Source organism: Patella vulgata, chromosome 5 (assembly GCF_932274485.2).
Source record: "Patella vulgata chromosome 5, xgPatVulg1.2, whole genome shotgun sequence".
Classification (NCBI taxonomy): domain Eukaryota; kingdom Metazoa; phylum Mollusca; class Gastropoda; family Patellidae; genus Patella; species Patella vulgata.
The window spans coordinates 53,409,053-53,553,231 of record NC_065883.2 but is presented as its reverse complement, the minus strand read 5'-3'; the positions used below and the strand labels follow the sequence as shown (position 1 = coordinate 53,553,231).

The window sequence follows — 144,179 nt, the reverse complement described above, 5'->3', positions numbered from 1 at the left end:
CTGGAGGTCACCGTGACCTTCATATTGACCACGCCCATTGACTTTTTTTCGAACACGGACCTTCTAGGTTTGTTTCCTGACCAAGCAGTGTGTACAGGAACCAAGTAAAGGTCGTTTTTGTTCAATATCCTTTACCTATTATCTTAGTCCATTGTGGTGGTTTCACTATGAATTTCGTATACATTGACTTCAACTTTACTAAATGTCATCACGTTGTCTGCGATATCACCTCGATGGAAGCGGACGTTAACTACAACTAACTCACAGGCACACTAAATGTCATTGTGCTTGATAACGATAAGAGGATACTTGTCAAAACGTCGTGCTTTTAGAATAAAACTAGTGATTGTATCCCGTAAAAACTGTCTTCTGTTAATGTGTTTCCCGATCGCTAAATGCTACTCAAAGATCATGTCGTAAATCAAGGTCAAATATCCAAAACGGAATTCGAAATTTTTGAGTTTAGTTTTCTGTAGCGTGACATTGATTCACGACTTTGACCAAATTATCTTTCCTGAAGCGCATCGTCTCTGCTTTCACCTTGAACATTAACATCGATAATACAGCAAGAAATATGGCCATGGCATCCATATAAATGCAAAGGCCCCGAGCTCGATAGGAAATTTGACGTCAAAGTCAAGGTCACGGCGATGTTCACACGTAAAGGCCAATCCAACTGGTCAGCGCCAAATAGTCGTTTACAGAAATTGGTGGCTTAGCACAAAAATTGAAATATATAAAAATTATATTATCATGAACTGCAGCCTTAAGGCTTAGGCAGGAAGCGCAGTGTGTCGGAACCCGTCTTAGTGCCTTGTTATACGAGTCTAAATAGTCAGCAAGCAAAATGGCGTCAAAATCGGATAAACTTTTCTCTTAGTAGAAGCTAAACTACGGTAAAATAAAAAAATAAAAATTGGTGTCAGGTCAGGGCTAGTCCCCCTGAACATCCCCTGAAAATTTCAAGTCTCTACGATTATGGGAACTTTTCACTGTGATTATTCTTTGTTTGCCGAATTCTTGCTTCAATTAATTATGATGATGTATTAATCAATTTTATGTAAGTAATAGTTGTTTATGTATGGTAAATACAAATACTTTAGCGGTATCAATAGTGACAGTTTAGTGTGTTAATTGAAGTACTGTACTGCAAGAATTTTTGTTTACGATTAGGGCCTACATTCCATTCATAGATGTTGAATATTGACTGTATAACCATCGCCGTGCACCCATGACCCCCGCTTTGCGCAAATGCGTGTTTCATCACGGTAGTAGGCCTACAATTTCAAATGAATTTGTGTTTTTGAATCACAAATTTCTACTTGAAAATATATAGTGTTGAATTATCATAAATTTGGGTCAGATGTGTTGACAAATGATTCCTTTTGGCGAACAAAGAAGAATCACGGTGAAAAAATAGACGGTAAGGATTCCAAAATAGCCTTAGAACTGAAGTGGTGTAAAGCGTTAATTTCATATTAGGCCTTCCCGGTGTGGCAGTTTCAGATGGTTCCTGGTGTGTGATTACCGTTTGGCGCATGCGCAGTTGTAGGAGTCAACTCACACCGTTACAGTCGCGGTGTGCATTGACTCCTCGTGATAGGATTTCCCCGAAGATTTTCTTACGGTCAAATCAGACTATTATGTACCGATATTTACAGTATTACCACCACGAGAGGATGCAAATTGACAATCTTTATTATTATTATTTAGTATATATACCCGTCCACAATGCGAACATTCTCTCTTGTATTTGGGCTGTCTACATGCATGTTTGAATGTATGGGATGGTATAATAAATCTATATTTATGTTAAAGAAATCGGAATAAGAAATTCCATACTTTTATATATGTGATAAATGAAGCCACGAAATATCAAAGGCCTTAATCTTCCTTTGGAGGTGAATTAATTGATAATTTCAAGCCAATCATCAATTTGTATGGTTTCCACTGATCGTACGTGTGTAGAACGACTAATCACTAAAAAAAAAACAACGGCAACAAATCACGAACGATAGAAGTATCAATTTCAAGCCAATCAACTTAGATCCGTTGATCGTGTAACTACTCATCACTAAAACAACAGCTAATCACGATAACAAGTATGTTTATTAATGACAAAACTCTAATCAAGTACATGATATACTTTTTCCTGGACTGTCTGACCAGGAACCAACTCGCACTGCAGGAAGTAGATATAGTTTCGTTGTTAAGGCAAACATCAGTTTCGTACATGCGCAAGTGCCCAGGAGAAAACACACAACAGGAGTCAACTCAAACTATCACACCGGTACATGTGTATAGGGACAGACAGTAACGGGTAGAGGACAGAGTCCGATAAAAAGCCGTTACTAAAGTTACTATTTGAAATCTTGTTGAATCACCGCATTGAAATAAACCATAGTAATTGTTATTCAATAAAAAGTGTGTTATTTGATTATTTACTCAAAGCCATCATTGTTTTAACTCGTATCACAATAAATTGTACTGATTTTTGATAAGTTGCTGTTCTTTATAACAAAAATGCTACGATTTTAAATTAAAATTTGGCATAAAGAACAGTATTGTTTTGTTTTATCATCACGTTATCAAATATAAATATAAAATATTGTGATACGAGTTGAAATAATGGTGGGGTTTGGGTAGATTTGGGTAAATAGTGCTACCCTAATTTCTATTACAATTATCAGGAAATCGTAGCGTATTTTATTATTATAAATCATTGACCTTCATTTGCAAGAATTATTGTAAGACATCTGTATGTGCGCAAACTGTGATTTGATTATATATTTGAATAAAATATTGTTTAAATCATCTCTAAACATCTGAATTACAAATAAAACTACCCCATGGCATATCACAAGATTCCATTGTAGCTTGTATTTGTCACTGTCCATAATCTTCAAAATTCAAACAAGACGGACTCTAACTCGATTCCGAAATTTTCGTTTTGCTCATAAATTATTATAGGTACCCTAAAGTTGTATTCCTTTTTTAAAATTTTTATAATATTAATATCAAAATATAATATGCCATTATCGCAAATTCAGTCTCAAAATTGAAATTTTCCGTCATTTTCATAGTACCTCTCCTCAGGTGCAAACCCTATTTTCCAAATGTTCTGGGAGTGGGGGGGGGGAGCACCCTAGACCCTTCTCGGAAGGGAGGCGTGTCCACGGTACCGTTCGCCGTAAACCGTCAAGTGTAGGTCTATCAGCGCCCCCAGATGCCCCGCCGCCCCCCCCCCCCTCCCCAAAAACTATAGCGGTCACGTTCTCGGAAAAGGGATCATATAATGTGTTCACAAGCCAGGGTGACAACATAATGTCGAAAATATCCCAGGATTTCTTATGTAATTTTCCTCGTTCAGAATAATCAATAATTAAATATTTACCAAAATTATTGATTATATAGTGTCTACATGGAAGAAATTGCTTTGACGGTTTAGGCAGCAACGGAAAAGATCAAAACGTGAATAAACTAAATAAATAAACCCAATAGATATAGTAATTGAAGAGGAGCTTTATTAGTTTGTAAACAGTAAATTTTGCTATTTTTAGACTCGAGCTCTTTCCACGTATTTTTACATGGTGAATTAAATCCCATAACCGATTCATTTCTTGTTAATCTTTTAGTACAAGTGTCCCCTATCACGTTATAACGTAATCAAATGGATTTGACCTTGTGTGTGTATGATAGTCGGGCTAATAGGCGTGTTGGTGTCCGCTTTCACTTTAGAGTGATATCGCAGACAATGTCTTTGCTTACGCCATGGTTGCCTTCCCACCCCTCGGAAATCTGCTCAATCATCGCCGTGTTGCACCTACCGACTCCAGCGAGGTAAGCCGCAAGGTCTATTTTCTCACTAAAATGTTCCTTTTCATTGTTCAGGCGTTCACAGAAACTGACACACGACCGTTTAGCAGTAAAACGTTGTCCAGTAAAATTTACTGAGAACTGAAAACTTTTCGACAAGGACTTGAAGGAGTCAATTAGGCCGGTTTCTGAACGTACTTGGCGAGTGTAATGAGACCTACGTTCAGAGCTGAACTATTTTGGACGATGCTTGAACTCGCGTAGGATTATTTCCGTGATTGGCTCAAGTTGGGGCTTTTTTCGGATGACGTTGAGACTAGCCATCTTCTTTCTTTTTCTGGTCCACGTAGCGGGCACTTTACCCTGCTGATACTTCTCATACAGGTGATGCATAAAGACAGCTGGCCATATATAGGTCGTTATTCGTGTTTTTGGATCGCCGTAGTCTTCTTTTAGGATGACCAACTGTGGAACATGTATCTTGGAAAAATCATAATTCTATATTTGCTGAAACATGAACTGGTGTACACAGTTTTAGGGGACACGAACTGACGAAGTCCGGTGATTTGCTATCTCATCCCCCAAGGAGGCAAGTCCATAAATATCCAAAGGGGCCCCATTTGAATATTCCTGATGCACTTAGATAATTTGCCGCGCCCGGGGCAATAAACTGCGGTTGAAAGAAATTGATTTTGGTTTTAAAAAAAACACGTTTTATGACACTAAAAATGCGGTTTTTTTTAAAAAAAAAAAATCGTTCCTGCAACCGCAGTTTATGGCCTCTTCCAAACGTGCTAGATATTAGTATTCTACGCATCCTGGCACAACTTTTAATGTTTTGGATCACGGGAACAGTGCCCGCTAATCTATCTTAGTTGGGTGTCGTGGCATTTTGGGGCATGTCTGTTACGGGTAACCTACCGCACACACCGTCTGGCAGTTGTCATTCATGATTTCTGTGGTGGTATACTGAACAACTTCAACGCAGTTTTAGATGGTGTACAGATTTCAGCTAATCTAGCCTAGCTGTGGTCTGGAAATTGGATAACTCTTGCCAAGGATGCTCCACCATGCCTAGTTGTGGAGTATGGCATTTTGGGCATAGAATACCACACCCACCACCAGATACCTGGCAGACTTACATTCTGATGATACCAGATATGCATGCATTGATAGGCTACCATATATAGGAGACAATTCGTACACTTTCCAGCTAGGTTGCCCCCCCCCCACCGGGCTCCCGCTCTAGTATGGCACTACATTATTATTTGTTGAAATTATTATTTGGCTCTACCCCCCCCCCCCTCTCTCCGGTCTCCCGAAAACCAGACTTCAAAATGCTAGGTATGATTTGACAACTCTATGGTTAAAGCTGTTATACATTGTAACACGACCTTTGGACTTGGCCCACATAGTTAGGCAACCATCTTACCGACTGAAGTTGGTATAATGGCCACTCGCCGAAAATAAAAGTAGCCTGTTTTTGACAAATTGATCTTTTAATTTCAGATTTACAGTATAGTTTTAAAATAAGTGAAAGGAGGTGTCGGCTACCACATGTTTGCCTGCATAAATAGAACGAGTATCCAAATAGGTAAACAGAAGATATCGCCTGGTTATTATATAGACGAGTTACTTAATAATGTAAGTCGTACCTCTGTGCGATATTCTACCACACAAAATCAGAAAATGACTGATTTGGATGAAATGAAATCTGAACAATCGACTGGGACTGATGGAATAAGAAGGTAAAAGAATATATTATCTATACGAGTTAAGTGTTAAGTCAAGAAATTTGCTCTTTTACATTGCTATACAAACACTGTTATCGGAACTGTTCCTGATACACTAAATGTGGAACTCTTCCCAGAAAAGTTTTTTTCAACCTCCCATTAAAAACAAATATGGCGGTTGATCTGGTTACATTTTGTCACATTCATTTTTATCGTCGGTGAAGTGTCAAAAGGGCGTATCTCGGGAAATTAGTTAAATACACTTTTTTGCACTTTTTAAAATCTCCCAATTAACATGCACATTTCTGTCTAAGCTGTGTATCTCAAGGCCAATTAGAACTGTTCTGGATATCATGTATCCAAATGTGTATCTTGATTTGTGGAAATTTTGAAATGTAAAAGGTTCTATTTCTTTATCTAGAAATTCTTAGATACACCCATTTGACACTTCACTGACGTTATGTTCTTTTGTTAATGAGCAAACGACAGAAGTGTACAGTGGAATTCTTTACAGAAAAGGTAATTTCAGTCCACATGCATTCAATTCGAATGAAACCTAAACCGATCATGGCAGGCTATCTCGATCATGGCAGGCTATCTCGTTACATTTGGCCCACTCTTAATTATTTTCTATTGAAAATACAAACATAGAAACCAATGACTGTTTTTTCAGCAATCTGATGCTCTCTTTACTGAGTTAGCAGTCTCGTCAGGTTATGGAAGAAGTTAATCATGTTTATAAATAGCCTGTACTACTCCTTTTACCACAAGTGCCTGTAATATGGAAAGTGTTTCAAAAATAACATCAAACTATGACTATATAAGTACATGTCTAAAGTCTGTTATGTCCATGTTCATAAGCGAGATTATCAAGTAACTGGCCTGATTCCAATTTCTAACACTGGGACAAATAACTCCTCAGAAACCATTAGAATTAAATAACTGGGATCAAAGTTCACTACTCTAGATTCCGTCAACCAGTGGCAATACTCACTAATTTTAGCTAGGTAGACAATGAAGTCTACGATGATGTTTAAAAATTATCCACGTGACCCGTTTCTCACCTTGGTATTATTATATATACTGAAAGAGAATCGGTTTCTGACGAGTTATTTGCCCCCGAGTTAGAAATTGGATCAGACCAGTTATTTGATAATCTCTCTAATTATGAACATGGACGTAACAGACTTAGACATAGCTTAATGTTATTTTTGAAATATTTTATCCATGTTACAGGCGCCTGTGGTTTTACAAGGTGAAGACTGACACATGAGCAGAGGAGTGTTCTCAGCAGGCCCATAGCTCTAAAATACCTACTGTAGACTGTGCCGGGTGTGCCCCCCCCCCCTAAAAACTTCACTGCCCCTCCGAAGCTAGCAAGCTGGCTACGGGCCTGGTTCTCAGAATGATTACCATTCACACTACAAAAATTTAAGTGGGATTCTATGGTCCAGATTGGAACTGTTCTTGACTGAAAAGGAATTAAATATTTAAGTTTAAATATGCCCTTATAATAGTACTTTGCAAGAATTTAAAGGAGCTAAATCGCTAATATTTGGGACCTAGAAATTGACCCAAATAGGTCACAACCCATATAATAATGTAATCTAATTATATATACACTGATTTACGTTCAATTGTTTCCGTTTTGACTCTAATTTCAAATCAGTTATATCCAGCGAAATACGTCATGAGTCTCAACCGAAAATAACAATTTCTAGCGTCTGGTTATTCCAGTCTATTGCGCATGCTCTCTAGGCGTCACCGTTTGACATGAGGTGTGGAATATGTCTAACCTCGTTCTTTCTGGTCACTTGTTACAAGTGACGCTGAAACGCATTATGGTACACGATTCGTGTACTAATGGTAAAATGTTTATTTTGTCTTAAATATTGGATATCAGAAGCCTACCTTTTCCCGGTAAGATCACAACATCAATGTTGATTTGAATTGACAAATAATCTGTGTTTTCAACGTGTAAGACTTCGGATGATATTGAGTTAGAGACTTAGCTACTTTAAAATTAGATAACCTTTACACTTCTAGTTCTAACATGCAGTAATGAAATGTCTTATGCTCCTGATCAAGTGAGATTTCTATTGAAATGTGGTATATTGGCATACTCTCTGTTTTCTCTCGAAGCTAAAGTTCTCTGCTGGTTAGCTTTGAATTTATATACACAAGATGAAGAATCCGAATTGGTCTTCAACGATTTCTGATAATTACTCGCAAAGTAATGAACCTTCATCACTTTGAAAAATCCCATGTATACTGTAGTGGCTAAACATAAAATTCATTTACTTCAGACCCAAATGGCTTCCATTTTTGACAGCCATGAAGTTTACTCAAGATTTTAATGAAGATAAAACAGGTGTTGTAGTTCATCATCCAGGGTTATCATTCGAATCATACGACAGAGATGGTAAGTCACCTATCCATACAGATGTAAAGATGCACAAACTTCTTTCACCCAAGGTGATATCGCAGACAAGAAATACTTTAGTTAATGCAATTTGTTTAATATACTCTCGTACAATCTATTTCTGAGTTCGTCACAGTCAGCCAGAATAAGAAGAATTGAATTATTCTGTTTAACGATATGTAGGTAAATAAGTAAATCATTTTGATAATAGCAACTCAAGTGAGAAGAGTTATCAAATGGTACAAAAACCGATGTCCCACTTACAAACTGGCATAAAAGATCCCTTGGCAGTTGCTATAGTGCCGTCGTCTGCTCAAATTTTCCCTCATTGCACACTGGTGTATGTTTGTCTCCATTAGCCCAGTCGGTACAGAACAGTACATAGGATGTTAAACACCATTTCATTTCTATAGCCCAATGAATTAGAGGAGCCACAGTGGCCGAGTGCGGAAGACATTGGCTAGCTAACCTGGAGGTTCCATGTTCGATCTCTATGTTGATCAAGAAATTTCATCAGGATTTCCAACATGGTTCCCCCTTGCCGGTGGTGCAGTACGGAGGGTCTTGCAAGGGAGGGTTAGTCTTTGGGTTGGAGGAAAAAACAAGGCCCCGTGCACATATTGCCTTGCACGTAAAAGAACCCCTAACGGTTTTAATTCGAAATAAGAGTAGGCTATAATGCCGCGGTCCTGTAAAGCACACTTTAGAATTATTATATACATGTATTCCTAAAATGAAATGAAAAGTGGTTCAACATCCTACTTGTCTGTTCCATCAGGCTACTGAAGACAGGCATGCGCCATTCAGTGTGCAATGAGGAAAATTTTGCCTGGACATCAGTGCTATGGCCTACTCTTATATTTGAAATTTCAACGTCAAGGGTTCTTTTAAGGGGTACATATGATCTCAGCTTTTCACAGGATCCAAATGACTAGACACTGTTCCTTGTAAGGCACTCCATCCTGCACCCCTGAGAAGGAGAAACCACACCAGAAAATCCAGAGGAATTTTCTCAGCTAACACCGGGATCAAACCCCAGACCATCAGGTTAGTGAGCCAGTATCTTACTGGGCCACTGCGGCTCCCTATATTCCTAAAGCCTGTATTACAACAGAATTGTTCAATCTACTTTGAATACATTAATAATTATATGAAGTAATGAGTTGGGGAATGTTAAAATATTTATGTATGACATATGTATGTATCCACAGGTAATCCATCAATTACCAGTATCATGAAGTTACTGATGTCGGCCCGTGCTTATGCCTATCATAATCCTATCGACAATACAGGCGCAACCTTCCTCGATTATGCTAAAATGACAGACGACTGCTTCACATTTATGGCATCATCAGAGATCAAAGTCGAAAAAATGATGTATGACATTCAAATTGTGAAAACACCATTGGATATCAAGGTAAATCTCGGATATATAGGAAAATCATCCTTGAACTCTGTGGCAGAAGTGACTCTACCTTTCAATGGAATGACTCTGCTGAGGAATGTGAATCAGGTTGTCGTGATTGACAAGTTGACACGTAAACCTAAACCAGTTCCAGATTGGTGGAAGGAGAAATATTCAGGCTGTACTGTTAGAAATCAGCCTCTTATTATTCCTAAACTTGTTAGACCAGATAAGTATTATACTTACAAATTCTATGTGGCATGGAGTGACACAGATAACTATAATCATACCAACTCGGCATCATATTCCAGATTTGCAATCAACGCTATTCAGAATGCATCGTCTAACAAATATTTTAATTCCCTAACCCAAGACAAATTGAACTCCGGAATCAAGAAAATTCAAATGTCTTATATAGGTGAAAGTGCTGAGGGGGATCTAATAGAAATAAGTGTATGGGAAGCAAGTGATAAGCCAATTGCATATTGTCAATTCCTGAAAGAGGGCAAAGCTGTATTTCAATGTAGTGTTTTGTATAATATGCCTGTTGACTATCCTGATGTGGGTATTTAAAATACAATGTTATTACCTTACTAATTAAATGATATATAAAAACAGGAGTGGTTGATTCTTTATTTATTGACTTTGTTCAATTTAAGATACTAGTATATAAGAGATCCAAGATCTCAATTTTAGACTAAGATAGTCAGAAAAGAAGCTGCAGAAAAAAACAAGATGAAGGTATTAGAAGCTCTTGCAAAACCATTTGCTTTGGTCTCCTCCTTAGGATTTTCCAGACCCTTGTTGGTTACTGAATGATGGCTTGTCAGGCCCCTATATACACACACCAGAAGCAAAGTTCTATATGTTAAATATAAAATCATTGTCAGCATGTTTTTTGAAAATTCCATTAGAAGCCATTGTCTTGTGTCTGTTTAGTCCCAATATTATGGTGATAGTATATGTTCCAACCATTCCAGGAAAAGGGACATAAACTGTCTAAAGAAAAATGAGTACAGGTAGTTTAATGTTACATCCAGTCAGAAAGATAATCCTTGACAAATTCTAATTACTAGCCTTTATCACAGATCTCCTATACTGACAGGTACATGTATATCAGAATAGCAGTTTCAAATCTTAGATTATATTTACTTTAAAGAATGATACAGGTATTTTTACTTTTAAAGAATGACATTAAATTATATTTATTATAAAGAATGACTTTAAATTACATTTAGCATGGTTATGGTAACTGAACTTAACATTTTACTATTAATCTGGATGAAGCCTAACAAATATTTAGATATTTTAGAAATGTCATGGTTCAAATTTTAGAAATCATTGAAATTGTAGTTTCATAAAGATTTTATTTATCACAATTATATAAAAATAGGTGGCCAGGCAACAAAACATAGCTGACAGCAGCTAAGTCGTCCGGAAGTCGACAAGGATTGTCGCTAGTTCTGCCCTATTCTAACATTTACCATACAAAACATTTCATATCAATTTCCATAATCATTGGAAATCGTTAAAATTTGACAGGCTTCTTCATGTTGTGACCTTAAACACTGTGCATAAATTTAAAGTCAGTTGGGTAGTAACTTTAGCCTCTAGAGCACCCACATGCAATTGTTGACGCCGACTGGTGGGACGGACGGAGAGGGGTGACGACAATATACGACCACATTTCAATGTGGGTGTAAGTAGGCATTTTACCTCTATAGTATTGATTAACCCCATTCTGGTCCACAGTATTATAGTATATTGAACAAAGTTGTTTGAAGAGTTTTTAACCAAGACAGTCTAATCTCATGTCTTGAAATCTTCATCAGTTATTATCCTCGTATCATTTCAGATCACACCAAACATATTTATAAGACCAGCGGCTGCCAGGCAGGATACGCCCACATTTTCGAGAGATGGATAGAGAACAAGCTAACAAGAAAGTGATTTTTCCTACAATCAAGGGCCATAATTCAGGAAATTACAATTCGATATGCGTGAATATCGAAAGGAACCAAGATCTTTGGGTTATAAACTTACATTTCAAGTTTCAACAAAATCGGATAAAAATTGTGACCTCTATAGGGTCCACAACCTTGATATACCATATTTTTACGCTATTTGAGAAAGAACGGCAGTCATTTTGTCTGTCATTTTTGGGCCGATTTTCACGAAATTCGAACTCGTTCCTCCTTAGGGTGTAACGGTGATATAATAAAACGTTTTTTTAAATCTGATAAAAATTATAACCTCTATAGGGTCCACAAGCTAAAAACGCGATTTTTCGTACAATCAGGGGCCATAATTCAGGAAGTTACGGTCCGATATGCGCGAATATCGAAAAGAACCAAGATCTTTGGGTTATCAACTTAGATTTCAAGTTTCAACAAAATCGGATAAAAATTGTGACCTCTATAGTGTCCACAACCTTGATATACCATATTTTTTAGCTATTTGAGAACGAACGGCGGCCATTTTGTCTGTCAATTTTGGGTCGATTTTCACGAAATTCGAACTCAGACGTCCTTAGGGTGTAACGATGATATAATAATACGTTTTTTTTAAATCAGATAAAAATTATGACCTCTATAGGGTCCACAAGCTAAAAACGCGATTTTTCGTACAATCAGGGGCCATAATTCAGGAAGTTACGGTCGGATATGCGCGAATATCGAAAGGATCCAAGATCTTTGGGTTATAAACTTACATTTCAAGTTTCAACAAAATCTGATAAAAATTGTGACCTCTATAGTGTCCACAACCTTGATATACCATACTTTTACGCTATTTGAGAACGAACGGCAGCCATTTTGTCTGTCATTTTTGGGCCGATTTTCACGAAATTCGAACTCAGTCATCCTTAGGGTGTAACGGTGATATAATAATACGTTTTTTTAAATCTGATAAAAAATTATGACCTCTATAGGGTCCACAAGCTAAAAACACGATTTTTGGTACAATCAGGGGCCATAATTCAGGAAGTTATGGTCCGATATGCGCGAATATCGAAAGGAACCGAGATCTTAGGGTTATCAACTTAGATTTCAAGTTTCAACAAAATCTGATAAAAATTGTGACCTCTATAGTGTCCACAATATTGATATACCATATTTTTACGCTATTTAAGAACGAACGGCGGCCATTTTGTCTGTCAATTTCGGGCTGATTTTCACGAAATTCAAACTCAGCCAACCTTTGGGTGTAACGGTGATATAATTGAACGTTTTTTTAAATCGGATAAAAATTATGACCTCTATAGGGTCCACAAGCTAAAAACACAATTTTTGGTACAATCAAGGGCCATAATTCAGGAAGTTACGGTCCGATATGCGCGAATATCGAAAGGAACCAATTTCTTTGGATTATCAACTTAGATTTCAAGTTTCAACAAAATCGGATAAAAATTGTGACCTCTATAGTGTCCACAAGCTAAAAACGTGATTTTTCGTACAAACAGGGGCCATAATCCATGAAGTTTCGATCCGATACATGCCAATATCGAAAGGAACCGAGATCTTTTGGAGATAAACCTATATTTCAAGTTTCGTCAAAATCGGATAAGAATTGTGACCTGTAGAGTGTCCACAAACAAATTGTGGACGGACGGACAGGGGCGACGGCATAATACGTCCACATGAAAATGTGGGCGTATAAAAACCATGTAAATAAACCAACAATACTTACTTTTAATCCAAATCAGGTGGTATAATGAAACCGAATATTGACAATCGTGCGATTGATTTTGTAAGTAAAATAGCTTGAAAAATGTTCTTAAAATAATAATAAATACATTTTAGAGCAATATTATCTTTGTTCTAAAAAAAAATATAATAGAGCTGTGTTAAAAATTGTTTTTAAACCATTATTTCAAAACTTAAACAAAACAAATATCTTTCATCACATGGTATATATGACAACTAAAATCTGAATTTGGCATGAAATGTTATGAATACAAAATACATGACAATCTCAATTTAAATTCCATATGCATATGTACAATGCTACATTTATACTCCATGGATGCAAACCATTCATTCAATTAGACAAAAATTCATACACACATCAGTAGTTAGAGCATACCAATCCAGCTTGCCCTTTATTTAAGACGGGTAACACATTGTTTATTTTAAGAAAATGATGTATTCGGTGAGGAAAAAGTCTCAAATAGGTTTTTCCCTTGATTAATTTGGTCATTGCTTTTGTTCAATTGCTCTAAAGCTTTATCAATTGAGTCAAATACTTCAAAGTCAGTTCGCTCGGTTTCTTTTTGTGAATCATCAGTGGAGGATACACAGGAATCGAGCATTGCAGAATCACATGACATTCCATCAACTTCATCCATGGAATCCATTTCTGGTTTTGTCATACTGGTCTGAAATGAATCTTCAGTGCCCTCTATAGATGATGATTCAAGGTCTAAACCAGTTTGGCACAGGTCACTTGCATCACTGACACTACTGACCAGAGATGGATCATCAGATTTCCCAATACGGATAGTTGACAAAAGCCCTTCAGTTTGAAAGGATGGCCCCTCTAATTCCATCATATCAACAATTTTATTTTCACTAGGATTAGATGATGACACAGTATCCTGTTCATTTAAAGATTTTGTCTTAACAATACTGTTTGGAAATTCACTACAGTCAACTAGTGTCACCCGAGGATCTAGATTAGCTAGCATTGGTAAGCGACACTTTGATTCATCAATGTTGCAAAGTTTTGATGTGTCCTTAGCAGAAATAATGCAGTTGTTTTCATTTGATATATCTTCATCACTATGAAGATATCGTAAGTGAGATGCAACATCCTTTCTATTGTAAGCACTATAGTCACAGAAGGAGCACTTAAAGGAACGGTAATTAAGATGAATGTTAATATGAGCACTAAAATCTTTTTGGTCTGAAGCCACATAAGCACAGTATCCACATTTCAATGGAGAATCAGCAGCTATATCAGGCACAAGATGATCACATTGTCCATGAGAAGGTAGATGAAGCCTATAATGGTACAGGCTATCTGCTACAAAATCACACAAATGACAGCAGTAATTCAAATTGGAACTTACTCGCCTCTCTGAAATCAAGAACAAAATAATAACTCAAGTGGTTTAAAAAATGAAGATAATAACCTGAATACTGTATAAAGAATTAAGGAAAATGTTGGTGTCAACCGTTTCACTCACATGTGAATGTGATAGAACATTCACAATACATGTATATATTTAACATAGAGACCGTTTCTATAACAAAGATTTGAAGAATCGTGAAGTGATGCAAATAAAAGAAAGCAGTTATTGTTACCAACAAGCAGAGAGAGTGTGTAACAGCAACACAGATGATTTTCAGCCCAGTTATAATTCATGTAAAGACAGAGTTGTTATATGAGACTATAAGAGGACATTTGTTCAAAACATAAAAAGAATCGACTACCATGGGTTCAAAAGGAAAAAAAAAATTGAAAAAGTCTGTGCATGACTTAGTTTTGATTTATTTTCTACTCACTTTTTGAACCGAATGCTATAGTTTATTCCAGTAGACCTAGCCTATCAATAAAGTCAAACATTAACAATAACTGCTTTTTTTTATTTATGTCAATTCCCGATTCTTCAAGTCTTGTTATGGATGAACCGCAGCATTGATCACAATGTTAAAATCATATTTGGAATGTGTTTAACCAGTTCTATTATATCTGTAAAATGTCCTTTAAATCTGTCAATTCTGTTCACCTGGTGAAAAGCAAATTTAAAATAAACAAATTTCTGTTTTAGAGATTTCCTTAACCAGTCACGCTGACAACAATTTAGAATTTTTTAACTTACTGGTAAAACAAGTCTATTTACTACAAGTCTTCTGACAATTTTCTCATGGTCTCAACCAATGATAAGATTGTACAATATTCAACATCTTCGAGTACAAATGTGAAGAATCGTGTCAAAAGTTCTAATGTGACTTAAAAGGAGCATTCATAATCTGAAATTGGGTGCTACATGTATGGCAGTAAATGATAAACTGAACTTATAATGGTAAAATGTTATAGATTTCCCTCGAATTCCTAAACCACAAAGCCATATGCATGTCGATCCTAAATTGCATTTTTAGGACACCCCTAGCAAGTGTAATAAACAGTCCATCAACAATCTCTTTTTTGCTTAAAGGAGCTAAATCGCTAATATTTGGGACCTAGAAATTGACACTAATGGGTCGCAACACATATAATAATGTAATATGAATGTTTATAAACTAATTTATATTCAATCATTTCCGTTTTTACTCTAATTTCAAATCTGTTATGTTTGGAAAAATATGCCAGAAGTCTAAATTGAATGGTAATCTCTAGCATCTGGTTATTCCAGTTTACACCATTAGTATTTATTGCGCATGCTCTCCACATAAGAATATGGCATCACCGTTGACATGACTTGTGGAATATGTCTAGCCTTGTTCGAGTCCCTTGGTACAAATGGCGCCGAAAACTGGATACTGGATATCAGATCACAGCATCAATGTTGATTTAAAAAGACAAATAATTAGTGTTTTCAATGTCGAAGACTTGGGATGATATTGAGTTAGAGACTTAGATACTTTGAGATTGAAGAAGTACATAAAAAGGGTGTTGTCTCCACTATAGTTTGCACTGAACTTGTTTTGTACTCCTTGTATTTTATATTTAACTGAAGTGTTGAAAGTTATTTCTGATCTTAAGCAATAATTGCATATTTTCTAAGAATGTCAAAACATAATTATTTCTATATCTATTACTTCCAAGGTTGCCAAATCACTACTCTACAATCGTAGGATTAATTCTAGTACTTAAAAAACATTCACATAAAAATTTGAAATAATCTCTACTCGTCGCCGACAGTATTTGGAAATTGTATCATTTCTTTTTACTAGAAAACTTGTATCATTTCTTTTCTTGTATCATTTCTAGAAAACTAAGTTTACACAATGGAAGAGAGAGTTGTCTCGATTGTCAGGGTCTGTGGTTAAACAGATAAGGCTAATGATGCATAGTCGAGCAAGACTTTTCAAACCTGCACACATGATAATAACACCTTAAAAAGGATTGTTGGATTTTAAAAGAAAATATATTTGCCAATTTCTAAACTGACGCAAGTGAATTATATGATTTATGATTATTCTTTAACAAGGTAGAACTGTGTATAGATGCCATGTATTTTAAGACTTTATTTTAACATGTTTTAAACATATGACTTCAAAAAATGCAATTATCGCTGTAAAGGAGCTAAACCGCTAATATTTGGGACCTAAAAGTTGACACAAATTGGTCACAACACATATAATAATGTAATATGAATGTATATAAACTGATTTACATTCAATCATTTCCGTTTTTATATTCGGTGAAATACGGCAGAAGTCCCAATCGAATGGCAATCTCTAGCGTCTGGTTATTCCAGTCTACACCAAGAGTATTTATTGCGCATGCTCTCCAGATAAGAATATGTTGTCACCGCTTAAAATGACTTGTGGAATATGTCTAGCCAATGGTAAAATGTTTATTTTGTCTTAAATATTGGATATCAAAAGCCCAAATTGACAAATAATTTGTGTTTTCAATGTCGAAGACTTTGGTTGAGATTGAGTTAGAGACTTAACTACTTTAAGGGTATTGATAATCATTGGAAAAGGTATTGAAAAAAAAAATACATTTTTGAAACAGTATAAAATTCCATCTTAGTTTATCAATCTGTACATAAATCGTCCTTCTTCGACAAAATGTTAACTACTCATATAATGTTTCAAATATTTGCAACATTGAAACCACAATTAACTTGATAATTGATTTAATTTTTGAAATATCAAAATTCCTCCGATGACTTACAGTATGGGATAAACCCATGCATACTATTTACCCCAAAATTTGAGAAAAACCCATCTATTTTTTTTTTACATACCAGACAGTTGAAATTGAGACAGGTGCAAAAGCAACCATGTTTATTATTTTCGGCTATGTGCATACAGTTTATCATTCAAATTAAATAAATAGGTGTCAATATCTTACATACACATCTATTCATTTATGTAGTTCACTCTTTGTTAAAGATTTACATGTACTACTGTGAATAACTGAAATGATTGGACAAAAATCTAAATTTTCAAAAGCATTTGACAGTCATAAAAAAATAATACATTATCACTTTCTCGCAAGATATAGATAATAGTAATAGATAATGACTAACATACATCAATGTATTTGCAGCTCACCTGATAAAGGCATGGTGGGGTCTTTTATGGGATCTTCTTCCAGATTGTCTTCATCCAGGACCTCATGTATTAGCCACAATCTTTTACCTTTATGGACGTTTTTCTGGTGTCTTGCCAACATCATCCTATGAAACAATACAAAAGATAGGTTGCCAGGCAACAAAACATACGCCCACAGCAGCTAAATCGTCCGGGGAGTCAACATGAGTTGTCGCATATTTTTACTTTTTTCGGTAATTAAACATTTATAATACATTCAAATCTGATTAAGAGTAACAACTAATTAAGTAATTATCAGAAAACCATTAGAATTTGTTTGGTTTTTATAAAGTTCTGCCCCATGCTAATGTTTAGTATACGAAACTTTTAACATCATGGATTTAGTTGTTCAAGTCATAAAAGTTCGTCTCAAGACCTTAAACTCTGTGTATCAATCTGAAGTCAATTGGATGATAACTTTAGCCTCTAGAGCTTCAGAAGATTTTTCAAAGTGATCAAGGGCCATAACTTCGGCAGTAATTATCGGAAATCGTTGAAAATCAATATGATTCTTCGTCTCATGACCTCAAACACTGTGTATAAATTTAAAGTCAATCGGATATTAACTGTAGCCTCTAGAGCATTTACAAGATTTTTTGAAGTGATCAAGGGCCATAACTCTGGCAGTAATTTTCGAAAATCGTTGAAAATCAATGATTCTTCTTCTCATGACCTCAAACACTGTGTATAAATTTAAAGTCAATCGGATATTAACTAGCCTCTACAGCATTTACAAGATTTTTTGAAGTGATCAAGGGCCATAACACTGGCAGTACTTATCAGAAATCGCGGAAAATCAATAGGGTTCTTCGTCTCATGACCTTAAACACTGTGTATAAATTTAAAGTCAATCGGATATTAACTTTAGCCTCTAGAGCGTCCACGAGATTTTTCAAAGTGATCAAGGGCCATAACACTGGCAGTAATTATCGAAAATCGCTGAAAATCAATAGGCTTCTTCGTCTCATGACCTTAAACATTGTGTATAAATTTAAAGTCAATCGGATATTAACTTTAGCCTCTAGAGCGTCCACAAGATTTTTCAAAGTGATCAAGGGCCATAACACTGGCAGTAATTATCGAAAATCGCTGAAAATCAATAGGCTTCTTCGTCTCATGACCTTAAACATTGTGTATAAATTTAAAGTCAATCGGATATTAACTTTGGCTTCTAGAGCGTCCACAAGATTTTTGAAAGTGATCAAGGACCATAACTCTGGCAGTAATTATCTGAAATCGCTGAAAATCAATAGGCTTCTTTGTCTCATGACCTTAAACACTGTGTATAAATTTAAAGGAAATCGAATATTAACTTTAGCCTCTAGAGCGTCCACAAGATTTTTTTAAGTGATCAAGGGCCATAACTCTGGCAGTAATTGGTTTTTATAAAGTTCTGCCCCATGCTAATGTTTAGTATACGAAACTTTTAACATCATGGATTTAGTTGTTCAAGTCATAAAAGTTCGTCTCAAGACCTTAAACTCTGTGTATCAATCTGAAGTCAATCAGATGATAACTTTAGCCTCTAGAGCGTCGGAAGATTTTTCAAAGTGATCAAGGGCCATAACTCTGGCAGTAATTATCGGAAATCGCTGAAAATCAATAGGCTTCTTCGTCTCATGACCTTAAACACTGTGTATAAATTTAAAGTAAATCGGTTATTAACTTTAGCCTCTGGACGCCGGACGGACGGGGGTGACGACAATATACGACCACATTTCAATGTGGGCGTATAAAAACTATTACCGGTGTAGAATTTCCATGAAGAAAAACATTTTCTTCAAAATGCTAGTATTATAATGTTACTTGCAGAATTTATAAATTTTTACAGTTAGTACTTTTTTGTAATGTCAAGGTCACTTTCTTTGCAGAACATAATCAAAACAGCCCTTTTGTTGTTTTGTAATGGAAATTGACTTAACTCTACAACAGTTGATTAATGGATTCTTAAGTAGTTCTGAAAAAAAGCCGAAAATGTAAAGGACTCAAGATACAAGTCCTTTGTATTAATACCAGGTAAAATTGCAACATTTTAAATTTCATTAAAGAGAATTATTTAGAACTGTTTAATCTATAACAAACCTTTTAAAGTATCTGTTGGGACAGTAAGCACAGATATAATCCCTAGTTCCATGTGCTTTAACATGTCCAATTATACCCTGTAGACATCCAGTGTTAAAGCCACATTTATTACATGTATGCCATGGAGGTTTGTTATCAGCTGTTGTCTTAAACATTACTCCTTTTTTCTTGGGTAGTTTTTCAGAGGATTTCAATATATTGCCATTAACATCACAAGAATAACCCATTACCAAATCTTTCCAAATAAATGGCTGGTTTTTATGTGCTCTGACATGGTGAGTAGAAACATCATGTATATTCTGAGCAGTGTAAATACACATAGAGCAACCAAATCCACTTCTAGTCTCTTTAGAATTACATTTTCCTTCAGGAGTACCGTCTAATTTCAATTTCTTGGGGTTTCCAGGAGAACTTTCCTGATCACGTGCTTCCAAAATTCCCTTCTTTTTAATTATTCTTTGTCCAATTCGGTTTGGATTAACGTTTGGCACTTTTCCATCCAAAATATCAGTTGCGTACTGTTTAGATTTTGCCAGAAGATCTTCAAGAATACCTTCTTGTTCATCTTGTTTTACATAGTTAATCTTCTCTGAATGCAAGTATCTTCTTATGTGTTTGCGCATTTCATCAGGTGATGCAAAGTCTGCTGTACATGTTTCACAGACATATGGCTTATATCCAATGTGACGCCCCAGATGACATTTCATTTTTGTACCAACATCCATCTTTAAATGACACTCAACACACGCAAACCTCCATGATGGTTTGGGTACCAGGCTTTCTTCTGCTTTCGGTTGATCTTTATGTACTAAAGCTACATGGCTTTTCAACAGTCTATATATCCGACATTGGAAATCACAATATTCACATTTGAAGCTTCTCTTCTTAAAGCCATCTTGATTCTTGGCATAGAACGTTGGAACTTTCAGAAGTGGGGCTTTTAATTTTTTCTTTAATGCATTACCCTTGGAAACTGATTGTGAAGACTCTGTGGATGCTGGTTTTTCTAATGTTTTCTTTGAACCATCAGAATGACAAGCATCCATGTGTTTAACAATGTTTTCAGGAGTATTTGTCTCAAACTCACAGTATGCACAAGCATAGAATCCTTTAGGTCCATTATCTGGAGCTAATTTGTTAACTTCTTCATTGTTTAATTTATTCTGGCGTACTCGGTCTGATTGTAGTTCTTCATAATGAATATCATTTTCCGTTGCTCCTTTGTGTTTAGCATTTATATGTTTTCTCATCAAAATATTGCTCAATGTTTTGTAACCACAGATCTGACAGATCTTATATCTGTAATTCTCATGGACTCGAAATATGTGTCTCTGAATGTTAGCTCGGTGAACAGATGTAAAGGAACATTTTTCACAGCCAAAGCGCTTATTGTAACCATCAGATAAATTTATTATTTGAATTGTAGTTTCAACATCTATCATGGCTCGAGGTTTGAAAGTACTTCCATTCTCTGCTAGTTCCCAATGTGATTCAGGTTTTAATTCATCAGTGTTGGCTTCTGCCTCTTCATCCATTTCATCTTTAGGTTCATATGTATTATCTTCCATTTCTTGAGATTCTTCATCTTCAAGGAATTCTTGTTTAATTTTTTTCGTCTCTGGTACTTGATCTGTCTTTTCAGTAGCACCAATTTTTTTTTTATTAAACAATGCAACAACCATAGGTTTAGTAGTGGATGTTTCTGTGCCTTCTATATCACCTAGTTTTTCAATTTCTTTGGAACGTTTCCGACTTCTTATACGAGTCTTATTTGATCCACCAAGCTCTTGACTTAAAAAATTAGATATTTTTTCATCAATATCAACTTCACATGGAAAGGGAATTTGATCCTGTTCTACTTTATGGTGCTCTTTGAGATGGTTTATTACAATATATCGTTCTACACCAGAATAGGTACACAAGGGACACTGCATTAAACCAACTTTCAAATGACACATTAAAATATGTCTATGAATAGCATATTTGCGGGGGAAATCATTTTCACAAACGGTGCACTTAAATTTACCTTGATCTGTAGAGTATAATATTCTAAGCTTAGCATCTAACATCTCAGTTCCCATTACATACTTTTTACATTGATTAGTAGTTTCTTCTGAAAAATCATCCCTGGGTGGTGAAGCCAATTGAGGTTTGGCAGTTGGAAAACTTTTTCTTGCCTTCTGTTTAGCTCTCTTAGGCTCTTCAAACTGGACAGTTAAATCCATTTCAGGAGTCGGGGAAATGTCCTCATCTTTCAATCCTGAAGATGATAAGCATTCTGAGACAATTTTTTTCAAATCATTAGGTAACAGAATAACATTCAATGTTGATTGTGCATGCTGTTCATGAGAATGATCCACAATACTTTTTCTGTCAATTCCTCTAAATCCACAATATCCACATCCAACTAAGGCAATTGCAAGATGTGATGAGACAAGGTGTCTATGAATGGCAAATTTTCGTCGAACTGTAAAGCTACAGAGGATACAAGAATATATGTCACCATCCTCGCGGTATAATTCTTTAAAATGTTCATCTAAGTCATCATTTCCAAGGGGACTAAACGCTGCATCCATAGAATATTTAGCACTTGGAGGAACCTTTGGTAATGCATCAGAACCTTCAGCAGCTGCTAAAGATCGTTCATTTAGGTACTCCGTAATCTTATCTTCTATCTCTACCGGTAAATATTTAATAGCCATTTTCTTTTGGGGATGTTGATCTTTGATATGCTTGCACATTTTATATCTTTCTAATCCCTTATAATCACAATATTGACACTTCCATAATGAAACATTCAAATGTCGGAGAACATGAACATGCATATGATATCTTTTTGGCCTTTCAGTTCCACAGATTGCACATCTGCTCACAAAACCAAGATTCTCATAGAGTCCTTTAAGTTTGTCATCAAGAATACCACTGCCAACAATAATCGGATCTTGTTTGCGAAGCTGCTGAAGCTTTGCTAAAGTCGATTCAGCTTTAGAAACTGTAGATGGCTTTTTAACAGTCACAGGAGGTTTAAGATCATTTATCTGTGCTTCTAAAATCGTTAATTCTCTATGGTGATCTCGCAGATGTAGAGCTAAATTTTGTTTAAAATATGTTGAGAATGCACATTTTGGGCAATGGGCAGATACTGAGAACACATCTTTATAGGAAAGAACAACAGCTTCCTGTTTAAGCCCAACAGCTGCATGTAACATGTTGAGTAGACCAAATGGAACTTCAGATCCAAGTTTGTAATATTTCAGTGCTGGTTTTGATTGCTTTCCCACTACACACAGCTTAGGATGTTGCATTTTCAAATGCTGAATGAGAGCCGATGTTGCTTGACTGTCAAATTCACAACAAGGACATTTTACTGGACTAGCAAAATTTCCTTGTGAGTACTCAGGCACGATAAATACATGATAATAGGTTTCCTTATCTTCCTCCCCATTTGAAACTGTAGCAATTAAAGATGGGGTTGTCCGATTTTCTTCTTGAAGCAAAATTTGGGATACTTCGGTTTCTGGTATTGACATAGGAGTTTCAGATACTTGTGTCTCAGAAAAGGTATTATCCGAGTCCCTGGTGTCAACAGATATTATCTTCTTAACGAGAGCTACATCCCTACCAGAATGCTTGGCTTTGATGTGACTTGCTATAACATGTTTTGCAGTTGAAGCACAACTACAATACCGGCATCTAAATAGCACAAGAGATACTTTTCCAAGCTCAGGATGTTTACGAATATGCTTCTTTAGATCTGCACCTTTTGGAAGAAGATAAAAGCATACTGGACACATGAATTTCTTGGTTAGGTTTTCTCTGGATGAAGACAAAGGTGGACTCTTTATTGGCGGCAATTCATCTGGACTAAGATTAGTTACTTGATGTTGTACACCATGATCACCTTGGTCATTGAAGGCAGTTTTATGTTCAGATTCATAATGGAGTTTTAAATGGATTTTATGGCGTGTTTGAAAACTGCAGTTCTCGCATTCCAAAACCTTACTCTCTAGAAGTCTCTCTTCTACAGAATATAAATCTTCAATAAGTCCAGAATAATTACGTCCACACTTAACCTCAATGTGGTTAATTATAACATGTTTTTGATTTGTATTGTATTCACAGTGTTTACATGTAAACAAATTAAACTTAATAAGTCCCGGATGGCAGGATACATGAGAGACAAACTTAGTGAGGTTTTCAAAGCACTGTGGGCAGTAGGGACATTTAAAGCGCTGCTTTTTTGCATGCTGACGACCATCACCTCCTACAGAATGACAGGTTTTATGTCCAGTTAGTCTTGTTATATCTCTGGCAACAAATGTACAAAAGGTACAAGATGTGGGTTGATCTGGATGTTTAAGATTGCTCTCTGGGTTATCGGTTGAGCTTGCTGGACTAGGATGATCATCATAATTTTCTGTCTTCACAGCTGTAATGTCTTCTCTTGAATCATCGTCTTGATCATCTTGAGGTTCAGTAAATTCTGTATGTGTTTTATTTTCAGGTACTGGTGACTGGTCCAAACAAGATACTTGGTCAGTAGTAATAATATTTGGAGTATTAGCTTCTTTGGTTACATTTCTATTGTTGCTAAGAAATGAAGGTAGCTGCTTTTCTAGATTCAAGATATGTTCTAAATTTGTAGAATTACTGGTTCTTCTGATATTAGATATCAGCCCTTTCAGCTGATGAAAGCTGTTCATTTTTCTGTCTTTGCAAATGATTTGCTTCCCAACAGATACCATTTTAGCTTTACCTGGATGGGCAGAAGCAATATGTTTGAGGATTACTTGTCGATTTTGACCTTTAGCCGAGCAGTGAGGACAGTTAACAACATGCAGAAAATTATCTTCAAAATGTTGCAATAGCTTGATTATATCACTAAATTCCTGATTACATTCCTTACATCTATGGTCAGTAATACTTGAATGCAAAATATTCATGTGACTTATAAATTCTGGCAACATGTTCGTGGCAAATCGGCATTTGACTACACCACAGAAGTATAATGGAAGATTCTTGTTGTAGGAATGAGAGTGCGATGTCACATGTTTCACAAGTCCATCTTCACTTTGTGTGGTCCATCCACAATGAGAGCATGGATAAGTAGTTGAACCAACATGTTCTTTTAGAAGATGCTCCTTAAAATCAGTAGAAATTAAACAGCTGAAGTCACATAGAAAACCACAAGCGTAAAAGTTAGGAGACCTAGTTTTCTTTTTAATAGAAGATAAGATTTGCTGTACATTTAATAAAACAGGCAATTGAGGTTGCAAATTCATTTGTTCATTGTTGGTTGTATTTTCAATGTCGGCTGTAGTTTCCTTGGTGGTTGGATTTTCACTGGTCACACATGTATCAAGGTCTACTCCATCAGTTTCACTAGACTTATGAGCTTCAGCTATTGGACAAATATTCAGAGAAAAGGAAGCAACTATTTTTATAGCCATTGAATCACTGTTCGATTCCTCGTTTTCAGATTTTGGCAAAGAAACAGCACAGTTATCTATTGACTCCTCTCTATTTTGCAGTGCACCATTATCAAATTTTATACTGGTACTGTCACCTTGGTTTCCAGAAGGTGCGACACTGTCTCTGATGAATGCTTCATCAATTAGTGCTGCTTCGTCAATTATTGCTGCTTCATAAGTTGGTACTGCATCTTGAGTAGGTGCTGCATCATGAGTAGGTACAGCATCATGAGTAGGTACAGCATCATGAGTAGGTACAGCCTCAAGAGTAGGTGTAGCATCATTAGTAGGTACTTCTTTATTAGTAGGCACTGCTTCATTAGTAGGCACTGCTTCATTAGTAGGTACTGTTTCGTCATTTGTTACTTTAATGATTAGAATTTTGTCATCACTTTGTGATTCTTGCTTATTGCATTTAACACTTGTTGCATTATTTACCACAGAGTCTGTGATCTGAGTGTCTAGTAAGATAGATGATTTCTCATTATCTTTTTTCATGGAAGAATGTGCAGTGATCTCAGTGACTTTTGTCTTTTCATATTCACCAATGTCTATGTTTGGTTTAATGAAAAGAGTGTCAGAAGTCAATTTCACATCGCTGTCATCAGTAGAAATGGCCTTAACAGGGATATAGTCTAATGTTAAGTTTGAATTAATAGGAATAGAATTTCCAAATTTTCCTTGGGTTTCAGAATCACTAGTATTTTTGTCAGAATTACAATTGACATTGTTAGAAGATGATGAATTCAATAAATTGCTTCCTGGGATCGTCAGTTCTGGAATTACAGATGTGTGGGATTTTGAATCTGTAACTTTGTCTTGTGATTTTAACTCACACGGCTTTGTTGGTGTCCAAAGAGTTTTTGTAGCACCTATCCCAAGAGGTACTTGACCAGATACTCGAGCAAAAAATGTATAGCTTCCAGTCTTCTTGGTTTCGGCCATAAATGATTTTGCCTTTTTCATTGCCTTGAGGGCACAGTTCATTTTCTTTCCTGGATGAGCCAAACTTACATGTTTTCCTATTTCTTTCCGATTTATAAAGGATTCTTGACAATATATACACTGATATGGACGCAATAATAAATGACACATCAAATGTTCTTCAAAGCTATGTCCTTGCCCTGAAAAACCACATTCACCACAGAAAAACAGATCACCATTGCAAGTTATCTTGATTTCTTTCTGTTGTCCTTTCTCATGGGAAACTTTCCCTTTGCATACATGTAAATCAAACAATACCTTGTCGCTAGCTTTGTACATACATTTCTCACATTTATGTGAAACAATACTACTTTCATCCTGAGCTGACGGTACTGAATTTGTTGCTTTACTAAATAGATTATGATCTGAACTGCTTTCTTTTGATTCATTAACATTTGATGACTTGTTATTTTGGCTTTTAATTGAATTGTCTTTTTTTGTTTGTTCGGAAGTGTTACAAGTATTTTCTAAAATGTTCTTTTCATTTGTTTCTGAGATGATTTTGTCAATATTTGCCAATTTGTCACTTTCACACTTTTCTTTATCTTTCTCTGGATTTACATTTAGTTCCACACTTTCAGAACAGTCAAATTCCATCTGATTATCACTATAAGAAGTCTCTGCCATTTGACTAATACTGTCCTTTGCACTAATAGTGCCAGTTTTTATTTCGGCACAGTTATTTGATTCATTAGTTTCCGTAACATTATCACTGTTCAATGATGGTGTTATGGATATTTGGTCTTGACCATTGGCTAATTTTGTTGGTGCATGCACGGTATTCACACCTGTATCACTTTCAATCACCAACTTATTAGCAGTATTACTTTTATCAATTGCTGATACAATTTCATCACCCATGGCCAACTCGGAGGATTCCATTTTTGTTAAGATAAAATTCTGAAAAGAGAAAAGATATTGTATTAAATATTAGTCATAACATATAATAGTGCATGTATGGTATAAGTACATGTACCAAGTGTATCAAATTAGAAATACAATCAAACCAGTAGGTTAAAAGTAACATACATGTACACGAATGTGCTAAATATAGTCTTTAAAAAAACTGAAAGTTAAGATCTCTACAAAATTTATTTCCGGTCATCAGATGCCCAAATAATGTTAATGTTTTTGCAAGGCTTTGGTTTTTAGAAACAAAATGCTAATGGATTTAGACACTACTGTTCACAAGTTCAACAAAGTAAAACAGGGGCCATAAATTTAGAAGTAATCAACAGAAATTGCTGACATTCAATAGGAGTCTTGATTTCACCAATTAAATAATGCATATAAATTTCATACAGATCGGATGATAACTTTCATCATTTGAGCATACACAAGGTTCAACAAGGGCCATAACTTTACAAGTAATTATTTGAAAATGCTGAAATTCAATAGGATTCTTCATTTCACTAATTTAAATGTTCACAAGGTTCAGCAAAGTTAAACAAGGGCTATAACTCTAGTCGTTATTATTGGAAATTGCTGTGGAGTCTTTGTGACACTAATTCAAATGATCTGTGTAAATTTCATACAGATCGGATTGTAACTATTGTCGTTAGAGCATTTACAAGGTGCAACAAAGTGAAACAAGGACCATAACTTCAGAAGAAATTAAAAATGAAATTGCTGAAATTTAATGAGATTCTTTGTTTTACTAATCTTAATGATGCATATCAATTTCATACAGATCGGATAATAACTTTTGTTGTTGGAGCGTTCACAAGGTTTAATGAAGTGAAACAAGGGCCATAACTCTAGACTTAATTAACGGAAATTGCTGAAATTCAATAGGCTTCTTCGTTTCACTAATTTAAATGATGTATATAAATTCCATACAGATCAGATGATAACTTTTGTTGTTGGAGCATTCACCAGGTTCAACAAAGTGAAACAAGGGCCGTAACTGCCCATAACTCTAGACGTAATTAAAGGAAATTGCTGAAATTCAATAGACTTTTTCATTTCACTAATTTAAATGAAGCATATAAATTCCATACAGAGGGGATGATAACTTTTCTCGTTGGAGCGGTCACAAGGTTCAACAAAGTGAAACAAGGGCCATAACTCTAGGAGTAATTAACAGAAATTGCTGAAATTCAATAGGCTTCTTCGTGTCACTAATTTAAATGATGCCTATAAATCCCATACAGATTGAATGATAACTTTTGTCGTGAAACAAGGGCCATAACTCCAGAAGAAAGAAAGGAAAATTATTGAAATTAAACAGGATTCTTCATCTCACTAATAACATATATCAATTTCAAAACAATCAGATGATAAATGTAGTCTGTAGTGTGTTCACAAGAAATTGTGGATGATGGACGTATGGACAGGGGCGACAGCAATACATAAATTTCATACAGATAGGATGATAATTTTTGTCATTCAAGCCTTTACCATAACTCTAGAAGTGATCAATGGAAATTGCTGAAGTTCAATACGCTTCTTCGTTTAACTAATTTAAATAATCCATATAACTTTCATATAGCTTGGATGATAACTGTTGTTGTGTGAGCATTCACAAGGTTCAATTCTTGGAGCAGCGACAAGATCTAACAGATGATAATTTAATCCTCCACAGCTTCTTCAAAAATTTTCAAAGGGATTTTGGGCAATAACTTAATACTTTCATGATAATAATCATAAACTAGAACTCCTAAGGGGTACTGAAATGTTTCGGTATGACAGGACGCGTCACATCACACCTTGTCACGTCAACAATCAAGTTACACCATGAATTATTGAGTATAGTAACATTCAATACATATTAAAGTGGAAAAAACAGACATTTTGAACTCTAAATAAAACCGCAAGGTATATTTCATGATCGAACCTTTTTCTGTAGACATCAGGGTCATCATACACACAATCGTCAAGGATCTTGGAATGGTTAGGTCACCATCTAGAAGGTGAAAAGTCGAACACAATTCAAAGTGGAACCGGAAGTAAACAAATTGAAATTCAAAAATCGACTCCTTAAGAATTGTTGCCATTTGGAGTAGTAGGTTCAATACAAAAAAAAAGCTTTCGAAAATCAGAATTAAAATGGTGGCTGAATATCGATTTGAATGTTTTTTTTGTAAAATCCAATATGTTGGCCAAGTGGTTGAAAATGTTATTGAACAAAGTTTTTCAAAATGGAAGATAATATCTGGGGCTACCACCACCATATGTCATTTTTTGTCTATTTTTAAAATGGAGATAACTATATCCACGTTCAGGAAAAATAGGAAGGCCTTAGCCGTCACAAAATTTTTTAATATGCCATTTTGAAAGCATCAATGTGTTCCTTATTCCTACCAAGTTTCAACTTATACATCAAATAGTGACGGAGATACACCATCTTGAATGTCGAAAAAATGATGAAGAAAACTTTGACAAAGCTTTAATGCCAATATTAATCGAGCGAACTTCCGAATTTCAAAAAACCTTCAGTCAGAGCCCATATGGGATTCGTCCAAAGAATCCAAAAATGAAAACCCGAAGAAGATCCATTGAGAGAAATAACCGAGATAACATTTTATTGATTTAATTATCAATAGCTGTTAGCGGCATATAAGAATCTAATCCAGCAAACATCGAAGGCTAGCCTTGACATCGAGAGTTTATTATGGTCTGGATAAGTTAATTAATGTCTAATTGATAATTTAGATAACATTTCAGGCGTAAAGAAAGACTTGTAATAAGCAGATTTTGCTCTTGCATAATGCATGTTTAAGTAACAACCCATTGCGTAATTAAGATAAATCATTAAAATTTGATTGGCTTCTAGCTTTTGCCAAAAAATGTTATACAATGATAAATTTAGCTTCTTCATCTCATGACCTTAAACAATGTGTATAATTTTAAAGACAATCGGATATTAACTTTTAACCTCGATAGCATCCATAAACAATTGTGGACCACGGACAGTTGTGACAACAACGTATGACCTTACTTCAATGTGGTTGTTAAACAATGCAATGGCGAAAAATAACCAATGGCATTTTGGGTTTCTCTCATTTTACACAGTACACACTGCACAATAGAATTACCCATTTCATAAAATAGAGTTATATCCCTTGAATGTATTGTCTAACATAATTATTTGCTATATGAAGGTTGCAAAAGTTAGCAGCCAGGTAAAATGGGGCATATCTGGCATTCATTCTAAAAATAAACGTTAGCATATCTTGTTTCATGCACAACACATACTACTTATAAATAATTGGATTGATTTCAGAACCCATAACCATATCTGGTAGAAGGTAATATTGAAGCACTGGTCACCAAGCAAGTTCTTGAAATACAAATCTAAATTGTAAGCTATCAGTAGGCTACATGTACTTCCCAAATGAGAAGTGGTACATTTTCCATTATAAAGATTTCTAAAAATAAAGAGAGAGCAAAAGAGAGATGCAGTTGAACATCTACTTGACACAAACTAGGTCATTCAGGGATTAATATGGTGCAATTTTATTTTAATAATTCTCCTGCAATGGGAGGAACTCACAAGTTTAGACGATCGACCCTACTGCTTGTCACCTTCAAGCTGGGAACTGAACCATGTCAATTGACTCAATGACCGACCTTATGATCTAAAGTGAAGCCAAGATGGCTCTGTGAGTAAGACAGCTCACTAACTTGGACGTTCTGTGTTAGATTCCAGCATTGGGATGGAGGTCCTGGCAAGAGACTAGGACGAAAAAACGAGGTCCTGTGTATGTAAAAGATCCTTTGGAAGTTGTTATTCAATATAAGAGTAGTCCGGACAAAATATCCCTCATAGAAGACTTTATTAGCACTGTCGGAGCAGAACAATAGGCCATTAATACCCATTTCATTTCAATTATGATCTAAAGCCTCTAAAGCCAGTGTTTGACCATTTAGCCAGCCAAGATTAAGCTTACTCTTTTTGATGAACAACACAAGACACTTACTCAACAAGTTTTGCCCTTAGCAGACCAACCTTATAAATGTCACAAGATACCAATAAACACCCAAGTATGACAAAATAATCTTTTAAATTTGTCTGAAGGTTTCAAATTCAAATTAGATAGGCTTTTTAATTGAATTAATTTACACAATGCATATAAATTTCATACAATTCAAATGATAACTTTTGTTTATTGAGCTTTCTAAGGTTCTACAAACAAAGTAAAACAAGGGTCATAACTCGAGAAATAAGAACAGAAATTCAACATTTTATTCATTTAAATAATGCTAGAGTTTTCACAAGGATCTACAAGTGAAACAAGCGCCATTAACTTTAGAAGTAATTCATGGAAATTGTTGAAATTCTATAGCCCTCTCCATTTTACGAATTCTAATAATGCATATCAATTTTATACAGTTGAGTATCAATTTGCATTTGTCATTACGAGTTTTCAAAAGGATCCGCATATGTATATGTAGGATCTAGAGTTTTATTGAGAATCGATCGTTCCCAGAGTTTTACGTCCACATGATATCGTAGAGAAAGTTATTGTGAATGCTGTTTTTCTTAGTGTTTAACATCTGCGTCCTTCGAAGGTGATATTGCAGACAAGTTGTCTTATTTTCATTTTTATTATCTTAGCGCACGTGTAGGGGTAAACCCACGAGGTTGAGAAGGCGCCCTATCTCCAAGCCACATATGCTCACACCAGGAATTGAAACCACAACCGCAAGCCAGAGAGGTGACCGGCCATCTAGATGTCGAAGCTCAACACTCTAGACCACTAGGCCATCCTACCCCCCTCCCCCCTTGTGAATCAAATTGCCAAGTAAAAGTTCAATAATTATAAACATAACAGAATGAAACATTTCAGACAAAGAACGAATAGTAATAATAATAACAAAAGTCAAACTTATAGATGTTATACATATTTGAAATCAGCGAAACATACTACAGAGTTTGATAATACATAAATGAATTAGAAATATATTCATTATTTACATAAATCATTCAGTAAATGGACATGAATATGGTTATCTACCCTTATAAAAACGAAGGCGAAACGACAGGTTTCTAAACTGTTTTTTGATTGGTTTCGTTGACTTTAGTTACAATCGAGGCCAGGTAACCATTATTTGAAATCATGTAAACCCTATGGATAAACCCAGGGTATAGTGGAGTAGAACAGAATGAGTACACCGTGGATACCGAGGATGTTTGGGTTACAACTAGATGTATTTCAAGTTTATCAAAATTTTGACTTTTAGAGGGTCGACAACCTTATATACCATATATTTACACTATTTGTGTATGAGGGGTGGCCATTATGTCTGGCAGTTTTGGTCCCATTAACAAAATTCTAACTCAGCCATCATTAGTGTGTAAAGGTGATATATTCAAACAGTTTTATAAATCAGATAAAAATTGTTACATCTAGAGCGACCACAAACTGAAAATTTGATTTTTCATACAATCAAGGGCCATAATTCAGGAAGTTACAATCCGTTAATGCGCGAATATCGATAGGAACCAATATCTTTGGGTTATAAACATGTATTTCAAGTTTCACCAAAATCAGATCAAAATAGTTATATACCATATACCAACCTTGATATACCATATGTTTACACTATTTGTGTGCGAGGGGTGGCCATTTTGTCGGCAGTTTTGGTCCGATTTTCACAAAATTTGAACTCAACTGACATTAGGATGTAACAGTGATATATAAATACATTTCAAGTTTCATCAAAACCAGATCAAAATTGTGACCTCTAGAACGTCCATAAGATAAAAACGTGAATTTTTCGTACAATCAGGGGCCATAATCCATGAAGTTATGGTCCGATACATGTCTATATCAAAAGGAGATAGACCTATATTTTGAGTTTCGTCAAAATCGAATAAAAATTGTGACCTGTAGAGTGTCCACAAACAAATTGTGGACGGACGGACAGGGGCGACATCAAAATATAGGCGTATAAAATCCTCCCTCCAACATCAGAATTTTCGTGATAATTGTCTTAGAACCAGAATATACATGTATTTTTGTTTGTACGCACTCACTTTAAGCAGATTGGTCTGGATAGGTTGTCGACATTTGAGAATAACTAGGTCATTGGCGAGGTCGATTATCCAGTTTTTCATGTTATGTACAAAATCTACTTTTTTTCAGAGCGTAATAAGGGAGGTAAATAGCCTTAAAACAAGATGTCAATGCCCATGAAATTAATTAAGAATTATCATAATAATGCATGAATAATGTGATTATTTCGAGAAGGGGAGCAACTCTTTCTTGACTTTAGCTAAAAAGTTCCATTGCCCAAGTGTAACCGGAGGTTGTTTTTTTTATGTGGTTGATTATCCAGTCAATTTTCGGAAACTGGCCCAGACCTTCCATACATTTAAAAGGTTCTAGTTGTCCAAGACTATCAGTGTTTTAGAGCCGTAAGGTGTTTAATTCAAGTACTTGCCGTGACCAACAGGACACAGTAAAATACATTTATTGTGAACAGTTGCATCATAGCGAGAATTTCATATTTTCTAAGAAAGTCAAAACATAATTATTTCTATGTCTTTCAATGGGTTGTCAACTCACTATTATACGATCATAGGTATCATTATCACACTTATAAATTCATTCACACCGGAAATAATAACACAATTACCTCCCTTGTTTTTCTATTCGCCCCATGGAATAGCTATCTTCAAAGTTTAAATTTGATGTTGAAAATGATAATGACACTTATAAATTCATTCACACCGGAAATAACACAATTACCTCCCTTGTTTTTCTATTCCCCCCCATGGAAAAGCTTTCTTCAAAGTTTGAATTTGAAGTTGAAAATGATTTTTTGCCAATTTCTCAACTGGCAATAGTGAATTATAGGATTATTCTTTAACAAGGTAGGACTGTTTATAGATACCATCTAATTTAAGGCTTTATTTTAATACATTTTAAAAATATAACTTAAAATGTGAAATTCTCCCTTTAATGTCAAATTTGACAAGCCAACAGTGAGGCCGATGTCCCACGCCAAAATCCCCCCCAAAAACAGATGACACATATTAATTAATTGCACATTTATCATTTTCAAAAGTATCGAGTAATGAAACTGATTATCTATGCTTATTCTAAGCATAAAATGTTCACTATCAGGTTTTGAAGTACCTGGTAGTGAGTGAAATTATACACTGTTTCATCACTCTCCATCAGTTAGAATCAAAGTAATCTAAAAGCATTGACCAAAGAAATTGCTTATTTCTGCTTAGCTTTAATGGGAAATATTAATCATTGAACTCAGTCAAGACATTCGCCTAATGAACATCTATACCTCAATTAACAGAATTGTTATGTTCCATAGTCTTGACCAATCAAATTGCTTATCGCTACTTAGCCTAAGCAGAAAATTCTCATCATTGAAATTGGTCAATGTGTTAATATAATGAATCTATACCCAAGTGTCATCGCTCCCACCCAATTAGAATCAAAGCTATCATGTTCCAAAGTCTCAACCAATCAAATTGCTTATCTCTGCTTAGACTTAGTGGAAAATGTGCATGAACGAACTATTTCAAGGCATTCACGTAATAGACATCTACACCAATTTTCATTATTCTACCTAATTAGGAGAGTTATTGTGTTCCAAAGTCTCGACCAATCAGATTGAATTCTCTACTTTGCCTAAGCAGAAAATGCTCAGCATCCCACCTTGTGAAGGTATTGATGTAATAAAACTATACACAAAGTTTCACCATTATCAATCAATTACAATCAAAGTTGTTGAGCTCCAAAGTCTCGACCAATCAAATGGCTTATCACTCTGCTTACCCAAAGCTGAAAATGCATATTATCAAACTTAGTCAAGGTATTGATGTGATGAAACTACACATCAAGTTAATTAGAACAAAGTTATCATGTCCCAAAGCATCAACCAATCAAATTGCTTATCTCTGCTTACCTTAAGCAGAAAATGCTCATCTTTGAACTCCATCAAGGCATTCACTCAATCAATGCCTACACCAAGTTTGAACATAACTACCTCAATTCAAAGGAGAGTTATTGTATTCCCAAGTCTCGACCAATCAAATTGCTTATAGCTCTGCTTACCCTGAGCAGAAAATGCTCATAATCAAACTTAGTCAAGGCATTGATGTAATGAAACTATACACCAAATTTCATCGTGTATTCCCACGAAGGGGCAGTTACAGAGAGTGACCAAAATTAATCCTTCCCACGAAGGCGCAGATATCGATTTGTCGGCTTTCGTTTGAAGAGAGGCATGTTCTTATTAGGACCCAATTAACGGTGTTAAAGATTTGATGAATTTATGTTCAATCTGAATTTTATTCACCAATTGGCAACTAATGATGAATATCATCAATTCATCCAAGTAGTGTTCACTCTGGAAGGATGGCATTCAATGATCAAGAAGCTAGTTGTTAAAGCTCATCCGAATGTTTTTGAAATGATCGCATTTTTACAACAAGAGCAAAATATTTATGAAATTATTGCACAGTATGCCGTGGGACAGGAACCACCAAGGAAGGGACATAAATATGCCCAAAGCCAGCTCCAGGAATTAAAAAGAAGACACGAAGAAGAGGAATTAACTTTAGTTGAGTATTTAGACAGGGTTTCTTATTTGGCAAAATTAAATTAATTTGTTTTTATTTCCGAAAGTCCTATGCCAAACATGTTAGTTAATTAGTCATATTAGGGATTAGATAAGTGTATCTATAACTCCATTGTTACATTTTTAATCCATTTTAATCCTTAGGAGCTAGATTCCACGCAGGCGTCGAAAACGACCTCCTTTAATCCGTTACGGTCAATAACTGCGCCTTCTTGGGAATAAACCAATTTCACCACTCTCACTTAATTAGAATAAAAGTTATCGTGTCCCAAAGCATCAACCAATCAAATTAAATATCTTTGCTTAGCCTATTTAAAGCAGAAAATGTTCATCTGCGAACTCCATCAAAGGCATTGACCTAATAAACACCTACACCAAGTTTGAACATTCTAGCTCAATTTGAAGGAAAGTTATTGTGTGACGGACAGACAGACAGACGAACCCATTTTAATAGTCCCCTGCTTTCTTCGAAAAAGGCCTTAGGCCCACCTTAAAAGATAGGATGCGAGGCAACGCTCACACTGTCGATTGCCATTTCCTCCAATTGGAATCAAATATTCAATCTAACGAAAGTTTTGGCAATAACTTTTCCCTGTATGGCGATTCTTTTTTCTTGCCACAAAGCTTTGATTTCCACGCTGTGCATCTGTTACAGTCTATTGCCCTTAGGTATCAGTAATTGGGCTACCTTTTGTCTATCAATCAATCTTGGATTAGTGTTGATAAGTATTTACAGTATGAGTAGTAATAAACTAATTAAGAGACAAAACATTTAATTATTTGTCTTAAAATACGAATCAGTGGCTTGTTTTGATATTGATGATTTCTATAATACTCTTCAAAAAAAGTAGGGGATATTCAGAAACAATGTTAATAACAGGCCAATTGCCTACACATGAACATAAACAGTTCATATGGGCGGCTTATCTGACGGCCCCCATTTCACTCGCAAAGAGATACACTGTCAAAAGTGAAAATGAACGTTCTTGATTTTTATCTTAATATGAGTAATTGCTCCACCAATTGTCAGACATTCAACAATTCGTCGTGGCAAGCTCCTAATCAACTGTCCAATCACGATTTGGGGCAATCTGACCCAATCTGACAAAGACGTCAACGAACACGTCTTCCGCTCATGTCCTCGACATGCTCTATATGGGAAATGTCAGGACTCATGGCTGGCCAAGGCATATGGACAATATGGTGACGCTGGAGGTAGTCATTCACGACACGAGTGTGGTGGGCACGAGCATTATCATCTTGAAAGATGAAAAGTCGACCTGCATGTTAAGCAAAAGGCAGAACTATCGGTGCAAGGATGTGGTCAAGGTAGTACACACCAGTGACAATTCCTTGAACAATATGCAAGTCCGTTCTGCCAGTCATGCTGTCTGACGTTAACGTTAGCATGACGCTCATTTACACCCCTCCAAACGCAAGCACGCCTCGGTGAAATCCAGAGTAAATCTGGACTCATCTGGGAACATTACACGCGCCCATCAACGATTACCTCAATTTCTATGCTGCCTACACCATTGACGCCTGTTTGCCATGTACTGGCAAGTTAATGGAGAAACAACACACGATCGTCCCGCATTCAAATGGGCTGCATGTAGCGGATTTCTAATCGTTTGGGGTGTAACTCGAATTCCTGTACTTGGTATAACTTTACAGAAAGCTGATTGGCCACTAGTCCTCGATTTTGCAGGACCTGTGTACGAATGTATCGATCCTCGGCATGTGTAGTGGCTCTAGGACGACCTGAATGAGGTCTATCATCAGCATTGTGTGTTTGTTGGTAAAGGTTCCACAGTCTGCTGTTCACCCTGCTGTTCACAGACTGTGACACATTAAGCATGTTGGCTACTGCTTGCTGTGTAGAACCCATTTGAAGCATGCCAATAGCACGTAGACGTTCATCATGTTGAAGGCGTCTCATTGCAAATTAAACGTAACACACTAAAGCAAAGATACGCTAAACAGTAAATCTTATGCAAGAACCGATAGGAAAGCAAACATGGATAGGATAAGCCAGCACGCGGATGTTTTCATCAACCCTTCCTGGAAGTGTCAAATTTGACAATGAACCCCTCCCACGTGTATGGTGCTATTGCGTGTCGCACATGCAGCTCAGTGGTTCTGTTGGGGTGATAAGTTCTTCATCTGTGAACATACTCTTAAAGCGTGTCAAGTGTCCATGACTATTTATCATATCACAACCTGCATAGGTATTTGCATTTCAATATCCACCACTTTTTTTTAAGAATATATAATCAAATTGGCGGACTCTAAGAACAATACTTGTTCGATTTGTTTGAGATTATTGGATTATGCCTTCTGTTTGATCTTTTTCATACTGCAGTTGTCGGTACCGTTAATAAAATGCGCATATATTCTTAGGGTTGTCAAAAGTCAGTTTTGTCTGCAATATCACTTTGGTGGAAGCTGAGGTTAAACATAGCTATTTTACACACCAAATCAGTTATTATCAAATCATATCACTTTGAAGTTGCAGTATTCACAGATGGAATAAAAGGAAAACGCATCTGTGTTCGTCAAATTTTCTTGGAGGTGTTCCTCCACGGCAAGCTCATTATTGTTCATTATGAAACAGCCTTCTTCAATGTCCAATAATAATAGAAGAATGTCGGATTATTTTAGCATGCCACCATCAAAATGCTTCAAGACTACAGAGATGGTATTGACATAAGCTCTCATCTATCTGATGATATTACATCCTTGGATATTGAAGTGATTTGCACTTAAACAATTCATGTGACAACTGCTGACTGTGAAAGAACATTATCAACAACAAATACAGAAATTTTTTAAAAACAAATACACTTTGTAATTTGATCGTATTTTAAGTATAGGTAAAGTGGTTACCCCAGATTTTGAAAAAAGCTTTCAAAAAAATTAGCCTTTGCACATAGGCGTACCGGCTCGATCACTGTTGGGCGGGTAGAACTCGAAATGCCCGAAAAAATTCGGATTACAGGAGGGGGGCGCAGCGGAGCTTGCTGTGGAGGGATACCTCCAAGAAAATTTGACGGACAAAAATGCGTTTTCCTTTTATTCCATCTGTGAATACAGCAACTTCAAAGTGATCTAATATTTGCCTAATTCAAGTGGCTGACTGTAATTCCAATCTACTAAAGAATCATTTACAGACCACAGGAGAAAATATTGAAAATTTAACTGCTGCAAACATATTTTCCTGCTATTCCAGCCTGTGAATACAGCAACTCCAATGTGGTCCAATATAGCCTACCTTAGGTGGCTGACCTGAATCCCAAACAACCAACGGGGTATGGGGGCCTCGCCCTCCCGGATAAAATTTTGAAAATTTAACCCCCGCAAATGCGCTTTTCTGCTATTATAGCCCACAAGTTAGGCAACTCCAAAGTTTTCCAAATGTTTTTTAACCGAAATCCCACTCTATGATGACCTGAAATCCAACCATCCAAACAGGCTGTTGCAGCTGCATTTATAAATAATAATCAATACCCGAAAAATGTCACACAAAGTAGAGTGGCTCCAGACAAAATGTTTAAATCCATAGTCAATTCAGTACAAATTTGTGGTATTGTATTTAAGTAAAGGAAAAGTAAAGTTAGTGTTTTATTAGATTTCAGGCACTTTAATTTGCCAACTAGATGAAATAATAATTTTTGTTTTCACTTTTATCTGTCTGCCCGAAAATCAGATTGCCCGAAAGTTAGGCAGCTGCCCTCCTGGCTCGTTCCCCTATGGAAGTAATTTACAGAAATTGCTGAAATTTCAACAGGCTTAAAAAATTTCACACAGATCGGATGATAACTTTTGTTGTTAAAAGCACAAGGTGTAATGAAGTGAAACAAGGGCCATAACTCCAGAAGAAATTAGCGGAAATTAAATAAGTTTCTTCATTTCGCAAATGTAGGCCTATATCAATTTCAAAACAATCAGATGATAAATGTACAATGTAGCCTGTAGTGTACACAAGAAATTCTGGATGACAGACAGATGGACGGGGACGACGGCAATATATGACTACATTTCCACGTGGGCATATAAAAATTAAATGACTTTCTGGAGACTAAATAAAATCATTACTGGCATGGATAAAATCTATGTATGCCCTACCAATATAGATATGTACATAAAAGATAGAGATTTTGGAATTTGCTGTCCTGACAAATCTTAAAAGTTTCTGTAGTTACAAAATTGTCAACATTCAGCTTTCCTTGCAGATAAAATACCACAGAATATGATCAAAACAAGCCAGCATCACCTATTATTCTTTTGATGGCCTTTTTGTAATACAACTGAATCCAACCCGGGAGATTATCTTCCACTGATATTTTCAATAATCAATTGGAATATATTTTAGTGTGTATTAAGCCCTGAATAATTAGACATTTTAGTGGATTAAGCTCTGAAAAGGTTGATATAGTTCGAAAGATATAAACGACTATCAGTGACTTTAACCCTTCTCATAACAATGATAGCTGACTTCTTGTGTTACATACATGCATGTCAAAAAATGATGAAGAACACAACATACCTCTGTATAATCTAGATGAATGTAATTCTTTTTTTTTTCATTAACTCATGAATAATATGTCACTAATAATATGCCATACAAGTCAATGTCCTTTTTTCAGGCTTTAGGCCAAAATCCAGTAATGCCAGGCATTGATGTCAAAAATAAAATTTTAAAACAAAACTGTAAAACTTTGACCACTTTTTTATTTACTTCTCATCATCAGGTATTTTTGCCTTTGCTACTTCATCCTTTTCATTTGGTCAAGCGTCTGCTTTTCTTAAGATATTGGGACAATAACTAAGTACATTTACTGGTAGGATACCATTCCATTGAAAGAGTTATGATCATCAATAGCCATAAAACAATAACAACTGGGCCTTCATGACAGACAATATCCAAATCAAAATGACATATTATTATATTTGTGTTAGTAAAAGGATAATTTCGACTATAACTGTATGGACATATAATATATCCTCAAACGCGATACCGGGTACCGGTACAAACATGTACATGTCAATTCGAAATACGCTCTGGCAAATGATGAACAAAATAGGCGAGCGAGACACGAGCCGCCATTGCCAGTCGCTGTGGACTACACTGTTGATTCTTCCCATACCTTGTACAAAAGCTCCCACAATCAATGTGGAGATATAATCTCAGCCTAACTAACTATAACAAGGTGCTTTACAACATTTAGCAACAAACTATCTACTGTATTTATCTAAAATGTTTTAACGAACCTTAAATTGGTCAGCAGATAAACTTTTCTCTCGATCGCACGTTCTTCGTCCAGCTCAACACAATGGTCCGCTGTTTGTATGGATGAAGCGAGCCAGTTATCGTCTGCTGTCTACCATGCAATAGTCTCCCTATACACATTCGCGGGATAGGTCGGCCGAGATTCGCTCGATCTATTTTTGCTGCCTCAAGTTGATTCATGTCATGTGATCCTCGTAGCATTAAGCTCTCTCGCTCTAGCTAGCTCAATTTGCGTATGAGTGTAGTGGTTTCTCAGACTAAGAATAAACAGGGTAGCTTCGCATGGTGGTGACCTACTTGGGATTGGATTGATTTTCTTGTAGTACTAATAGGCCTACACAGGAGGAAAGGCGGACATTTAAAACTCCAGTGACAGAAGGCCATATGACAATAAACGCAGACTGGTGATCGAGATCGAGCTCCGGGGTTTGCCCAAGCTACAAGAAGAATAGGTCTGGAGATGGGTGGCGGTCTACACTACCTCGTCGAATAAATAGCCTACGATAAAGAAGGTGTCCTAGGTTCGATTCTTCTAAAAGCCATGATCTAGCTAACTTACTTACCACAGCCAGGGGGATTGGGTGGTTGGGTGATCTGACGCAGATAGCTGAACTTACTGAGTCAAGTGGTGTGGATCCGATCTCAAGCTTTTACGTGCAAAGAGTTAACCCAAAGCCGGGTTGTTTATGGATTCTCCGATTTCCGTCCCGTGCAAGACCCTTACGCGCAATGAATGAAATTGGGTTTAACGCCCTACTTCTCTACGCCAACCGGGTAATGGAGACGGGCATAGGCCATACACTGAGCAGGGGGAAATTTTGCTCGGACAATTGAAATCCAACAGACAAGCGTTATTTTACGTGCACACCAGCCCCCCCCCCCCGTCTTGTACCACTGACAAAGGGGGAGGGGCACACCGGAAAATCTCAGGGAACTTTCTTGGCGATCACTTGGATCTAACCCCGGACCTGATCTGCCGCGCAATTATAGAAATGAGTCCCGAAATTATGACCTAGTTTGTGACTAGTGGACATTAAACCCCATTAATCTCTCACCCTTTTAACCAGAACACCCGGTTTCCTTACACCAATTGTTAACTGAAATATTTAACGTCGAGGAAATGTTCCTAGTGGTGACTGTTTCAAATCCACATTGAGAGTTAAATTATATGCGAAGTAATAAATTATATTCTCAGGTGCGAGTGCAACAGCAGACATGTTTATTAGACTTCTACCTAAAAGCTCCTGTAGCGCCGACTTGTCAAATCTGCTGGAAAGTAGATGAATGCTCCTAGTCCAACTTTAGATTACAGGCTTCAAGACAAAATTAAATATACAATTTAAAGATCAAGTTATTTTTCAGAAGAAAATAACAGACACCATTATCATCGAATCGTAAACTCCCTTGAAATAATTTCAAGCCCGGTTCCCACTAGTCCGTTGTAATGTCTCTAGTGTGGGCAACCCGCGTGGATGTAAAAAAAACTCATATTTTGTAATTTAAAAAATGATAGATGGAAACTATGCTGTACATTCAAGATTCTTCTCGCACACATTGCACACGTTGACTAACTACATCATAATTTCAAGCCCAGTTCCCACTAGTCCGTTGTAATGTCTCTAGTGTGGGCAACCCGCGTGCATGTAAAATAACTCATATTATTTGTAATTTAAAAAATGATAGATGGAAACTATGCTGTACATTCAAGATTCTTCTCGCACGCATTGCACACGTTGACTAACTACATCATAGTAAAGTTAATGTTTACAAAAAATAATGTATGTTTATTTTATAATGAGCTAGACAACGTTTATGCGTCACTAAAGCCCATTCCATTCCTTGTATTTGCATTTCAGTGGAATCGTATCAGTGGATTTTTAGTCTGCAACCAAATTCTCTTTGTATAATAACAGAAATGCAATCAGAACCGCTCAATTTATTTAGTAAGACGTTTGACGGGGTTACGCAATATTCTTATAGATTGTCGTTATTATTATCCCATACTTAAGGTACCCGGTAGGTGTAAACATCCTGCTATGGAGAAAACAACCAATTTTGTATCTTAATTGATTAAATGCACAATATTCCAGACTAAAAGACAAATATTCAAATTATTTTGTATAGATTTCACGCCGCGATCTTCTTATCTCTTACGAGCACCAGCCAGCTTCTCAACAGCAACTTGCTAACACTAGTCCCTAGCTCATGGCGACATCTATGGCCTGGTTTACAATACAGAGAACGCATTTTAGACCTTATGTGAAATTTGAATAAGGGAAATATCAATTTGCCTCCTGGCGCCCTGAGAGAGAGAGAGAGAGAAATGGGGTTTAACGTCCACTCAACACGTAATTTGTTTAATTTCATTTCAATAATTCGCTTGCGCGTAGGGGTCTTTAGCAGTGGGAGGAAACCGGAGGACCCGGAGAAAACCCACGAGGTTGGACAGGCGACCCTACTCCTTGTCACGTACAGCCGGGGATTCGAAACCAGGCCAGTTGACTCAATGACAGGCTTTATGATACAGCGCGCACGTGCTAACCATTTCGCCTTGCAATTATGGTTCTGATTTTTAGCACTTCGTAAGATCTAATAAAAATGTTGATGAGTGGACTATATCTTGTTGTGACTGGAAAAGCTGCGTTTTTATTGGCTGTTTACAAACACAAATGGGAGCACAACACATTGGGTAAACTATGTTCTGGTATAATATGAAATACGAAATGCAAAATAGCAGATTTTATCATTTTGGTGTGGACAGAACTCATACGTGTGGACTATGTCTTGTTGTGACTGGAAAAGCTGCGTTTTCATTGGCTGTTTACAATACACAAATGGGAGCACAACACATTGGGTAAACTATGTTCTGGTATAATATGAAATACGAAATGCAAAATAGCAGATTTTATCATTTTGGTGTGGACAGAACTCATACGTTGCTTGTCAATGGCTAAACCACTGTCGTCATTAAGAAATTGTTGATAAGTATGTCTTTAGCATAGCAGATCGATTGAGCTAGAACTGTCGCTTCACGGTGAACCTAACCTGTATCTTATCAGAATCGTGGTACTGGTAGGCGTGGCGCGCCTGGCAGAGCCAAGTGTACGCTTACTCTTTCAAGAATGCCTAAAAATAATCCACATATTTGGAACGCAGAAGCTTATGTCGCTATCGACCATTTTGTCCGTTGATACGTTATATTTTTATTCGACTAACTTTTGTGATCTACACAGTGTACTCTGTTTTCATTCACACTTTAGCATAACGAACACATTGACAGGGGTTGGAGTTAACTGAACTGTGTGGAAGATAAACAAAGGTGGGACTCTTCTACCTTTTCCCAGATAAACCTAAAGACTGTAGATCTTGATTTCGCCCCAGTTTAAATTGTCTGTTCGTCTGCACACCAGAAAGACTTACTTTAAACAATATCTTTGTCTGCGATTGGTGAAATCTTACCTTCCCCAAGTATGTCAGCATTACTTTGATGAGAGGTCACCCTGGATCAATTCAATAAAGCGATGTGAAAGATAATATTAAACGGGAAGGAAACGAAAGTAAAAAACAATAGCAACTGGTGGCTGAATTCCTTTAAGAAATTTAAATTGTATGGACATATTGCAGGGCAAATATGGTAACTTAATCAGTTTTACATATTTGGTGTCAAGAATAGGTTTAACGGACCTTCTACTTTTAGTTAGACCTGGTTCTTTTCTATGTAATGCAATAGTCAATTTCTAATATATCGCTACCAGCATACAGACTAATTCTATTTTCAGTCTAAAATCCAATCGATATTTACAAGTACAGATAATGGACAACAATCATCAAACTGCTGTTGCTTTCTGGGCTCTGTCGGATTTAAGGTACAGTCATCGACCAAATAATGAGTCATAGAAAGAGGTAGCCATTAGAGACACCTGCGAGCACCATCCTTCAGTTAATACATATTGATATTGATTTTAAAAGTTTTAAAATTAAGAATCTTCTCTATTTCTTATTTTGTGGGAGGGACTTCTTGCCTTAAAAATGAATTGGCTAGCGCCCATAAAATTTAGGTACAGGATCAGTTACTTTAAAAGTTGTGCACTAAATGCGATACAAGTACTGTATGGGATAATATTATACACACAGACCACTAAAGGGTTGATTTTCAGGCAAACCAGCAAAGCTAGTATTGATATTGTAGTTAACCGAAAGGGTAGCTATCCGCGATATCGATTTTCTGTTCCACTGAAGGACATAAAAGGCCATTTTACCTTGGGCTATCTTGAATATCATCTGTATACGATACTAAGCTATTGAATGGTGATCTTTATACAAAGAGTTGGTTATGTCAATCTCGCGGCGGCACTGATCAAGTACTTCCTGTTTTTAACGGAAGTTATGAAAGATCATCTAAACAATGTCCAATTACATGATTGTTATATATGCTACATACTTTTTACTTGATTACAGTTCACCACTCTCCCTGTCTCTCCCTGTTTCTCTCTGTGGCCCTGCATCCACCACTCTCTCTCTCTCTCTCTCTCTCATTACTCTGGCATCGCGATGATGAACTGTATGATCAACTACGAATCAATTAAGGAATGACTTATAGGTGAATTACAGGGGCGTGGTGGCAGCTAAGGTATATGTTTGACACCGGTAGAGCAATATGCAATTATAAAGTGTTGGGGACGAGAATCTGCACGTGAACGTATTTTTCCATTTGAGAGGAAGGGCAAAAAACATGGACGCAAAGACTCTAAACCCATGACGTAAAATGCATCATTGCGTCCCTTTCACTTATTCCCTGACACATTACCGCTCGTAAGAACATTGTTTACCATGTCATTTTACAGTTTCGGGAACGAGCATTCCCAATTACTTGTCGAAGGTGTTTAAAAATTCAATAATACAAAGCAACAAACGTGTGTGAGCTAGATGTACTCGCAAGAAAAACGGGGAGTGGTATCGGGTGTGACAGCTCATAATATCACATTATTCTATGGTATATAAGCGCACCAAGAATATGACAGAAAACTCGTGGTTGTCGCTGGTATTCGGGATGTTTGTAGTAATAGATTTTACGATAACCACTACTATTATATATTATAGAACACCATTGTCGTACGTGAAACCGCCGTTGATGCAGCTATCATCTACTATATGGGGGATGTTAGTAGTAATATATAGATTTTACGATAACCATTACATAGAACACCATTGCCGAATGTGAAAACGTCGGTGCTGCATATATCTTTTGCTATATATTATTTTGTTGTACATAAATTCTTTGTCTATCACAAAGTCTAATCCCGACCTGTATTGACAAACGAACATATCAATAGCAGCTGGCCTTCACGTGATAGCCGTTGGAGTGCATCCAAACAAGATGGAAAGAAATCTAGATTCTTGACTATCCAGACACTCAAACAGACAGCAAATGAACTGTGTAACACGAGAGATTATTTGCAAAGCTGAAGAATAGATAGTGGGGTTGTTGGAGACTGTGTCAGACTGACTGGTAAAAATTCCAGCAAAGCTCTTCTATGTTAACTCTGTTGAATAGAGTTAACGTTATATTTAGATTAAACTCAGTAGCTTTCAAAATTAGATATGTATCTTCTGGTGGATTTCCGCTAGTTTAAATGTTTTTGGTCTAAAAAAAACAACAGGGGTGACATCTGCCTACTTCTATGCCACATCCGTCCTTCCTCCCAGTGGATGGATTATTAAGCGCATTATAATTATGATTTAATTACATGGGGATGTGGGGGGATGTGTGTGTGTGTGTGGGGGGGGGGGGGCTTTAATAAAGACGTATTTATCAGACCATGCATTAGTTGGCTTTATGAATATTAAACACCATCCAATTGTTTCAACTCATGGATAAAACTTCAAAAGAAAACACATATCATACAATTAAAGAACAGTACCAACATAAAATCTGTTTGTCAAGAGGTGTTGCGGTGGTCGAGAGGTTTAGTAGGACGTCGGTCTTTCGGGATTCTCAAGCTCGTTTCTCACTTGCCAGTTGGCACGAAAACCCCACCGTTCGGGCACATTCCCACCCACCCCCTCCTCGCTGAAATGAAAACTATCATGTTAGCCTTAGCATTGCCACAGTATTGTGTTAACCAGACGTTAAACCCCATTCCACCCAATTCCAGATAAATTCAAAGCTTTGCCCACATTTCAAACAATGGTTAAAGTTAAAAAAAACAACAACATTGGGTTTAAGATTGAACACTATAGATGTGATGTGAGACTAGGAAATAGATAGCATTATTAAGTGAAACCGGGTTGCATTAAAATAACTAAACTTTTTTCATTGGGAATAAAATTAATATTGTGTATTTCATTGGATTTTGTTTGTTGATTTCATTTTTGGAACGAAAATCTGTCTTCGATTCATTGAAAATTTTACGTCTATAGTTAAAGCAAGGGTTGAGATATAACAGATTGTTTTCTACAGAATACCAAATTGAAACGGAACGCCTTAAACAAACTGGCTTTTGCGTCATCTTTCGGAACAAAAATTTAATCGTATACAACTAATTGCCCCGCCACCAATCGAAATATACTTTATTTTGACCTAAATCAAAGTGGTTTAGCCGCTTTAAATTAGATGGTTTCAGGTCCTAATTTATAAACGACAATGCCCATGTTTTCGAGCGCAGTCCAAAAGAGAGACTACGTGAACAACAGTTTTCTTTCTATTACAGTCCCGTCCCTGACAACTGAGAACCGTCCCATTCTTGACGAGAACCCAGAGCCATACCTTTTAAATTGAAAAAATAAAAACAGTTTTGGTGTATAAACTATAAAGATTGTGGCCATGCAGAGATTTATTATATCTATATCGTACTGTATTGAAATATAAAACAGGACCTGATAAATTGCCCACTTAGAGAAAGTTCATTTCAATGGTGGCAAGCCAAACCTCTTGTTCTCTTGATAAGAAGGCCATTATTACTGACATTTGATGTATTTATGCATCCGCCAATATACCAATTACAACGGTTATAACACATAATGACAGAGAAAGAATTGGCCTGATAAACGCCAGCGAAAGCTGTAGTTTTCATCAGTAGTTGCTAACTGGTTGGTATAGAAGTATTCAATTTCGCACATTTACAAACCGCCTACCCGATAACTATATATTAGTCCATTTCATAATTTTTAATTCGTATTAAAGAGATCTAGGAATGAATAGTATTATTACCGTTATCTGCTTTTAAAAAATGGCAATTGTCCTGTTCATATATGGAGAAATATATGTCCTAATTTTAAGGGTCCAATAAATATATGTTGATATCTCCTATAATATTCAATATTAGCCTGGACAGATAGATACATTTACTCGCTATAGTATTTAGGTTAAAACAGGACAACTATATATGGTAGACTATATAACTTGTTAGTCTGCTGTTAGCTCTCAGTTGTTGTGGCTTAACAAGTTCACCGTGCTTCAACATTTTTACCAACAACAGGAAGGTCGTGTAAAAATAGACTGGAGTAGCTAAAGTATTTATTGTACTCGGTGAGTGTGTGTGAATGGTAAGAGGACGGTTGCCACATGACGGTCGATTTTCTAGTTCAGGCAGTCAACTATCGTGTTTAATCTAACGGACTCACTAAAGCTTCTGCTGACGTGCAGCCCCACAAGAATATCACTTGAAGCAAGCCAATATCACGCGGTAATTATTATCCTCGTTCAGCACGCTGTATTTGACAGCTTGTACGAGCTTGGTTTATCTGACCTAGAAAATGCAGGATCCCAAGCTGCCATTGTACAGATAGTGAAGCGATTTAGTCAGTGAATAAGGAGTATGGCAAAACTAGTATCTTGGCCGCCATATTGAATCAATTTTAACAAGGAAATTGACACATTTTTATTATCCGAATAGGCTAAAGCCCAACAGCAATATTGATTTCCTTAAACTGAATTTCGAATAACAGTAGATCTCCGAATGGTTGCTATGGATAAACGTGCTCTCTGACATGAAGTCATTTCAAACCGTTATAGCAATTCCGGGTCGCAATAGACAAGAGCTAAACTGAGCACTCTCCCTGAAATGGGGTTTAACGTCCTACTTTTCTGCACCGACTGGGCTAATGAAGGCGGCCTAGTAAAAAAATACGTATTATATTGGTTTCTCTATATACCACTAAGGTGCAAACTAGATAAAGTATTCGTGTTTTATTATGATCGGACATGAACACAATTAACGGAACCTTCCACGTCAACAACATGACATTGCTTCCAAATTGATATAGCTCGGGCTATCTCGATCACCTCAGATTTCCGAACTAAATCCGAGATCGAATTATGGAAGGATGTGTCGTATTATGTATATACAAAAAAATAGAAACGTTTGTACTGTGAAAGTTCTGTTAAGCTTGCAAATGGTTTACAAAATAGCCCAGCTGATATAAGCACATGCCTTTAAGCCTTTAGTTGATGATTACGGATTGTTCGGGTGAAAGAGCTGATATTTATTTGTTGTTTTTTTCTCAATTTAATATGGCATCCATTCTTGTGAACACTCTATGGTTGAATTTTCGAATGTGGTCACAGGGATGGACACACATAGTAAAACAATGGGAATGAGAAACGACTGATCGCTACGTTGCGGAAGTATCCTGTCGGAATTTTCGAACACTGTTGACTGAGTTATCCCCCCGTTTACATACGAACATTCGAGCGATACGGGAATGAATTATCGTGGGGGAAAGTACATTTGGGAACAAAGGACGAACCAGAAGGTATATTTTGATAAAATCTCGACTGTGATTACTTTAAAAAAAAAACCCAACGATATTGAGAATAAATGAAGTAATGATCGTTTGAGGCGGATCTCTACTATTGCCGTAGTATTTACAGGTGTTCAAACCATTAACAACATTGTCAACCGAGAGAGTGAGAGTCTGACATTTTTATTTCAATAAGTCACATGGTTTCAGGGAGAACACACATGGGACTACGTAAGCGGCCCTTCTTTCGGGCGGAACCAAAGTATTTCATAGATACCAGTCCGTATGATCTACAGCGCATGTGTGAAACTACCCGGCCGTCATATTGAGATTGTGCAAAACTTAGTGGTTGGTTGATGTTTACACCGGAAGTTTTAGGTTTGTCTCATGGAAATTGAAAGCCATGTACAGGATATTAACCTACCCGAGCTTGATATGATAGAGAACATGGTATGTTCAGAGAAGGATTTGACCGACTGTTTTAAGTGGACTGTACCCAAAAATACTTTACAAAGGAACTCTTGGGCGATAAATACTTTCAAGTCTTGGAGTGTGTCATGTGTAGAGTAATAATCGAAATGTGGACGGAAAGAAAACTCTGAAAGATATCTTAGGCATATGAGTATGGATAACCGATTTTAATATGCCGATAAGTATTTCGGTCCTGGATGCTACAAACTGTACCATAACAATTTTTATTGTCAAAAGAATAAAAATCTATTTCTGTGTTCTTTGTATTATTTCGATCACCTACGTCATCAGCGGTTGGTATGAGCCCAATATATCAACCTGTCATGACGTCATCAGCGGTTGATATGAACCGAATATATCAACCTATGATGACGTCATGACAGGTTGTTATGAGATATAACTGCTATGGAAATCGAAGAAAAAAAACCCTACCGCCAGTGTTGTATATTAATATATATCATAGGGAATTCAATTTATAATCCTGGTTATTCAGCTTATCATTCATTACTTATAACAGAATAGATGAAAATGATAAGTGATGAAACGAACTGCTACCAAAATTCGTTTAAATGCCTCGTAATTGATCAATCTGATTAAAAAGAAGATCCTATTTCGTTTCGTTTTTATAGTTCAAAACTTCGTTTTACTTGTCTTTACTACACTAGAATCTGTTAGAGTTGTTATCATTGACGTGTTCTGAATGATGTGAGCTATAAGCCAATGAAACGGTCTGTTACGGCGAGCTTTAGGCGTGTTTTGCACGGACCTGTGGGTAATCCACTAGTAACATCAATGCTGATTGGTTAATCAAATTTCTGACGTCATAGGGTCAAAAGCCGCTCGTATGACCTCTGACGCGACCTATCGCTATCATGTGAAAGAAAATTTCAATTTCACCACCGTCTCACCCAATCGCGGTTACACCTACAGACAAAACGATAAAAGTTGGGGATAGCTATTAAATCTCTATTGATACTCCGATCCGTGTAGTACAGTAGTCGACTTTTAGATTTTCAAGATGCTTTCCTGTTTCCATGTAGTGTGAAATTTCCACGTCCTTGCTACCACGCGGGTGGAGTAGGCCATTTTCTTTTTCAATCTTGAAAATGACCCTTCATACCTTTAGACGAGTGGTGCGAATAATCGTTAAACTGACGACGCTTGGCGTCGCATTATATCGATATGTATCGGTTTCATTTACATTGCCATACATATAGAATATTAACCTATCCAAGGTTGATGATAGAGAACACCGAACTTAATCACCTGAATGAACGTGCAGGTTTCTTTCAAATTGCCATCTTAGTTCTCACCATTTTGGGGTCTCTTTAGGTTCATTTGAATTGAAAGCAAAAATGAAATAGATAGTAATATACTATTCAAAAAAAGTAGTGGATATTTGATTTTGGGGGCATAATACTAAAATATGCAAATGACTACGAAAAAAGTCACTATAGAACCTAACAGAAGAAACATTTCCAGTTACATGTGACGCCCAAACGCACCAATAGCTACCGCATGGAATGCAGGTGATGCTTGGGATCATCATGGGGGTCCAACCCAAGATTTGCACGACTCTGACTTTGAATGTTACAGTCATTGTGGCATTGAATTCCAGGGTGGAAACATCAGTTTAATTGTTTTAGTGACCAGAAAACAAATTTTGATATGCGTCGGCTTACCCAAAATGAAAGGTTACGTGCCCTTGGCATGCTACAGATCGGCACAACACAGGCGGTTGTGGCGCGGACGATTAATGTTTCTCAGTCTGTCATAAGCAGGCTATGGTCCAGATACCGTGATACACAATCTGTACAGGACAGACCACACTCAGGTCGACCAAGGGCGACAACTCAAGCCCAGGATCGATTTATCCGTACCTTGGCCTTGAGAAATCGTGTCATCACAGCAAATCAGATCAGCGCTCGTTTTCAAACAGACACTGGTGTGAGAGTGAGTGGCCAGACGATTCGAAATCGACTGCATAGGGGTCACCTTCGCGCCCGACGTCCTCGCGTGATCCCTTGTTTGAGAGATCATCACATTCAGGCAAGACGTCGTTGGTGTAGGGATCGTCAACACTGGGATAATCGACGCTGGAGCAATGTGATGTTTTCAGATGAGTCAAGGTTCACTGTTGATTTTTTGGACAGACGTAGGAGGGTGTGGCGTCGTCGAAACGAGCGCTTCCAAGACGTTAACGTCATCAGACATGATCGATTTGGGGGTGGTTCTGTTATGGTGTGGGGAGGCATCACTGTTGCTGGAAGAACGGCTTTACATGTTGTTGCAGGGCGTGTTACAGGCCAGTACTACCGGGACAACATCTTGGCAGTCCATGTTGTGCCGTTCGCACGACGTCATGGCCGCCGTTTCATCTTCCAGGATGACAACGCAAGATGTCACAGGGCCAGGATCGTTACAGGTTACCTCCAACAACAGAACATCACCACATTACCTTGGCCAGCACTGAGTCCCGACCTCTCCCCCATCGAGCATGTCTGGGACATGCTTGGACAGAGGTTACGTCAACGTCAACAACGTCCTGCCAATGTCCAAGAACTTGCTGCTGCGTTGCAACAGGAATGGGACAATCCGGACCAAAATGACCTTAGACGTCTCATTAGGAGTATGCCACGTCGGATCAATGCTTGTTTGGCAAACAGAGGAGGATTTACCCGTTACTGACTTGGTTGTGATGCTGTGGTAACTTTGCTGTTTGACCCCGGGTATCATTTTACCCTTATAATGGTCAGTCTGTGCCTTACTTAGTCTAACGATCATTTGGAATAAATCGATGAATGTGAACTTCATTTCATTTTGTCATTTGTTTCTTCGTCAGTTTCATTAGGTGACTTTAATAACACTTAAAAATCAAATATCCCCTACTTTTTTTGAATAGTATATGTAGACGAAGAATTAATCCCTTTTAGCCAACAGATTTAAGGCGAAATAGATGTGAATGCAAATTCTGACGAGGATCTACTATATAGTTGCTGGTCAAAAAGCTGAAGAATATTCCGATTTTTCTGATTGTTAACCCGAAGGGTTTTCAGTATGTTCAGAGAAGGATTTAACGGATTAAGTTAAGGGAGCATTAATTGCTCCTTAATAAGACAGCTAAACTAGATTGGGGTGGAGGCAGAGTCGGGTTAACCTTGTGGGTGGTTGGGGGTCTCATTAAGAAAATAAAGCGAAGATTCCCGTACGGTCCCCTAGAAAGTTAAGGATTCCATTTGGTGCATTCCGAGGTATATTCTGGACGAGTAACAAAAGTTAAATAAATTAGAAATGTTGAACAATATTAGTGTATTAGAAAATAAGTTTCAAATTTCAATCATTTCCTTTAAAACCACAAAGAGTCACCAATCTATGAATGATCTCACATTGACTGGCGAATTGGCGGCACTATAAAGAAATAGATGCCCAATCTGTTTCATAGAGGTATTGCGAAAGCCTTTTAATAAGATGACTGACATCTATAAAGTTCACATGTATTCTACACGGGACGTCACATCACAATTCATCCGATCATTGGCTCGATGACGCGTGCATTGTTTACATAACTAAACTGGTCAAGGCAGAATGATGCCTTTTACTCATTTTATATACCCATTTACACTAAATAGGAAATATATTTTATCCAGATATACTTCAAATGCCTTTATTTATTTCTCTAATAGTTCAAAAAAACTATTCTGGAATTTAATTTGCAGAAGGAAAAACGCTATAATACTGCGAATTAATTAACCCGCACAGATGTCATCCCAATCTGTTTCACGAGGTATTGCGAAAATCCAGCGAATATTCATCCCTATCAGTGATATTAGCGGCCTAGCGAATATCCACTGCTGATCAATGTGATAGATGTCTACCTGCGAAGTTCAAGCCAAAGCCAAGTTGTCCACGCAGTCCGTTTTGGTGTAAAAGTCCATCGAATGAATCAGCCAGGAGTTAAAATGAGACCTTCGATTGTGGATTGAATGATGGTCCAGAGAATGACCTTCATATTTTCACATCTAAATAATCTCTCGGTCATCCAATTAACTTTTGATCTGGTACTCAACCCCAAATGGTGGAGCGGTGGGGGGGGGGGTAATTGTGAGGGGTAGGGGACATTTGCCCCACTTTGTCCCCCGTAAATCCAGTACTTGGTGGAGGCATCGATTTCTGAATGGGATATAGTTCGGACAGTGTCGGACTGGGCCTAAGCTCATTAAAAAGGGTGGGCCTTAGTTTATAAAGAAAAAAGAGAAAGAGAAAAGAAAAGAGAAAAAAAGGAGAGGATGAGGAAAGAAAAGAAAGGAGGAAGGAGAGGACAGGACACTGGACAGGAGAAAGAAAAGATAGGAAAAATATGACTGATAAACAACACAAAAAAAGAAGTGTGCTAGAATTCTCAAATTCACCTAATGATAGTGCTCTTAAGTCATTCTGTTATCTAATTGTATCAGGAAATCAAAAATTTGCCTTCTTCTGCTTTGGTCTGAAATGCTTGGAAAATGGGTTTGCGATTGTCAATTTTCAAAATTTTCCAGACCCCCCCCTCCTCGGACGCTCGTGCTCCTTTGCCGCGCTCGTGATGCGCCGTCGACGCGTACTTGTGTGGGCCTTGGTCAATAACCTGACAGGGTGGCCCTTGGGCCCACCAGTCCGGCACTGAGTTCGGGCTGTTGCACAACGCGTAGGTCATGAGAATAGCATTTGTTTTTATTTTAATGCAGTTTGATGTTGCCAGTGATCAGTGTGGGATTCCATTGGTGACTCCAGGGAAGCAAACAGGATTTGATTTGTATGTTTTATTTTAATGCAGTTCGATGTTACCAGTGTATAACGTCCAGTGCCAGATGTAGGGGTCACTTTACTGCCACAAACATACTCTTAATGTTATAGTATGTTACAGCCGAGCTGCTCTTGTAAATATTCTCTCCGCCGTCTTATCTATTCGTTCTGTAAAGCTGATGATGTACTACAATGCATTATCATCCTATGTAGTTCAGCTACATCCTATGAAGCTCACAGGCGGGTCATAATACTCAAAACCCAATAATGACGCCTATAGATTGACAACCCGGAAGTCGAACGAACAGAGATTTCCAGGTAAGATATTTACGTCGTCACCATATAGGATGTGGTCTGATTTTATTGTCAGTAAAATATACTTCTGTTTACTTAAATTTAACCTATCGTCTGATGAGACTGGGGCGTCTTGATAGCCTCAAATACACGGGTACAACAAGACAAGATTCGATAGATTTTTTTATTAGGAAAAACGCCCCCAAAATGCCAGAATTATAAAAATATAAAATATTGAGGCGTAAAGGGAGATAACTACATTAACGGTGTGCAGACCAATATTCTTCCATTGACTTTAATGTTAAACATACATTATGCAAGAGCTAAATCTGCCAATTGCACGTCTTTCTTTAGACCTGAAATGTTATCTAAGTTATTGATTAGACATTAATTAACTAATTCAGACCATAATCAACTCTCGATGTCATCGCTAGTCTGCGATATTTACTGGATTATAATCCTATATGCTGCACAACGCTCATTGAAAATTAAATTAAAGAAATGGATAATCAAGACCATGTTTGTTTTTTTTTATCATACCGACTTTAGTAATGTTGGGCGAGGCTAGGCCAAAAATTCAATCGCTAAATTCTCGGTTCAGAGTGGATCAATTTGACTGAAATTTTCAGCAAATTCCCTTTACTTTATCTAGTTTTTAACTATTATAGAGAGAACTGCCAGCTCTTTATCTAATCTCCTATTTAATTATGGGCTCGTTGGGCTCCGAAGCCTGAATGATGTTGACTATGGTAATTTTATTGAGATACTCAAACTTGAATTAGCAAACATAATACTATCTGCCGTACATATCAAATTTAGCCCTATAATCTCTGCATCTAAACAATGAATATTCACCCAAACCTGACAGACAGTGTCAAGCCTCTATGCTTCTGGACCAAAAATGAAACCAAAACGGCAAAAGGGGAGAAACAGAAGATAAAGACTATAAATCGAAGACACTAATTTCCATACGAGAAGTAATTGGCGAACTGCCTCCGCATTGACTTCAATGTTAAATCCATGATAATTCTTGGTTTATGAGAGTTTATAACATACCGATGATTGTAATCTTTGTAGCCACAAGAGCCTAAAATGCCACAATCTTTTGATACAAAGATTGCAGAGGTTTGGCCGTCTCGATTTTTTCCTACGCCCGATAAATGGAATATATAGGCCGTGACTTATTTTCGTGGGTGACTTTATGTCTGCAAAAGGTGATGGGGATGTTTTAAATAGACAAACTATATTCTTGAAGTCTGGAAAGTAATTACTAATCTCAATCCACAAACAAGATGTTAGTTTTTATCTGTCTGTCCGGTTCTAACGTTTTAAAACATACTAGATCAAACAATCAAAATACATCAAACTGCAAAGAGGAGGGCGTGAAAACGAGATTTATCCCAAAATAAGTGCTGAAAATGTTTAGTGGTCTGTAGCCAACATGGGGTAAGACCAGAATTAGCTCCCCTGACTTGGTTCGCGGCTATTTATATTGTTTTCCTTTTTTTATCTGTTTTTCATGCAAATTTCTAGACTTCTTGGTCTATAGAACCGATAAAAAGATTTCGAATTTACATATTTTCCAAGTTTTACTCAGGTTTCATCACTTGGGACAGACGGATAAGGAAGTAAACAAAAATGTCTGAGTATAGGGTACTCTGCTATTAGTAGCTATGTTTCGACATAATGATGGTGACTCTCATTCAAGGCCGCGATCAAATTCGGCCCTTATTGTCATAGTAGGCCTACGTACATGGGATGTAAACCATACTTTCCTACAAAATGTGCTACAGTTAAATTCGTGTTTTTGTCTGGGTATCTGTTATATTATCATAATCATATTGCCCAAAACTTTGTAAAACCAAAATTTCCGAATTTTAAGATAGCACTAGCAGGTTGACATTTTTGCACTGGTGCATCTGTAAATTTACAAGTCACAGAATCTCGCTATTTGGAGGGGAATTCCTTGTCTAAAATTTCCGAAATAAATTCTGTAGACGTGTTTTGCGAATTGATTTAGTACTTATAGTAATACTTATGCCTACCTTTGTTATGTATTTGATAATATTTATCCCTTTTGTGAAGAAGATCCTTGATTTTTTGTCCCCCGCCTTTCGAAGAAAGCAGGGGACTATTAAAATGGGTTCGTCCGTCTGTCTGTCTGTCTGTCTGTCTGTCCGTCCGTCCGTCCGTCTGTCTGTCCGTCACACTTTTTGGGACTAACTCTCTTCCTAATTGAGCTAGAATGTTCAAACTTGGTGTATGTGTTTATTAGGTCAATGCCTTGATGGAGTTCGAAGATGAGCATTTTCCGCTTAGGGTAAGCAGAGATAAGCAATTTGATTGGTTGATGCTTTGGGACACGATAACTCTCTTCCTAATTGGGCTAGAATGTTCAAACTTGGTGTATGTGTTGATTAGGTCAATGCTTTGATGGAGTTCGAAGATGAGCATTTTCCGCTTAGGGTAAGCAGAGATAAGCAATTTGATTGGTTGATGCTTTGGGACACGATAACTTTTAATTGAGCTAGAATGTTCAAACTTGGTGTATGTGTTTATTAGGTCAATGCCTTGATGGAGTTCGAAGATGAGCATTTTCCGCTTAGGGTAAGCAGAGATAAGCAATTTGATTGGTTGATACTTTGGGGCACGATAACTCTCTTCCTAATTGAGCTAGAATGTTCAAACTTGGTGTATGTGTTGATTAGGTCAATGCCTTGATGGAGTTCGAAGATGAGCATTTTCCGCTTAGGGTAAGCAGAGATAAGCAATTTGATTGGTTGATGCTTTGGGACACGATAACTTTAGTTCTAATTAAGTGAGATTGATGAAACTTGGTGTATAGTTTCATTACAGTAATACCTTGACTAAGTTTGATAATGAGCATTTTCTGCTCAGGGTAAGCAGAGCGAAACGCAATTTGATTGGTCGAGACTTTGGAAAACAATAACTCTCCTACTTTGATTGTTAGACTATAAGTAAAGATATACTGTTTGATTGTTCAATACTTTGTAAAAGATAATTTGTGATAAATTTATATGTGTCCTCTAATTATTTTCCTATTTCGGCGGGGGACATCAGCCTCACTGTTGGCTTGTTTTTTTTATTTTATCAAAGGAAAAAAATAGCGTCGAATTTTTCATAGATTTTCAGGGAACGTAACAACGCGTAATATAAGGGGCGCTAGGACCCTTTAAACTTCCATTTTAGCAACATGGTACGGAAGCGTATAGGGGTCATGCAAAATTTTGTAGAAGACCTCGAAATCCCCTAATAATTTTCTCGAGAATCTCCCATCCTGTGTTAACGATCTCGAGAATTCGATTTAATGTTCTCGGGATCTTGTCATCCTGTGTAAATTTTTTCGAGATCTCGGGTATTTTTATGTGTGCGCGTAGTTTTAACGTATTCTCAGCCCTCCACAAAGCTGTCGTTTCGGAGTTTACCCCCCCCCCCCCCACACACACACACACACACTTTCCCGAAAACCTTAATAGCACGTTAGTGCCTACAGTTTTTAACGGATTTGTTTCAAATTTAGTGTAAAGCATTGGGGCCATGAGAGGGCGGCCCCTGTCGCTTCTAGCGCACCGTGTCGTTCTGGAGTTATCTCCCTTTTCCGACCAACTTGTTAACGCAACAGAAGCTACAGTTTTCAACTGATTTTGTTTTTCAAAGGTGGTGTGAAGCACTATGACCTTTCGATTTTTAGTACTCCGCAAACTTCTGTACTCCGTATTGTTTTTTCAAATATGTGACTAGAGGACGAACCCTGTCGATATTCAGCATTCTGTGACCTTCTGTTCCTAAATATACCCCCACCTCCGCCCGCTCCCTGAAAGCCTTGTTCACGTCATAGAGGCTTCACTTTTACAATTTTGTGTGAAGCTTTGAACTTTATTGATATTCAATGGTTGGCGATCTTCCGTTCCGGAGTTATACTCTCCATTCTTTGAAAATCTTGTTTTTAACGGATTTTCGATATTCAGTGTTCCGCGACAAGGATGACCCCTGTTAATTTTCAGCGATAGAGATTAGTTTTCCTTTCGAATAATCTGCTGTTGAGGCATAGATGCTGCGTGGGCGTATCTCCACATTTTGCTTGGCTATTGTTCAAATTTCTTTTGAATCATTAGTGTCATAAGCAGAGGAACCCTATTTATTTTCGGCGGGACAATGAATCTTATTGATTTGCAGCGCTCCCTGACGTTTTGTTATGGGGTTATTCCTATTTTCCGGTAAACCTTGTGAACGCAATAAAGCCCAGAGTTTTTCAAGAGTTTTTATTTAAAATCTGATCCGAAGCATTTGTTCCACAAGACAATAAACTCTGGGTCTAGCTTTATTCTAAAACAAAATGTGGTCCGAAAACCATTCAAAAAATGACATTTTCAATTAAACGTCGCCCACACATTAAATTGAAATAATTTAACAAGCATGTCTGTAATTCAATGTTTCAAACATTAAAGCTAACGTGGTAGGGTTTTGAATTTCATATTCGGTGTGAAGTATTGGGGCCATGAGACGATAAACCCTATCGATTTTATTCATATTTCAAATTTAGTGTAAATCATGGGTATTCTATCGATTGTCCGTTTATTCTTTCATTAGTTAGCAGTTTTCCTTTGTAACAAATGTTAAGAGTATTTTTTTTATCAACTTTGGTGCGAAGTATTGGGCCAATGTGGTTGCTTCACAACGTGGAGACACTATAAGGTTTCAGATTAACTCGGGATCTCGAGAAAATTTACACAGGATGTCTATATCTCGAGAACATTAACTCGAATTCTCGAGAAAATTTACACAGGATGTTAATATCTCAGGAAAATTATCAAGGGATTTCGAGAACATTAAATTGAGATCTCGAGAAAATTACCAGGTGATCACGGGATTTCGAGAAAGTATCACAGGATCGCAGGATCTCGAGACCTTCTACAAAATTTTGCATGACCCCTATACGCTTCCGTAACATGGCGACAAAAATAATAATAAAAAAGATACCAGTTGTGTTTGTAAAGCTGATCGCGATCCTTTCTCATGGGAAGTCTTCCGATTCTAGATAACGTTTCGCTACATTTGTTGATGTCGATATTTACTCTTTATCCGCGAAATTTAACAACTATATTTTGCGACCGAAGCATATGTTAGTCAATAAGCCGGATTTTGGATGAAAGTTTTAATATTTTCTTACCGTTAGATACATCCAGATTGGTGGAATATTCTTACGTAATTCTTAGATTGCAGGGTTGAATGTCACCGTTTGCCTACATTTACTATTACTAATTTACGATTAATTAACAGAATTTCTAATAACCAATTAAAAGGTCCAAACTCGATTGTATTTTGGGGGACAAAACTGCTTAATTTTGTGTTAAAAGTCCTTAAAATCATCTACCTTGGGGCGGAGCAACTAACTCAATATACGTGATACGTTTTCAAACAACTTAAACCCGTCAATATTCATCTGGAAATGGAGATCGGTGTCCTAAGCTGAATTCTACGGTATCTGGATAAAACCAGACTTTTATTTTATAAAAAAAATAACTTGTAGGTGAAATGTACCTTTCGTTAACAGGTACGGCACATGGTTCGTGCACTGTATTACACTATAGACCCCCAAAGGAACGGCAATAGATTATCAGGTCACCCAACGAAAAAATTGACCCGTAATCTTAAAAGTGTTACGTGTCCGGATAAGCGGTTTTGACGTTCACATCCAAACGACTAAATATTTTGAATTGAAATTTTGAGACAAGGTATAAATACACCATTCCTCTATATTTTGGAGCTTAAATTTCATACGTACACGGACTTTTATTTCTGAGATTCTGTTAAAATCGAGGTGGTCCCTTTAAATACCACTTTACAATAAAATTCGTGCAATTGAACATTTTCTCGAATATTCACATCTGTAAATATTCAATGAACCAGCTCTATATCAACAACTGAAATCTGAGCGTGCAATCTTGTCTGCGATATCACCCTAGGTGGAAGCGGACGTTAAGCCCGACATCAAGAACGAACAATCCTTTGTAATCCGTTACACATCTGCTAGGTTTTCGAATGAAAATTTATCAAAACTGCTTTTACTCTAATCGTGTTCTATTTCATATCGGCCATATTAAAATAGTCTCGAAATGTGGTTTTGACAATCTTTCGTAGAAGGTAAAACAAGTTTCAAGTGGCCAACGTGTGTTTTGGGGGTTTAGATCCAACCAGAGACTTGGAAATCTGGTCAAAGCGATTGACAACAGCTCATTGTGTCATGCAAAAATTCGGGTTTAAGCAAAGCGTCGTTAAGTGACAAGTGACGGTTTTAATAAAATGCCCGTATGATAGCCAGTTATTCCAATTTTGGACAGGATAGCTTCCGGACTTTCTCTCTTTTCCCTTGTTTTAAGGACCAGTCTTTGCAAAAATACGAATCGTGTCATTTCCTTTCTCCCCCATACAGTTATTTCAATGAACGAATTATTAAGAACATATCGACGAAAGCTTTAGCCCGCATGTCACCCATATTCCTGAAGCAATGGCCCGAGAAATCCCCCTTTGGCCATTGCTGGATTAGCTTCTGATACTTGCGCTTTTGAGTGTGTCTATTCTTCCCGTTCAATCAAATCTATCCCCAAGCACAGCAACATGACAGTCCTTCTTTTAATCAGGAACCCTCCCTAAAACTTTGGACAGTGATTTAAAGTATTAAAAACGGTGAAAGCGGTGTTCGTCTCAAAACAATATTGTTTACATTATATCTGTGTTGATAGCCTCGTTTGTCACACAATTAGTTTTTCTGCAATATTCTGCTATGCACTGGTTAATTGGGCATAATAAAATCGTTAGTCATGACGTAACGTTATGTAAACACATTTGGTCCAATTTGGAGCTCTGTTTGGTATTAGGAATAATCTACCATCTCAATTTCGAAAAGGCAACTTGATAGGAGGGGAAAAATTTTAACAGCGTGTTGTGTCGCTCATGCTGACTCGAGCAAGGTAACTCAGATGTTCCTTTACATTGTACATGCGTTCACAGAGACTGACACACGACCGTTTAGCAGTAAACAGTTGCCCAGTAAAATTGACTAGGCCGATTTTAGTTTCGACAAGGATTCAATAGGACGGTTCCTGAACGTACAGGGCGAGTGTAATGAGACCTACGTTCAGAGCTGAACTAGATCATCTGGTGTTGCGACAACAGAACGTTAGAATATATCCTTGCAATAACCATGTTTACATAGGCTACTTATCATAAAATATTACTGTTTCTACTAATAATACACCGCGGTTATATAAGTGGTTGGGTCGAGTGAACGTACCCCCCCCCCCCCCGCCCCGTCTCTCTAGACTCTCTCTGGTTGAACTTGATAATCGTGTCAGTTGCGAGCCGTGTCTCTCTCTCTCTCTTGAACTTGCTAATCGTGTCAGTTACAAACCTTGTAAATGGAGTTCGTTCAACTCGGGGTTTATGTAATATAACGGGTAATGAAATAAATTTTGACCCACTGTACGAGGTTTATATAGTGGTTCTTGAATTATAAATCTGACGCAGAAAAGTATATATATAGTATCTGTCACAGCGAGGCTACAATATATATATATATATATATATATATATATATATATATAATATACTACAATAGAGAACCTTACTTTTTTGGGAAGGACATCCTAACTAATAACATTTCGCATTGGGTCGACATAATTAAATACGTCAAACTGGTACACTTTGAATTGAATATTTGACGCTAGAATACAGATTGAAATATGAGTAATACTTGACTGACACTTAATCTCAGCGCCCAAAATATTCTGCAGATAATGGTGCAGACGCTCAAACATTTTGGGACAAACTAATTTGTGCATATTTACATCGTAATCGAGCCCACGTTACCGTACTAGTAGCGATCTCTATTAATGTAAACCGTACATGTCTCTAGGGAAACGTTATTTATATTTAAAATAAGATGTGATGTCATCCTTTGATGTTGGCGTATCATTATTTCAAATACATGTAATGGTACGGGTAATGTGCCAAGCGTACATTAATTCTATACTAGTTAAAATTTTGGACCCGTGTGACGTATTTCATTGTAAAGCACGTGCGAGTGTCTGTATTTTAAGTTGATAAATGGTCCCTAGCTTAAGACATTGTAGTCAAATTACATCAATATTCATGTTGTGATCTTACCGGAAAAGGGTGGGCTTTTGATATCCAATATTTAAGACAAAATAAACATTTTACCATTGGTACACGAATCGTGTACCATAATGCGCTTCAGTCCCAGTTGTATCAAGAGACTCGAGGGACGAGGCTAGACACATTGCACCATAACAAACGGCGTATGTAGACTGGAATAACCAGACGCTAGACTGCTGGCTTATTTCGCCGAACATAACTGATTTGAAATTGGAGTAAAAACGGAAACCATTGAATGTAAATCAGTTTATGTACATTCATATTACAGTATTATATGCGTTGCGACCCACTTTTGTCAATTTCTAGGTCCAAAATGTTATCGATTTAGCTCCTGTAATGTCTCGCTCTCGACCATTAAACCAGATATATACTACCAACTCAACCACTTCGGTCCACTTTGGAACCTGGTCATGTACAAGGGCGTAGATTTGTCATAACTTTTTTTTCGGGGGGGGGGGGGGGACGACGGACGAACCCTGGAACCTGGAACATTTCATTACCAAAATTTGATTAGTATGATTTTTTATTGCATGTAGAAATTGTAACATTATTATTATTTTTGCGGTTTTATTTTCATGATGAAAGATAGGAAAGGCTAAAAACTCTAAAATTGCATAGGCCTAGATCTAGGCCCCACCCGGCCTTTATTTTTGTTTTTATTATTTCTATTGGCTTTTTTTTCAGTTTAACTTGATTTCTGTTTACCATTTTAGTTTCTTTTTCATATTTTTTATACTGTAAGTATGTCCCAGGTACTTTTGTGTAGAGGTTAACACATGTACCTGCTTATATTCGTAGATCATCAAATATATCCGGCTTGCCCAGAAGGGAAGGCTTTTTTAACTGGTCGTTTTATGAATTTGATTGACAGCTGCGATCGGTCAATTAAGGAGGAAGATATCGTAAAGATCAGTAACTGTGGCGAGACCCATGGCGATGGTTAGATAGCCTTCGGAGACTTATTCGTCCCCCCCTTCCGATTCTAAGGGGGGACGCGCCCTCTAAGGGGGGACGCGCCCCCTCCCTCCCTAAATCCACGCCCATGGTCATGTAGACTAATCGAACTATCACAGGCACTTGAAGGGATTAAAATAAAACTTCTTACTACTCTTTGACTATATATTCACCCGATCCGCCTATTATTAGCCTGCTAGTAGTAGAAAGTTGTTAGTCATTTTTAGATGCTGTGACATAATAAATTGACTTAGCTGCATTCGATATAAAATTTTGACAAGAAGAAAGTCCCTGTTACAGCCACGGTTATACCTCCATTAAAAGTCAAATCGGAATCTAGGCCACGACGAATCCCTAGTAACTCACTATTTTCAAAAATGACCGAAATATAAATTTACATTTGTTACAGAATCAGAATATTCCAAATCTTTCTAGAACTTTTGATTTGATGAATTTACATAGCTAACAAATTTTTTCATACTTTAGCATTGAAAAGAGATATTACGAATAACAATTTAACGTTCAATACATTTAAAACGAAAGGACAAATTACGTGGGTTTTTTTATTTTTATTAAATTAGTAGGCCTACAAATCGTTACTGCTATAGTCAGAAATACGATTGGAATAGATAATAGATAAGATCAGATTTTAATGTACCAAAACATCCATTAAGACGGGAAGAATACTCCTATAGTAAAGGGAGCAAATTATAAAATGGTGGATCAAAAAGCGACTCAGAACTGTTCGAGAGAAGTTTATGCAATGTACAGTGTATATGTTATAATTGTCGAAATTAGAATATAGGGACCTCTGAAAAGAAAGTTCATTAAATAATAATATATATGCATACAGCGCATATTTTCCTCCTATAAATAGGATAGGGCCTTGATTATCTACACAAAATCTCATCTTTAATCCCTATTTTAGTATTATTCATAAATATTTTGGCCGCAGTAAAATATGAGTAATTTAGTTGTTTATTAAAGAAGTCCACATTTCGTCAATAACCAGAAAATGGGAATAAAGTTAGTTTTCCAAGTCTCGATTTATTTATTAGGAAAATAAAAACTATACGGCCCTTGTTAGTTGCTACTATAGTAGATAACAAAGGCTGCCCTTGTTAGTTGTTACTGTAGCGGCTAACAATTTACCCCCAGAGGCGCAGAGGCACCCTTAGCGCTGCTACGAGCATCTAAAAATGACTAACAACTTTCTACTACTAGCAGGCTAATAATAGGCGGATCGGGTGATATATTACAGTAATAAGCTGTAATATATAGTCAAAGAGTAGTAAGAAGTTTTATTTTAATCCCTTCAAGTGCCTGTGCGAACTATCTATTCACATCCATTATTTATACGAAACCGTATTCCACCATACTTTAAAAGAAAACCACTAAAACATGTTATGGTTTTATTTTTAACATTAATATCGTATAAATATCGAGTTATAAATAAACCGCAAAAAATTAAGCAATTCATATAAAATGAATTTTATAATTATTTTTCCAAAATATTCTGATAATTAAACATAGGTTTCAAGGCAACGAAACATACGCCCAGATCGTACAGGCTACACAAGAAAAAAATTTGTCACAATTTTAATGTGTTTTATAAAACAAGGTAACAATTTCATTTAATACTAATAAAAATTAATAGCTGATCAAATCCAACAAATTTCATAAAGATCCAATCGGATAACAATAAATGAAAAGTAGGTTTACAAGATTTTTCTACAATATATTTTATTATACAGTTATGTACGTTACGAATGACAATTTGTCCAAATTTGCGCAGAGCAGGAGTAAGACCGTGTAGGTCTCCGGGATGCAGTTATAGTGTTGAGGTTAGGGCTATTGGAAACAACCCAGTCATATGAATCTCGGATTTATAGCACGTGATCATTCAGCTCATGTCTGCAAAAGTATCTATGAGAGTCGAAATAGGCTACCTCCAACACGTTTTCTTACCTGGGCCTATGCGAAACATTTCGCTTCGGCCCCTTTCTTGATACAATTACAATGTATAAACAAATGGGGGTAACTCTCAACACCCTTGGTATGAGAACAATATACTCTTTCCTTTATCAATGTATTTAAGGCTATTAGAAACGCGTACCAAATCGCCCGATCGACTTTTAACAAGGGAGCCGAGTAGATAAACGAAAACAATAGGGAAACAACACCTTGGTCGTCAAGAAAGGTGGTGGGGCGAAGAAATTGTGCTGCGTGAGATAATTTTGCGGTACCGCATGTAGACTATTCAAAAGAGACTGTGGACAATCGGGTGGATAGGGTAACGACAATTTTCGACCAGATTAAATGAAATGAAATGGGGTTTAACGTCCTACTGTTCTGCTCCTAAACTGGGCTAATGAAGACGGGCATACACCATACAGTGTGCGATGAGGGAAATTTTGCCCGGGCAGCGGCTCTACGGCCTACTCTTATATCGAATTCCAACTACCAAGGGATCTTTTACGACGACCAGATTAAGATGTGAGCGTATAAAAACGCCATTATGGTACTTGAGATAATTTTGCGGTACAATATGTAGAGTATTCTAAAGAGACTGTGGACGATCAGATGGGCAAATTAACGACAATATACGCCATTGTTTGTATCATCCATAAAAATACGAAAAATTAAAAGCAACTATACTGAGTAAAATATGTAACTAGTCCGCATTCAACGAACTGTCTGGTGAAAATAGATCGTAGTTAACTTCAGTACTTAAGTCAATATCATTAAAAGTTAGTGGTGAGTCCATTGCGGATGATTCTGGAGATAGTGGGGATACTAACATCTCCGGTTCATCTGGCGGCCATTTTACTATTTTTGGACTGCTCCCACTTGATGTAGCTTGGTGATCCGGGTACACAATATAGAATGTCTCCTTCTCAACGGGACTATGGACGCCGCTATCTAAGTCTTGTTCAATATTCGGCACATTCAAATGAATCGACGATGTGGAATGTGAATCATTTCTATAAATATCATTTCGGACGGAATGCGTGGGTGAAGTTGACCGTGAAGCATTCAAGGAAGAAGCGATAGAAAAGTCATCAGTATCTACTCGAAGTGATTGGGTTGATGGAGACGGGATATGTATAAATGTTGGAGGGGTGATATAATGGGGGGTAATTCCAAGAGATGAACCCATCTGAGATGGAATGCTAAGAAATTGATCTGGTTGAGGTGGACTAACCGGTTGTCTGGGGCTCGCTGGCATATCCACTCTTCTATTCAAACACGATTTGATTTCCAGAATGGATGACAGCGGGCTTCTTTCATCATAAATAATCGAGTTCCGGTAACCATTGAGAAGTTTTAACATTAAGTCCGAGGATTTAAAAGAAGTTTGAAACCCAAAGTTTGCATTCGACGATTTCAAATCATAGCTTGTAGATGCAGAAACAGACCTTGGTATTGATGTAAGACTATTTGGAGGCAAACTAACATTATGATACGGGGTTGTACTTCGCCTATAAAACGGGGCCTTTCTGGGCACTTCGTTGAGTTCATCACTTTTGAGCACCTGATCCAAAAAGCCTTCTGGCAAAGGACTGGGTAACTTGTAACCTGTCTTCCGCACGAATACAGTAGGAATATCAAGCGACCACGCTCTAAACAAATTTTGACAACAATCAGAATCTGTTAAACTTTTATCACTAAGTAAAAATATAAAGGAATCGGCTTCACAGAGAGATTCATAGCACTGTTTATTGATAGTATTGTGACATACGTAAGAAAAAGAACACATGTGTTCCACAAGCGATGGGGAAGGATAAAATGTCTCCTGGTCGAAATCACCACAAATATAAATCCTCATTGTCTTATTGTAACTATTTGCTATGGCAATAATCATCTCATTTTCTTCGTCAGTATCCGATTCCTTGGTTATCGATATCAAAGGTACGTTCGGTTTAATTTTTGGCAACACAACTGATGAATTACGGTAGGACGGTTTCGGTTTTGTTGGCACGCCTAAATCAGTTTGAGATCGAGTATCTTCGGTATAGCGATTTACATAGGGTTTTATGAAGTTCCAAAACGAATCCAACGAATAATCACGAATTATATTGGGATATATTTCTAAAAGGCCAGTGGCTGTATCTAGTATTTCTTGATGCTTGCGCATCCATTCCACGGCTCCGCGATAAGTTGGCCAAAACACGTGGTTCTTTTTACCACGGGGCACATGTGGAAGCTTTCGGCTTTGGCGACCCTGAAATTGTTTATGGCTGTTCATTATTTTGTCGTTATTTCTGGTGTTTCACGACTTCTTTACCATTTAATTGACATCGCAGCAGTTATTGCATAACTCTAGTTAACAGCATTTCGAACTTGTTTAAACACGCTGATGATAATTAATATAATGATACTTCTCCACACATTACAGCAGGTCTCCCTTTCTATGATGTCTTATCAAAGTCTTGTCGGATTATTTTCATCCTGCCATCGATCTACAATAAAGAGATAAAAGTGAGAATATGAGTAGAACCGTCTGGGGGTTTCTTTATCCGCCGTTCACAAAATAAACCATTTACAAAAACAAAACAATGCTATTCTCTAACTAATTCAATAATGAAGGTACCGAACGATAGACCACTTTTTTTGTTATGAATTTTCAGGAAATGTTGGTATGTAACTAATGCACATTTTATACAATATGTAGTCGCACATAGAGGAGTAGTGCCATAAATTTCATTGGAGCCCCGTTCATAAAAATTGGGTTAAATGTGGCAAATAATCGCTAAATTTGCTTTAAAAGGTAACAGATCTCATTTAAATTTGACTTATAGATGGTACTGGCAGCAGCTGCTGAATATTGTGAAATTTTCAATGCATATCTTTGTAAATACGAACGAAATTGAACTATATTTGGGATTTATTCCTTTTAGAGGATCAACTTTCAGAATATTGTAGTTTGCACAAGGGATTCAAAATCCTTCAAAGGAAGATCAGCAGCTTTAATGAATTCAAGTGTTGTATTTGTAACGTGACAATCGCGACGATCACGTGGAATGTGACTTACTGCCAGCTCCGAAATTATTTTTAAAGTTCAGATAGTTGCACATGAATATGATACGGGTTTCTAAGAGTCTTGCACAATAAACTTAACCAGTTTGAGTCAAAGAAATGTATCTGGAATGTCTCCATTACAATTATCCAAACTGTTACTCATGATAATCACCTCCTCTTTAAATTAACTATTAAACGTTTTCCTATTTTGCCACTTTTTGATAATTTATAGGATTTTTCTTAGTATTAGACGTGGACGTCTTTCTGGTTATCTCCGAAAATACCACAAAGGATAATTTAATAATAATTTCAGACCATCGACACTAATTAAGGTAATATTTACCAAAAAAGAATTATTAAAATTAAAAAACCTAAAGACCGCTATGGTCATAGTCATCTGTCAAAGACTGGAGGATAACTCATTTCAAGGTCAAGATAGTTTCGAGCCTAGTCTATTTGCTTTAATTGTTTAATTCTGTAGGAGGAAAATTATTTAAGATGAATTTTCGCTCTTACCTTTCCGCGTTGAAAAATCGATGCGGTGACATATATATCGATCAACCTTCGCAACATTATGACTATCACCCACTCCCCCCTTTGGAATCGGCAGGAAGATTTACACAATACTACCCAACATCATGCCCCAAAACTAATAAAATACTACAAAATACCACCACATACTACCTTATTGTGAAAATTCACGGAATTAGCAAGGATTTTTTTTTACGATAAACTGGAGAAGTCTAGCTATTTCACATTTCTAACCATATACTACAAAATGCAACCACACATTACCTCATTATATTATCCAAAATTGACAGAATTCTGCAACTACTTCAATATCAATGAATTAAGTCCAAACATTTGAAATTATTATTATTCAAATTGCGTATCAACTGCAGATGACAGGACCGGAATATGGCGTCGACGTGGCCAGCGTTATTCTGACCAATGTGTCATGGAACGAGACTCATGGGGAGGTTCAAGCATAATGGTTTGGGGTGGAATCGGCCTGAACCAGAGATAGTGGCCGTGGGTCCTGTGGTGTTCCAAAATCTTGGTCCAGGGAGAGGATGTGGCATCACAGCAGTGCGCTACATCGATCAAGCTCTCAGACCCCACGTCATACCACGTTTCGCACGTCATCGAAACAACGTTTTCCAGCATGACAACGCCCGTGACCATACCAGCAGAGTTACTCGGGACTTTCTACGGCGGAACGGTGTCAACGTTATTCACTGGCAAGTCCTTAGTCAGGGCTTAAACCCGATTGAACATCTTTGGGATGAAATTCAAGGTGGTTCAAGGTGCCAATGGCGTACATCAATCGTCTGGTCCACTCCATATATAGACGCTGCGTTGCTGTTATTGACACTCACGGTGGCCACACCAGATACTGATGTATAGACTGTGTACATATTCCAAACCATCTCTTAATGTCTTGGAATTGTGATGAATTAATCACTAATGTATCAACATACTGTTCAGTGAGTCGTTTTCTAGAATGAATTGGTAAGACGCTGGCTCGCTAGCCTGGAGGTAGGGTGTTTGATCCCTGCATTGGCCGAGAAAGTGATGCAGGACGGAGGGCCTGACATAGCACACTGTATGGCGTATGCCCGTTTTCATTAGCCCAGCATAGGAGCAGAACAGTAGGACGTTAAACCCCATTTCATTTCTAGAATGATTTGATTAAAGTGCCTCTCTGATTTTGAAATCGTACTGACGGGTTTTTTTTTTTTTTTTTTTTTTTTGCTGTTTAGATTGCGTGATCAAGGGAAGTAACTGGAAAACCGAAACATTGGCCATCACTTTTGCCGTACATTTTTGCAATTGAAGTATTCAGTTAGTTTTTCACAATATTGAGGTAGATTTTGGTAGTATTTAGTTAGTATTTGGTGGTGTTGGGTAGTATTAGGTAAATCGTCCCGCCCCCTTGAACATATTTTCATAGACACCCAAATCTCAGACAGTGAAGTAAAGGATTAATTAACACAACAACCATAGTAATAATGGAACAGTCCTAATTAGTACACCCCACTCAGCATTGTCTTGCTATATGAACACCTGCGCCAAATTTGAGCATTCTAATTCTAGTTCAATTAGAACCAGGGCCCTGTTTCACAAAAAAACTTAAACTAAAATCACTAAAATAGATTGTAACCAAAATCAAAATGCAATTTTAAATTTCGCGAAGATCGATTGTTACTTAAAATGCAATTTTAATAGATTTTAGTTAAAATTGTTTGCGCCCGCGCAGTGCACAATTCCGGCGAAGGCACTTAGGGTGTTAGCATCAACGCTTCGGAACTAACCGTTACAATACCAATTAGGAGAGTTACATACGTTGTAACAATGTCTGCACATGGCCAGACAGTCGTAGAGAGATGAAATAAAAAAGTTTATTGCGTATTATTCGTTTTGAAAATGTATCAGTGGGTTGGCCTTGAACTTGCATGTCGCTTTCGTGACCTTGGCATTTGATTTACTCGCAAGCTTTAATGGAAATAATGCGTATCGATAAACTACATCGCTTGAATTTCGTAGTTTTATGGTATTTTGGATAACAGAAACTATTAAGAATTGTCACAAACATGTGATATTTCTGACTCAAACGATTAATCTAGATTGTAAATTATTGTCGAATTTTATAAGTATTTAACAACTTGTAAACTAATACACGAAATAGCCAATGTTCCTATGCCTAGATTGAAATGTCAGTCCCATGGACCCTTTCTATAATACTTTGAAAATGCAAAAGTGCCACACTCTTTATTGGATAATGCCTATCTATCTTACTAAATTAAAATGATTTTCCCCAATATAAAATACCCTTGGCTCCTATATAAAACTTCTTTGATTTACGCTGTGTTATTAGCGAACGCTTTTATGAAGAAATAATAATAAATTCATGACATTAAAATTTAATTTCAAATAAGCCTATAAAACTTTTCAATAAACACGTTTGAGATTATTGATTATCTTTTTACAAATCATCATAACCCCAACATAACACTAGTAAATAAATTTGCATTTGGCGTATCTAGTATTATAGGACCGTAAGCCTTCTGTAGAAATATTGTCGTTGCGACATTGTTTTCAAATTTATAGACAAGGAATTGAGAAAAATGATGGCATTATATTGTATTAATTAATATCTTTGGCAAATTATTAGATTCACATAATATATGTACTTAAATCAAGTTAGGGAATGAATGGCATATTGTTACATAAAAAAGAGTTATAATTTGGTAAACATTAGCTGGTTCTGTGGGAAAAAGACTATCATGTATTACACGTGGTAGGAAAATTACGATTGCATCATTTGGATTGTTAAACCAATCTCTATACGTATTTGACCAATTAGATAATTGAAGGTCCAAAACCCAAAGCTACAAAACTAACATACTTGAGAATTCGCCAGACAGCAGACAGGTCCTGGAAGGAAAAAGATGTAGCAATTCCTGTTTTTTTGGTGTTTTGTCTATTAATCATTTGAAAATGGTATAATTTATACTTGAATCATATGGTAATATATAAAACAGTAAGTAACAAAGGACTTTGTTTACTGGGGTTTTGAGTGATTTTTTTTTTTTTTTTTTTTTTTGTTCTTGGGGTTTTAATTTGGGGCGTTATCTAATTGCTTATAGTGCCTTAAAATAAAATAATAAACGGGTGGGCCGCAATGAAAAGAAATTGAATGAGAATTATTTTTGTGAATGATAGTACATGTATGTTAAAATTATATGACCTGGGCCATTGGCAATATTATCACTATTCCAAATATATCTATATGTCGCAATAGATCTAAAAACGTAGATTTACGTTAGGAGAGGGTGACGGCTGTCCTAAGTTAAAATTGATTTTAGTTAAAATTGTCCTTAAAATAGTGTGGACAAAATAAACAGAGAAATACAAAAGCATCTTTTGTATTATAATTTTATCATGATTATTTTATACTCTTATTCATCCTTCTCTATTTTATATGTTGTGCTATCATCTTTTGTATTATTTTTTTCATGAAGGGTAGGATGGTAGAAATGTTGACGAATATTGCCATCACCCCTGTCCGCCGGCTCGACGTCCACAATTTCTTGTTCATTAGGTCTAGAGTTATGGGCCTTGTTTCACTTTGCTGAACCTTGTGAACGCTATTACGCCAAAGGTTATCATCCGATCTTTGTGAAATTTATATGCATTATTTAAATTAGTGAAACGAAAAATCCTATAGAATTTCAGCAATTTCCATTTATTACGTCTAGAGTTATGGCCCTTGTTTCACTTTATTGAACCTTGTAAACGCTCTAACGCCAAAAGTTATCACCCGATCTTTCTGAAATTTATATGCATGATTTAAATTAGAGTTATGGCCCTTGTTTCACTTTGTTGCACCTTGGGAACACTCGATTGATGAAAGTTATAAACCGATATGTATCAAATTTATATGCATCATTTGAATTTGTGAAACTGAGGTCTATTGAATTTCAACAACTTCCGTCAATAATTTCTAGAGTTATGGCGATTGTGAACCTTGTGAACGTTTGAATGACAAAAGTGGTCATCTGATCTGTATGAAAGTTATATGCATTATTTAAATTAGTAAAAGGAAAAAGGATGTCAAATTTCAAAAATTTCTGTAGATTACTTCCAGAGTTGAGACCCTTGTTTCAGTTTGTAGAACCTTGTGAACCCTCAAACGACAAAAATTTCATTTCTGATCTGTATGGAATTGTCTTGTAAAGGCCCCCAATTACCTACAAAGGAATAAATATGCTACAACCCTTGTCGACCTCTCGGACGTTTTAGCTGCTGTGGGCGTATGTTTCGTTGCCTGGCAACCTATCTTCATTCATGATACAATGTCCTTCTAAGATGATGTGTAGTTCGGTGTTCCTCGGTTATTCATCTAAGGTTAGACCAATTCTGAATATCACAGGTCTTTATTTGGGCCTTAAATGTTATATAAATTATTAATTAGACATTTTTTAGCATGACAACTCTAATGCCATCGAATACTCTAGATTTTAAGTAGATTAGAACGGTTCGGCGATTAAATGATTTAATTCAAATATGGAGAAGCGAGGCTAAGGCTCGAATGACCAATACGATGGTTACGGTCAACGCATTGATAAATTCGCTCAAAGTAAAGTAATTTGATGAAATTTTCAATTTATTCATTTGCATTGTCTAGTTTTGATATATTATAGCGAGAACGGCCAGCGCTTCGTCTAAATCTTGCATAATGTCCCTTTAAGAAATAAAATGGTAGATTAGCTGAATTTTTGCTAGCTCAGTGAACAGAACTACATGTATACGATTGTTTGTCAGCGGGGTTGAAATATTAAGAATTAATATAATTGTAACCAGATGAACAACTACTTTGCGCCGTCTACTTTAATGGCGCGGGTCTTGTTAGAAAGGTCTGTAGTCCTCAGATGACACGAAACATCGCGGAGTGCAGTAGCAGTATGCAAAATAAAACAAGAGTAGTAATTGTGCCTCAAAATATCATGCATAGCAAGTCTCGCCCATTTTAAAGGTACTGAGCGGTCAATAAAACCCATCCATTCGTTCACCCATTTATTCATCTATTATTATTATAAAGCGAACACTTATAAATATTTTTTTTGGGAAGATTGACTGCAACGTTATACAACTTTTTGATGACGGCCAACATAAACGGTACAATCCACATATGGTATTCGAACAGCTTGTGTTTTGTTAAAAAATAACTTCTGACTGAAACTGACCACCCCAACCTTTTTGAAAAGTTAAGAAATAAACTTTCAAAATCGCGAAAATGAAAAGGAACATACGCCGAGAAGTCGACTTCAAAGCTGAATATATTGTACATGCATAAAATTCGTAAAGAAGATAACAATAATGACCCTTCCTCAGCTGCAGTATGTATTCCTTCAACAACAATTAAACAATCTTCACGGATTAATACATACATAACGAACTGTATTCAGGAATCGATACATCATCAACAACATGAATTGACACAGCATCAACTTTAGACACTGACAAATCATCCACTAACATCAGTAATTCACCACCGTTATCCGCAACACACACATCATCCACACCGGTAATCTCTAATTATCCCATCCTGACAAAAAGCAACAGCGACGACGATGACCGTGACACTATCTTTGTCTACTCAGGGTCATAGGAAAACGAGGAAATGCGTTTACAGATTTAGTGAACGAAGTCGTGGAGAATCAAAATGTATTAAACCGTGAATTGAACGTTAACATTTTAGAACCAAATAGAACGAACAAAACTGGCGAGGAATGTAGAGATATTTTAACTGAATTATGGCAAACCTTGGAAAAAGACGCCAAATTTCTTTTTCTAAGACATGATTACCAAGAACAGAATTGGAATGTATTGGCTCAAATTCTTATAAATTTTGTGTTGAAGATGTGGTGTGTGTGAGGATGTGGAGTATGTGTTGATGGTGGTGAAGATGGGTCAAGTATGTGTTGATGACGGTGAAGACTTGAAAGGTGGAGTGGGGTTTGACGTCCTACTCTTACTGGGCTAATGAAGACGGACATACGCCATTCATTATGCTATGAGGGGAAATCTTGCCAGGACAGAGACGTTACTATCTACTCTTATATTGAATTCCAACTGTCAAGGTTTCTTTTACGTGCACGCCAATGTACACTGGCCCTCTGTTTTTCGTCCCATCCGAACGACTAGACAGCTCTCCATGTCCGGGCCTCCGTCCTGCACCACTGACAAGGAGTAACCTCTCCTGAAAATCCCAATGAACTTCCTCGGCCAACACCTGGATCGAACCCACGATGTCCCGGCTAGCGAGCCAGCGTCTTACTCATTTAGCCACCGTGGCTCACTTTTTGAAAGTGAGAGAAATGGGGTTTAACGTCCACTCGACACAAACTTGGTCATTTCTGGACTAACCCATGGTTCCTATTTACAATGCTGTATATCGTAAGATGATGCGACATGGATTTGATCAGCTAGATCCCATAAACCTGGTGCATAATACATGGTATTTGGATCTCCTCGTTATATTTTCGTTTCTTAGAGGACAACAATTAAAAGATTTTCACGAACAATACTTTTGGTGACTAAATAATTACCCGAATAGCTGGTCAACTTCTTAATAACCGCCAAAATCACCATTATCAACCCATTATCGAATGCACGACTTTACTACTTCCAGCTTCCTATTCCTTGATTTGAAACGCTCTTGGCAAAAATTACACGTTTTTGCCAACGAATCATTTCTTCTGAAACGATGTTGACGTAGGATTTCAGCTGGCTATAACCATCTAAATCCAGGTCAAGTAAAATCAAACTAAATAGACTTGTTTACTTTTAACCCGAATTCTAAGCATTTTGTGTACAGCATTTTATATCCAAGCTGCCTACTTGATTCCTTGATAAAGTTAATGTGTTCGACCAATTCACTGTAACGTCTATGACCTAGTTGTAAACATTTTGATATTCTTTTAAATGCCGTTCATGGTTAACGCGTGCACGTTGAATCATAAGGTCTGCCATTGAGTCAAGTGGCGTGGTTTCTATTCCCCGCTTGTGCGTGACAAGGAGTAGAGTCGCCTGTCCAACCTCGTGGTTTCCTCCCACTGCTAAAGACCCCTACGCACAGGCAAATTAATGAATTAAAATTGAACCATATGTGCCGAGTGAATGTTAAACTCTTTGTACGAGTTAGTATCTCGTTTGAACGAATTAATTACCTCATTCAAACGAGATACCAACTCGTTCAATCGAATTAATTTTTTTTTGTTTGGCACTAATGTACCTTCGTACGGATGCGAAGACTTAACTCCAGAAACGATACTCTGAGGCTGATAAAATAGTTAATAAGAAATATGTATAATGTATTCCATACCTTTTAACGTAAGAAAAATGCAAGCCACATACCTCCATTCTAAATGATTCGTCTACATTATAACATACCCACTGACCAGTCATCAGCAGATCGTCCGCTATAGGTATAATAATGATTACTATGGCAACCCAATCAATACAGAAAATAATGCTATATTGGTGATTTATACGCATGACTCGTCTCCTTCACAAATATATCACCAATATTAAAAGGTAAACATCGTTAACGGTACACACTGTCAACAATGTGGTTAGCGATACACGGTGCCATTCTTTTAATGTTTCGTTAGCTGTCATCAACACATACATTGATTTACTATTAGCGCTTTACCATGAATATATTGATCGTTTAAGTCAATCACATATCAATAGATTTTAATTTTTAACAAGCAGCTGTATTTGTCCAGGTTTTTTTTTTTAACAGATTGTCTCCGTTACTCGAGTACCACTTTATTCGAAACTTTAGGTTAAAATATGGCTATGTTGAATAAAATAATGTTTTGATTGTATATGCTCATCTTAACAACCACTGTGGAGGTATGAAGACATACCGCATTATCCTGATTCAGTTCGGGGGCAGCAGAAATTGTGTGGTTATAAAATTCCGGCGTAGGCCTGGAACGTTTTTCGGAATTATTTTAGTTCCGATTCTCACTTGTGGGGTGTGGAATTTACAAGCAAAATCTGTCTTGGCGTTCAGATGAAGGGGTAACTTGGTTCTGTTTATTTAAAAAAAAACACAACAATAATATGAGTTTTCCTACTGTATTTAACACCCCCTGTGGTGTAGGGGAGTGATAAGAATATACCTTTCGTATGTCTGCTTGTCGAAAAAGGCGATTAAAAGGATCCCTGTAATGGGGCAACGTGTTTGCCGTGTGTTGCGACCAGTGTCGGTGGAGAGTGGAATACTGGTAATTGAGTGGAGATGATTTGGCTTGCGGGCACTTTCTCTGCAACACATAGCTGTTGCCCACAATTATTCACCTAGACAGGAGGTCGAAGTGGCCCACTCTGATAAATCGGCTTTGGTCGTGTTTAGCTGACGAGTAGGCGCATCCTTCCCATAAATCTTTGCTGTATTTGTTGCAGTTCTACCTTTGCGTCCCGAGTGCCTACTCTAAAGCAGCAGCTTAGGACAACCGGGTAGAGTAACTGATTATATCTTTACTTTGTCTGGGTATATCCCTGCCTGTCCTCGTAAGGCGCATACGCTGGATATCCGCGTAGTAGCCTGCGTGGAGATGGCAACCCTTGGAAGTTGGAGACCAGACAGGGATGAACTTTCAATAATACTCCATGGCTTCCCAAATCAAGAAGACCCGTACTTTAAAACGAACTTCAACCGAGTATTTAGAAACGAATGATTTACCAAATAAAACATCCCTAACTTGGGACCTAGGTTTCTGGTTATTCGGCGTACCAACAATATTAATTTAAGTAAAATTTCTCTTTTTCTGATTGCTAAAGACCCTGCCAACTTCGACGGCTTCGCTGGTGAGCCGCAAAGTGTCCTGAAAATGAGAAATGGTACTCTGTTAGTGGAATGTGCTAAATAATCACGTGCTTCATCTTTATTAAAATGTAAGACTTTAGCCAACATTCCGATCAAAATTGCGCTCTCTTAATTCTTCAAGAGGTGTTATTCGGTCTCAGCATTTAAAAGGCAGCAGTGAGAAAGAGATGCTTGAAAATCTCGCCTTACAAGGTGTTACGTCAAACGTATGTCCATCAGCGGTAATGGCAATATTATCCAAACCAACACCTAAATCCTAATCTTTGTAGGATAATCAAAGCTGGTATTCTTGCCATTCCAATTACCCCTACATCCCAAATCTTGATGACCTTGGTGCGCAACTTCCACTCCCGTTTATAATTACGGGAGATTTCAATGGCCATCATTGTGTTTGTTAAATGACGGCTCGCCTACTTATATACATCCTGCCACAGGTCCCCTTTCCTCTCTTGATCTAAACATTTGCTCTCCGGTCCTGTTTCAGGATTTTACACGGAGAGTAAATGATGATCTGTTTGGCAGTGACCAGGGAAGTTCCAGGGAAGTATATTATCTCCCACATTGTTTTCTATCAAACTTAATACGATACCGACGTGCCTTAAACGTGGGATCGACGGCTCTCGATATGTTGATGACATCTTAGATGTGTTACGGATCGACAAGCATGCAGATTCGCTTGAATTCTCCTCAACGATAGGCAACTGACAATGGATTTCGATTTTCTAAATCCAAGTTTGTGTGTATGCACTTTTGTCAAAGAAAAGGTTTCCATCCTGATCCGGAACTTACACTGGATGGCAGTCCCATTCCAGTTGTTTTGGGGTTTGATATTTGATAAGAAATTATCATTTATCCCCCATAAAAAAAATCAAACACTGACAGAGGAGCGGACCGTAAGGTCTTGCTCAGATTACATCGATCCTAATAAGACCGATGTAATAAGACCTAAACTCGATTATGGGTGTATTGTATATGGGTCAGCCCGCGAGTCTTATCTCAAACAGCTGGATACTATGCATAACAAAGGACTTGGAATCAGTCCAGGAGCATTCCGTACATCCCAGTGCAGAGTTTATACGTCGAGGCGCACGAGACCCTAACGGCAGACGTTCATCTTTGCCTCATAATATTTCATATAACACCACATTTAGACCATATCATGAACATCTAACTAACGTTATTTCATCATTCGCATTTAACCCATTTTGTCAGAGGCTGGCATCAGTCATGATAGTATTGCGAAAACCCCTGGACTATATCGCCTCCAAAGATCGATTTAGATCTAACCAAAAACAAAAAGAAAGATACTAGTTCCACGGCGTTTCAGTCTCTCTTTCGAGAGTTAAGATCTCAATATGGTGATTATACTCCGATTTACACAGATGGTTCCAAAGATGGTTATAGGGTAGCTTCGGCTATCGTTACGCCATCTAGAATTATTTCTGTGAGACTTCCGTCTGATATTTACGGCTGAGCTCCAGGTCATCATTCAGGCACTGGAGTTCATTCAATCATCTTCATCGTCAAACACGTTATATTTATCGTCTGCTACTATCACAGGGTTCATCAGCAAGGACACTGTCCTTTGCTGGCTCCACAGTCATATTGATATTTAATGATCAAGCAGACTTAGCTGCCAAGTCTGCTTTTGATCTTCCCATATCACAATTTATTTTACCTTTCGCCGATTTTAAATCTTCAATTAATTGCCCTCTGTCTTTCGAAGAAAGCAGGGGACTATTAAAATGGGTTCGTCCGTCTGTCTGTTTGTCCGTCTGTCTGTCCTCACACTTTTTGGAACACAATAAACTCTCTTTCTAATTGAGCTAGAGTGTTCAAACTTGGTGTAGGTGTTTATTAGGCCAATGCCTTGATGGAATTCGAAGATGAGCATTTTCTGCTTAGAGTAAGCAGAGATAAGCAATTGATTGGTAGTGCTAATTAAGTAAGTGGAATGAAATGAAATGGGGTTCAACGTCCTACTGTTCTGCTCCTATACTGGGTTAATGAAGACGGGCATACGCCATACAGTGTGCAATGAGTGAAATTTTGCCCGGGCAGTGGCACTATCGCCTACTCTTATATCGAATTCCAACTGCCAAGGGATCTTTTACGTGCATTCCAATGTATACACGGGACCAATGTATATTAGGTTTTTCGCCTAATCCGAAGGACTAGACAGCTGTCCTTGTCAGGCCCTCCTTTCTGCACCACTGACAAGGGGAAACCACGTCGGAAAATCCAGATGAACTTTCTCGGCCAATGCAGGAATCGAACACCCGACCTCCAGGATAGCGAGCCAGGGAATGAAATGAAATGGGGTTTAACGTCCTACTGTTATGCCCCTAAACTGGGCTAATGAAGACGGGCATACGCCATACGATGTGCTATGAAGGAAATTTTGCCCGGGCAGCGGCGCTACGGCCTACTCTTGTATCGAATTCCTACTGCCAAGGGATCTCTTACGTGTACGCCAATATGTACACGGGACCTCGGTTTTTCGTCCCATCCGAACGACTAGACATCTGTCCTTATCAGGCCCTCGGTCCTGCATCACTGACAAGAGGAAAACCACGCCGGAAAATCTTGATGAACTTTCTCGGCCAATGCAGGGATCGGACACCCGACGTCCAGGCTAGCGAGCCAGCGTCTTACCCACTTAGCCACGTGATCCCTAATTAAGCAAAAGTGATGAAACTTGGTGTATAGTTTCATTACATCAATACCTTGACTAAGTTCGGTAAGGAGCATTTTCTGCTCAGGGTAAGCAGAGCGATAAGCAATTTGATTGATCGAGACTTTGGAACACAATAACTCTCATTCTAATTGAGTTAGAATGTTAACACTTGGCGCAGGTGTCGATTAGGGTCAAGCAATTTGATTGGTTGATGCTTTGAGACACGATAACTTTAGTTTTAATTAAGTGAGAGTGAGGGCACTTGGTGTATAGTTTTATTACATCAATACTTTGACTAAGTTGGATAATTAACATTTTCTGCTGAGGGTAAGCAGAGCGATAAGCAATTTGATTGGTCGAGACTTTGGAACACAATAACTCTTCTTCTAATTGAGGTAGAAGATTCAAGCTTGGTGTAGGCTTTCATTAGGTGAATGCCTTGATGGAGTTCGATGATGAACATTGTCTGCTTACGGTAAGCAGAGATAAGCAATTTGATTGGTTGATGCTTTGGGCACAATAACTTTGGTTATTATAATAAAGTGAGAGTGATGAAACTCTGAATATAGATTAATTATATCATTACCATACCTAAGTTCAATGGTGAGAATTTTCTGCTAAGGCTAAGGCGCGATAAGCAATTTGATTGGTCAAGACTTTGGAACATAACAACTCTGGTTCTAATTGAGGTAGAATGTTTAAACTTGATGTAGATGTTCATTAGGTGAATGTCTTGACTGAGTTCAATGATTAACATTTCGAGCTGAAGCTAATCAGAGCTAATCAATTTCATTGGTCGATGCTTTGGGACAAGATAATCTTGATTCTATCTGATAGAGAGTGATGAAACTAAGTGTATAGTTTGATTGCTCGATACTTTTGAAAAAAATAAATGTGCGATTAATTAATATGTGTCATCTATTTATTTGGGGATTTCGGCGGGGGACATCAGCCTCACTGTTGGCTTGTTTTATATAATTATGATCGCTGGCAATGGTCTTGAGACCTTGCAGACACAAATAAACTTCATCACATTAAGCCTCTCCTTGGAGACTGGTCAAACTCCTATAGAACCAACATGAGGGATGAAGTTTTGTGCTACTCTCGCATTGGTCACACTTTTTAACTCTCATTTCCATATTAAAGCGAGAGCCTCAACCAGAATGTGAACACTGTCATGTTCCTTTGACAGTTAAGCACATTTTGATTGAGTGCAAACATCTCAAAGATATACTGAGCGCCATGGAAAACGCATCACTGTTTTTTTCCAAAATATTTTATTACTAGGTGGTTTTGTATGTATAATATTATGCAATAATATGAACTATTGTTTCACACAATGCTCCCAAACGCAAAAAATATCGGTTCTTGTGCACAAAAAAAAATTGCACGAGATGCACATGAAAAACCCAATATTCACGTGCAGCATTGTGTGTGAGCCCTTTAAAAGTATGTTTTCAGCTTAATGTGCAGTACATGAACTGTGAAACGTCAATCTGTCGTAATTTGTTGTTGGACTTGTGAAGGAATCGAGCTAGAGATGCCGAGACTTACTGAAAATCAACGGAATGAAGCCATGGGAATGTCCAGGGCTGGCATGTCTACACGTGCTATTGCCAGACACTTCAATTGTCAATGTCATCAGTCCACTAATGTAAGGTTGGTGGAACGTGTTCGAGTTACTGAATCAACACGTGACCGTCAACGTCCTGGTCCACAACGCGTTACAACCCAGGCTCAAGACCGCTACATCCGGGTCACTCATCTGCGTGACAGATTCCGCCCAGCGACTCGAACAGGTGTAGCAGTCGTCGGAAGACAAGGACCAGTAAATGCCAACACCGTAAGACGTCGTCTAAGAAAGTAGGACTCCGTGCACGACGACCTTATGTTGGAGCTATCCTCAGGGATCATCACCGTCAGCGGCATTTGATATGGGCTCAAGGACACCAGACATGGAGAAGAGTAGACTGGCAAAGTGTGCTCTTCAGTGATGAGGTCGCTTTCATCTTTATCACGCTAATGGCCGTCAACGTGTGTTGAGACGTCTTGGGGAACGTCTTGCAGACTGCTGCGTCTTCACAACGAATCGATGGGTTGGGGAAGTGTAATGGTGTGGGGAGGCTTCACATTTCATCACCAGACCGCCCTACACATTTGCAGGGGTCGCGTTAATGCTGTAGCCTACCGTGATGATGGCCCGTGGAGGACACAGGCGCTACTAACATCTGTGTCGTACTTTTGGTTTTGACCCCTCTGACTTTGTACCCTTGATTACAGATTAAACATCCATAAGTGTACAAATGTGTTGTTATTGATGTGTTCACATTTGAATATTGTTCACAATAAGAAGCAAAATAAATAAGATATGTTTACAGGATCATTTTGTTATACGAAAAACTAAGTGATGCGTTTTCCATGGCGCTCAGTATATAAGGTGGCAGTTTTACCGTTGTCAGTCATTACATCACATATTTGCCCAATCGGGTTTATATAACAAAGTGTTAGATTTTTTTTAAAAGAGACAGTATTATATCGTAAATTTTAATTGTAATATATATCATATTTGTATTTAAATATTCGTATGCATAAAAGATTTATTTTATTTTTAATTTACGTTACTATGATATTGTTTTTATTTATGCATATAATTTTTTTTTCTGTGATACAATTAAAAAATTTAGCCTGTCCAGAAATAGTCACCATTTGGCGCAATATAGCACGGTTGGAGCTGACGTGTCATAAAACCACATTTCATTTCATTATTTCATTTCTATATTTAACAAATGTGTTACACCATTCAATGAGTGATATGTACAATGCAGTCGATTATTGGTTTTCAACCCACATAAATCCATTTGTACAGAGTTACATGTTCTACTATTTAAAAATCAATTTATATAAACGAATATGATTACGAAAGATATAATGTGTGTTTTGTTAACAGTTGTTATTACTCCATGGTGATAACCCTGTTTTTAAATGTCAACAAAAATAAAAGAATCCACTTGTTATTCTGACCGTCTGAAGTCTTCCATCAGACATTAATAACCACTAGCAGATCGGCGTCGACGCCCATTGACTCCGACAGCCAGATAATTTATTTAAAGCATATAGACCGGGAGCCCAGGGGGTCAACCTAGCTGAAAAGTGTACCAATTTTCTCCTATATGGTATCAATGGCGTGTCTGTTAGGGGCAACCCACCGCACAAACTGTCTGGCAGTCGTCATTCATGATTCCTGTGGTGGTACTGAACAACTCCAAAGCTGTTTTAGGTGGTACAGATTTGAGCTAATCTAGCCTAGCTTTGGTCTAAATATTAGATAACTCTTGTCAGGGATACTCAACCACTACAAATGTCTGGCATTTACATAGCTCTGTCAGGGGTACCCCACCACTAGAAATGTCTGTCAGAATGTTTTTGTAATACCTGAAGATGTACGGTACACTGCAGTAAGATTTTCGTGTGGTACACTTTTGAGCTAATCTAGCCTAGTTGGGGATCATGGCATTTAGGGCGTGGAATACCACACCCACCACCAGAAACCCGGCAGACTTACATTCTGATGATACCAGATATACATACATTGATACCATATAGGAGAAAATTGGTACACTTTTCAGCTAGGTTAACCCCCTGGGCTCCTGCTCTAATAACTCGACAACCGCAAAACCAGAACATCTGTTTAATGAGTTTCCATCCAGAAGTAATGATATGCAAATAGTTCGAAAGTTCGACATCAAATTAATAACTGTTGCGTTGTCGATAAATACATGAACTATTACTTCAATTACACTGTTTGGACGTCAGCGTGGACTGTGTTGGGTTTTTTTTACCTGTAACTGAAAAGGCTCCGAATGCCATTGCTCTTATAATCCCTATCCAATACAACAGTTTAACAGAAATGTGGTTGCAGAAGTCAGTGGTGGGGGTGTAGTGGTTGTGTCAGTTGTGTGTGTGTGTGTGGGGGGGGGGGGGTATGTGCTTGTGGGGGAGGGGTGTCTTTTGACAATCTAACATCGTAGGCTTTCACCCCCAAACCAATTCCCTTCCACTGATAAAGACGACTGCGTATAAGCGAAGCATTGAATACAGATTTATCATTACGTGTGATAGTTCCGAATAACATATATTAGTTTCTCTTTCTCTCCCTTCCGAAGTCTGGTAACTGGTACGCGCCCCCTACTTTTAGTTTCCATGAGTCGATCACTCAAGGCCATCACGTACAACATTTTAAATTACACTTTGTTTCTTTGTTTTTATATTGTTATATACCATAAATACCTTTCAATTTAAAATCCTGCATTCTGGCTCTTTGATAGTTTCTTTGTTTTTATACTGTTCTACCATAAATACCTTTTAATTCAAACCAGCGGTTGCCAGGCAGGATACGTCCACATTTTGCAAGCGATGGATAGAGAACAAGCTAAAAACAAACGGGACTGAGATCTTTGGGATATAAAGATATATTTTAAGTTTCATCAGAATCGGATAAAAATTGTGACCTCTAGAAGGTCGACAACCTTCGTATTGCATAGTTTTACACAATTTGCGTACAAAGAGTGACCATTTTGTTGGGCAGTTCCATTTCGATTTTCCCGAAATTCGAATTCAAACTTCATTATGGCGGAATGGTGAAATATTTAAACGGTTTTTAAAATCGGAAAAAAAAATTCATTATGGTTGAATGGTGAAATATTTAAACGGTTTTTAAAATCGGAAAAAAAATTTGACCTCTAGAAAATCCGCAAGCTAAAAATGCCATTTTTCGAACAATCAGGGGCCGTAATCCAGGAAGTTAAGTTCGGGTATCCGCGTTTATCAAAAGGATCCAAGATCTTAGTGTGTAATGGTGATATATTCTCAGATAAAAAATTGTGACCTCTAGAGGGACCTCAAGCTAAAAACGCGATTTTTCGTACAATCAGGGGCCATAATTCAGGAAGTTACTATCCGATATGCGCGAATATCGAAAGGAACCAAGATCTTTGGGTTATAAACTTAAATTTCAAGTTTCATCAAAATCAAAAGAAAGTTGTGACCTCTAGAGGGTCCACAACATTGATATGCCATATTTTTTTACGCTATTTGACTACGAGGCGCGGCCATTTTGTCTGTCAGTTTTGGTTCTATTTTTACGAAATTCTAACTCAACCATCGTAACGGTGATATATTCAAACGGTTTTTTTTCAAATCGGATAAAAATTATGAGCTCTATAGGGTTCACAAGCTAAAAACGCGATTTTTCGTATAATCAGGTTCCATAATTCAGGAAGTTACGGTCCGATATGTTCAAGTTTCAACAAAATCGGATAAAAATTGTGACCTCTATAGGGCCCACAACCTTGATATACCATATTTTTACGCTATTAGAGAACGATTTTGTCAGTCAGTTTTGGTCCGATTTTCACGAAATTCGAACTCAGCCATCCTTAGGGTGTAACGGTGATATACTAAAACTTTTTTTTTAAATCAGATAAAAATTATGACCTCTATAGGGTCCACAAGCTAAAAACGCGATTTTTCGTACAATCAGGGGCCATAATTCAGATCGAAGTTATGGTCCGATATGCGCGAATATCGAAAGGAACCGAGATCTGTGGGTTATAAAGGTATATTTCAAGTTTAAACCAAATCGGATAAAAATTGTGACCTCTAAAGTGTTCACAAGCTAAAAACATGATTTTTCGTACAATCAAGGGCCATAATCCATGAAGTTACAGTCCGATACATGCCAATCGAAAGGAACCGAGATGTTGGGGTGATAAACCTATATTTCAAGTTTCGTTGAAATTGGATAAGAATTGTGACCTCTAGAGTGTTCACAAACAATTGTGGACGGACGGACGGGCAGGAGTGACGACAATATACGTCCACATGAAAATGTGGGCGTATAAAAATGGATATTTGAAATACCACACTAAACTATGAACATAAATATTAGGATAAAAATATACCTTTGTAAAATACAACAACATTTCCTTTTGAAAATGGATTTTCGATTTTCAATTATCATTAATACCTAGATGTCTGCTTATCTTTCTTGTATGGTTATAGTATATAGTACTTCTAAATGGCCTTTGTCGATATTCGTCATATCAATCATGTTGACTATATCTCATCAACAAACTGGAATGTAAAAATATCAATTAAGTATCATTAATGAATGGCTGTTTTCGTGTCTCTCTAGGGAGAAAATCACATAGCAACAATAATGTTCGTATTTTCTTTTATATCTTTATTATGGAAGCATCGTGAATTCAGGTCATCACCAACCAGAATAAATATCTGGTTATGGTATACAAATAAATACGTGAAAAGGATTATAAATATGACAACGCCATTTTATTACTCTTTCTAGCAATTGAGATTTCTCTTCATTCTTATCGACCGGATGTGACTAAAAACGGAGGTCCACCCGTTTAGTGTATTCATTGGGGCGCATGTAAAAGACACCCCTGACAGTTGGAATAGGGAATAGATGGTATCAAATATAGACCAGAAATGTAACATCAATTACCTTGTAACATGACGATTTTTCACGAAGGTTATACAGATAATGTTAACTTGCGTTAATTTTCATAACGAGGACAACCAAATTTTTAAAAAAATATACCTATATTTTGTGAGGAAGATAGCTGTTACAATCGTTTATGGTCATTTATTAAGAAAATCGCGTTAGCCCCGCCGGTGAATACAGCTGCAACAGTCTGATTGATTGTCTGGAATTCGGGTTGGCCATGGTGGGATTTCGGTTGGACCACCGTTTAGTTGCTGCAGGCCTACTCAGTACTCACAGGTCGGACGTTCAGTAAAATGCGTTAACAGCCGTCGAATTTTCTGGGTGATGACTGTAAGATACCCCACCCTCCCACTCTGGAGGGACGCCTAGTGGGCAGTCGGCTTCGAATTTGATAATTTTTGGTTTTGTCAGGCAATTTTGCTAGCCCCCCCCCCCCCCCCACGTCAAGTTAAATAAAAAAAAATGTAAATAGCAATAAAGCATGATGCTTGCAGCTATAGAAACGTTTTAGGTGTAAAGGCGTATAGGACCCGCTGAGATTCTTAAAAATAAACAATGGTTAATTTTAATCACCCTAGGGTAAAGTGGGACAAAATATGGACCCCTCGGGTCAAATGGATCGCTCAACCCTATACTTTCCGGAGATAAGATAGCTGGAAAATAAAGCCTAAGTAGTCGAGAACATAACGTCTTTTAACGTTAACATGGCGAACTGGGCATATCAACGCTGCAGGGAAGCACCCGTCATGTGAAAGGTTTGCCGTTTCCTGGTCTATCTGATAGCGTGCCTTTGTGTAAAAAATTCGTTCAGGAACCGTTTTTTCATACGATGAAGCTTTATAAATAAACTACTTTTATTCTGCCTGGACAATTCTAGTGCCGTTCGTTCGGTTAGGCTAGAGCAGATCATATTTATTTTCGACTGAAGTGGGACTAAATGGACCCTTTCATACTAAATGGGTCCCTATGCCATTTTGTCCCGTACGGAATTTCCAGTTCAAATGAATCAGGGTTTCTTTGCACTACATTAACGTCCTCGCTGGGAGCATGATCATGGCCGTGCAGGAGTTGCCGGGGATGTCGAGATCTTCACATACGACTTCTGGTTGTCAGCTCGAGGTACACTTGTTTTGTTCTTTTATTTTCATCAACTAGATCTGGTTGACTTGTTTTTAGTACTGGTATCTGTCTGTTGTTTTTTTCCACTTTTCAGTGAACAAGTATGGATATCAGTCATGTAAAACGCCAAAGAGCTTTTCTTTTATGGAAGGGTATCGCTGCCAATATTAAATGCTCTGCTAAAATGTCTTTTCCATTGATTATATATAAAAAGTACAATGTCCTAAAACCTACATTTTACATTTCCCTCATTACATTTACATTTGCGTTCTGCCGCATTTCATTTGATTTCTACATAGCATCTTACGCAGAGCACTAATTTAACTATGAAATCACACTCAGTGCCGACCTGAATTCCAACCATCCAATCAGACTGTTGCAGCTACATTCACATAATAATCGATGCCCGAAAATCACGCACAGAGTGACTCCATACAAAATGTTTTAATCTATAGTCAATTCAGTACAGATTCGTGGTATTCAATTAAAAGAAAAGTAAAATTAGTGTTTTATTTGATTTCGGGCAGCTACATTTTGCCAACAAGATGAAATAATAATTTTTGTTTTCACTTTACCCGTCTGCCCGAAAAGTCTGTTTGCCCGAAAGTTAGGGGGACAGCTGCCCCCCCTCCCCCCCCCCCCCCCGCCTCGCACGCCTATGGCTTCTATGGCTTTGGACTTTTGAATTGAGAAATTCTCGTTTATTTCAATGCTGAACCATTTTACCCCAACGGGGTGGACCATTTTACCCCAACGGGGTGGACCATTTTACCCAACTGCGTGTACAAAATGGACCACCAAACCTCTGTCTATATTTGTTGATCTGTTCAGATTAATATGGAAGTTTCGTTCTTGTACACTAATCCACGATGTTTATCAACTAATGGGGCACCCATATCCATCAAAACATTAAATATTCGTCTCATCAGTAAGAGGTTTAGCGTCTGCTTCCAGCGATGGTGATATCGCAGACAAGTTGTCTTATTTTTTTTTTATTATGCTTAGCAGCACACGTAGGGATCTTTCCTGTTTGAGGAAATCGGAGTAGGGGTCTACCCAGAGTAGGCAAAACCCACGAGTTTCAGATAGCGCCCATCTATATACAAACAACATAGGCCAATACGCTCACACTAGGGATCAAAACCACGATAGCGAGTCAGAGGTGACCGGCAAGCTAGAGCTCGAAGCGCGACACTCTATCCCACAAGGCCAACCCAAACGCCCGATGTAATGCCTTCCAAACAAGACCACCACCCCCCCTCCCCTCCTACCAACAACAGCCCGACTGCCAAGAATAGCTTAGGGAATTGTAGTAACCGTATTAAAAGGATCCTAAAGGCATGTACCGTATATAAATAAATGAAGAATCTGAATAGGGATTTTGAACGTTTATGTAAAATTGACAAATTGTATACGTAAAGACCACACCCTCTCCAATCGTCATGATTTTGAGGTGGAGGTAGCCTATCAGGTGGTAAACAACATGTCAATGGGGAAATCGGCTATGAAAACATAGTCACAGACCGTTATCATAGATTTCTTTATATACATGTTCATATTGTATGCTGTCCTTAATGGATGTCTTGATACAATAAAATCTTATCTTATCTTATCTTAGAGATTCCTTTAAAGATGCATTATATGTAAGAGCTAAATCTGTCTATTGATTGTTTAGACATTTATTCACACGGCAAGCCTATAATCAACGGATGGTGGAGAATTAAACGGATTGAAATACGATCGACATTTAATGATTCAGTTTAAATATGGCGAGTCGAGGCTAAGTCTCGATTAACAAGTACCATTGTTACGATAATAAACAATCTATGCCACATCCTGTCAAAACTTCAAACAGTGTTTATTCGCTCAAACCAGGGACGTAACTAGCTCAGATCAACGAGGGGGTGGGAAGTGTTCTCAGGGGGTGCTGTAAATTGATGGACAATGCATATCGATTGTTTATATGGTCGACAATATTTTCACATTTGAATGAAATTTTGCATTATCTATTTTCGAACTATTATAGCAAGAACAACCAGCTCTTTATCGAAATTTTACATATAGTATATAATACATCTTTAAGTATAACATGATGATCAACCCACTTTATTAACTCTTTATGGCTACATAACTGTTCGAAAAACTGCTCTAGACCAAAAAAGTGGCATGGAGTAAACCAATCTGTTTCACAGAGTATTACGAAAGTCTTCTAATATCTCTGTAAAAGATGACTGCCTTCAACATATGACGTCATATCACGCGGCGTCAATCATTGGCTCAATGGCGCGTGCATTGTTTACATAAGACGTTACTGATTCGAGCAGAATGACGCCTTTTACTCATATTAATACCCATTTACACTAAAATAGGAAATAATTTTTACCTACAAATACTTCAAACGTGTTTATTTATTTTTCTAATACATAAAAAAATTTAATTTGTCGGAGGAAAAAAGTTAATATAGAGCAAAGCTCTACAGCATCGCGCGAAGCGCGGTGGTTGAGCAAAGCTCTTTTCCGGTAACACAGGAGCGTAACTGAAATTGTCACCCACAGACTGTTGATTAAAAAAAAATTCAGACCGGAACCGGATACACTGGGCAAAACAGGCAATGCGCATGTCAACTTACCAAATCTCGCCCAAGCGAGATTACGCGCCTCATAGAACTATTTCTATGACGCGTCTAATCAATGACGTCACATATTTTTGACGTCAATGAAAATAATTCTCACACTTTTTTGTTCTTTTTTAAAAAACAAAATTAATGTATACAATTTTGATCTAAATGAAAATCAATTTGGAAAAACTAAATTATTTAACATTTTTTGTATCACTTGAGAAAATTAATTATGAAGGTTTTATATTTGACAATAATCAGCTTCGCTCTACTCAGGCAATGCCTGTTACATATTATTTGTTGCTCATTAGGTCACATCGATGTCATCTTTATTATAATCAGTGATTGTCGCGGGCTGGCGAATATTCACCGCGCGGATCAGTGTGGGAGTAAACGTTTAAGAAAAATCAACTCAGTGGTCTGTATCCACTCAGCGACTTCAGGGGGAATAACACTTAATATTAATGACGATGCTCATTCTTGTGATCAAAATTGATGACGTTTAACACAGCATAATATGGCCGACTAAGCCAGGCAAGGTTGTGCGTTGGATTGCGTACTATCTGAAAAATAACAATATTTTGCAAAAATGAGTCGATTTCGTAGTGACAACGAATTCACAGTAACAACGGGTAGAGATGGGCATCGATCATTTATTGGTAATATATATTTTGAAAATGTCATTTTACCTTGCAGGTCACATAGGCCTAATAGAAAACAATTCAATTTTAATATTATCACTCATTTTTCATTTTTGTAGCCTAGATCTAATTCTTTTCGTGTTGTTGTGGTATAGACTCTACTTTTTTCAATTTTATAAAATAGGCCTACTGTCTGAAGCGTCCGAAATTTTAATTGGATTTCTTCGATTATGAACAAACTAGTGAACTTTGGTTTATTTATAAACTTACCAGCCAGTGTGTTTGAAAATCCATGCCAAATTTGATGAAAATCAATGCAATGTGAATGATCAGTGATGCAGCATAACTGAGAAAATTCGACTTAACTTATTTGACATCAGCACTTTTTGTTATCATGCTTTTGGGCCAAGTTTGGAACATAGTTGATAAATAAAAACTGTATTTTTTGGGCAATTAGTAGTCTACAATGTATCTATGTAGTTATCACCCCAACTAACAAAACATGTCATTGGCTGAATGTAAACAATTTATCATGTTCTAGCCAATCCAAAGTCGTGTATGAAATGCCGCATGATGCATGGAAATTGATGATGTAGTGTACAAACTACGAAATAGAATAATCTAATTATTCTCACGCCGGGGAAATTTTCTGCGTGTAAATGTGTGAAAAAAATCGAATTTTTGCGAGACTGCGACCTCTGCCTACAACAATAGCTCCTTCCTTTTTAACTATAGGTAGTTCCCTACCTTAACGTTAATTTATTTGATATTGTTAAAGCATCCAGGTGCCTAGCCGCCAAACCTGGTCTACACAACCAGTTATTCCTCCATGAACCACCATACTGTCCTACAACAATAGTTCTTTGTAAATGTAGTTCCCTACCTTAACGTTAATTTATTTGATATTGTTAATGCATCCAGGTGCCTAGCCGCCAAACCTGGTCTACACAACCAGTTATTCTTCCATGAACCACCATACTGTCCTACAACAATAGTTCTTTGTAAATGTAGTTCCCTACTTTAATGTTAATTTATTCTGATATTGTTAAAGCATCCATTTGCCTAGCCGCCAAACCTGGTCAACACAGCCAGTTATTCTTCCATGACTAGTCATTGAGTGCTCTATTTTGCGTAACTAACTTAATAGTTTATTCTCGATTCAGCTATGAATTTTGAGATTGCTTCATGAATCTTATATGACGTATTCTGAGGGGAAAGAGTACATTTCGGAGGGTATATTGAAGTTTGACATCTTCCATTAAAATTGTTACGGGGAGTGGTTTTTCTTCCAATTGAAATAAAATTGAAGTATATATTAGTCCCGAAATGACCTAGTTTGTGCTGATTGGACTTTAAACTTCATTTCTCTCTCTCTCTGCGTTATAAATAGACTTTTTATACGGCCACATTGAAATGTGGTCGTATATTGTCATTGCGCCTCAGTCGGTCCGGCGTCCACAGAGAAGCGAATGTTAATATCCGATTGACATTAAATTTATACACAGTATTTAAGGTCATGAGACAAAGATTTCTGATAATTATTGCCAGAGTTATGACCCTTAATCACTTTGAAAAATCTTGTGGACATTCTTGGAGGCTAATGTTAATATCCAATGTATTTTATTTTTATACACTGTGTTTACGCCTGTATATAATTATAATAATCATTTTGATTGACTTTAGATTGATACACAGAGGTTAAGGTCTGGAGACGAACAAGTGTATTGATTTTCAATGATTTTTGATAATTTGAACAGCTAAATCCATGATATTTAATGTTTTGTACCATATGCTAAACGTTAGCAGGGGCCAAATGAATTCTAATGATTTTCTGATAATTACCTAAACATACAATATGCAAGAGCTAAATCTGCCTACTGCAGGTCTTTCTTTAGGTCTGAAATGTTAACTAAGTTATTAATCAGACATTAATTAACTTATCCAGACCATAATCAACTCTTGATGCCTGCAATATTTACTGGATTGGAATCAGATCTGTTGCTCAACTTTCATTGATGATTATATCAAATAATGAATAATCGATATGTTTTTTATCATACCGACTTTATACTTTAGTATTGATGATTGAGGCTAGGCTTAAAATTCAATCGCTCAATTCTCGGTTCAGAGTGGATCATTTTGACTGAAATTTTCAGCAAATTAACTTTACATTATCTTGTTTTTAACTATTCTATTGAGAACTGTCAGCTCTTTATCTAATCTCCCATAATGTATCTTTAATGAGTTGTTTTCCTCTTAATCAGATTTTAGTGTATTATAAATGTTTCATTACCAGTAAAAATGTGACAACTCTTATTGAGTACCTGGACAATTTAGCTGCTTTGGGCGTATTTTTCGTTGCCTGGCAAACTATCTTTAATATAATAATATGTAAGCCCACATTTTCATGTGGATATATTATGTTATCGCCCCTGTCCTTCTGGATGTCCATTCACATATGTCTGTTGACACTTATCTACAGGTCACAATTTTGATGATGCTTTAATTGTAGGTTTATACCCCAAAGATCCCAGTTTCCTTTCTATGTTGGCATGTATCGGACCGTAAATTCATGGATTATGGCCCCTCACCATTACACCATAATCCAGAGGCAACAATTTTTGTCCGATTTAGATGAAATTCAAATGTACTCTTCAAAAAAAGTAGGGGATATTCAGAAACAATACAAAACTGCGGAAATGCACTGCTGTTTTTATTAGAGGTAACCAGTGTGCCAACACATTAACATAAACAGTTCATATTGGCGGCTTATCTGACGGCCCCATTTCACTCACAAAGAGATACACTGTCAAAAGTGAAAATGGACGTTTTTGATTTTTGTCTTAATAATGAATAATTGCTCCACCAATCCTCAGACACTCAGCAATTTGTCGTGGCATGCTCCTAATCAACCGTCCAATCACGATTTGGGACAATCTTACCCACTTCTCTTGCAGTGCCACTGCCAATTCTTGCAGTGTTGTCCCAGACGTGCTCTATAGGAGAAAGGTCAGGACTCATGGCTGGCCATGAAACGTCGACCTTCTGTTCTGGAGTTATGCCCCTTGCCTTTTACACAAAATATGAAATATCTGCAAAGTTTGTGGACCTGCTAGATGTAACAATTTTTGTCCAATGTACATGTAAATGGAACTTAAAATTTGTGTTAAAGTTTAAAGGTCAATAATTATAGAATTATAGCCACTGCCTTTTACACAAAATGTGAAATATGTATGAAGTTTATAGACCCTGCAAAATGTCAGCGTATCTTGCATGGCAACCGCTTGTTCAGTTTATCGTAAACATTTTGCTAATTCCACGCATTAACTGTATAATTCAACCACAATAATGAGGTAGTATGTGGTGGTATTTTGTACAAAAATTATCGGTTAAATTGTTCAAGTGATGTTTTTCACAGACTTTAGACATTTCAGTAATATCAGTTATGATTTATTACGCTTAAGCACAGAGCAATGCGCTGCTAGATAGAACTATAATCTTATAGTACGGTACCAAAGCTTATAGTAACCGGCACCCACCTCATCTGGAGATATGCAGGGCTGACAGATGAGGTACATGTACCATGTCTATGTTTTTATGTATGGTGCTGTTAAATGTATCGATAGCGTATCGTCAAATAAAAACTGTCAACACCTTGTGTAATAATATAGTCTACTTCATGATAATTTTGACCCAGCCATTTCTGACTTACTGCATGCAGATTGATGAAAAGTGGCACATAATTAGACTTCATTTCTTTTTGCTTGTTGTTTCAGAGCATGATGACCGATGGGGACCAAGGTCACAGAGACATCGTGGAGGCAGTGGTGGAGGGGGAGGTGGAGGGGGGAAAATTAGAGGTGGTGGAGGATATGGAAGAAATAATTCTGGTAAAGACATACATTCAATTTTCTGTGTTTACTTTTTCCTTCAGTCTTACATATGTTAATCCTGAGTTTTCCATCATCTGAAGATCAGTGTAACGTTGGTTAAAAACCAGGTCTAGAAATGCGTCATTTCATTGCTAGAATCTAAGAGGATTCTCATATGCAATCTACGCGAATCCTTAGAATCTTAATTAATAATAACATTGTCTAAAAAACAAAATTGTGTTTATTGTTTATTGCCAGTATTAGAAAATGCCGTAGCCAAAATAAGCTTATACGCCACCATGGCATGTCTTCATAACACAATTTTTAGTCCATCACGTAACAGTCACGTAACTTGCAAAAGTTTTTATTCATTCGTCGATCATAGGCAAATGGCACGATGATCACATGACAACCATAACTAAAATTGCTATAAAATGAAATATATAGCCTTCAATAACATTTTCAAACTTAAGCCTCTGTCAGCATGTGTATAAAATAAAAAATCATAACCGTAAATGCTATTTAGAACTGGTTTATTGACCTAATTCCAACTGATATGTCATGTGTCATTGGAATTCGGCATTGGAGATTCTGTCAGGAAAATATCCACTGACACTGTTTCTCTCTCCGTGTATTCGGTGTTCTATCAGGGGTAGGGTGACCCACCATAAATAAATATCTCCATATATCTCGACAATAACGCCACAATATTTATATATATGCCAAGCCTTAAATCAGTTTCACACAATTATAGTCACTAAATAAACGATCATGTTGTACTTAATAAGCTATGACCGTTAATCATGTATAAATAATAGACTGAAAACTGGTTCCAAGAGTCGTCCATAACATCCAGACACTTTTGAGTAAAAGATAGGTTACGTGCCCTTGTTTTGAAATTAGTCTCGCTTAACCAGTCTATCGACCATTCTACGAAACATAACAGAAAGCTAGAACAAGAAATTGAATTTAGAAATAAGCAAGTTAGGTAGCTCAACAATCGTTTTAAGAAGCTTGTAAAAGTAAAATGAAACTACTGCTAGTATCATGTTCCTGACTAACCCGAGTGATTCAGAGATATTATTTGTACTAAACCAAAAGATGCCGCTCTTAACAGTACAGTTAATGATAAAGCGATTTAAAAAATGAAACGAACGTAATTTCTAAATCTGCTGTAATAACCAAGAAGCTTAATTTTACTGCTATTCAAAATCGTCAACAATAAATTTTTTACGGCTGTAATAGTTGATAGATTTGTAGAGAATTGCACGTGCCATGGCTATTTATAGTATCATACTGTCAGACAGTTGGTCTCGGCGCGGCGAATGTGCACGCTTCAGTGGTAGTCTTGAACTATCAGCGGTGGACTGTATTTCTGTGAGTACATGGGTCACCCTATCAGGGGATTATATTCAATGAAGATTTAAATTTACCTAACAAATGGTCAGTGAATCAATCAATGTATTATCCGGTTATTATCTTAATATCTACCGGTACCGGGAATTCAAACGGACGGAGCGTCAAAGAGATCTTTGCTATGGTTGATCTGTACTATGAAATGTGGTCGTATATTGTCGTTGCCCCTGTCCGGCCGGCGGTCCGGCATCGACAATTGCTTGTGGACGTTCTAGAGGCTAAAGTTAATGTCCGATTGACTTTAAACTTTAAATTTATACACAGTGTTTAAGGTTATGAATATGAGACGAAGAAGTCTATTGATTTTCAGCGATTTCCTATAATTACTGCCAGAGTTATGGCCCTTGATCACTTTGAAAAATCTTGTGGAGGATCTGGAGGCTAAAGTTAATATCCAATTCACTTTAAATTTATACACAGTGTTTAAGGCCATGATATGAAGAAGCCTATCGATTTTCAATGATATCCGATAATAATTGTGAGAGTTATGGCCCTTGATCACTTTGAAAAATGTTGTGGACGCTCTAGAGACTAAAGTTAATATTCGATTTATAGACAGTGTTTGAGGTCATGATACGAAGAAGCCTATCAATTTTCAACGATATCCGATAATAATTGTGAGAGTTATGGCCCTTGAACACTTTGAAAAATCTTTTGGATGCTCTAGAGGCTAAAGTTAATATCCGATTAAATTTAAACACAGTGTTAAGGTCGTGAGACGAAGAAGCCCAGTGATTTTCAATGATTTCTGATAATTACTACCAGAGTTATAGCCCATAATCATGATAATTACTTTAGTGTATATAAATGTTTTATTACTGACAATAGAAAAAATATTCGACAACTCTTGTTGACAGCCCAGATGACTTAGCTGCTGTGGGCGTATGTTTCGTTGCCTGGCACCTTTCCTATCTTTAAATGTATCGGTCATCACCACAATTAACATCAACACACAATTGAGATTTCAGCAACACTATGGAAACAATGTATCCCACATCACATTCACAATGCTACCGAACCGTGGAAATTTAATAAATGTTAAGCAGCATATTCAAATTTATTTCAATTTTGAAACATAATAGTTTTATTATTTAATGGATTTTTATTAAGATATAAAAATGTACTTAAAGATGCATTATGTAAGATTTAGAGTTTTCGCCATTATAGTTTAAAAAATGGATTTAGCTCTTACATAATGCATCTTTAAACAAAACAATAAAATCATTAAGAACTAATCATTATCAATGTTGACTGTCTTGCAAACACTTGAAACAGTGCTTGTGCATTGACAACACGTTACCAATAACAAATAAATTAGCTACAGAAACACTCTTTTTGTAACATTATTTTCCTCTTATTGTTATGATATTGGTTTTGATATACTATTTTGTATATATTGATTTTCAGGAAGAGGTAGTAGGGAGATATATAGACCACCTAGTTATGGTCGAGGACCAAGAGGTATAAGTAAACGAGGTCGAGGTAAGAGTGTTACCTTTAATCCCCGATCTAGATTAGACGTTGATGGGGATGATGCAATGGGATCAGAGGATAGAGGGTCTGGTAGACAGCGCTTGTAAGTATTAAAGCTCATCTATTAGAATCTGATTGAATTCAGTAAACTTAGTCTTATAAATTTTCCAAGGGTAGTTGTTAGTGAAAATCGTGACATGCTTTGTTATTAGTTTACATTTTGTGGTGTTTATTTTAAAATTGTCATGAATTAATAGATCACCAGAGCATGCCCAATTTTTTTTCTACAAAACATAAACATTATATACACACAACTTTCATAGCTTCATGTAGTATTTCAAACAATTTTTTGATCAACTTAATATTTTTATTCTTTAAGTATTTACATTATCTTTCAGTAATCCATACTCAGCAAGACCACCTAGTAGACGAGGTGGACGACGATATCCTTCAGATAGAGATAGAGATAGTGAGTTTTATTGTAGTGCTGTTGCGTATTTGAATTGATTTTATGATATCTTTCAGGACTAATGATCATGATGATACCCATTTTGAATTAAATTTTTAAACATATATAAATTATATTAACACTTAGATTGTAAACTTTAAAAAGTGCTAATTATTTGTTTTAGGAGGTAATTCTTCAGGACAAGGTGGTGATCACAGTACATGGTGGAAAGTAACAGTAAGTTTGATAAAATATTAATACATGTATATATAGTTGAAACATGGCAGTCTGATTAAACTCAAATGTTTGTTTTCTTCTGTTTCACATTTTACATTTTACCGAACTCTGACAAGTTTTATCATTCTTTCTTGTTCTTACCTGCTTAAACATTAGTACTGATATCAGGTTTCCGGTAAAATTTTATTTGTGTATGTATTTCTATTAAAAGCAAATGTCAATATTCATATCGACTCATTGGTAAATTTGGTTGTTGCATCATATCTCCTATACTTTCTGTAAATGTGTCAGTTCAATACTCACCTTGATACTAATAGACGAAATGACTGAAAAAAGAATGAAATGTTTTTACAAATTTCTTTAAAACAAAATGAAGGGGATTCATTTCATTTTCTGTAATGGATCCTCCCTTCACAAAAAAAAAAAAAAAAAAATCCCATTTATCAAAAGAAAAGTCCTGCTAAATCTTGAACTCAACATATTGAACTTTGTAGTAGGTTATATAATTGATAGAAATAATTATCAGTTAAAACCTACCTGTTTGTGTTACAGATACCTCATGGTAAAAAATGTGAGAAAGATTTTCTTATTAAAACGATTCAGTCACTAATAAGTTGTGGTTCATTCACTCCTGTACAAGTAAGTAATGGTAATTTTTATACGCCCCCGTCCGTCCACAATTTCTTATGAAAACTCTACAGACTACATTTATCATCTGATTGTTTTGAAATTGATATATGTTGTTTGCATTAGTGAGATGTAGAAGTCTGTTTAATTTCAGTAACTTCCGTTAATTTCTTCTGGAGTTATGGCCCTGGTTTCACTTTGTTGCACCTTGTGAATGCTCGAACGACAAACGTTATCACCCAATCTGTATGAAATTCAAATGCATCATTTGAATTAGTAAAACAAAGAAGCGTGTTGAAATTCACCAATTTCCAGCAATTACATCTAGAGTTAAGGCCCTTGTTTCACTTTGTTGAACATTGTGAACATTCGAACAACAAAAGTTATCCGATCTGTATGAAATTTATAAGCATTATTTGAATTAGTAAAACGAAAAAGCCTGTTGAATTTCAACAATTTCTGTAGATTACTTCCTGAGTTACGGCCTTTGTTTTAGTTTTTAGAACCTTGTGAACCCTCAAACAATGAAATTGTATGAAATTGTCAATTAAATGCCCTTAATTACTTACAAAAGAATAAATATGCGACAACCCTTGTTGACCGCTCGGACGATTTAGCTGCTGTGGGTGTATGTTTTGTTGCCTGGCAACCTATCTTTCTTTTCTTGAACATCCTTTATGAGAAGAGAATATGTATTCCTAGGACTTTGAACCCAGTATTATTACATAGACTGAACACATTAATTCAAATTATGTATCTTGGATAAAAAAGATCAGAAATACTGTAAAATTATACAATTTATTGTCTAAGCTGAATTTATATCCTGTGAAATACCGTAATAGCATATTTTATTCCTTCATAAAGTCACCAATTGTTAGATTTGTATTTGTACATTACTATTGCATAATATTAAAAATGGCTTGATGTGTAAAAGATAAACAGGAAGGGCTAATTATTGATATTATAATTAAAGGAAAAAGCTCTCTTATTTTTTCCTTAATTTTCTTAATAAGTCAACCATCTTTGTGTTGTTCTTCCAGTTTCATTATGAGAATAAAAATGCTGTTTTCTACTTGGATGATAGTAATGTTGCTAAAGCAGTTAGAGCTACCACAAATAAAGCAACTTTACCAAATGGTTTTAAGGTAAGTTATCGTGAGAGTGTTTATTCTACTGATCACAGACAGATTTTTTAGGAGTACTTCCAAAATAATTTGTTACCTTTATATTATATATTGAAAAGGTAGACTAGTAAAAATATTGCTTTTTACCTGGATTTAAAATCTACACCGATTAATGTAGTTACTATAGTATAGTAATAAGACATAGAACTGGGTGATATTTTGGTTTTTCGATATAAAACCGTCACAGATATAATATATTGAAAAACCGCACATACCGCGGTTTTGATTTTTCTAGATAATATTTAACATAAATAATAAAAAAAATGTCTTCGCTTTTATTTTATTTATGATATTTCATTGCTTAATGATGAATAAATAGCAATAAATACTGTTATAAACTCTCGAGTGTTCAATCCATGAAGTTGGCAAATGCCGATAAAGAGCCTTTTTCCACCCAACCAATATCGTTAGAATTATCCCTGCTTCTATTCAATTTTTTGACGAATTGTTTATACAGATGCTTTGGTCTTCCAAAGGAATCATTGACCTGAGAATTATCAAAATAAAATTGAACCATGTGTTAGTCCCGAAATGACCTCTCTCTCTCTCTGTTTACTCACTACTGTGTGATTAATGAAAATATAACTATGATTAATTGTTATTTACCAGATGATTGTAGTTGTCTCGCCAACATCCCGTCCATCATTTGTACTAACAGATGAGTCTAAAGTTAAGTTAAAAGAAGCTATGAGTACTCGTTATGACCCTACTACTAAAGTCTTAGATCTCAATACTTTACACAAAGATACAAGTAAGTATAACACTTGGCTAACCCTTTACTACACTTTTAATAAAGATACAAGTAAGTATACGACTTGACTAGAACTTTACTACTTTTTACATAAAGATACAGCACTTTACTAGTAAATACGACACTTTAAAGAGCTAATCCCGATAATTTTTTGGAGAATAAAACTGCTTAATTTTGTGTTAAAATTCCTTAAAATACTCTACCTAAGGGCCGAGCAACTAACTCAATATTTGTGATATGTTTTCAAACAACTTAAAGCCGTCAGTCTTCATCTTGAAATGAAGACCGGTGACCCAAGGTGTATTATGCGGTGTCTTGATAAAACCAGACATTTTTTTTTATAAAAATAATGTGTAGGTGAAATTTACATTTCGTTATCAAGTACAGGACATGGGTCATTCACTGTATAGATCTCTCAATGAACGGGAATCGATCATCAGGTCACCCAACGAAAAAGTTGACCCAAAATCTTAAAAAAGGGTTACGTGTCTGTGAATAAGGAGTTTTGACGTTCATGTCCAAACAACTCAATATTGTTCAACTAGTCTCTTATGGTCAGCACTCTTTTATTTATCAAGCACCTGTTTTGTGGAATAATCTACCATTTAGTTAAAGATGTTGTACATCTCTATATTCTTTAAAAAAACAACTTGAAACATATATTTAATCAGGCTTTTAACTGACTCTGTACACAATCGTTAACATGTCCATAATCTTGTTGTTTATTTATGATTACATTGTCACTTAGTGCCCCTGCAAAATGTTTTATGAAAGGGTGCACTATAAATATGCTGTAATGATAATAATAATTAAACATACTTTATGTAAGAGCTAAATCTGCCTATTGCAGGTCTTTCTTTAGGCCTGAAATTAGTGAAATGTTATATAAACTATTAAGTAGACCTTTATTAACAAAACAAGACCATAATCAACTCTCGATGGCATCGGATGCTCAAGATTTTAACTAGATTAATAAAAGGGTTCGCCATTTAAACATTTAATTTAAAAATGGAAAAGTAAGGCTAAGTCTTGTCAAAACTACCAACAGTGATAACTTAGCTCAGAATGAAGTAATTTGAATAAAATTTTCAATATTTTCATTTTACATTATCTATTTTAGAGCTATTTAAACAAGAATGGTCAGCTCTTTATCTAAATCTTACATAATGTATCTTGACATAAAATCCAAGGAAGAGCATCACTTTACTACTACTAGTAAAGAACAGCATTTTACTAGTACTTACAACACTCTAATTAAGATACAATTAAGAACAGCACTTTACTGCACTTAACATAAAGATATGAATTAGTAATGATACTTGACTAGCACTTAACAACATATTAAATAAGATACAAGGAAGAACAGCGCTTTGCTAGTAATTACTGCACTTTAGAGGACAATATTGGTTAATGATACTTGACTAGCACTTAACAACATATTAAATAAGATACAAGGAAGAACAGCGCTTTGCTAGTTATTACTGCACTTTAAAGGACAATATTGGTGCCAGTCATTATCACATATGTGATATTCGTCGGTTTTTCCGTCACAGATTAACGTCGGTTTTCCTAGACTGGGATTCTCGGAAATCCACGCGGCCCGCAGGCTGGAGTCCAACACTGAAACTATTCAATTGTTTTTCAGATAACTAGTATCATTATGTATAACAATCGTTGTGAAAATAAATCGGAGAGATTTTGATTTGACAGTTTTTACGTATTTTTGAAACAGATTTCAAAGTTTGTTGGTTCTGTTATGCAAGATCATTTTTGACGTTCCAAAGTAAAAGTTTGGTGCTAAGACCACCTAAAGATAAATTTGAAATGTTCCTACTATTAATTAGAACAGGTTTCGCTTTAATTTTTATATTTTACGTTGACATTTTATTGCTTTAAATCTTCCTAGTGCAAAAACGGTAAATTTCACCTTTTGACCTCCAGGGTAACTAAGACTAAAGGTGAATTAAGCAAGTTTACATTTTTATTGAAAGTGTGATTACTTTTGATCATTTTCAGCTTCTTTTCCTAATACAAGAATGACTGCGCATTCACTTTCAGTGCAAATGAACTCAATTGACCTTTGACCCCGAATATCTCGAAAATGCCCCAACGGCGGACTGATTACCACTCGGCATCGTATTCTACGCAAAATTTTACTCTAGAAAAGTTGGGTCTGGTTTTGTGCCCATTTGATGGAACCCCCCCCGCGCTGAGCCTCCGGTCTATTTAACCAGCTCTATCACATATGTGATAATGACTGGCACCAAGTAAGATACAAGGAAGAGCAACAGTTTATTAGTACTTACTGCTATTTACACAAAGATATGAGTTAGTATAACACTTGACTAGCACTTTACAACACAAAATAAGTACCTGAACACAATTTGTTGAGATTTTCGCTTTGATTTGATTTAATCATGAAAATAACAATGATATGATGGTTGTGTGTTGTGGTGATTCATATTCTCACAGAGCAAATACATAACACACACTCTCTTAACCGAAAGTCGATTAAAACCCATGGACCTCTTGTTTACTAATTTTTATTTCCTGTCTGTTTTATTTTAAGGCCTACAAGCAGATGGACTGTATATGTCTTTAAATAAAATCAATGTGATGTCAGAAGTCATTAATATCATTAGAGATAATATTCCAGAAGTAAGTTGATAATAGACTAAAGATGTATTATGTGAGCTATTGCAGGTCTTTATTAACATGGAAGGCCATTTATATGGATGAGAACACCTGCGGTGAGATTAAAAATTTAACGATAAAATGGATAATCAAGACTTTGTCTTGTTTGTCCAGTACTGTTGCTATGAAAATAAACAATCTACGCTACATCATCCAACACTCATAATTTTGCTCAGAATAAAGTAATTTGAATGAAATTTGCAGTATATTCATTTTTTCGTTGTCCCTGTCCATCGGTCCATCCTGCATTTGTTGTCGCTCTAGAGGCAAAATTTAATATCTGATTGTTTTTAAATTTATACACCGTGTTTAAGGTCATGAGATGAAGAAGCCTATTGATTTTCAATGATTTTCAATGATTTCCGATAATTACTGCCGAATTTATGGCCCTTGATCACTTGTGGACGCTCTAGAGGCCATACATGTAGTTATCATCTGATTGATTTTATATTTATACACCATGTTAACGCCTATATATAATCGTTTCGATTGACTTTAGATTGATACACAGAGTATAAGGTCTTGAGACGAACAAGTATATTGATTTTCAATGATTTTTATACTCCCACATTTTCATGTGGACATATATTGTCGTCGCCCCTGTCCAGCCGTCCAAAATCACGTTTTTAGCTTGTGGACACTTTAAAGGTTACAATTTTGATCCGATTTTGATGAAACTTGAAATGCATGTTTGTAAGCCAAAGATCTTGGTTCCTTTTGATATTCGTGCATATCGGATGGTAACTTCCTGAATCATGGCCCCTAAAAGTAACAAAAAATCACGTTTTTAGCTAGTGGTCCCTCTCTAGAGGTCACAATTTTTATCTGATTAAAAAAAAATTGTTTTGTTAGTATATAACCGTTACACCCTAATGATTTTTTAGTTCAAATTTCGTAAAATGGCCACCCCTTATACGCAAATAGTGTAAAAATATGGTATATCAAGGTTGTGGACCTTCTAAAGGTCACATTTTTCATCTGATTTTGATGAAACTTGGAATGCAAGTTTATATCCAAAAGATCTTGGCTCCTTTAGATATTCGTGCATATCAGATCAGACCTTCCTGAATTATAACCCCTGATTGTACGAAAAATCACGCTTTTAGCTTGTGGTCCCTCTAGAGGTCACAATTTTTATCTGATTTAAAAAAATCTTTAAGTATATCACCGTTACACCCTAATGATGGTTGAGTTTGAATTTCGTGGAAATCGGACTAAAACTGTCGCACAAAATGGCCGTCCCTTGTATGCAAATAGTGTAAACATCTGGTATATCAAGGTTGTGGACCTCCTAGAGGTCATAATTTTAATCCGAATTTGATGACACTTGAAATGCGTGTTTATAACCCAAAGATCTTGGTTCCGTTCGATATTCGTGCATATCGAATCATAACTTCCGGAATTATGGCCCTTGTTTGTACAAAAAATCGCACTTTTGAGTCTGTGGTCCATATAGAGGTCACAATTTTTATCTGTGAAAATCAGACTAAAATTGAAGGACATAATAATGGCCACCCCTTGTACGCAAATAGTATAAAAATATAGTATATCAAAGTTGTGGATCCTCTAGAGGCCACAGTTTATATCCAAGTTGGATGAAACTTTATATGTTTTTCTCATAAAGATCTTGGTTCATTTTGATTATCACACATATCCGAACGTAACTTCCTGGATTATGACCCCTGATTGGTCGAAAAATCGCATTTTTAGCTTGTGGATTCTCTAGAGGTCACAATTTATTTTCCAATTTTAAAAACCGTTTAGATATTTCACCATTCCACCATAATGAAGATTGAATTCGAATTTCGGGAAAATCAAAATAAAACTGCCCGAAAAAATCACGGCTCTTTGTACGCAAATTGTGTATAATTATGTAATACAGTAGTTATGGACCCTCTAGACGTCACAATTTTTTATCCGATTTTGTTGAAACTTAAAACATCTTTATATTCCAAAAATCTTGGTCCCTTTTGATATTTCAGACCATAACTTTCTGGATTATGGCCCCTGATTGTACAAAAAATTGTTTTTGTTTTTAGCTTGTTCTCTATCTATCTCTAGCAAAATCTGGGCGTATCCTGCTTGGCAGCTACTGGTTGATAACTTTAACACATAAATCTGTGATATTAAATATTTTGTATATAAAATGTTACCATGGGCCAAACAAATTCCAATGATTTTCTGATAATTACTTAATGAGTTGTTACTCTTAATCAGATCTTAGTGTATTATAAATGTTTCATTACCGACAATAGAAAAAATGTTGACACTGCCTTGACGATTTAGCTACTGTAACTGTGGGCGTATGTTTCGTTGCCTGGCAAACTATCTTCTAAATCTATTTTGAACTATCATAGCAAGAAAGGTCATTTCTTTATCTAAAACTTACATATAATGAATCCTTAACATATTTGAGTTTGGGTATAAAATTTATAACTACAGTTTTTAACATTCATGTACTGGATTTTCCTTGCAAGAATTTAGTGATATAAATTTAAAGGAAAAGTTAAAGCCAATTACAATTAATGAATTTTTTGTATATACTATCATATTTTCAGTTAGTGTGTTTAAACCTCAGATCAAATAAAATTCATAGTTTGAATGGATTACAAGGGCTTGTTTCTGTTACACCACATTTAACAAGCCTAGATTTATCAGATAATGAAGTAAGTAACTGTGTATAAGAGAAAATTTGTTTGTGGGATAGCTATAGGAAACCAAATGGTTGAACTTTAAAAGTTGATTATGGCTGTTGTTGTTTACAAATGAAAAGTGGTCTTTTCTGTACCATTCTTTGCAATAATTATGTGTTTGCCATAATATTGTCCGGTTGGAGCTGATGTTTCATCAAACTCCATTTCATTTGTGTACATTAAGATTTAATGAGTTCTGCTACTTGCTTTTACGTTTTGAATTGTCTTCGTATGATTATGTTGCTGCCTAATAAATCTTTTACTTCACATGTATTGTTGTTCACAGTTAAAAACTATTGAAGAGTTGGACAAAATCAAGACATGGAACTTAGAAAGCCTCAAGTTGGACCATAATGTTTTGTGTGATTCATTTAAAGATAAAACATCATATATTAGGTAATAAGTAGGCATGTTGACTGATGGTATTGTTACCATGCCATGTGTTATGAGTGGAGGAAGTTATTGGAGTTGTGGTATCGTTGTGTTGATCACATTTTATCCATTAACAATGAATTTTAGATTACAAATAAACTTTAGAATATGTCATTCAAATGAATACATTGCCATATTTACTATAGTTTAAAGCTTGGGCACCTGAAAAGTGTTATGGTAAAGGCTGTCTTTGACTTCGTCATAGCATGATTATAAGAAATCCTATCATATTTTGAACTTATATTTTACTATCATAAGAGTGTGTATGAAATTATTTATTATAAACTGGAGAAAAAATATTATGGAATATTAAACAAGTAAACTACCTTGTTTTACTAACATATCACATAATTAAGTACATTTTCTCCACTGTAACTAAAAAATACAGACATTTTTGGGATGGAAATATAAACAAGTAATTTAGTGAGATCCATGTCTTCAAACTGAAGTTCATGCCTTTACTATAGAGTACAATATCTTTATGATCATAGAAATGTTTTTTTTTAACCACACAATTCTAGAATACTGTATACAAAGGAGGAATCTGTTGATGGGAACATTGATTTACTGCAACAGATTATGAATAATTTTTGTGGAGGACGAGAGAGAATGATGGTAGAAGAATCCCTGTGAAGAAGCCTATGATCTGAGTGTCTTGATATAATTTGGCACCATGACAGATAAAAAATAAATCTGTAATTGTTCCAAATTAACTATCGGTAGTGTCTTCAAGCAACGCGACAGTTAACCAATGACGGGTAAGATCTCTCAGAAGGAGGGACAACCTAAGACAGGTGCTGTCGGGGCTTGAGTTATGTAGACACAATGATGATCTTACTGATTTTCTCTTAATATTGTGGACTGGTGGAATTGTTCTGATAGAATGCAATGGATTTTTGATAAAAAAAAAAAAATCTCAAGGCTTATTTAGAGCTATATCGATATGATTTGTGCAGTAATAAAGATGATACTCTGATATTTTTAGACAAATTCCATCCTCATATATGTCTGTCTAATTATATCTCTGAATCGCAGAACATCTCTGATTGGACCTTTCTGTTATTCATTGTTCATTAAATTGTCTTTGATATGCAGATTTTGTACAAACATTTGAGAAATTGAACTTAATTATTGTGTTATTTCAGTAACATTCATGTTAATAAAAAACAGACTAATGAAAATATCGTAACTGTTTTGGTTAAAATATGTTTTTCCCCAGATATGCACTGTTATGATTGTAAATCAAAGATAGGATAACTTTTTATATAATACCAATTCTAAAGTATCAGAATTGGAAGATAACTAACACAAATTATAATTGTTCACTTCAGTATATATTTTTTTTCAGTGCAGTGAGAAAAAGATTTAGCGACATTGTAAACCTGGTATGTTGTTGATTGCAATTGCCTCATGAAAATATTTAAATGAATTAGAATCTGCTTGCTAAGGATATTTCATTTATTTGTAATAAAGAGAAAATACAATTTGTGTCTGTGCTATATTTTGATCTAATAAGATAATGAATTATTACACACTATTTTCTATAATTTTAGGATGGTAATGTTTTACCACCAACTATAAAATTTGATCTAGAAACAAACACAACCCTTCTTCCAACAAAGGTTAGTTAAATTACTTTCTTTTAATTCAAATATTAAATGGAATTTTCCTAATTAAACATGCATTATGCAAGAGCTAAATCTGATTATTGCAAGTCTTAATTTGGGCTTCAGATGTTATAGAAATTATAAATTAGATCTTTATTTAAACAACAAGACCAAAATCAACTCTGTAGACCCACGGATGGCTCGGCTACAGCTCGGATTTAAATAGGATTTCACTAATTGATTAAATCAAATAAGGGGTAACCTGATGAAAATACGTCAGTTAGATCGAGGCGAGGCCGCTGTAAAGCGTTTCCGTATGCCATTGAAAACTTTACTTGATAATCGAGATATGTAGGTGGAGTTAACGCCTATCAATCAAATGATCAGCGAAGGTGACGACACATTTCGCTACCATTTCTAGGCAAATATTACAACGATGATAACTATGTTCAGAATAAAGTAATTTGACTGAATTTTTCAATATATTCTTCTTTCATCATCTACTTTTGAATTGTTATAGCAAGAATGGCCAACTCTCTATAAAAATCTCCCATAATGTATCTTTAATGTATGTTAAAATTGGCATGTAAATTGTAATTATTTTCTTAGTCCAAAAATTGGATTAAAATAGAATTATTAGATAAAGAAATGATAAATCACAATTATATAACGGTTTACTTGCTTTCTATTAATCCTCAATATCAAGAGATGTATTATTATGATATAAACCTCATGTCTGTGTTATTCTAACTGAATTTAATTTAATATGACCAACTGTAAATTCATAAGAAATTGATAACAATAATAATAAATTTCTGCGTTTGTATTTTAGGGAAGCTTTTTTTCTGATGAGACTCTAAAGGCATTGATTGTGAAATTTTTAAGAGAGTTCTATTCAATTTATGACTCTGACAATAGACATCCTTTAAAAGAAGCCTACTTCGAAGAGGTAAGTTGTATCAATTTTATTGTTATATTTGACAAACAATATATGAAATCAGGACGATAGAATGAAGTGAATAGAAGCTTCTTCAAAATCCATAAAATTATTTTGTTCTGCTTTGTTGACTGTTCCATTCCCTTTACATATGCTGAGATTTAATGTGGACATATTGCCATCACCTATGACTGTCGGTACCGGTCACATTATACAGTTATTGTCCCCCGCCTTTCGAAGAAAGCAGGGGACTATTAAAATGGGTGGGTCCGTCTGTCTGTCCGTCCGTCTGTCCGTCACACTTTTTGGGACACAATAACTCTCTTTCTAATTGAGCATTTTCGGCTTAGGGTAAGCAAAGATAAGCAATTTGCTTGGTTGATGCTTTGGGACACGATAACTTTGGTTCTAATTAAGTGAGAGTGACGAAATTTGGTGTATAGTTTTATTACAACAATACCTTGACTAAGTTCGATAATAGCATTTTCTGCTTATGGGTAAGCAGAGCGATAAGCAATTTGATTGGTCGAGACTTTGGAACACAACGCTCCTTCTAATTGAGGTAGAATGTTCATACTTGGTGTAGACGTTCATTAGGTGAATGCCTTGATGGAGTTCGATGATAAACATTGTCTGCTTACGGTCAGCAGAGATAAGCAATCTGATTGGTTGATGCTTTGGGGCACGATAACTTTTGTTTTAATTAAGTGAGAGTGATGAAACTCATTACCTTGACTAACTTTGTTGATGAGAATTTTTTGTGTATCCTAAGGATCGATAAGCAGTTTGATTGGTCGATACTTTGGAACACAATAACTCTCCTTCTAATTGAGGTAGAAGAATGTTCAAACTCTCATTCCATCTGATAGTGAGTGATGAAACTTAGTGTATAGTTGATAATCAGTTTGATTGCTTGATACTTTTGAAAAAAATAAATGTGCGATTAATGAATATGTGTCATCTATTTATTTTGGGAAATCGGCAGGGGACATCAGCCTCACTGTTGGCTTGTTTTAGATATAATTATTAAGACTATACAGTTTTTAAGAAAGTTTTTTGAAATATGATAATTATGACAGTATATGATGGTTATTTGAAATGTGATAATTATAACAGTACACAGTTATGTTAGATATGATAATTATGACCATATACAGATATTTTAAATATGATAATTATGACTGACTGTAGTTATATGAAATATGATAAGTATAAAATTTACAATTATTTTAGATATGATTATTAAGATAGTATATACGGTTATTTGAAATTAAATAATTATGGCAGTATGCAGTAATTTGGAATATAATTGAAAGTATACTGTAATTATGACAGTATACGGTTATGTTATATTTGATAGTATAGTATACTGTCATAATTATATTTCAAATAATTACATAGTTATCAAATTTAACATAACCGTATACTGAATATACGGTTATTTAAGTTTGATGATTATGACATTATGAATACAATTATTTGAAATATGATAATATGACAGTACGGTTATTTGAAATTTGATAATTACGTAATTTATTATTATTTGAAATATAATTATGACAGTATAAAGTAATTTTTAATTTGATGATTATGACATTATTAATACAATTATTTGAATTATGATAATATGACAGTATACGGTTACCGATATGTTAAATATGACAATTATGACAGTTATTTGAAATATGATAATTATAACAGAAACTGGTTATGTTCAATATGATAATAATGTCATTATATGGTTATTTGAAAAATGATAATATCTCTTTTGTTGAAAAGATTAATAATTCATTACATTTTTATTTTTTCCAGGCAACATTTTCATTAGCTGCAAGTTACAATGGTGGACTTGAATACAGGTAAATGTTGGTTAAGATTGAAATTCTGGCCTCCAGAGTTCTATTTCTTGAATTTATTTGTACATATATGTTGAGTACTATTTACTCTGTATATATTTATTTACACTATCACTAAGTTCAATAATATTAAATATATTTCAGACAACCAAATTTACAAGAGTACATTCCTGAGAGTCGAAATCTTATCAAAGGGAGTGGTACCAAGAATCTAGGTAATGTATATTGTTACATAGAATTTTGATGATTTGAGAAATTATTAACTCCTTATATTTCTGATTGAAATATGATACTATTTATTGTTTGTTACTGTGATTTCGAAAGTAAGCGAAAATGTAAGCTGTATGGGAGAAGATTTACCTCTCTTCCACAACACATTTAGTGTGTGTGTGGGGGTGTGTGTGTGGGGGGGGGGGGATGGGTGTCTGGGTGGTCTAATGCATTTGTTTTAGGTCACAAGGTCAGTCATCTGATCCATATGGGGGGAGGATTGCCTGCATAACCACCTGGAGTTTCTCGGTTTCCTCCCATTTGCTAAAATCCCTGTGAACAAGAGAGAGAAATGGGGTTTAACATCCACTGGACACAAACTAGGTCATTTTGGGACTAACACATGGTTCAATATTATTTCAATAATTTGCTTCCATGTAGGGTTCTATAGCAGTGGGAAGACCCGGCGAAATGCCACTAGGTTGGACAGGCAACCCTACGTCTTGCCACGTACAAGTGGGGATTCGAAACCACGCCACTTGACTCAATGACAGTCAGACCTTGTAACCATTCAGCCATGCTCCCCCGTGAACAAGCAAATTATTGAAGTGAAGATATACCATGTTAGTCTCAAAATGACCCAGAAGTAGATGTTAAACCACATTTCTCTCTCACAGAAATAAAAATCATCATGGTAGTCTGACAAAAGTATTGTTTAGAATGAGATATTAAAACCCTTGATAAAATGTCTGTTAAAGTACCCTTGATAAAATGTCTGTTAAAGTACCCTATCATATTAATTATAGCAATAAATGAATAATGCTTGAATGTTTATTATATCTATAATTATAGATAAGAACTACCGATTGTTAAAACGAGGAAAGATAGCCATCGCTTCACAGCTATGCTTATTACCTAAAACTTCTCATGATCCCAATTCATTTGTTGTTGATGTGGGTGTTGTAACTGTAAGTATAAGCTTATAATATGAAAAATAAATTAATAATAAATAATAGACCCTGTCTTGAACACAAACAAAATCCACAGATAGTTTTTTTCAAAACAAATTTTTAAATTTCTGACAACTATCTCACATATTTTAGATGTTATTCATTTTAATTTCAACCTTTTATCTTTCTGTATTTTCCACCCAAAAAGAACCCTCACCATTTTTATCAAAAAAATAGAATTTTGAAAAAGATTTCTTCACTTCCAAACTCGATAAACTTAACAAATAATTATGTCTTTCAAGTCTGTGGGTGATACCAGTTTGTTTGTATGGGACGAAAATAATTAAGTCCACCTCTGGACATTCTCTTGTGTTTGTTAAATAACATTTGATGATTGGAATTTAAGAAAGAGCAGGCAAATTTCTTCTCCCTAGCCATTGGCCCTTTGATTGTATACATGTGTATGCTTTTTGAACAGAAACCGCAACTTTTTGCAATTGTACTTTTAATGCTTATGAACACATACATAGTTTTCATTGTATGGTAGGGATAGGATTGTTCATGAGGAAATCCCTACTAATATTTGTAAATCATCTGACAAATCCCTATCCTTGGTGTAATAGTGTATAATTATTATTGAGACACTTGTATTTTATTTTAGCCCAATATGATGGCCTTCTCTCTCATTGGTGTATTTAAAGAATGTGAGTATTATCAAACTAGATTTTATTATTTTGGTTTGGTTATTTCTTTAAACTGTAATTCAATAATAAGGTTAAATAGTTATTATATGGGGAAAAAACCAATGCACATTTTGTTGTTCAAACATTATTCTTTGCTGGGTTAACTGATATTTCTATTTGTTTTATAATAGCTGACAGTAAAACAGATAAACCACCTATTCGAGCTTTTTCACGACATTTTGTAGCTGTACCCAGTGGACAAGGGTAAATATTGGTTATAAAATTAGATTTCCTGTTTATATAACTTTCCTCTAAATAAAAATTTGTATGATTTATTATTATACATGACTGATGATATAATAATATTAACTTCAGATAATAATTTACTTGCCATGACTGAGATAAATTTCATATTGTAAATTTCAAACACCCATTTTGCAGTGTGGTTTTAACTACATTAATATATTGATACTGCACTAGGATGTAACAACTTAAAATACAGATACACTATCCCGTGCATTTCAACGAAATCGTCAACATAAGTTCAACATTTCCTTCATCAAGCATAATTAATGCATGATTGGCACATGGCCAGTACCATTATTTATTATATTAAATAATTGTTACGCCAACATCAAAGGATGACGAGGTCACATCTGTATTTTTATGACAGTTATATGTGAACATTTAAAAAAGTTTATCCAAGTAGCCGTCATCATTATTTACCTTTTGTTAGAATATAGAAACTAATGAACCATCTCCATCAAATATTTCATTTTGTTTTCACTTCTATTTCTTTTACAGTATTTTGATAACTAATGATACACTGACAATTACAAATGCATCACCACAACAAGTTCAGGTTAGTTGGAAAAAATCATACCATTCCATTTTATATTTATGAAAGGTAGGGCACTGGCTCACTAACCAGGTCTGAGGTTTGATCCAGTGTTGTCAGTCATGCAGGACAGAGGGCCTGGCAAGGAAAAGTGTAGTCATTTGGATGGTATGGCAAACAGGCCCTGTGTATTTCTTGCCGTGCTCATTAAAGAACCTGTGATAATTAGAATTATTGATGTGATATTGATTTAGAATATATTTTAATTGATAGGTTGCTTTCAAAAACACCGGACCCACCCCATCTTCTAGTCCTGTATCAAGTAACCCACCAGCTTTACCAAATAATATGTCTATTACTGAAGCACCATCAACTAGTGGTGGTCTTACTCCAACACAACAACAGATGTTACAACAGTTTGCTACTGTATCTAACATGAATTTGGAATGGTCAGCAAAGTAAGTATTTATTTATTGTTTGCTTCTCTTGTGTTCAAAACTGGGTAAATGAGGTTTAACTTTAAACAGAGGACAACATAATTTTGCAACATGGCTTCCTGTCACAGGAGTGTTTAAAATACCTAGCTATATGTATGACTCTATGAGGGTTATATACTTAAAACAGAAAAACGGGCATGCATGAAAAAGTTCTTGCTTTGGCCCATAGTTGAAGGTTGGGGTAAAAAATGCAGTTGAGAACCTGCAGGCTACATGCATATTAACTTTTACAGTCATTAGCATATTAATGTGATATAATTTTCAAGTTCAATACATAGATTCAGAATAAGTTGTATTATTTGTTATAGGTGTCTACAAGAAAATGGATGGAATTATGAAAAAGCTGGATTAATTTTTATGGAATTAAATGTAAGTTTAGAACTATTTCTATAGTGGTACATCATGTTTCTCAATTTAAAATTTTGCCACATGATCTATTTTGATTTCCTCCGCCTTTCGAAGAAAGCAGGGGGACTGTCTGTCCGTCCGTCACAATTTTGGGGACACAATAACTCTCCTTCTAATTGAGCTAGAATGATCAAACTTCATTACATCAATACCCTGACTAAGTTTGATAATGAGCATTTTCTGCTCCGGGTAAGCAGAAAGCAGTGTGTTTGGTCGAGACTTTGGAACATATAACTCTCCGTCTAATTAAGGTAGAATGTTAAAATTTGGTGTAGGTGTTTATTAGTTGAATGCCTTGATGGAGTTCGAAGATGAGCATTTTCTGCTTAGGGTAAGCAGAGATAAGCAATTTGATTGGTTGATGCTTTGGGACACGATAACCTTTATTCTAATTAAGTGAGAGTGATGAAATTTGGTGTATAGTTTCATTACATCAATGCCTTGACTAAGTTTGATAATGAGTATTTTCTGCTTGAGGTAGAATATTCAAACTTAGTGTAGGCATTCTTGAAGATGAGCATGTTCTGCGTAAGGTAAGCAGAGATAAGCAATTTGATTGGATGATGCTTTGGGGCACGATAACTTTAGTTATAATTAAGTGAGAGTGATGAAACTTGGTGTATAGTTTCATCACATCGATACCTTAACTAAGTTCGTTAATGAGCATTTTTTGATCTGGGTAAGCAAAGCGATAAGCATTTTAATTGGTTGAAACTTTGGAGCTCGACAACTTTGATTCTAATTGAGTGATAGTGGTGAAACTTCGTGTATAGTTTCATTACATCAATACATTACTTGGTCGAGACTTTAGAACACAATAACTCTGCTTCTAATTGAGGTAGAATGTTCAAACTTAGTGTAGGTGAATGCCTTGACACAGTTCTGACGTGCGCATTTTCCACTAAGGCTAAGCAGAGATAAGCAATTTGATTGAGACTTTGGAACATGATAACATTAGTTCCGATTGGTTGAGAGTGATGAAACTCTGAGTATAGATTCATTATATCATTATTACCTTGGCTAAGTAGCGATAAGCAATTTGACTGGTCAATACTTTGGAACATAACAACTCTGCTTTTAATTGAGGTAGAATGTTTAAAGTTGATGTTGTAGATGTTTATTAGGTGAATGTTTTGACTGAGTTCAATGATTACCATTTCCAACTAAAGCTAAGCAGAGCGAAGCAATTTCATTGGTCAATGTTTGGGACAAGATAACTCAGTGTATAGTTGATAATCAGTTTGACTGCCCAATATTATTGAAGTAGATAACTGTGAAATCAATATGTCATCTATTTATTTTAAAATTTAGGTGGGGGACATCAGCCTCACTGTTGACTTGTATAATTTAGGTTTGAAATATTGATTTTAAATTTTAAAGAATATGACTTTTTAAATACCTTATTTTATAACATGTAAATTTAACTTTTTTAAGGAGTAATTGCTAAAACAAAGACATTCATTCACAATTTATTTTCTATTTCAGAAAGCTGGCAAAATACCACCTGAAGCATTTATAAAATAAAAAAAATAATGCAGATTATCTATTTGTTTTGATTGATAATGAAGTATAGATGATTCTTTTAAATAACAATTTTACGAGAAAAAAAACCCCAAACAAACAAAAAGAGGGCATTTTTTAACCTTGGATAATTTGTATGTGTTAATGGTTGGTATGAGGAAATAACTAATATTTTAAAGACTGCTACAGTTATTTATTGGTGGAACTGTCATCAATTCATGTATTCTGTTGTTAATTGAGTATGTTTTGTGTTATATTTTTTTCTGTTTAGAAACTAAAACTACATGAAAAGTTTTATAAAAAAACCCACTGGATTTGTAAATGATTGTATATATTTGTATCATGAAATGATCACCACTTTTTAGTAAAAGGGATATTATCAAAAATTCAAGTCATGTCTTAATCATCAAAAGTAATATAATTACAAAATTCAAAGTGCGAGGTTAAATTCTACAGTTATTGTACATACATTAAATATTCGCACTTCAAGTTTTATTTTATATAAGTCTGACAAAATGTTGGATAATGAACATTGTTATGAAATCATACAGTAATACTTTTTAATGAAACAATCTGGTTCTTATGCTCATTAAATTTGTTAAAATATAAAAGAATGTAGATGTTTTCTGATTTAAAAATTGTAAAAGAGATTGTAAAACACAATTTAGTATATCGTCTGTTTGCGGAGTGGGTCTTGAAAAAAAAAGGATTCTGTAAGGTTATAATAGTAGATGTGGATATGAGTATTTTGTTGGTGGGCTGTAAACGTAACATCTCTCCATTCACTGCAATTTTCCTTCGAAAATTGACTACAAGTCTTGAATAAGTTTTATCATTTACACCACATCAAGTAATGGTATTAAGGACTATACTTATTACTCTGTTTAATCTCTTCTCCAATTTGTTTCACATAGCCTCATCATTAATGTTTCCAATCACCATGCCATAATCAGGGGCCATAATCCAGAAAGTTACGGTCCGATATGCACTAATATTGACAGGAACCAAGATCTTTGGGTTATAAACATATATTTCATTAAAATCGGATAAATTTGTGACTTCTAGAGGGTATTTCATACCTTTACACTATTTGCGTACTGGGAGCGGCCATTTTGTTGGGCAGTTTCGTTCGGAACTCAGCCTTCAATAAGGTGTAATGGTGATATATTTAAACGGTTTTTAAAATTGAATAAAAAATTGTGACCTGTAGAGGGTCTACAAGCTAAAATCGTGATTTTTTCTACAATCAGGGGCCATAATCCAGGAAGTTACAGACAGATATGCACAAATATCGAAAAGATCCAAGATGTTTGGGTTTTTACCATCTATTTTTCATCAAAATCGGATCAAAATTGTGACCTCGAGAGTGTCCACAACCTCGATATATCATACTTTTACACTATTTGCGTATGTGGAGTGGCCATTCTCTTTATCGCATAACGGTGATACGTATTTTTAAATCAGATAAAAATTGTGACCTCAAGGGGGACCACAAGCTTTAAACGTGATTTTTGAACAATCAGAAGTCATAATCCAGGAAGTTGCAGTTTGATATGCGCTAATATTGAAAGGAACCGAGGTCTTTGGGTTATAAGTGTACATTTCAAGTTTCATCTAAATTGGATAAAAATTTGTGACCTTCAGAGTGTCCACTAGCTAAAAACATGATTTTTCGTACAATCAGGGGCCATAATCCATGAAGTTTTGATCCGATAAATGCCAATATCGAAAGGAACCAAGGTCTTTTGAAGATTAACCTATATTTCAAGTTTCGTTAAAATCGGATAAGAATCGTGACCTGTAGAGTGTCCACAAACAAATTGTGAACGGACAGGAGCCACAACAATATACATCCACATGAAAATATATGCAAATGTGGGCCACCTGAATCAAGGAAATGCGTCCCTAGTTATCTGCTATAGTTAAGTATCTCAGCTATCAATATTCTCAAATGATGAAGATATATTGTGACTGGATGAATTTAGTGGTGGAAAAAGTGGATCTATGGCAGTTGCTACCAAACTGTCAATAAGATCAGGAAGCAATTTTCTGAAATGGAAAAATACAGATGTGAAAATATAAAAATTTCAAAGATCATAAAGTAAAGATAGGTTGCCAGGCAACAAAACAAACGCCCGCAGCAGCTAAATCTTCCAAGCTGTTGACAAGGGTTTCGCATATCTATTCTTTTGTAGGTAATTGGGGGCATTTACAAGACAATTTCATACAGATTAGATTATAATTTTCGTCATTTGAGGGTTCACAAGGTTCTACAAACTGAAACCAGGGCCTTAACTCTGGAAGTAATTTACAGAAATTGTTGAAATTTGACAGGCTTTTTCATTTTACTAATTTAAATAATGTATATACATGTAATTTCATAAAGATCAGATGATAACTTTTGTCATTCGATAGTTCACAAAGTTAAACGAGCCATAAATCTAGAAGTAATTGACAGAATTGCTGAAATTAAAAAGAATTCTTAGTTTCACTAATCTAAATGATGCATTATAAATTTCATACAGATTGAAGGATAACATTTGTCCCACGAGTCTTGTCAAGGTTGAACAAAGTGAAACACAGCCATAACTTCAGACATATTTAACGGAAATTGCTGAAATTTAATAGGCTTCGTCGTTGCACTAATCTAAATGATGCATATAAACAGAAATTATTGAAAATAAATAGGATTCTTCATCTCACTAATGTAAACAGCATCTATCAATTTTAATTATGGACAACAGACAGGGGAGATGCAATATACATCTACATTAAATGTGGACCTATAAAAATGTATGCATGGATGTGATTCCAACTAAAGGATAAATAGCTATTATAACTTTAACAATTAAAACATCAACTGTGAACAAAGAGAACTATCAGTCACTGTTTATAAACAAACGGGTTGTCTATGCTACAACAGCTGCTTTAGGTAAATTCTGTGAAGCTGAATCTATAGTAATATTTGTAACTGTCTTGTCTGTCTGTTCAGGGTTGGCAGCTACACTAGGGCTTTCCCGAGACTGAAATTTGGTGTGTAGGGGTAACGCGGAATGGGGAGTAACATAGGCCTGGTGGCATTGGCATACCGCTTCTGGTTTTGGAGTTATAGGTACAACCCGTGCAGCACCGGGTCGTCCACTAGTAGACCATAAAAGAAACAACAGATCAACATCAAAGTCTTATTATAGAATGGATTACAGCTGAAACGTTAATTTAAGACGAAAAATATCTGCACTTAAGACTGAACTTTGTTAAAAACTATATCAATACTAGTTGATGAATAGAATATTAACGTCCTTTAGGGAAATAAAGAGATTTATAATGATTTTCCAGACGGATGGATGTTCAAGCGTGTGGTTAATAAACTGCATTTACATTCCACAAATTTGTGTCATGTGTATATGGTTAAAATTAATAATAAATCCAAACATACATGTCAAGCATATTGTGCAATGTAGGTGTGTGTGGGTGTTTCTGTACAGATGATACAATGATTAAAGATACATTGTCCCCTAAGTATTTAGCCTATACGGTGGTTATTTCCAATAAAAGTATGGCAAATTTGGTATATGAAAAGTATAGACCCCCAATTTTTACTAGAAAAATACTGGATTACCTGAAAAACACCATTGGGGCAAGCACTGGGCAAAAATGTCAGGGTATTAATAACTGGCAACCCGACTGTTGTCTGCCAGCTTATTGTGTGCTAACTTGAATTGAGCTGACTGACATGGCATATAACATCAGTTTATTTATAGCTTGTGGTATCTCCCGACGAATACAAAGTTTTGAGAGGGATTTGAAGCAAATTTTTGATAGATTAATTAGTTTGAATATGTTTTTAGTCAAAATATATCATCAAATCACACAGTTTGTATGTGGGGAAAGTTTCTTTCAGAGCAAATTTACAGAATAGCAGTCTTACTGTGCACAAGCTGGTGCGCCATTTATTTCTAATAGCCAAACCTTGAAATTTTCATCTAATATAAAATCAAAACCAAATAGTTGAAAACTGCTGTAATTGAGGTAGTTTGTATCAATTCTCTGTTGAACAGAAATAAAATCATTTATTAGTATACTATTCAAAAAAAGTAGGGGATATTTGATTTTTAAGTGTTATTAAAGTCACCTAATGAAACTGACGAAGAAACAAATGACAAAATGAAATGAAGTTCACATTCATCGATTTATTCCAAATGATCGTTAGACTAAGTAAGGCACAGACTGACCATTATAAGGGTAAAATGATACCCGGGGTCAAACAGCAAAGTTACCACAGCATCACAACCAAGTCAGTAACGGGTAAACCCTCCTCTGTTTGCCAAACAAGCATTGATCCGACGTGGCATACTCCTAATGAGACGTCTAAGGTCATTTTGGTCCAGATTGTCCCATTCCTGTTGCAACGCAGCAGCAAGTTCTTGGACATTGGCAGGACGTTGTTGATGTTGACGTAACCTCAGTCCAAGCATGTCCCAGACATGCTCGATGGGGGAGAGGTCGGGACTCAGTGCTGGCCAAGGTAATGTGGTGATGTTCTGTTGTTGGAGGAAACCTGTAACGATCCTGGCCCTGTGACATCTTGCGTTGTCATCCTGGAAGATGAAACGGCGGCCATGACGTCGTGCGAACGGCACAACATGGACTGCCAAGATGTTGTCCCGGTAGTACTGGCCTGTAACACGCCCTGCAACAACATGTAAAGCTGTTCTTCCAGCAACAGTGATGCCTCCCCACACCATAACAGAACCACCCCCAAATCGATCATGTCTGATGACGTTAACGTCTTGGAAGCGCTCGTTTCGACGACGCCACACCCTCCTACGTTTGTCCAAAAAATCAACAGTGAACCTTGACTCATCTGAAAACATCACATTGCTCCAGCGTCGATTATCCCAGTGTTGACGATCCCTACACCAACGACGTCTTGCCTGAATGTGATGATCTCTCAAACAAGGGATCACGCGAGGACGTCGGGCGCGAAGGTGACCCCTATGCAGTCGATTCCGAATCGTCTGGCCACTCACTCTCACACCAGTGTCTGTTTGAAGACGAGCGCTGATCTGATTTGCTGTGATGACACGATTTCTCAAGGCCAAGGTACGGATAAATCGATCCTGGGCTTGAGTTGTCGCCCTTGGTCGACTTGAGCGTGGTCTGTCCTGTACAGATTGTGTATCACGGTATCTGGACCATAGCCTGCTTATGACAGACTGAGAAACATTCATCGTCCGCGCCACAACCGCCTGTGTTGTGCCGATCTGTAGCATGCCAAGGGCACGTAACCTTTCATTTTGGGTAAGCCGACGCATATCAAAATTTGTTTTCTGGTCACTAAAACAATTAAACTGATGTTTCCACCCTGGAATTCAATGCCACAATGACTGTAACATTCAAAGTCAGAGTCATGCAAATCTTGGGTTGGACCCCCATGATGATCCCAAGCATCACCTGCATTCCATGCGGTAGCTATTGGTGCGTTTGGGCGTCACATGTAACTGGAAATGTTTCTTCTGTTAGGTTCTATAGTGACTTTTTTCGTAGTCATTTGCATATTTTAGTATTATGCCCCCAAAATCAAATATCCCCTACTTTTTTTGAATAGTATATAATCTAAACAATAACATTACATATAAAATGAACATTCTAGAAGAAAAAACTGCAGTGTGATACATTATCAATGAGAACAATGTAGACCCATCTTTTCATGCCTGTCATGTCACATTAACTGTTTTTAAACATTGACCTATACCAGACCTGTGTGGAGTAGTGACCAAATGATGAAGTGGCATGGTTTTGATCCCACACTTTCATGCCACAAAGAGGAACCGTGTGGGTTTTCTACCTCCAGTTTCCTTCCTCTGCTAAAGACCCCTACAAGGCCTACATGCAACTAAATTATTGAAATAAAATTGTAGGCCTACATTAAGTGGACATTAAGGGGATGCTTGATTGTGAATTCTGAACATTCATAATTGTAAGTGATTGACACAAGAATTCCAACACAGGGAACTTGATCAGTTGTATATCCCCAATATGTGATTTGTGTTTATGAAATGCACCCATCAAAGTTCAAATATTACTTTTGTGTCAGAAAGGGTAAGAATCGCTTCCACTGAATACAGAGCATCTTATCACATTGATTCTCAACCAGTGTGCCACAAAATTTTGAACGGCACACTAAGAAAATGTGAAAAAACATGTGATCCCAATTGAGTATTCACTGATAAGTTCATAACTGTGTTTTTCTTCATTTAGTTTGAGTCATTCTAAGTGTCTATGACTATTCTCTGTCTACGGTTGTACACCGTCTGACTTACTATGTTTTTATTTTGCAAAATTCAGATATTTTTCATATTTAGCCAAGTGTGCCGCTATTTCTTCATGTGTTCCAAGGTGTGCCATTGGCAAAAAAAGGTTGAGAACCACTGCCTTATCCTATAATGTTACCAACACTGTTTGAAGAAACGGAAGAAATAACTGTAATATAATTTACCTCTTTTATGACCTTAAAACAAGTTATTATAATATCTTTAATCTGTGGTAAAATATTATGTTCTAAACATTCTTTTCCACAACTTCTTAAATATCTGAAAATAACAGTTTAATACATACAGTATGCATTCATCTCCAAGTTTAACATTCATTGTAAATATGAAACATGCATTATCTTTCTTTCAAACACAGCTTTGGAAAAACAACTTACTTATAGTGATCACACCAATATTTGCATTCAAATAGTTTTGCAAGACTGTTTGAACCATATTTTTGGCATTAGTTATTCAATATCGGTTAAAACTAACTAATAAATCAACAAAAGAAATTTTATTGATTAGAATGGTCAAAATTTTAAGTAATCTCAAAATTCACCAAAAACTGATTATTAGTCTCTTATTAGTGAAACCTGAGGGGATTACAGGTTGTTTCTTCGGTAACTGAAGATGTAGCCGAGATACAAATCAAATTCATATTTGGGAGATTCTGTTAATATTGGACTGAATTATGGTTCTGTTGCACACGGCCTTAGACTACAGAGAGAATTCCATAATATCCTTTTTAAAAAAACATTATATATTTACTCATTAAATTGATGATAGAACATTTCATTTCCCTCTTCATACATTCCAAAGTTAGATGAGCGTTGTTTCTGTAGACAATGATTTGTAAGATGTGATGTTAGATCAGTAAGATCCTTAGGGTTATAAGGTTCTGATGATGTTCGTAAAACACCATCTTTAAAAAGATATATTGAACACATGGAGTCTACTAATACCCAACATCTGAAGTACAAATAAAACTATTGACATATAGATTGAAAGCAGAAAAACTGATGTTAAAATTCATATTATATCTTTCTTTATATTTAATAAATAAAATTAGGTAAATATTGTTATTTAAAATATAAGGATGGAACTGAGCTCCTATTATGGCCTTTTTCCCCTTTAAGAAGATCAAAAAGCTTCTTTAAGGCATACCTCCCAAGTATTATAATGAAGTTATTTTGCTATGCTCTAGTTGTAATCTGGTTAAAACACAGATCCTATTTCGTTTCGTTTTTATAGTTCAAAATTTCGTTTTACTTGTCTTTACTACACTTGGGTCTGGAAGAGTTGTTATTTAACTTGTGTTCTGAATAGTGTCAGGGATAAGCCAATGAAACATTCTGTTACAGCGAGCTTTAAGCGTGTCTTTCACGGAACTGTGGGTATCCACTATAGTAACATCAATGCTGATTGGTTAATCAAATGTCTGACGTCATAGGGTCATAAGTCGGTCTTTTGACCCCTGACGTGACCTATCGCTATAACTTGTCAGATCTTCATGTAGTGTAGGCCATCAAAAGTATAAAAAAACGAAACGAAATATAGATCTGTATTATAATCAGATTGCTCTAGTTGTGTCAGTTGACATCAACATCAGTATTATAATGATGAGGTTTGCCATTTTAATTTTACACGACCAAAGCTTTATTCAAAACACATATGATAAATTCAATTTTGCAATTTCTGGGATCACATCAGAGTTGTATTCTTACCTTATATCAAATTTTCTTTGATGATTCAATAAGAAAGGGTTGTTGATATATTTTTGTATTATGTAAGCTTGTTTTTGATTATCAATATATTGTATTAATTCTTCTACATCATTTGATATCATTATATCATCTCCTGTAATATTACAAAAAAAAACACAAAATAATATAAACATAATTTGTCAAGGCAGTGTTTTTTTTGGATGTACCTGAAGTCAAATTGTACACAATTTAAGTTAAAAATTTGTCCATTAAACCAATTTGTCACTGACTTATATCCAGCAATCATAACACATGAAATACAGTTCTTAAGAAATTAATATGTGCAATAAATTAATGATTGTCATGTGAGCTATTGCCAGTTATATTTAATTAAATATGAATCTATAACAAAATAAAATGTGTAGTAGGTGTTGCATGTGGTGCCAGATTAAGGGGGAGGCTGACTAGGTTCCAGCCCAGAGCCCCAATGTTAAAATGGCCCCCAAATTAGTTCTAAAAAAATTTGTACCATAAATAAAAATTTCATTTATTATGTTGTATATGTTTGCACCAAATAAATCTATCTACTATACTGACATAAAAAAATGCCTCTTCACTGTTGCTGCAAATCTATCCCTGATCACATGGTCAATGATGATCACTTAGACTTTGAGGTAATAACAAAACGGACCTACACCACATAATTTAACCAGATTTTGCTAAGGAAGGAGCTCACTAGCAAAGTTAATCACCTCAGACCTTTTTAATGACCTTATAGAGCTTTGCTCAGGTCCCTTTCTGACCGGCAGGCATCGTGTGCTAGTCAATGAAAACCTACAATACAAATAACAACATTATTAACATGGTTTGTTAAATGTATTAAGCTTACTCCATCAGTGTCTTGAGAAGTTAACCTACCTTTAGATCCAACAGAACTTTTAGCAATCCATATATCATCTGATTGTATTAATTCTAACAATTCTTCTCTCTCATCCTTTTGTTGTTTTCTCATTGATTTAAAATTTTCACATCCATTAACTTCATCAACAGTTGAATGAAATAGTTCTGTTGAATGTGTAGGAATTATAACATAGGATGGTGGTAACCATGGAAATAAAGGTATATCTTCATTTACACAATACTTTTTCAGTTCCCTATAAAACAGATTTAAACCATCTTCATGTTGTTATGTATGAAATATGCTGTATAAAAAAATTGCATATATTTTCCTTTGTACATAATGCACACTTCTAACATAATTTTTGTCAAATATAGTAGTACCATCAAATTCCACATACATCATGTTCTTGTTATAACTGTCAGACCATCGGCCAATCTTTGGCAGGAGATGGAATGCACTGAAATATTTATATACATCAAGGGGAAAACCCCAGACATGTATCGGTGGTTTTGGTTACACAGTTATATTTTGTTGTAAGATTATGTAGAGGTGACATATAGGTGAAATTCTCAACTTAACATCCTATCTAGTGTCAATGTTCAGATGATCTACAGAGGATCAGCTAATTGTGCAGAAATAATGGCATGTAGAATGTAGCCATATTTACTCAACATTTGATAAATTATGAATGCTTTGGGGTTGAACAAGTGTTCATTGGGATTAAAAAAAGAAGAAATTTTAAGTTTGGGCATGCTATGGAAATAATTAAAATAAAGGAAGGTCTGACGTGTGACGTTTTCAATCACAAATAAAATTGTAATAATTAACATGATTTTATTTGTTTTGTCTCAGAAATCAACTGTGTTATTTACATGTACCTAATCATTTGAGATTTTTTGCAAATAACTTCGGATCCACGATAGTAATTCACTAGTTGCCGTAATCCAGGCTTCTGACCTGTAAAAAAATAATTACATGTCTGTATGGATTAAATACTGGGTGTTCCCAAAACATTTGGCTTATACATACTGTGATGAAAATACTTTAAATATTGTAGGCCTATCTGCATTGCCTATGCTCAAACATAGTCTTTAGGAATAAATTGGATTGCATCCTGGTAAAGGCTTGGCTCACAATTCATTACATTTGTTTAACAAATTACTATAATCCCACAATTGCTTTAACACGAATATAAACATGGGATACATTTTCAAACAGGAATTCTCAAACTAAAATTCAAAGCGTGATCCTTTTCTAGGATACTATTTTATTTTATTTGATGATTAAGTCTTTGTGTTATACCTCTCACTAGGGGGCTCTGTTAGAACTCAGGGCACTGGCTGATGGCAACAACAGCAGGCCTAGCTTACTCTATTAGCCTTCAAGAATTTACATCATTGGAGCATTGACTTTTCACTAAAAGGGACTACTGTTGCCTTTATTAAAGGAGCTAAATCGCTAACATTTTGGACCTAGAAATTGACAAAAGTGGGTCGCAACGCATATAATACTGTAATATGAATGTATATAAACTGATTTACATTCAATGGTTTCCGTTTTTACTCCAATTTCAAATCAGTTATGTTCGGTGAAATAAGCCAGCAGTCTCAAGCGAGTGCAAATTTCTAGCGTCTGGTTATTCCAGCCTACATTCGCTGTTAGATTTGGTGCAATGTGTCTAGCCTCGTCCCTCGAGTCTCTTGATACATCTGGGGCTGAAGCGCATTATGGTACACGATTCGTGTACCAATGGTAAATTGTTTATTTTGTCATAAATATTGGATATCAGAAGCTCATCTTTTTCCGGTAAGATCACAACATGAATCTTTATTTAATTTGACCAATAAATCGTATTTTCAATGTTGAAGATTTTGGATATATATTGAGTTAGAGACTTAGCTACTTTAATTGATGAATGAGTCCTGAATAAATAAACTAAGTGTTAATCTTTTGATACTTGTAAGACAACTACATACAATTTCAAGGCTTGACTTTAATGACAATCTAATTTTCTTTTTACTAAATGCCTGTGAGCTAGCTACAGACATGGGAGGTTTTATATAAAAGACTGGACTCCTACAAAAACTAATGTAATTAGGAAATGTTACTGAATGGAGAGGCAATCAAGGAACTGGTCTAATAATTTTTTTAGTTCACCACATGTCCTTAGCTGGATTGGTCACTTCAGACGAGAAGTGATAATGTTAACATAACATACCCTACATATTTTCAACAACGTGTGAAGATTAAGTTTAGTGTACCTAATCTGCTGTAGGGCAACTTATTTCTGTCCCCCATCATCAGATTAAAACGAATAGAATCACTTTGTAGTTTTCTCCATTGTCCTTTTCTATTTGTTAATAAATATTGTTCTAATGCTGTGTAAACACTGCTGTTGGCATCTCTACATATAAATGTATACTTTTCATCAGCCATTATTTAAATAATAAAACCCACTGCAAACATGTTAGATAAAGGAATTTATATATATATACTTTCAGCGCAAGTAGGAAAATACTGAAGCATGGAGATCTTTGTTTACCTTAGAAACTATCCAAGGGAAATAACTCATTTATGACTGTCTGTTTAGGGTTGGCGGCTACACTTGGGCTGTCCCGAGGCTGAAAATTGGTGTACAGGGGTAGCTTGGACCAGGGACCTGTTTCACGAAATTTTAACTAAGATAAAACCCAAATTTTAGTAATTTGATCGGATAATACTAGATTGATTTTAGTGCTTAGCAAATCAAAATTGAAGTATCTACTAAAATTTTGATTTTAACTTTAGTTAAGATTTCGAGAAACAGGGCTCATTGACAATGATTCGGCATTGAGTAACACAGGTCTTACCGCTTCCGGTTTCAGAGTTATAGGCACAACCGACCCCATGCAGCGCCAGGTCATCTGCTAGTATCTTATAAAGTAAACAAAAACAAACTAATTCAGAGAATTTTTACTTGTTTTTATATTTTTTGTTTATGGCAGGCTCATTTACGAAGTCAAATGCCTACAAATCAAAAGCAAAAATATACAAATGACATGATGAAACATACACAACGATGATGACTGATGAAATCTACGACTAAAAAATGATGTAAAGCTTTTTTGAATACATGCATTTTAATTGATACTATTTATTACTCTGTGGTACTATGTATTTGCTGGAAGCATATTCAATGTAATGGTAAAGCACTATGTTATTTAGACTACTTCATTGTAAATATTTATACAACAATACATCATAGTCCAATATCTCTGATTCAATCACATCTACTCACTAGTGTACATGAGTAAACCAGAGATATTCTACACTACAGATATAAATATATTACATGTTAAATTATCATTAAATATATATTACACCCTTTTCCTATTTGTGACATGCTCTAGCTAAATGTGACACATGGGTTAAAATAACGAAATGGAGCATATCTATTAAAAAATCTTTAAATTGGTACATGACGTATGCATATATCATTAAAAAAAAATTAACAGAGATATTTCACATTGAAGTAGTAAACATCAAAACATTCCAAACAGATATTTTCTTTATTCTTAATGTCAATGTTTCATGCTGAATTCTGAAAAGGGGGGCCTGCGGCATTTGTCTCATTTAGCAAGAGTGGGTGACATTTTACTTGAAAGCATAATAATCATTTATAGGCAAGTAGCATAATCATACTATTGGTGGGGAACTACAGCATTTGTGTAGTTTTCTATTTTCCATTTATAACAAGTCTAGTGCAACTGGTGAACTTATTTTGATTCAAAAGTTCGCATTCCAATGATCAAGCAACATAACAATGAAATAAAGCTCATCTATTTACAACTAAGAGTTCATCTACAAACAATGGGACAATAAAAAATACCAACCAAATTGCACATAAAAATGAAAACAATAGGATATAACAAAATACCCTAATATACCTTTTAAAATGTCAAAAAGCTAAAAAAAAAAAAAAAAAAACCCAACAAAACAAACCACTTGACTATTAGGTAGTATACTTTTGTGAATAGCCCACAGTTTACAACACCAAATATTTTCATTGGGAGTAATCAATTGGTCCATTAAACAATGTTTGTCTACCTTGAGGCTTTAGATGAAATAATATAAATGTCCATCAAAATATAACGATGTAAAATTTGCAATACAGGGAAGAAAACATGGGTTAAAAATACTGATAAAAGAAAAGACTATATTAATGTCAGGCTGCTATCATTAAATTATGAACAATTCAAAATCAAGAATAAAATAAAATACATTCATTTTGATATCAATAAAAATAAATCTATTGTGCAAACTATGGATCGTCTTTGTGAGCATTTGATGTTAATATATTGGAAGAGAAGTAATAAAATTCGAGTCATTCTATAATTTTACAATCATTAAACAAATAATATGAATTTATTTTCTATCTGTTAAAAAAAGATCAATGATAAAATCAAATAACTTTTAGAATTTAAATCATTGCTATAAATTCTACAAATTCCATATACATGTATTATTCAATGTTATAGTTCATTTCAAATAAATTGACATTTACATATATATATAATATCAATGAATATAATTATGAGTAACAATAAATATGAAATTATATTGTACACGAGTTTTGATGTAATAACAATAACCAATGTAGAATTAAAAATATACTGGAAACCTGTTACAAATTAAAACTTTCAGTTCTTAATCTATGAATGAATTTACATTAGATGTATTTAATAATGTAGTGATTTTTTTCTGATTTAATTTTTTTTAAAAACCATAATATTTGATTAATGAAAACTTAACAATCAACTTTGACCCTGAAACTAAAACAATGTATGTTTTTTAATATACATATGGGATGATTTTGTAAGGAACACGTTGACAATATCTAGTCCAAGAAGCACCATATTTCTTTCGACAAATAACATCATCACGCATTCCACGATGGATCAAAAGGACTAGGAAATAGATAGGGTAGAAATATGGAAGAACATGATGGAATCCTGAAAATAAAAAAAAAATATCATATTTTTATACCTCTGATTCAACAAACAATCTTTGGATTAATCATAGTAAGTAAACAAATGGAGTGTGGACCCTTTCATCTGGTGCAAAAGTTCTTAAAAGTGTGAATCCATTTGAATTCATGGGCTTTTCTAGTGGTATCATTTTTGCCAATATCAAGATCAATCTTGAAAAGCTCAATTATTTTAATCATAACATTTCTACTTGGGGTTCCTGAAGTTAACATGTATTGCAACCAGTTTTGGTCAATTATGTCTAATGTCTGTGAAGTGTTCCTAATTTCGTTTTGAAAAGGCATGTTTGCCTTCTAAGCATTGTTATATGTACTCAGGCAATTAAAATCATTGTGGCAGGAAAATTTCTTGAGGAATCTGGGAAGGCTGTTCACCACTCAACAGATTTTTAATTACTTTAATAAAAAAAAAAACAATTATGTATTCCAATATTTTACTTACCACAGCACATGGACCAGGCTGTTGCCATGATTAGATCCCCTAAATAATTAGGTTTACGACAGAGTCCCCACCATCCAGATACCAGTAATCGTCGTCCTGTAGATGTTGGGATTGTCTCTAGATCTGTAAAATGTTAATACACATGACACTGTTGTTTAAAGATCATAAAATATGATTGTATGCTATTTTAATCAAATTCTTGCTCATTATATGCAGGTTTTTATTAAAAGGATGTTATGACATCAAGACTTCACACATGAGTAAATTTGGCACACTGCACTGATCAGACATGTAAATATGTTTTGAAGTAATGAATAAAAATTCTTACGAGCAAGAGCTGGATTATGTGGATCTTTTCGGTAAGCATCTTTCTGTGAGTTAGATCCTCTGAAAATGTAGTAACCAATAACTGAAACAAATAAATACATATAAAAGTAGACTTTTAGCATAATGGTTGTTCACTAAAATAATGAAATAAACAATGTTCCCTCTTCACTTTAATTCTTAATAAGCGGGTTCTGAAAAAAACTAATAGAAATGAAATACCAGTATGTATCATCTAAGAATTGAATAATACAGATGTCTAATGCCTAGAAAATCATTTTTAATTTCTAATAAACTCCAGTTTCTACAGCAATGAGTTTATATACTACAAAGGAAGATCTGGGGGCACTATAGATATTCTACTTACCATTAAGAACACCAATAGCTGCTAAACAATACCAGTACATGTTGTTTTGTGGGTTTTCTAATAAGAATCGTGTTTGTAGATTGTAGCAGAATGGTACCCAAACAAGATCTCCAAATGCCAACATAAAACCAAAACCATCATGTACTATATCCATTGTTGTCAAAATAGCCTCCTAAAGTTAAACAAAAATAATAATTTTTACTAGTTCAATTTTTCAGTATAGGCAACACAAATAAAATAAGTTGTTTCTCGGGCACCGCCCGCACGCAAAATTGGTTGCATGTGCGGCCTATTTGTTAGTCTTGATGAAAAATAAAAAATATGTAACGCCCGCCCGAACATCGATAAGCAAGTCGTAAAAAAAAATATGCCGCATGTATCTACATGCCCCATACGTGAATATCCATTCAAATGTATTAAACTGATTCGGATGTAAACGCTCATTTACGGGTCTTTTTTATTGATATCGAAAGAACCTCCATTTTTGTATCACGTGATTTTAATTACCTCCCCTTGTGAACTAAAATTTGATTGTGTTAAACATCGAAAGTCATTGACAACAATGCAATGTATTTCAATCATTCGATCTTAATGGGCTCATTATTGCCGGCTTCAGTCGGTCCATGTTTGAAAAAATCCTACTTATAAAACAATGAATCGTAGAATAGGTTAATTATTATAACTTGTGGCTACGAATACGATACGATGATAGTCACCATACCTTAGTCAGAATCTGGGTCATTAGCACATTTAACGGTAGTTTTGATAATCCGGAAAATAATAATTGGATTACACATTTGATGGTTTTACTGACGAGTTGTTAGTTAAATTTAAATAGTCATTCGATATAAACCCCAGATAGAACACCGAATATCCTGAGAAACACACCGAATAACCTGAGAAACAGTCATTTCCCGAATCCCGATGACACTTGACATGCATTGGTTGGAATTAGGTCAATCATTATAAACCAGTGATGATTATTTTTGATACACATGCTGACAGAGGCTTACTCTTTAAAATATTGTCGTTATTATGGACGGCTATTAATAGTCGTACGGAATTTTATTTTAAACCAATTTCAATTATGGTTGTCACCATTACCATTAGTAAGCTACATTACATGAATTAAATATGGAAAATTATTTTCCTTTCAGTCAGTGTTCAGTGTTTGAGTAGACTTGATTTTTGGGTTTATGTTCTAAGTATTTATAATATATAACTGAAAGCAAAACCGTAGACAAGTAATGACTTTCTCATTAAAAAAAAAAAAAATACAAGGCCGTCCTCCCGCCCCAACAATTTTCAACAATAGGCAAATTTTATTTTGCATCATCCTCTAGCCAGAAATGAGATAAAAAAAAAAATAAACCGCCCCCCCCCTACAGTTTCAGCTGTCATTTGCCCGAGACACTTATTTTGTGTAGCCTTAGTATTATTAAGTCTGGATTAATCTATTGAAAATTATCTAGAAAAAGACAGTTTTGATAATCAAAATGTAACATGAAAACTGTTTCTCACCTCAGCAAACAGAGCATCAGCTACATAGAAAATCTGGAAAGCAGCCACCAGTGTTAGAGCTGGTGGAAATTCTTTGTTGTTTTCTAGATAAGCCTTGTATACGAAGATCAAATTAAACATAACCCATCCGATCAGACCAGGTCTCAATTCACAGAAAAACTTTAAATCAAATGTGCCAATTCTAGGATTTAACTCGTGTCCCATAAAGAAATCGTAGATGTGATTTCCTAAAATAAAATAATACAACAATATTCAAATACATTTTACACAAAACTTTATGCTAGACTTGCAATACATTTACATACTACTTGAAGAATAAGTGAATCTTTGGAGTCATACTGGTATCCCAGAATTAAAATATTTGACATTCAATTAGGATATAAACACTTCCTGTTTCGTATTTAGAGGGGGTTTATTGTCCATTTAACCATGTTTGAATCATTAGAACACGAGACATGACTTTCTTCGGAACTAAGAAAACATTTTTACACCCATTTTAGAAAGTCCTCGCTTTCCTGCAAATTTAAAATGCTCGAGTCTCGAGTTGCTGGTAAATGAATTATGAAAGAAAATGTTATTGGGATAAGGACAAAGAGAGAGGGAGAGAGAGAGAGTTTAAAGTCCACAAACCAGGTCATTTCAGGACTAAGATATGGTTCAATTTTATTTCAATAATTCACTTGCGCATAGTGGTCTTTAGCAGTCGGAGGAAACCAGGGGACCTGGAGAAAACCCACGAGGTTAGACAGGCGACCCTACTCCTTGTCACGTGCAACCGGGAATCAAAACCATGTCTGACTAAAGAGGAGCAACTCTCGATGACAAAGATGACATGCTTTGGGAGTTTCATGTAAGTTTTCAGCCTTTAGTATTATATTTGCAGACTGTTAATCTAGTTCTTGTTCACACAATTGCAGTTCGTAATTACATCCTCAAAAATAACCTATAAAACTATGACAGTGATGTCTAGCCTATGATTCTAACTGTTTGGCAAATATAATTAGGCATATATTTCAGATGCTATTTTTGACTACCTCATTATGGTATATTTTCAAGCGATTTCTTGTGACTAATGATTTATTTGATCAAAGCTAGATTTAAACAAATTCTGCCGACCAAAAAAGAAAAAAATATTGTCCATGCTGTCACTGCCTAGTTACGAATATTTTTGGATACCCGAAAATGGTTTTAATAAATTCATGACTGATTTTCTACTGTTTATTGTATTTCAGGAATGTGTTTTTATAAAAGATGATGTTTGAAAATGGTGTGATAGTCATGTGTGTCAAATTTCTTGAAGATATTTGTCAATAAAGATTTGAACTGAGAAAGACCATTGAGCACAAAAATGAAAAAAAATACACTTTTATATTTATACGCAGTAATTAACCAGGCAACGAAACATATGCCCACAGCAGCTAAGTCGTCCGGGCAGTCAAGTAGTGTTGTCGCATATTTCTATACGGCCACATTCATAATGTGGACCTATTATGCCGTTGCCCCTGTCTGTGTGTGTGTATGTGTGTGTCTGTGGGTCGCCTACATGGTGCAATTCTTAATGGATTGTCTTGAAACCTTGTATACTTATTCCTTATACCCTAAGGATGATCCCTATTATTTTTGGTGCATGTTCGACCCACAGAGGCAGACCACGCCCATTTTTTTTGTATTTGTCATATACAGGACAAATTTCTTAACGGATCATTGGTACATGCCCAACCTCCCAGGACAGAGCCACGCCCATTTTCACTTTGTGTATCTGTGTGTTGCCTACAGGCCGCAATTCTTAATGGATCGTCTTGAAACCTTTTCATACTTATACCCTAAGGATGACCTCTATTATTTTTGGTGAATGCCCGACCCTCTGGGACAGAGCAACGCCCAATTTTTATGTGTCTTTATGACGCCTACAGGTCGTAATTCTTTACATACCTATTTCTTACACCCTAAGGATGATCCTATTGTTTTGGGTGAATGCCCGACCCCTAGGTGTTGAGCCACTCGAACTCAAGCATCAATACAGTGTAACGGTGATATATTCAAATGTTTTTTAAATCAGATAATAATTGCGACCTCTAGAGAGACAAGCTAAAAATACGCTGATTTATACCCGTTTCAGATAGGATTATATGCTTAACTGTTGTTGGATGTGCTAGAAATGTAATAAATAACAATAATCAATCGTTGTTTTGATGAAAAATATTGTCAGTTTTGCTTACTAAGGCCTGATGCAATTTGCATAGAGGCTCTGCTACATGGAACTGTTTTGCACCATCTCTTATCTCGAAACAAGGGGGGCTGAGAGATGAGGTCTGTTATCTAAACTAATTGATATTAACCATGACACATTAAATACTATCTAAAACTGACTCGTCATACTACAACATTTTTCAAAGAGGTCAAAGGCTTAACTCCGGCAGTAAGTAACGAACATATTTGAAAATCAATTGGCTTCGTCATCTCATGACCTTAAACAATGCGTATAAATTTAAAGTCAATCGGATACTGACAATTTATTTCAAAGCATTCAAGGGCCATAACTCTGGCAGTAATTATCAGAAACCAATAAGCTTCTTTGTCTCTATTAACTTTAGCCCCTAGAGCATTCACAAGCAATTGTGGACGCCAGACCGACGACCACATTTCATACGACCACATTTCAATGAGAGCGTATAAAAAGTACAGTCATATTTATAATTTAGAGGGGGTTTATTGTCCATTCGACCAATCAGAATCAAGGAAATTTCTAATTTGTGCTACAATAATTATCAATGTAACACATAATTTTACTTGTAAAAGTGATACTAAAATTAGACCTAAAGGGTGTATAGCTTTATTGTTTTGAACTTTAAACAGTTGTATACAGAGTCATAGAGAACCCAATGTCAGGAACTGATTTTAAAATGTTTTTTTGATTGAAATGGACCAATAGTATGGTATGGATAATATTGAGTTAGAGCTATACACGGTTTAATATTTTTTAAAATGTTTGTCCTCCTACTCCTGTTACTGGAATTATTATGTTTGGTGCAGTCCTTCCTGCAAGTATACTATGCTTGTATAGATCATACATCTTTTTATGTTCCACTGGTATGAAAGCCGGTTGAATATTGGCTCTTATTATCAATATCAACATGTATTACCTGTATTTCCTCCTGGTGCTAGTTTATTTTTCGGTATAACTAAGGACTTTGCGTACAAAGCAATACTAAGTAACACACTAAAGAGTGTAGCAGCTGTCATAATCTGGAAAAATTTGGCATGAACAATGTCCAAAGGTAGCTTGTAATATACACCTACTCCAAATGCTGCTATGCTGATAATCAGGGCAAAGAAACCTGAAAAGAAAAATTCAGACATCAAAATAAGTTTCTCCATAAAATAATTAATTGTAGATGTGTGAAAATCAATTAAACCTAACAAAAGTATGTGGCAAAGTCTTACAAATTAACTTTGACTCGACTTGGGAAGTCTCTGTGTCTGATTTTATTTTGATTATTTTAGAAAACACCAGATTTATATTAACTTTACATAATAATTTATTAATTTGTGTACTAACTTACCATTACATCTGTATTTAAGTCTTCCGCCAGATTTTAATGGTTGACCTTCTACAAGTTTACCTATGGGTAAGACAGCTAATACAGCTTGAAAGGCAAACCAACCCAAGAAGATATATGTAGCTTGTAGATCGAAGAAGTAAGATAGACTTTTAGGTAATTTGGGTATTTCCATGATGGTACATCTTTTCTGAAAAGCAAAACAAATAAATAAACTTTTACTTTTATTTCAAAAAATTTTCCTATACAAAGATAAAAAAAATCAAACTCCTTGCTATGTAAAAATGCTAAGACATTTCTGTTGATAAAAGATGTATACCAATTAATTACTTCTCTAAACATTGTCCATACTAGATTTATAGAAATTATACTTGGGATATAAATTTTGTTATTGGAATCTGTGTCCAATTTAGTTCACATCAAAAGTCAATCTGTTTCACAGTGGTAAAACGAAAGCCTTCTTCTAAATCTGTTTAAGATTACTGACCTTTAAAAGTTTGCATGCATTCTACGTGTGACATCCACATCACACAGCATCGACCATTGGCAAGTAAAACATGCCTAACGTAAACCGGTCTGGGCAGAATGGTGCCTTTTACTCATTTTACATCTATTGTATGTACCCATTTACACTACAGTGTAAATAGGCAATATTTTTACCCAGATATACTTTAAACACAGATATTTATTTTTCTAATACTTCAAAAAAAAAAAAAAAATGTTTTGGAATTTAATTTGCAGAAGGAAAAAAAGTTAATATTGTGAGCTAATTAACTTCCACCAATGCCATCCCTTTCAGTGATTGTAGTGGTCTAGCGAATATTCACTGCTGATCAGTTTGGTCAAAAGTAGTCCTATACTGTTGTTTCAAATCTTACCTTATTACAAGCAAAGTTGAGTAGAAATACTACAGTTGGTAATAATAAGACTAGTAAGAATGTTCCTATTGGTCCACCAAATTCCTTATTCTTGGTCTTCTCTACAGCTTTATCTTTTATATCAGACATTTTAGATTGTACTTCTGATCTTAACTGTGCTACAATCTTACTTGATTCTTGCTTCTAATCGGTACATTCAAATAGAAAAAAATAACATGCCAAAAGAAAAGCTCAAAATCATTATTTAATTCCAAACCTACATTGAATTTCAAGGTTTTAATTTTAGGGCATAAAATAATTCTTTTTAATAATCTACATGACCGTTTCATCAAAACCTAGGAATAAATATTATTTAGATCTGGCAAAAAAAATTCTTCCTAGGAATGAAATACATCTACAAACTATATTAATATGACTTAAATTTCTTCAAGTTTTGTTTTACCTCTCTTTCAACTAGGGCACTGATTCTTGCCGACTGTCTAACAGATGTTACGTCTACTGGGGTTCTTGTACGAGATCGGGAACGTGTTCTGGGTCTAATACTATCTACTTTATCTTCCTGAACAGGTGGGGTAGCTGCTTTTGGTGTTCTAGATGCCCGGGGTGTTCTTGCGGGTGATTTTCCAGGTGTTCTTGACTTTGGAGCTGGTGATTTACTGGCCTTGGGACGAGCAGGAGATTTTCCAGCAGATTTTGTGGCTCGGCTTCGACTTTTACTGCGACTTCTAGATCGTCCACTAGTGGTCTTTTTTAGACCTCTACCCGGAGATTTTGATGATTTACGCTGAAAAATATTATGGTGAATAAATCAATTTCACATTTTATCAAATTGTAATATCATGAATGCAAATCCTCAATCCAACAAACAATAATAACCCCTACAAAAATAGATAACTTATCCATTGTATAATAAAAATAAACAGCTAACTCAACTTTAGAACTGAAACTAATCCAGTGACTGTCACATGTCCTACTACTTTTAGATTCTATAACTACCTTTCTTTTATTCTTCAGATAATGTCATACACTTGAGAAAATAGGCGTATAATGACTTACAGCAGACCATGTCTTAAAACATCGTCTGATCTATGGTATTAATCACCATATGCATTTGACCCCAAACATTTCTGACCCCGAAATGAACTATGACCTCAGCGTTGTTACTGCCAAAGTATAGTCTGTTCTAAAAAAGTGACAACTCCATTTTAATAGTACAATACAATGTCAACGGAAAAAAAAGTGAATGAAAAAGTTTACTCATTGACTTTGTAAAATTTTAAGTTGCAATAATAATTTTACACTACACAGTTGGGTGTGTGGTTACTGGTTTTTAGAATGATCCCTAACTATTTGTACACAAAACAAGAAAAGTACTTAGTTTACACAACGGTACAAAGCTTTATTCATTAATTCAAAAATAACTAATTGAGAATGGTCAAGTTATAAATAAAACAGAAAATAGGACGCTGCATGCATATTTTCAACTACAGGAAAATTACAGTGTCTACTTCTAGCATACAATAGGATGTCATGGTGTGTAAGCTTATATATGTATCCTAATTCATTCATTAATTTTAATTCTAAATCATCTTATATCGGAAACTTTATTTCAAACCTTTCCCAATAAATCTGCTTACTAGAGTAGATGTTTAAAATAAATCAGCTTATACAAATTAAAGCAAACATTCACTTAAAAATGTACAATTTATAAAGTCAAGTGGTGAGCAGCCAAAGGAGGGCTGGTAATTTCTGGAGTCAAATTTCATGTTAACTAAATAATAATGAGAAGGGAGTTAATGGTTTGGATATGCCTCTCTGACAAGGAGATATTTATGGAGCTGTTGAATCTCCTATTATCTGAACACAAACAACCTGGATATAAATTGACCTATACAGCATGTCTAGTGTAAACTATTAGTCCTGTGGTCCCCAGTTACAGGGCTTTCTGCTCTACTCAGCTCACAGCTGTTTCTCTGACCTAATAAATTTCAAGAAATTTAAAGAATTTTCAACTGTCTGACAGAAACACATTAGAACTACATGTTAGAAAAATGTCATTGTTGTGCCTTCTAGAAAATGTGATTAATATAATATGTAGTGTTGTATATAAATGTATTCCTCAAAATAAAAACAATTTGTCAGCTGTTTGTTTATGCAAGCCAAATACTTGACTTACCGACTGCCTTGGAGTGGTTGGCATTTTTACTGTTTTCAGACTTGTGATTCTTTAAATAAAAAAATTCAGATCCCTGTAATGAAGTGAAAAAGAGAGAAAAAGGTTTACATGTAATTCAAAGACATTTAATTAATTCATAGAAAAATAATTTCAAATTTGCCTGACAACCAAGGCAAAACTGAACTCAACTGAGGGCGTAATTTCAGAATTGATATTCTTGTAAACCCAATCAAAGATAGATTGCAAGGCAATAAAATATATGCCCACAGCAGCTAAGTCGTCCAGGAGGCCAACAACGTTGTCGAATATTTTTCTCTTTGGTCGGTAATGGAACATTTACAACACTAAAATCTGAGTACAAGTAACAGCTCATTAAAAGTAATTATCAGAAATCGTTAGAATTTGTTTGGCTTCTTGTTCTGTCCCACGCTAATGTTCAGTACCGGGTATACAAAACAATTAATATCATGGATTTAGCTGTTTAAGTACTCAAAACTCTTTGAAATTCAATATACTTGTTCGTCACAGGACCTTAAAATCTGTGCATAAATTAAGGTCAATCGAATGGTAACTTTGGCCTGTAGAGCACCCACAAGATTTTTCAAAGTAATCAAGGGCCATAACTCTGGCAGTAATTATTGGAAATCCTTGAAAATCCATAGGATTCTTTGTCTCTAATAGTAAGTGCAGGGGGACTGCACCACACAGAATTTACACAAAAACAAATACACAGATTTCGAAGTAATGTTTGGCTATAAATTTCCTTTATCAATCTTGGACACAGAACAGGGCCTAATATGCAAATATTATAGGAAATTTTATGTTCTTTTCTACGCGTGAATATTTTCAATAATATTTTTAATTGTTACAAGGCGCTCTTTGATGGGGTTATTCATTGTTACCCAGCGTATAAATAGCGATGTGTTACAAATAAATGGTTTTAGAATGAACAACGAGGAAACGACAATTTACTTATTTAGGTCCAATGAATGAGAGCCGTCATCGATAGGAAATAAACTTCTTATTTCCTTCCCTGCCTACGCCGCATGGTTACAGCTAAATCATATGGACAGACTAGGCCTAACCTAGAATTTAATGTAACTTATTTATAGACTTAGATCAAGACATTTTTAAAATCCAAATGGCCAAATCATGGCACAACATGTCGGGAGTCGACCGCTAACAAACTGAGATGTTGTAATATTTTGATCGGGTTCAATGAACAAAGCCGTTGTTCCGTAACTGGCGTTTCACTTCAGATAATACAATAAGACTCTTCAGCCAGTGGGCTGGCAGAGTTGCAAACTCAAACTGTTTACATTTTTTTTTTACTGTCACTGTCAGTGGTTCAGACAACATAAGCGAAATCCTATAAACTCTGTGATGTTTGCGATGTTTTCAATTGGGGATATCATAAAATGCATTCTTTACACGACGAATACCACACAGCAATCAACACAAACAACTTACCGTAAAATTGTAGTAAATAACACGGATCGTGGTTGCTTCTTTTAACGGGAAATTCTGTAATACACTTTAGAAGTGACGCTCACAGGACGCTTGGCGGGCTTGATTTTGATTGGCTAAAAATCCTGTAGGGCTACAAGGACTGTTCTGATTAGTTAATCTGTTTTACGGCTGGGTTTCGTATAGTCTGTTTCGTACAAGCATACAATTCTTTGGTACAACTACAAGTACAAGTCATATTGACAACATGTTCTGTAATTATAATCATTATTTGTTTGTTCACAGTGTTTCCTAGGGTTTTATTTTATTTGGTTTGATACTAAAATTTTCAAAAATACTAAAAGGCTGCTATCATAATTACTGTGTAGCCGAGATCGACTTTAACTTTAATAAATGCAGTCTTGCTCTTGCAGGTCAATTTTCAATGCAATGAATTAATGAAATGGAGTTTATTATTATTAACGTCCTACTGTTCTGCTCCGAACTGGGTTAATGAAGACGGGTATACGCCATAGGGTGTGCTATATGAGGGGAATTTTTTTCCCAAACAGTGGCACTACGGCCCACTCTTATATCGAATTTCAACTGTCAAGGGATCTTTAACGTGCACGCCAATGTGTACACGGGACCTCGGTTTTTCGCCCTATCCGAACGACTATATAGACAGCGGTCGTCAGGCCACCCGTCTTGCATCTATTCACTGACAAGGGTGAACCACGCCGGAAAATCTGGATGAACTTTCTCGGCCAATGCAGGGATCGAACACCCGACCTCCAGGGGTTAGCGAGTCAGTGTCTTACCCACTTGACTTAACCACCCGTGACCCCCTCAATTTTCAAAGTACTGGAATGAGATTTTTTATTTTTTATAAGCAATTATGAATGATCTTGTGTTGAAAAATGAGATGAGAAGGGTTTTAAAATCCTTTGGACACAAACCAGGTAATATCGGGAGTAATTGTTAACATGGTAAATTTTATTCCAATAATTCGTCCATGATACCTGACGTTTCGGTGATAGCACAATTTACCCAAATCCAATATTATTTCATTATTTCAACTCATATCTTATAGCCTATTAATTATCAATATTTGATAATTTATCATCCTTTATCGTAGTGCCCCCCCCCCCCCCCATCACGCCCAAAAAATGTTAAAAACCCACCCCAAGTAGACCAATTAAATATCAATCTGTCTTCGTCAAGGTTCTATTCTTGGTCCGATTTTATTTACCTTAATTGGTCACCATTAGGTAATATTGTCAGAAAATGTGGTCTCAGCCGATGATACTCAATTATATTTCATTTACACCTAATTGTCCATCTTTCAATTTATAAATCAAAATTGGAACTTGAGATCTGTATTAGTGATTAGTGAAATGAGAAAATGGATGTCAAAGAACTTTCTAAAATTGAATGATGACAAAACCGAATAGTTGTTATTAGGCCTACTCTCAAGGCATCAATTAAGTAAATTTGCACCCCCCCCCCCCCCCCCCCCCCCGCCGTTGTAATTGGTAATTGTGATATATTTCCATCTTATTCTGCCCGTAATATTGGCGCAATCTTTGATAGTTTTATGCTTATGGGAGCTCTAGTAAATAATATTTGTATATTGTGCTATTTTGATATCAGAAATATGGGTAAAATGCCAAAGTAAATTTGTAACTGTAGAGCTTGTTAATTCTCTGGTCACT

The 144,179-nt window shown here is 35.9% G+C and overlaps 6 protein-coding genes across 14 annotated transcripts in view; 2 read left to right on the top strand and 4 right to left on the bottom strand.

The window, feature by feature from the left end:
- Positions 1 to 9,993, top strand: part of LOC126821820 (uncharacterized) — a 17,356-nt gene extending 7,363 nt beyond the window's left edge. For 2 of the 5 annotated variants that reach the window (XM_050550330.2, XM_050550328.1), the window contains exons 2-4: positions 5,326 to 5,564; positions 7,856 to 7,971; positions 9,183 to 9,993. In XM_050550330.2, coding sequence (XP_050406287.1) covers positions 5,374 to 5,564; positions 7,856 to 7,971; positions 9,183 to 9,949 — 1,074 coding nt within the window. In that variant the 5' untranslated portion in view covers positions 5,326 to 5,373 and the 3' untranslated portion in view covers positions 9,950 to 9,993. Of the gene's footprint in view, positions 1 to 864; positions 897 to 3,782; positions 3,841 to 4,809; positions 4,902 to 5,325; positions 5,565 to 7,855; positions 7,972 to 9,182 lie in introns of those variants that run through there. The other 3 variants (XM_050550331.2, XM_050550329.2, XM_050550332.2) reach the window with 3 other exon arrangements.
- Positions 9,994 to 13,045: 3,052 nt separating this feature from the next.
- Positions 13,046 to 41,129, bottom strand: LOC126821814 (uncharacterized). The gene is made up of 4 exons (XM_050550314.2): positions 41,007 to 41,129; positions 19,729 to 27,083; positions 17,608 to 17,732; positions 13,046 to 14,452 (listed from the first exon to the last, which is right to left on the bottom strand). The coding sequence occupies exons 2-4, from the start codon at positions 27,063 to 27,065 to the stop codon at positions 13,506 to 13,508; spliced, it is 8,409 nt and encodes a 2,802-aa protein (XP_050406271.1). The 5' UTR covers positions 27,066 to 27,083; positions 41,007 to 41,129; the 3' UTR covers positions 13,046 to 13,505.
- A 24,771-nt stretch (positions 41,130 to 65,900) lies between these two features.
- On the bottom strand, positions 65,901 to 77,441 carry LOC126820906 (uncharacterized). Its single transcript, XM_050549082.2, has 2 exons — positions 77,378 to 77,441; positions 65,901 to 68,927 (listed from the first exon to the last, which is right to left on the bottom strand). Exon 2 carries the CDS (start codon positions 68,711 to 68,713, stop codon positions 67,139 to 67,141), a length of 1,575 nt encoding a protein of 524 aa, XP_050405039.1. The 5' UTR covers positions 68,714 to 68,927; positions 77,378 to 77,441; the 3' UTR covers positions 65,901 to 67,138.
- Positions 77,442 to 92,323: 14,882 nt separating this feature from the next.
- On the top strand, positions 92,324 to 117,902 carry LOC126821435 (nuclear RNA export factor 1). Of its 4 annotated transcripts, XM_056101170.1 has the most exons (23): positions 92,325 to 92,490; positions 96,249 to 96,362; positions 99,168 to 99,336; positions 99,632 to 99,702; positions 99,866 to 99,918; positions 100,471 to 100,557; positions 101,586 to 101,690; positions 102,339 to 102,480; positions 105,050 to 105,138; positions 107,733 to 107,840; positions 108,154 to 108,263; positions 109,648 to 109,684; positions 109,853 to 109,921; positions 110,739 to 110,855; positions 112,656 to 112,702; positions 112,844 to 112,914; positions 113,762 to 113,877; positions 114,521 to 114,563; positions 114,734 to 114,806; positions 115,347 to 115,404; positions 115,654 to 115,838; positions 116,186 to 116,246; positions 117,771 to 117,902. In XM_056101170.1, the coding sequence occupies exons 1-23, from the start codon at positions 92,421 to 92,423 to the stop codon at positions 117,807 to 117,809; spliced, it is 2,034 nt and encodes a 677-aa protein (XP_055957145.1). In that variant the 5' UTR covers positions 92,325 to 92,420; the 3' UTR covers positions 117,810 to 117,902. The 4 variants fall into 4 exon arrangements, 3 of the variants coding, with proteins under 3 accessions (XP_050405050.1, XP_055957145.1, XP_050405814.2); XR_008788175.1 differs by lacking the exons at positions 108,154 to 108,263; positions 112,656 to 112,702; positions 112,844 to 112,914; ... (5 more) ...; positions 116,186 to 116,246; positions 117,771 to 117,902 and having other exon boundaries at positions 92,324 to 92,490; positions 110,739 to 110,809; XM_050549857.2 differs by lacking the exons at positions 92,325 to 92,490; positions 96,249 to 96,362; positions 99,168 to 99,336; ... (5 more) ...; positions 105,050 to 105,138; positions 108,154 to 108,263 and having other exon boundaries at positions 107,743 to 107,840.
- A 303-nt stretch (positions 117,903 to 118,205) lies between these two features.
- LOC126820913 (tubulin--tyrosine ligase) lies at positions 118,206 to 129,252 on the bottom strand. Its single transcript, XM_050549091.2, has 8 exons — positions 128,986 to 129,252; positions 127,603 to 127,681; positions 126,742 to 126,977; positions 125,845 to 125,977; positions 124,889 to 125,089; positions 124,306 to 124,399; positions 121,735 to 121,853; positions 118,206 to 119,855 (listed from the first exon to the last, which is right to left on the bottom strand). Exons 1-8 carry the CDS (start codon positions 129,158 to 129,160, stop codon positions 119,738 to 119,740), a joined length of 1,155 nt encoding a protein of 384 aa, XP_050405048.1. The 5' UTR covers positions 129,161 to 129,252; the 3' UTR covers positions 118,206 to 119,737.
- A 418-nt stretch (positions 129,253 to 129,670) lies between these two features.
- Positions 129,671 to 142,673, bottom strand: LOC126821244 (delta(14)-sterol reductase TM7SF2). Of its 2 annotated transcripts, none has more exons than XM_050549627.2 (11): positions 142,489 to 142,673; positions 141,019 to 141,091; positions 139,285 to 139,626; positions 138,843 to 139,022; positions 137,968 to 138,154; positions 137,548 to 137,742; positions 134,405 to 134,631; positions 132,884 to 133,055; positions 132,521 to 132,601; positions 132,193 to 132,315; positions 129,671 to 131,715 (listed from the first exon to the last, which is right to left on the bottom strand). In XM_050549627.2, the coding sequence occupies exons 2-11, from the start codon at positions 141,040 to 141,042 to the stop codon at positions 131,555 to 131,557; spliced, it is 1,692 nt and encodes a 563-aa protein (XP_050405584.1). In that variant the 5' UTR covers positions 141,043 to 141,091; positions 142,489 to 142,673; the 3' UTR covers positions 129,671 to 131,554. The 2 variants fall into 2 exon arrangements, with proteins under 2 accessions (XP_050405584.1, XP_050405583.1); XM_050549626.2 differs by having other exon boundaries at positions 138,843 to 139,025; positions 142,489 to 142,672.
- Positions 142,674 to 144,179: the final 1,506 nt, after the last annotated feature.

Bases quoted from the DNA above. Each gene is read 5' to 3' on its own strand.
- LOC126821814 (XM_050550314.2), bottom strand. From the start codon at position 27,065: ATGGAATCCTCCGAGTTGGCCATGGGTGATGAAATTGTATCAGCAATT. The intron at 17,733-19,728 runs GTTTGTTATAGA...ATTGTTTCATAG, and splicing joins CCCAACAGATACTTTAAAAG to GATGATGTTGGCAAGACACC. The intron at 14,453-17,607 runs GTGAGCTGCAAA...TCTTGATTTCAG, and splicing joins CCCCACCATGCCTTTATCAG to AGAGGCGAGTAAGTTCCAAT.
- LOC126820906 (XM_050549082.2), bottom strand. From the start codon at position 68,713: ATGAACAGCCATAAACAATTTCAGGGTCGCCAAAGCCGAAAGCTTCCA.
- LOC126821435 (XM_056101170.1), top strand. From the start codon at position 92,421: ATGAGTCGATTTCGTAGTGACAACGAATTCACAGTAACAACGGGTAGA. The intron at 114,564-114,733 runs GTGAGTATTATC...GTTTTATAATAG, and splicing joins CATTGGTGTATTTAAAGAAT to CTGACAGTAAAACAGATAAA. The intron at 116,247-117,770 runs GTAAGTTTAGAA...TTTCTATTTCAG, and splicing joins TAATTTTTATGGAATTAAAT to AAAGCTGGCAAAATACCACC.
- LOC126820913 (XM_050549091.2), bottom strand. From the start codon at position 129,160: ATGGCTGATGAAAAGTATACATTTATATGTAGAGATGCCAACAGCAGT. The intron at 127,682-128,985 runs GTACACTAAACT...ATTTTTTTACAG, and splicing joins GTTGCCCTACAGCAGATTAG to GTCAGAAGCCTGGATTACGG. The intron at 119,856-121,734 runs GTAAGACTGCTA...TTTCCATTTCAG, and splicing joins GGCGCACCAGCTTGTGCACA to AAAATTGCTTCCTGATCTTA.
- LOC126821244 (XM_050549626.2), bottom strand. From the start codon at position 141,042: ATGCCAACCACTCCAAGGCAGTCG. The intron at 138,155-138,842 runs GTAAGATTTGAA...TTTGCTTTTCAG, and splicing joins TCAACTTTGCTTGTAATAAG to AAAAGATGTACCATCATGGA. The intron at 132,316-132,520 runs GTAAGAATTTTT...AACATTTTACAG, and splicing joins ACATAATCCAGCTCTTGCTC to ATCTAGAGACAATCCCAACA.